Genomic DNA, 144179 nt, shown 5'->3' on the forward strand with positions numbered 1-144179 from the left:
TTAAAAGGCAACATATGTGCAGGAATAAGATCCCCTGATGGAAAAAACCTGCTTTGACCATATGGCCGCCCAGCTGGAATTTAAAGTTCATCAAAGAGGGAAGTTGTTGCATAACCATCACCATCTGAGACGCAGAGAAAAGGTAGCTTGACATTAGCTATCTTGTTTCCCCGCATGCTTACAAAGCAGGAGAGGGGTTCACCGCAAAGGTCAAAGCAGGTTAGAAAGCCAGCGGGCTCAATAGTTTGGTCCTGTATTCAGTGTAAGTTAATAATGACTAAAAATGCCCTTTACTGACAGATTGCTAAGATAACATATATCATTTTAGGTCTGTAAACTGATACTAGAACAGCATAGCTCAGAATAAAATAAAATCCCACATGCTTAACAGTAATTCGACACCAGTAGTAAAATAAAGACAATACAAAAGATCACTGACATAAACTGCAATTTTTAATAAAACGCTATTCAAAACTTACAAAAGGCAGATAAAGCAACAACAGACACTTCTTCCCTGTGTTTTCTTAAATAATACTGTCATTCTGTCTCTTGTGATCTGTGAGCTAATAGAAGGCCATTCGACCAGTGTGTCCTAAAAGATTAGTTCTAAAAAAACCATGTATTACTGTCAACCAGCTGCATGTATAGGCCCTTTAGGTGGGTAATTACAGAGTAAACTGAAACACAGGATACAAACCTTTACTGAAATAGAGTGCATAGCTGTAAAACCAGCACAAATATTTGCTAGTGACAAGACATAAACATCCTTTTTACCAACCAATGCAGCATTGTCAACTAAAGTGACTGTAAAAATCTCTCCAGAGTTTATGCATAGCTTACAAGAGGCAACCTTTGGTAGAGGGTGATGCAACTAACGGATCACAAAAGTGTCATCTGAGAGAGAAAAGAAGTAACATGTAGAGTAAAAGCACAGTTTCACTGACAAAATATGCTGTGTTTTTGTAACTTATTTATGCAATTGAAATCAAAATAAGCAAATAGCTGAAGTGATATCAGGCAAGTTTTTCTGAAGTATTAAATAACGGTACCAGAGAGCATTTCAACTGAAACATGACATAGCTTAATATGTACAGAGGAGTCCAGAGACGGCACACGAAGGCCAAAGTGTCCTAAACCTGAACAAACTGTGTCTTCTTGAGGCAGAGATGGGACTTGTAGTCAGAGACGAGGAGGGTATTGGGCAGTGTTAAAGGGGTGATGATGTAATGTAGTGAGTACTACAAAAGCAAGTTGGGTTGAGGAGTAGTAGTTGGTAGTAGTAGTAACACCAGGGAAATATGGAGGCTGGGGGGGAGAGAAGAGTGTGAGAAAGCCCAAAGCTGCTAAAAAAACACAGCTGGACGTTAAAAATCAAAGGCACTGAGGAAGGACAAAAGACAGGAACAGGAAGCCCCGGACAGGAAGCGCATCATCAGTGAGTCAATAGCTTAAGCCGCGTGATCCAACTGACCAGTAGTGAGCGTTCTGCCGTTGCGCGCTTGGAGACGGGGCCTACGGGGGCCTTTTTCATGTCCTCCTGGTAGGGGATGGTGGCGCTGTTGTGGAGGTCTGAGTTGGAGTAGTAGCGGCTGCCCCTGATGTGGTCCACTCTGACGAGGTGACGTTCCCCTGCAGGCCTGTAGGGCGGAGACACTGAGGGCACCTCCTCAGCGATGGTGGGGATCCTCTCATTGCTAAGGTATCTGTACAGGAGGTCTTCACCTGAGGCAGAGAGACAAAGAGACGTCAGCTTATCAACAGCATTAAGGTGGATTTAAACTTATATGCAGACCCTGTGATGTGGCCTACACAAGTGGCCTATGCCGTTGTGAGCATTTTTACTTGTGCGGAGGTGTATCTGTGTCACTCTGCATTTACACCTCCAAAACAATAGTCAGCAGCAGGGTTTCTGTGAAGTGCTGTAAAGTTGCATTTGCTCAAAACACTCCCAAAACACACATAAAACATAGCTTTATAGCGACAATTTCAAACACAAGTACACAAATCAGCTTCATCATAACGTGCACGATTCACAGACAAACACTTGTCTTTATCTGGACACATTTTCCCCACAAATACAACATGCTAATGTTATTAGCACAAGCCTATGGTATTTTACACTGTATAAATTAGCCTAGCGGCTAGCAGACATTTCCTCTACTCATGAAACCAGGGACAACAGCAACATGTGACAAAGGCAATATTACAAATTTCGGTTCCATTACAGCTCACAAGATTCACGAACAAAACAAGTGACTTATACTAAACACGTTTTCGAAACAAATACAACATGCTAACGTTATTAGCACAAGCCTATGGCATTTTACATTGTATAAATCAGCCTAGCCACTAGCGAAGATTTCCTCTACTCATAGAGTACGGCATAGGTTCTACATCGATGCAGAGCCTACGCCATAGGTATGGCATTGGTTTGACGCAGAAGTATAAATCCTGCTTTAAAAGGGAGGCACTGAGTATCAATATCTTACTGACATACAAAAAATGACATGATATTAGGAAAAACTGTAAATTTGTTGATCTCAGAGCTTTTGAGACTTGTCCTATCAGTAAAAAAAACAACAACCAGCAGTCATTAAGTGCTTCTAGCACCTACTGCCTTCAATTTAAATATTAATTCAGAATAAAGCATATCTGTCCATTCTAGAGCTGCAACAATTAGTTGATCAATCAGTTAGTGAATCCACAGAAATCAACTGGCAACTATTTTGATACCTGAATAATCATTGAAGTCATTTTTTTGCTGGTTTCATACTTCTTAAATGTTTGATGCTTTTCTTTACTTAAACCTCAATAAGCTATGGATTTTGTTGGTCAGATGTAACATTTGAAGACGTCACCTTGGGCTCTTGGAAACTACACAGGGCATATTTCACTATTTTCTGATATTTTATAAATAAAACTGATAGATCAATTAAGAAAATAATGGGCAGATTAATCGACATTGGAAATACTTGTTAGTTGCAGCCCTAGTCCATTCAGTATGGGGCTGGAGAAAGCAGACAGTTAGCTTATCATAAAGACTGAAAAATGGGAAAAAGCTAGCCATAAATATTGTATGCTTTAATAATTAAAGCATATTTTTAAAAATATCTTTCGTGAGATCATATAATTGATGCAAGTGATAGTCAAGGAGGTCCTTAAGACTGCTAAAATAAAGATCTTTTTAAGTCTTTAAATAGTTGCAAATTTACCTTTATTGGGGGTTACGTAATAATCTTGATTCTACCCTAATATTGTTCCTCTAATATTCACTCTCGACAACATTCATGTGCTCAAATGTCACTTGTGAGACAGCTGATGTGCAGTACAATGCAGTGTGCTCAAAATTTGTATGAACCATGAGTATGCCTGTCAAAACATACAGACGTAATCCTTCAGCTGAGTTTCAAACATGAATCTTGGAATAACAGGGGTTTAACCTGGAAGTGAAAGCATGTGTGTACATACCTTTCCTTCCCTGTGTCCAGGGCTTAGCATATGGATCTACAATTCCAACACAGGTGTCCACTGGCATGGAGAGGGGCCGTGGCTTCCCTAGAGGCAAGAGTTTAATATTTATCAGTTGCATTGTTTTAGGATCATACTTTTTCTATAACCATGGGTAGAATGTTTACAAGATGAATGATAAAGTACTGACCACGCGAGGACTTGTGCTCCCTCATTCTGGGCTGTATCACGTTGGCCTCGATGGGACAGCCCACGCTAAGCTTGTCATAATCTGCGATGGTGCAGCGTCTTCTGCTCTCCTGGTCCAGATAGGAGTTGGGTGACTCAGAGCCCTTTGGTCTTTTACTAATGCTGCAGAAGGAGTCTGTTCTTCCCTCACTGCGTGGAGAAACAGATGCTCATTTATTTATTACAACACAACATCCCACTCCAGTTTACAGTACATTAGCACGATTAGTAAGAAAACAATGTTGTGTAACTCTAATTCCAATGAAATAAATAGGACAAAGCTACAAACTTTGTATTAAAATTCAGTCTCTAGCATTTTTTGAGTGAATGTGACCACGTTCTGTCAACTTTCTGGAGGTGGAAGATGAAACAGTTGTTGCATAAGGATTGTGGTGGGACTGGTGGGAGCAGAGTGGGCTGAAGACATGCAGAACAGAATGTGCAGTAGGAGGGGAGGGAGGTTAGGCGGTCACGAGTCCGGGACACACTCATTATTATCCTTTTAGAACTTGTTGAATGAAGCTAAACTTCAGGAAATAAAAAGCTTGGCAGATATAAAGAGACAGCTCACCGTGGGGTGTATGGCATTGGAGGAGGAGGGGGGATGTACAAGTCCAGGATAGCCGGCTTCTCCTTTTTGGTTGATCCGTTAGCTGAGCCGCAGGGAGACTGGGCTCTGATCAAGGAGGAATTATTCTGAAAAAATACAGCATAGGAGATCAATATCGGTTTACTGCTGACAACAAATTAAGTCATCGCTTTCTGCTGCTAAAGACTAAATATGACTTGCTGGCAGCTGGGAGGAGTTTACCACAAGTGGTGAGACATTTAAGTGCTTATGTGTGTCTCCCCGAGTATAAACCTTCTTGTTTGAGGTATGGAAAGATTGTAAGTGAAGTCCAAAATAGCCCGCGAGACATGTACTTAAAACTGTACTCATTTACCACAGTTACGTTTCCCAACACTCAACAACATTGCGCCCTTGACTAGATGTACGACTCTTGCTCGCTGCCATTCTCATCAGACCTAAATGATATGTTTGATGATACTGTGTAGTAGACGTGATATATTAATGACAAACTTAACATCCGATTTGGGATCTCATGAATCATTTCCCCTTTTCCTTTTGCAAATAGCTCCCATGTGTACAAATTATACAGTATCACAAAGGCAGTGTCGTTCACCCCTGAATCAGGGTGTATGATTTGTCTTTGTTTTGCCCTCTGGAGCCGTATTATCTCAGATAAACTCAGATGTCTAACACTGATACCCCTGACTACTTGTTAAAACAAGATGCTGCTGATGATGTTGACATTGGCCACCTTTGTGTTGAGAGGCTCTTTTGTTGTTTTGAGAAACCCACTCTTATCTGATATCTTCTCATCTTGCCTTCTCAGGCTATAAAACAGCCTCTGCGTGATGAGACAATACCAGAGCCTGAAATTTGGTAGTCTTAGTTTACAACGAGCGTATTGTCTCCCTGTCTATTAAAGGGGACTCAGGTGCAGAGATGTGTTTAAAAGCTAAGTTAAGCCTAATGTGGTCACATGAGGGAGAACAGCAAATTGGATTACAGTCACATAACCTTATTAGCACAATATTTATCGGTGACCCTTGACCTTTCTTTGAACAATGCACATTTAGGCTGTTTGCTCTTTAAAGAAAAAAAGAGGGTGAACCCAAATAACATGCATTAAGTCCCATTGTCCTCTTTTGATGGCAATATCTGGCCAATTTCATTCTAATAGACCAGATACAATCTAACCAGACTCCAACACTGTTGGCTGGCAGCTTTATCTCTTAAGACCGAATGACATCATGGGACTTTGTTTGCTTCTGATGTCGTGCATGAAGAAAAACTCAATGCTGTATTCAATTCAGCCGGCAGCACTTTCAGGGTGGCTCTGTGACACTTGTCTGAACTTGTCGTTTCAAAACCAACTCCCTAAAAAGCTGATAATTGGTTGACAATGACTAGACGTGCAGGCTTTTGTTGATCTTCCATAATGAAAGGAGGATGTGTGTGAGCTGTGTGTGTGCATGTACCTGTGGTACTGGGGGCTTCCAGCGCATGTTCTTGAGCGGGGCGGGGGTGAAACCTGTTGTGCCTGTGGGCCTCTTCTTGAGGAGCAGAACAACACCTTTGGGGTCCTCCCTCAGTTTGACAACCAGGTTTTTCAGCTGCCAGCCAACCTGATTCAAAGGATGAGAACAAACAAAAAAAAGACAACCTCCATTAATATTACATTGACATTTATAGTATGTACTCAAATTAACAATATGTATGGTCAAATATGTTGATAACAGCGGTAAAAAAGGTTCCTACCACTGTCTGCTGGTTGACCTGGATCACCTCATCACCAGCATGGATCTTCCTGGTCAGGTCTGCAGGTGACTAAAGCACGAACAAAGTAAAGGTCAAAGCCTGATCAATCACTTTAAAGGAAAAGTGGGGTTGTATCAACTACTTATCCATGGTCAGTGTATTACTTATAGTAGATGCTAGTCAGCACACTCCCAGTTTGGAGAAGCAGGCTGGAGTACCTCCAAGGAAACTAAGCAATGTAATGCTTTGGACAGGGGCAGCTGCAAAACATATATTAGCCACCTAAAAATAATCAATATCAGTTGAAGTGTACGCTTTATTCGGAATATTTCCATGTCTTTATCGTCTTGAGGCATCCCTTTCCGACGGGGAACTGAAGCCATGACATTCATCTATGCTCTCTTCGGAGCCACCAAACTCCATTGAAAACAACTGTAATTTTACCTCGCAGGACACGGGAGTTGTTTGTCTAAGGCTCTCGATCAGTTGGTTCGTTTGTGTTATTGTGTGACTTTGGTAAATCCAAACTAACCCTTTAAAACACCAAAGTCACACAATGACACACACAAACAAATCCATTGAGGCAGTGCTAGACCAGTAATTTCCCTGTTCTGCAAGATTAAATTACTGTTTTTGTCAATGGAGTCTGGTGGCTTTGAAGAGAGCGAAGATAATGGCTTCAGTTCCCTTTTGAAAATCTCTGTCTGACGGAAAGGTAAAGCTGTGAAAATTCTCAATATAGTAAGCACTTAAACTGATATTGATCTTTTTAGGTGGACAAAATATGTTTTGCTGCTGCCCCCCTTCACAGCAATACACTGCTTAGTTTCAGTGGCAGTACTCCTGCCTGCTTCTCCAAACTGGGGGCATGCTGACCACCATCTACTGTATGTATTCACTGATTATGGATAAGTACCTCATACAACCCCACTTCAAGAAAATCATAACTATCCCTTTAATAAAACATTAGCATTTGTGGCTAACACCTATTTTAACTAATTCCAAAACCTTTTTGAAAGTAGAGCTACTTTAGTGCCCATCCTGCTTTTGAAAATCTCTATTCAAGAGCAAACATCTGATGAACAAACACTCTGAGTTCAAATCGTGAGAAAACACAAAGACTTTTGGCGTGTATGAATATCAGTTGAATTGTTTTTCCTGTCACACAGATGTCAAACGGGATTCACTAGTCATTATTGCTGATGATTCAGGTCCTGATTCACACGGACCGGAGGCGTGAGGATCTAATCGTGGCAGTGATGCTGGTGTGTTAGTCACAGACTGGTTGTCTCAGTGTGGTGGTAAGGTAGGACTTCTTTTTGTGGAGGCTGTTTGTTTCTGCGCTCCAGTAATCGGTAAATGTCACAAACAATTCCCTTTGCAGATAAGCAGTTCTTAACTCCTTCAGATAAGTTGGTGTGTTCTCAGTGGAGGAGGAGGAGGAGGAGGAGGAGGAAGAGGAGGAGGAGGAGGAGAACAAGCTGTTTTTTCAACCAATATCAGGAGCTCATTCTGAAGTGTGAAGTGCAGTAATATTGGAATTTCCAAGTTTGCCATATGGGACATATGGGTCATTCCATACTATTTCACAAAAGACCTTCCAGTTCATGTCTTGGATTTTCTTGAAGAAAAAAAAACTGTGTGAAAAGTTCTATTGAATTCATATGATCTTAAATCCTCTAGGAATTTTTGAAGTTTGGCTCTCAGAGCTAAATCCTTATTTTTACGATTCTTTGTTTTGCCTCTTTCACACATAGTTCCTGGTAAATTATTGGGATAACCTTTCAGGCACTACTGGTGATTTTGACTGTGTACACATGCACTACATTCAAGAGACTTGAACTGGGAAACGTTCTGAATTTCTAATGGGTTGGCATGACCCATATGACATATGATGTAAAGAAATCTAAATGGCCAACTGTTTCATTCTAGACTACAACCAGTCTCTCTCACTACGATCTCAGAACCCACTGGCCATCATCTGACAACGATAAAGCCTCTGGGGGCGAGAGCCAATATTTCAGGCTGATCTAATGTAGCCAGCAGATATCCAAACCAAGATTTCCTTTTCCGTGAACCAACCATTTCAGTTAATCTTTATGAACAGACATATATATTAAAAAAAAAATTATGCAAAGCTAAATCATCGTCGGAAACTATAGCAGATGGGTTCTGAGTTTGCATTTTGGCCATTGCCTTACGTCTCTCCACACAGACTGTTTTCCTGCGTTCAAATGTGATTAGTCAACATAGCTCGGACTTTAAACGGAAACCAGAACACTTCCGATAGCAAAATCTTGTTCCATTGCCTACAGATTCTGCATACATGTAAAGAATCTGTTTATAGAGAATACTGTATTATACTGGTTAGCATGAGCGTGGGAAGGGGCAAATGTATGCTTGTGGTCAGCATATTGTCAAACTTACATGTTCTGTGGTTCCCGTGATGACATGTAACCCATCGTAGGTAGACTTGATGTACATCCCCTAAGGCACAAAGAAAACCCACAAGATTTTCAGTACAAATAAAACATTCCCAGAGGGAGAGACATGTATGACCGAGATGTGAGGGTCACAATTTGATACACATTGCATGCATTCCTAGCCTGCAGTCCCAGGGGGCAGATATTGTGTTTAAGAGTAAAAAAAAAAATCTCCCAGCATTCCTTACCAGACCCTCTCCCGGCTTGATATTGGTCAGCTGGACTTCCTCCAAGCAGGCCGACTGGCTCATCAGGGGGTCAGAGGTGGTTCTCACAGTCTGATCACAGATGTTGTTCAAAATCTTTGACTGAAGAGGTAAAGGCAAAAGAAAATTCATTAGTAAATAAAATAGGAAGCTAAAGACTAATACATTTCTCACAGTGATTATAAGCATTGTGCTTAATACTCTAATGGTGTATTTAATAACCACTGTGTGTTGAACAAGTTGGAACAAGTCAGGTTACACTGCTACTCGTGACACTCATGACGCATAGACTTTATCTTTCATCAGTTAGTGGCCTTACTCCCTGTGTACATGCCTTTGTGTGTGTATAATGCTCATGTTCAGTGCAAGGCTTAATGGGCTAAAAGGGACCATTAGTGTGCTATTAACTGAACATACCAGTGCGCACACACAACACTGAAATCAGTCCTGTGCATGCCAGCCTTCCTCTTGCTCTGTCCCTTGCTTGTTTAAGGACAAAAACTGTCATTTGTCATCATTAGAGGGGGTCTTTTCTATGAAGTGTCCTCTCAGGCACATGCATTTTGTTTTGAACACATGCTGTACACTTTATGTGGAGCTGAGCATCCAACAAAGAAACGGTCAGAGAGGGACTTGGCTCTAATGTTGACTTCGTTTGGGTTGTCTGAGAGAGAGAGAGAGAGAGAGAGAGACAGAGTGCTAGAGGAAGCCCAGTATTAGCCCAAGGGGTCTGGAGAGTGTCAGCAACAGGAAACATTGATTGATGGCTGGGGCGTATTAGAGCCGCCTCCTCTGCTGGCAATCCTATAGACGGGTCTGCTCCATTCACCCACAAAGCGGACCTTGCTACCGAGAGCATGTCACACAATCTCTTTGTAAAAAGACAAATACCCAAACGATCTAGCAGACCTTTTCCCCCCGTATGGGAACTTCAGGGTCTCGTTTAGTTTATATTAGGTGAAACAAAGAGGAGAGATACAGTATACTTACAACTTCCAGGATCTTCTCTTCCATCTCGTAAACACTGCAGTCCTGTTACAAAGAAGACAGTGATGACAGATTAGGCTTGTGAGCAGTAAACAACAGGGAAGAGGAAGACGTTAGTCAATGGCTTGAGAAGCAGAAAAAGTATAGGGGTTGGGTAAATACGATATAATCAGCATTCCAGATATAGAACTGAGAAAAATGGAGAACAGCCTCAAATAAACAGCTTTTAGGCTCAAATTACCTCTCTGCCTAAATTCTGGGGAAGCTATAATTGTATAATGCGCAGTGTGGTTCAGGACTATATTGGAACGTAAATACCATACTAACACTCATACAGCAAAAATGTGCAGATGACATGGTGGGAAACAATTGGCGAAAACATGTAATGATGTTCAGAAAGCCCTCATCCAAAAAGAGCTTTGGTTTTCTGCAAACACTTGAATGCATCACTGCTTTCCACAGTTAAAAAAGTGGGTGGGCCAGTGATGGCAGGGGTTCTTGAACTCAAATAAGACACAGTAGCGGTGATCTTGGTTGTTTGGGGGAAGGAACCGGCGATAAAATCTGCAAAGTCAGCTGAGAGACCAGCGTCCCCTCCAAGTGTCTCAACACAGCCCTCATAGACTGCAGCTGGACTGGCCACAGCTGAGGCAACAGCCTCCCCTGACAACTGTGTTGTTTGTGGTGAAAAGGCCCCTGGTAAGGTTGGGGGGGGTGGGGGGGTTCACAGTGCATGCGGGGGGCCCCTGCCTGTTTATGAAATTGTCTCTATGCTGGGAATGCCCCAAAGGAAGCCATCCATCAAAACACAGGTGAGATGCTTCTGTCAAAACTAGAGAGCACAGCAGATCTACCTCAACAAGTCTCCTCTTTCTCCGGAGTCCCAACAAGCCATTGTCAATGCATCATAAAGGGATACTGGTGCTGTGGCCCTCACAGTATTAGCGACATGCATGGGCATGTGCCATGTACAAAGCCAGCTCTGTTGCTCTTTGTAAATCCATTGTGCAGACAGCGAATGGGGGTCGAGCAAGTTTTTCCATATTTCCATAGCTTGCACATTCCAAAGGGCTAAAGGGGAGCGTCTGTTTTCACATGCACATAGCTCGGCATACTGTTAGTTTGTTTGCATTGACAGGATTTGCACGACTGTCTGTGGCCGTGAGCGATGGCTTCACGTTAAAGCAGGGTTCCTCCTAGGCTCCCTAAATATGACATGTGTTCGAGTGCCTGCGTGAAGGGCTAAGCTAATTTGGAAAAGTAATATACATGTGACTTTGCCTCATCTCCCTTACTTAAAGGGAAAAAATGAAAAGCCAATATAAACATTAAGTAGGAAAAAACAATTATAATAGGTTTCATTTGAAATATATTGGTCCCAAATGTATGTTTTCCTACAATGTATTTTCTGAAGTCAGCCAAGAACTTATGGTGGTTTCTAAAAGAATTTGGCTATCCTTGCGTAAACACGCGTCTGCATATTTCTTTTAGAGACTGGCCCGTGTTTGGATGACTACACTGTTGACTGAGCCAAGAGGAATGAGCTAAAAATACATATTTTGATGTTTAGAGGTCGTGAAACAAAACAGTATCATTATGTGCTGGAGACAAGGCCTGGCACATCTCCGATCAAGCTTTGACATTTATGAAACATTTTTCTTGTTTCACAGTAGAGTACCATCGAATCATGTGAATACAATATCGCACGTAATCCCTCTAAGATCGCTCCGTGATATCCAAATGAATCCCATATCTTTGTCAAAACCAAAGTCTTTCTCGTAGACAGGAGCCAGATCGTAACTAAGCGCTGAGAGAGGCTGAGGGACAATTCCCTGGGTGTACTGATCCCTCACGTTATGGACTTGATCCCACAGCCGGTGTGGATCAGATGACTCTCTCTGTGTGCTGCTCTCTGGGCCTTTGATCTGCCACCGGAGCAGATTTGCATGGTCAAGCAATGAAGTGGCTGAGAGAGAGGAGTGCTGGCACAGTGCAGGAACCCGGAGCGTAGCTGCCTTTACACAGGAGTGAAATAAAGACCTGACCTTCTGACATCCTATTATTCATAAGGTATTAACATATGATAGATAAATTTGTTTAGTCTTTGGCCTGCATGATGAAATCTCTGTTTTTCTGCTAAAAACAGAGACCTTTAATTTCATATCTGCGCCAACAATCCAGGAGTGGGAAGCACAGATAAAAGAGACGGGGGATTGATGAAAAATGTCTTCTTTGAAAGAGAATGACCTCCACTCTGACGGGTCAGCCAAGATGGGTGATGCGTTCACAGTTTTATGGCCATGTCCCATTGTGTGTGTACACACAGGCTCCATTCAGGCAGAACACATAAATTGTGTGATCTGAAAAGCCCTAATTCTTGGCTGAAGTTCATGAACGAGCCGGGCAAACCTCACACCGTCCTCCCCCATCATAAAACTAATCACTGAGGCAGTGTCCTGTGCAACCTTTTTTATTAACCAGTGGCTCATACTCTGGCCTACATGTTATGAATAACAAAGGGAGTCTCAATGGTCCAGAAAAATGAGAAAGGAAGCCAAGAGTCTATCTGTCAGCTTAGATACTTAAATGGTTTGATGAGTTGGAAGTGAGACTCCTCATGAGTGTTTCTGTTACATGCATTGCTGTGAGCTGATTAAAAACAGAGGACCAATCTGCACCTCTCATCCTTCAGTTGTTGCAGGAAACTAAACTCTCCAGTCTTACAAGACTCTTTCAGCACCTATCAGGAGTTTATTCTACACCATAACCTCCCCACTTCACATGGCAGTGTGGGAAATGTATACCCCCCACTTCTCCTGGATGGCCATGACCGAGACACCCACAGTAAATCACCAGAGGCGCTGAAATCCCCGACTCTGGCAAGGAAATAGGCACTCTGGGAAAGGAATTTATTTTGATGCAATAACCCTCTAAAAATGACACCTGCAGTCTCAGCAGCCACTTTCACTGGCAGTGTAAAATGAGTCGCTTACTGGGCCATGCTTAAGTCAAACCCTTTAGGGAGAACAAATTGTGCATACAGGCTAATGGCTTTGATAGAAGAACAGGCCACTCACCAGCTCCCTTTGTTTAAGACATATGTATGACCAAATCTTTGCTGGTTGCATGAAACTGTCAGAAGTAGACACCCAATTGTATCATGATGCAATGGCAGAGCAATGCTCTTCAGAAAGTTGTGAAATATAGTGAATGTAGGCTGATGCTCTGTTTTAAGCGTTAGCCATCTATCTGGCAGTCAGATGGACCACCTCCTCATCCCCTGCGTTAAACCTACACGCAGGAAGCGCTTTCAGACAGTTTGCTCTCCCACTGCGAGCATCTTGGAGAAGTAAAAACAGGAACCACATGGCTGAAGGAGTATGGCAGCCTGGGGAATGTTGGCAGTCGCCTTTTAAAACAGCGCCAGCGGGTTTTATGAAAGTGGAAACACAAAAGCGACGGTTACCATTAAACGTCCCCGCACTAAAGGGGGTCTCCTCATTAGCCAGCATGGGGAGGAAAAGATCCCAAGAAAAACATCAGCATTTGCAATAATGTGCTCAGACTGCTGGCTTCAGGCTTGTGTCATGGCTGCCAGACCACATTTCCCATAACTCTCCTCTCCTACACTTTATCTTGCATGTCTGTGTCCCCGGGCTATGCGCTCAGTGGAAAAACCTATTGTGTGTGTGTGTATGTCTGTGTGTGTTTCCCAGGGGCTATAGCTACACGTGTGCTGTTGAGCTAACTAGCGTGCAGACCTGTTGAACTGTGGTGGTGAGCTCCAGGCACAGCTGAATGATCTTGTTCTTGGTGGCTGTGAAGTCACTGATCCCTGTAAGAGGCGTCCTGCAAACAGACAAAGAAGGAAAGGGAGAATATTAGGAACCAGTGATGGACAGCAGAGTCAAGCTGAGCTTAGGTTACTCGTTCAAGCTGCATGACCGCATTAAAATGTTTGATATTAACCGCCAAAATGTCTAGTAAAAATTACCTGAGACAGAAACACAGGATCTGCACTCAGCGGCAGATCTATTAGACACACCTTTAAAATCTAATGCAATCCAATGCAACAGCTCAGCCATTAAATCTACCTTCACACAGACAATACTGTTCAGATTTGAATGACACTGTCAGAAAGGTATTCATTTAACCCTGTTTTTATTACTGACTGTAGTTTGCATTGGTGTTTAAATTAACTACATTATACTGAGAGGTGTTTCCGATTTTGGATTGGAAACACATTTCAATGTAATGCAGTCCTGTATAACACCGTCACTAACTATGACTTCAGTAATAAAGATATAATTGAATTAACACCTCTTGGAAAGTTTCAACAAAACCGGCCATTATAAGCATCATTAACAAAGAATATGTGGCAGAGGTGTTGCACTGGATTGCATTAGACTGTATAGATGTACCTAATAAAGTGGCAAGGCAGCATGTGTCTCAAGTGATTTACTGTGGAATCAGCTGGAAGCTGCTAACGCTACACTTCATAATAGACTCAATGAACCTTGCTCTGATTGCTGTGTTTGGGTGACTGGCCACAGAAAGACTTGGTTGTCAGTCAAGAATGTCACCGCTCTGGCGCCATTTTATCTTCTTTTGTGTCTCTTTTCCCCTGACTCCATCTAAAACATATGCTTATGTACTACAGAATAGCTACCCAAACATCAGCCCCCAACCCCCTATGCATTTATTTTTTAAAAATATGTCAGTGTGGGTCATTATATCCAGTTGTTCAGAAAATGAAACCCATATCTTACCTCATGTACCCCATATCTTATATGTATCATCACACACTAAATCAGAGCTTTTGTTTCTTTCGACAGCACAGATATCTCAGTGAATATGATCTAACTGCTTTAACATTGACAATTACTAAACTAAGATGAAAAATATACACAGTAGTAGCACATAATGACTTTAAAAACTAAATTTCAAAGTCAAAACATGTAATTTTTGCACAGCACTTCTAAACACTGTTACACTGCTCTCTCATCTCAACATCACAACTACCATTTAAATCGTGACGTCATCTTACCCTCTTTAGCCGAGCATGCCACAAAAAGAGAAGCTTAATTTCAGCCAGCTAACACTTAATCCTGGCAACCTGCTTAATATGCTCTGCTTTTATGGTGTGATGTGGAGCAGGTCACCAGGAGAACACAGGGGACTCTGCCAGCTCCGGTCTTAAAGCTCACAAGGGGGTTGCACTTCTGTTCTAAAGCTGTATACAGTGTTGATATGGCCATCAGCATGGATATAGTAACGTTGTGAAGATGTCTTTTAATGCCAAAGATGAATGCATGTATCTGCTTGACCATCATATCCATAGACGTTATATTTCCCGTGCTCCATAATACAATATGACCCTGTACTATGACAGAGGAGGTCACAAACTCAATCCATTCATAGCCCATAGGTGTCCATCAAGGGCCAAAAACATTTTAAATAAGTCCCATGTTTCTCCTCAAGGTTTTGTCATATGAAACTATTCTGTTAACTTCGACACTAAGTAAGGAGAACAACTAAAGTTACTCTGTATTTGTGCAGCTAGTTTAAGCAGAAGTCTTACGACAGCCCTTCTGTTATCTGGTCTGACTCAGAGTGCAGGTAAATGGTGGTTAAAAAAAAAAAAGTTATTACCTGTCGAGCCAAGCCAGGAGGCTCTTGGCAGCGCCGATCAGCTCCACCACAGAGGTGAGGAAGTCGTTGGGTGGCTTGCGCGACATGCTCCCATCATACGCGGGGCTTTTCCTGCGGTCAGACGTGGCCATGTGCAGACTGTTGGTGGCAGCTCTCATCCTCACAACCAGATTCTTCAAGTTGTCCGTCTCTACCCCATAGTTCTGAAACGGAAAATCAATACAGCATTTTAACTAGGTCAGACACAAATGGAGAAAGCACACGCTCATGATTGAAGCTGAAATAATATTTATTGCCAATAAAACTCAAGATCAAAGCAAACAATCCTTCGACACAGTCTAGACGTGGGAGGTTCAACAGTGGAGTCTTATTCCCAGGACAACATGTTGTTTCCTGTACAATGGAGAGCTGTAATCACTTCTTTGACATATATCATTTAAGAAGACTTGTTTGTGAGGACAGCTCAGGCATGAAATTTCCCCTCCCGTCTGCAGGTTTGTTCCAGAGCGTGCAGGGAGAGTGTGCACGTGCCAGCACCTGATTCCTACCAAGCGGGGCAAAGTTTGCATTCTTGAGCCTGGGCTGTTTCCTGCTTTTGCATTCCTCCGATTTATAGGTTATTCACATGCACAAAGCGGCCGAGCTCTGCGTCTTCAAGGGTCACAAGGTACACTACAGATCAGCTATGCACTAAACCACCGTAGGGTGATGAGCTACAAAAGCGTGCCCATTTTTTTCTTGCAGGGTAAAGTGACACTGCGCCTGAGCACTTGTCAAATATTTATAAGAGCTTTGTTTTAAAGTCTCTGCAATGTTTTGACTGAATAAATAGGCTTGGGAATAATGTGTTGGTTAAAGGTAAGCAGGGAAAGGGTGGCCTGGCTCCTGTCCTGGTAAATATCAGCTTACATGGTGTTGCATCGCTGCCAGCAGTGCTGCTGTATGTGTGATGTGCCAGTAGCTAAATATGCTTAGCAAGGAGTAACACAGCACGTGATTGGGGAAACAACCGGGATCTGCAAGTGGTTAGTGTCTCCGTCTATTCTGCTGCCTCGCTCCAGCATGAGCTCAAAAAACATACAAATCATTCCACTTGTGTCACTCGAGGAATCACTGGAATAATTGGACTAGTTAAACAGTAGCTGTAGGCAGCCTTACTCACTGCACACTTGACATGAAATGAATTGTTAAAACATCATAAAAGATAAGAAAACATACTTAGTGAATATATGGGGGGAAAGGGAAATAAATCATTTAATGGTTTGGTTTCTCATTCAGTCATCCACACAGTGAAAGTAGAACTTTAGCACAAAGGCAGTGCGAGTGTTTTCTAGATCAAACGTCTCCTGGCTTTTTCATTAGCAGGCTAATCACACAGTCACAGCAGTTCTAACTGGCCCACAGATGTCCAGCGAGCTTTTGTCCCACACTGCCAGCTGAGCTAAAAACCACGTCTGAGCGAAAATCTGTGCTTCCAGTCAAATGCAATTTTTCATTCCCATAACAACAGTTTAAGCCAAATTTACATTTCTTCAGTGCCTTTTTATAGACATTCAGTTAATCTAGAATAAAGATGGCAGAGGCTTTTTTGTGTAGACCCTAGTTGGGGCTCTTTGAAGAGACTATATACTGGTATAAGTGTCCTCGGGAGAAATAGAGAACGGCTATCATAACACAGCACTTCCTGCCCTCGCTGCGGGCATTACATGGATCTGACTTGACTATAAAAGATACAAATGTCTGAAGCCTAGAGTGTGTGCATGTTTGTGTATGTTGCTACAATGTGCCATGGCTGCTGAAGACTGCTAATTTGTGCGTGATTATCATGTGATGCTGGTCTTGATTGGGTCGCTGGGGTCTGAGAACAAATAAAGAAGTGTTGGGTTTCAACATCGCCTCTGCAGAAGCCATCACAGCTCAGAGAAGTCCAGTAAAATTAATTTAAACGTTCTCTCTTTGTCCCTAGACAGCAGTTTGCTCTTGATAGCTTAGAGGGGGAGGAGGAGCATGAGTATTGATATTTCCTAAAGGGCTTTATGTTAGGTCATTGATCATCATGATATAGGTTTGAACCTGCTGACAGGACAGCTCAGGTCCCTGAAATATGAAAATCTCTATTATGTCTGCACATGCTTTTACATTTAAAGTTCAAGAGCAAAGCCTTGCAGCAGAGTGTCTCAAGGATGAATGTGGCTGCAGCAACAGGAAGTGTCTGACCTATCAGTAAACAAAAAGACAGAAAGTCTGGGGAGAGTGTGAGAGCTTGTGGGGGTTTTGGGTGCTGGTGGCCTGTGTTCCTGTTGGTAGCAGTGACCTTGACTCAGTTAAAGCTAATTGAATCGGGGGCCTCACTTCCTCCCACGGGGTCTGTGGAAGGCCGAGGCCTCATTCTTAATAAGGAAACCCCTTACAGACAAAAGACATTTAGCCGGACTGCTACAGTGAGAGGTGAGAGGTTGCTCAGAGTCCAGCATTCCTGGTCTTAAGTTCCAAAGGACAGAGAAGGAGGGAATAAATACAGTGTGCCGAATACTCCTTGACGCATGCAAACACACACACGCACGCACGCACGCACGCACGCACGCACGCGCGCACGCACGCACGCACATTCTGAGAAGGATGATAAAGATCACATGCAAGGAAAAGGGTCTACTTAAAATAACAAAACCATGCTGAGGAAGCACTTTGTGGGCCAAATTTATGAAGCCGCTCAAGAGGAAAATGGCTTGAGATTTCACTGCCATGATGTCAAGGCTCTAGGGGTGAACAAAAATCTGGGCCTGATTACTATGATGGTATAAGAGGTTATGGACCACAGGATGGACCATATGGTACATATTCTGTGATGAGTAAATCTATCAAAACAAAAAAGGCAACCGTGGACTATATGTGCCGAGTGCTTCCAGGTGTCCACAGGTAAAGGCATACTGTTAACAGGTAAAGAACAGCTTGCCTAGCTTAGCTTTTTCTAAGGGCCCTGACACATCAAGCAGATGATCGGCCGTCGGTCAGTGTCACGTCGTTGGTGAGCGTCTATTGCCCTAGGTTCTGCTGTGCATCCTGCACCATGGAGAGTTATTACCTCTCACGCAGGCACAGAACATATGTGCTAGTTGGCCACTGGCTGTTGTCCTTGCGCTGTGTTCAAGTACAACTTTTGGGCTGAGACAAAGGCAACATGAGGCAACCAAACAGTTGACCTTCATTGCCACTAGTTCTTTGACGTTGGTTTGGTGTGTCTGGGCCTTACCTTGCCCCAGTTAAATCTCTACAACTTGGTCCTCGAAGAATCTCCAGGCATAGATTTCGAGATTGTAGCTACAAGCAAAGTAAACTACTAGCTCAACATGTGACCCCCAACACAAAGGAGCCATGGAATGATGCATGCCAAATGACGACAGTTGTTTTCTAACCGCACACTAAATCGCACATGTGCTTGCTTCACACAGGCGACACGCACAGCTTCAGTGTGCTGAGGTGGCAGATGACTGATAAAGAAATCACATCTTTTAGAATCATAAAATGCATCAATCTTCAGCCATCTGACCCACAGCTTTCAGATCGGCATTGATGCAAAATGTCACCTCATGTAGGAGAGAGGAGTTTGAACTTTTTTGTTTCTGCAGGGTAAAAATAACCATGCCCCAAACGATTAATGTAAAGCGTTTTAAGAGAGTATAAAGGCAGAAATGCTGACACTGATCAAAACACAGGGACCACAATCTGGGACGTTTATGGCACAGGAAGTGATAAAACTCCAAATCGATCCCATCTGCTGGAAACCTGGTTCTCTTTCAGTTGGAGCATGGAGGCTTTTCATCACTCTTTTCGTGCTCACTGGTTGTATGCAGATATATTTTTGCTGGCAGTGCTTCTGGAAGCTACGATGATTGACAAAGGGGCAGCTGGTTCGCTCCCAGAGTGACTAAGAGGAGCCAAACGGGGGGAGCTATAAATGAACCAAGAAAGATGGCTCAGGTGAGTCAATGGTTGCGGCAGTAAGAATGACTTGCCTGACATTTCTGTTTGTTTAAGAGAGAAGTTCCTTGTGTGTGTATGTATTTTGTGAGTGAAGAAGACTAAAGATTTAAAGGAGAATGGGGAGAGAGGTCTTATCTATTGAACAGATCAAACTGTTAATTGTCGCTGCGTGATTACCATTAACTGCCTCTAGTAACCTCCAAGTGTCTAACTGCCAAATCGTGCCCAAGGCCACTTAGATCCATCTCTCCTCCTCTTGAGTGACACTGCTGTTCCCCAATGTCCTCGGGCTTGCTTCGTGTGTTGTTGTGCCTTTGCACCCCGCTGAGCTGTGTGAGAAATGAAGAGCCTTTCTGCATCGCTGGGTCCTTTAGCTGCCGAACCAGAAACTACAGGCTGGGTTTTAGTGAATGTGAACACTGAGAGCGAGGGGGGGAGGGACAGTGACCAAAAGAGAGCCCCTGCTTTGTAGCAAATCCTTCCTGAAGATACAGTTCCATCCCACGGTCATGCACTGTATCTAGATACACATCACATTAGCCACACACACACATACACACACACTGGTAACAGAGATCGACTGACCAGAGCACAGAGTAAATCGACAGCCTCCAGCACCAGTTCCTGGTGTCCAATCCTGGCCACGCCAAGCTCCTCCAGGTCTTGATGTGTGATCTTCAGTAGCTGCTCCCCACTGATCTTCTCCCGCTCAAAGTTGCTCACATATTGTTGCAGGCTGTCGTCCAGACCTGGACACAGAAGATGAACAAAGCAAACAGAGGGACTCATTAGACAAACATTGAAAATACACAACAGTCTGCTACTTCAGAAAGGTTCAGTTAAACTGTCATTTTCAAGATCTTTATGCCCCAATGGAAAACCAAAAATAGAATTCAGCCGAACTACTGTATCTTTATTAGCATGTGCCCTAAAAACAGGTGGGACTGCTATCTTTGCTAGACAAACACACCATTAACAGAGTAACAGTTGAGACCTTTAAGTCTGTTGGGCTGGTTAAACAATGGAAGGCTATATTTGTGAGTGTATGGGTGTGTGTGTGTTTCAATAAACGGGCCAGTGTCAGGGGCGTCCCCTTGCTACTATTTAGAGCAACAATAACAAATGAGTGACCGTTACACTACCAACTGCTCTGGTCATACCAGGATGTAACTCACACATGTGTGATGTAGGCTTTTCTGATTCTGTAGAATAAGTAATATTCACGAGAAACAAACTCATAAACACACCCTCCCTATGCACGCAATGTGTCGCTCAGCGGATCTTTAAGTGGTGTTAAGACCAGATAGTTTAAAAACAAGCCTTTGTGTGTTTGTGTAGCTGTGGGTGTAGAAGTAAACGCCGTCTTTCTCCCCATCAAAGAGCGCACAGAGAGGGGGCAGCTGCAGATACATGGCCCTGTGCCCCGTTTTCTAAAAGACCTGTCAGCTGAAAGACACACTCGACTCCCTCTAACCGTGCCTCACACTCTCCCTCACAAGTAATACTCTTCAGTGTGAGGGTCTGGCCGATCCGATTTCAGTTTGATATTCAAGTCATAAAAAGCTTTACTCTTAAAGGAACGTGTAACTCAACAGTTGATAACTGCATCCATATAAAATGTAGGGCGTGTAGATATGAGTGAAGACCTACAGGGTGTGTTCTGTGGTCACTGAGCCATTTTTGTGATTGGCACCTCATGTCTTCATGCCTCTGTGACACTCTGTCTGTACATGTGTTGCACAGAGTATGCAAAGCAGGTGATACTGTATATGTGTGAGTGTGTGTGTGGATCGTGGTAGTGAAATGCTAACCAAACAAGATTAGATTGCAAATATCAGAGCATCAGGATACATAAAGAGTACACACTGTACATACTGCTTCAACATGTTACATGTATCAGCGCACGTACATGTTCAACCTAAAAACAAACATGTTTTTTTTGCCAAAGTTAGTACAGTATTGATTATTTTATGTTAGAGATTTTTGTTTCTTTTATGCTCTATGTTCTCTCCTTACTGGTTTGAAGTAGGCAGGACCATCTTCCTAAAAGAGGCACTGTTATACATGCAGTGCATGCTAAAAACAGGGAGCGAATAGTTGAATCTTGGTATGTACACCTAAATGTTATCCAAATCTTAAAATTCTGATTCGGTTACAGCCCTAGGATGAACAGACGTCAGTACGGTGCTAATAAAGCAAAACAAATAAAGAACAGCAGCCAAGTTACTTGCATTATGATTCCCTGACTTTCTGGTACTGCAGCCCTTTGAGACACATTTATTGTAGAAATTGACATCACAGTACCACCACACATTGGGATATGCTGCAATGTGGAGCCCCTTGGGCTCACACTACCTACAGAGGATTTCCTTCAAGGCCATTAAAATTCCATTATGGCATCAAAGTTCAGTTATGACAGCGTTTTCAATCCTTGAGAAAATATCTGTGAGAGCTCAACTCACCTCTACTGAATCAAAGGGAAATTCCATCATGCCTTGTTAACCATTAGCCGCCACACAAGTCAAGTCCAGTTAGGCTCATTGGATTTTTCTCATTCCTTGGCATGCTAATTCAGAAGACTTCAGAGAATTTTGAGCTTAACCCTTGACTGGCCAACAGCGAGGAAATCCGCTTCACATTGTAAGACTTTGAGGGACTGAGTACTGGCCTGAACCCACAACAGCACAATCACAAGCCGAACACAAACACTGGGCCGGTCTCTTAATGCCATCAGACAAAAACAAAGACTCAGGCTCAGAGAGGGCAACCTTTCTCCTTCCTGCTGTGTTAAAAAGGCATTTCCTGTGGACTGGTGCCACCCTCCTCACCAACCAGAAGAAAGGACTGAAGGGGAACTTGTGGTTCAGCTTACAATAAGACTGGCTGAGGCTTACACTGTGTTTTTTTTTTTTTAGCTCGCTTGTTCTATAAAACCCACACAGACGGACTAGATATGGGAAAACAGTCTGGAAAGAAAATGTGGGAGGAATGAATCTGCACCTGCTAATTGATAAATGTGAGGCCACTCACTTTCATCCATTCATTGGCAAGTGTTTTCCTTCCCACACATCCTATTCCTGATCCTAGAAGTATGACCTCAGAGAGTCTAGAAATTCCAGGTCACTCCTGGGTCCAAACTGATCTACATTAGCTTTGAATTGGAACAATTGTAAGTGCGTTTACGTTCATTAGAGGAGGAGACCCACCACTTGTGTGTCGCCAGTGATTGAGGATAAGGGTGAATGTGTGCTACAAAGAAAATATATTACTCTGCCACTGAATTCAGGGGCCCTAAGAGGAAGGTAGCACTGCAATCTTTCCCTGTGGACTCAACTATTGACACCTTGTGAATAAAAGAGGGGTGTCCTTACAGTTGGGCTTATAAAACATTTATTGGGCCTGGATCAATGGCAGCTGGGGTGTGCATGTGTGTGCGAGACTATCAATTTTCATTAAAGGTAGAGTAACCAGTAAAGAAGATAGAGTGTCATGTTATTGTGAATTGAGCAAAGGGGGAGGCACAAGGGAGGACTGTGTGAATGCTCTACAAAAGCCTGCGCAGGATGAAACGCTTTGGAGGACTTTTATGGCCTCTGTGAACCACTTGGCAAATGTTCTCAAACCAGAGTAAGTGGGTGTGACACAAAGCACCAACGTCAGATGCATCGCATCGCCCGATAGCTGGACAAACATCCAGTGCCCTCCAAATTTCACTGTGATTACAAGTTGATTCAAAGAGTACTGAAATGTCATGACTAGTTATACTAACAATAGCACACATGAAAGCATCGTCCTGTAATGTTCCAATAAACAGTGAATTATACCTTATTCCAGCTTCTCCAATGGGAGCATTTGCTGTGTTTTCCCTAGTTTATTTCACTGTACATCTTTGTATTATGGACTGTTAAGGCCCAGACACGCAAAACCAACATCAAAGAACTAGTGGCGGCGAAAGCAATTGTTGCATCGCCGCACACTGCCTGTGTCTCAGCCAAGGTTGGACTTGGACACACCACAAAGACTACAGCCAACTGCCAACTAGCATGTATGTTCTGTGCCTGCATGAGAGGAAATAACTTCCCATACCAGCAGGCAGTTGTAGTCTGTTTTGGTCATTCAAAAAGGGAAACCACAAGACCGATAGGACGAATTCAAGATGCTAGTAAGCCAGTTAGCTCAATGACAACACAACCTGATGATGAAAGCACAAAAGATATTAACTGTGGGCTAGCAAAAAAAAAACCCATGTGTTTATGTGCTTTACTTGCTTTTGTTTCTCTTCGTGTGCACTGCAGCTGAACTGCCAATCAGAGTGATTACATTCACCAACAGGTTCTGCCATCTCCAACTCAATTCAACATGCTGAATCAGCTGAAAAAGAGCTGACAAGGGTCGACTAGTGCCATTGGTGCGGGACACACTGCAATAACTGGGGAGAAAAACACTCACCAATGGCCTGACATTGACCAACAGCCAACCATTGGCTTGGTGTGTCAGGGCCAACATCACCTTAGGATATAGGGAATGATGGAGCATTTGGACTGTTTTGACATTTTATAGTTGGAACAAGAAATCAATTAATGAAAATTGTATTAAGAACCACCTGACAGTTTCACTGTGCATGACAAACTGATAGAAGTTAAGCATTTTAATATAGTTCCAGTTTTCACATATGGCTAAAAAAGACCTTCCCTGCATGAGGAAAAAGAGGGCGTCTGAATGAAATCTGTCAAAGTCTGTGCCCAATAAACACAGAGAAGGAGGTGAGTGGTAAATGCCAGCATGTGTGTCTCAGTACGGCATCTGCTGTTCAGTGTGCTCTTACCACCCACCATCTCCCATTCAGTAAACAATGATTACGTGTAGAACAGGTTACTAACACAACAGATTCAGTGTATAGACGCATGCTAGTACGCACACACACACACGCAGGCGTATTTTTGGACAGCTGGGAAAGCAACAACCCTGATATTCCAGTCTGGATGCAACAAGTGCAGCCAGGCCCTGTTGGAGGCCTTCAAGCTCTGCAGCCTACTTAAAGGCTGTGTAAGAAGACATTTCTGGCAATGTAAACAACAGAACCCTTCCGCTTGCAAATGGCTGGGCTATTCCTGTCGCAATCTCAACATTTCCCATCTGTACAGACGCATAAAAACGGCAGATTGTGTTTAATGTGGCCAAGCCCGAGACTCGTGTTTCTATGTTGAAAAAGTAATTAGAACAGGTTTGTACATGAAATCTTACACAAGTTCAGCGCTCTGTCTGATCTATGATCAATTCTGATCAACAATGCCTTCAATGCGGCTTTAGGTTGCCAACTTTTCGTTCTCAGGGGTTCTATTACACTAGAAAAGCGCGAAGAGTCTTTCACCTCCTACAGAAAGAACAAGCTCCCTCCTCTTCACCTCCCCCATCTTTCAACCCCTCCCTGTGCTCCCAGCGGGAGCTGTAGCCACCCTGTGACGCACACACATAAACAGGGACACACACACACACACAAACACACACACAAACACAAACCAATATCCCCACTGGGGTGGCCAGTGGGAAAGCTACTGGGTGTAGAATAGCAAAGCCACTGTAACTCTGCTGTCTTTATTTGTCAGCCTGGCCTCTGAACCTGCGGGGAACGGTCAGGAATTTGACTCATTGTTCTCCGCTGAGCAGCTCCATTGTGGGAATTCACAGCGCCCTGGCACAATGGTCCCTGGCTGGACCAGGCCGTGCTGTAATTAGAAAGAAAGAAAAAGCTCCTCTCGGCGACTGCTAAGCTATCCTCTAATGCATGACTTCACAGGGCAACAAAGCCTGTACACACACACTGGACTGGCTCTTCCAATGGGAACTGGGGATAGGAGTTACACAATGGTGCTCTACATCTCTCCATCAAGCATGTTGTGTCCTCATCTGAGAACAGTATAGAACATTACAGCTTTCTATGAGACTCTTCTCTCCTGAAAGATTCAGTTCAGGTGCGAAACGTCTTGTTTCATGATTGCTTTGAATCAGTTGTTTTTCTGATAGTGGAACAGTCGCGCATTATTATATATGTGTTTCATGATATTGGCAGTTATTTCCAAGATATTCCTGCATCAAGTGAAACTGAACAGGAGATAGCTTTGGATACTGAGAATAAATATCTCTGACAGCTCAACTGGTTGCGACCCTGTGCCACCCATGTTTTAATCTTATCATTGCTTCCTCCAGCTAACAAAGAGTGTTTCACATCATGTACCCTAATCTTAAAAACAGACTACAAAATGGCAGTGACGTGTCCCGAGTGGGCTTTCTAAGTGAGGAAAAAAGCAGCTGAGCTGTTAGTCCCTGCACAGGCAGACAAAAGCAGCTCTGTCTCTTACGGGGTGATGGACGATGACTGATGAGAGAAAAGGGGGTCAAGGTTCGCGGGCTGTCGTGGTTGAAGCACATCAGCAACTATGAGTGCCAGCCTCTGGGCTCAGTTAATCCTCATCTCTAGCAGCAAACAACCTCACATTGCTGGTAACCTTTCAGATTTCAAGTTTAGGGGGTATTGGAGGGGGTATGAACAGCTTGGTTGATATTGATTGAAGCAAGGTGAGAGGTGACGTCTGCAGGTGAAGCAGATCAGAGCATGTCACGTGACATGATACATGATGGTTCTAAACAGATCACAGGGTAGAGGAAAAACAAGACAGAGTGAGAGAGACAGATAAAACAGACTGCTGCAGGCACATTACTGTCTTTGCTAACCTGCATCACCCAAAATAGTTGTTGCTTAAGCTCAGGGCGTGGAAAAATAACTGAAAAACTGGTTGTCTGGGTCACTGAGTTTGCGACCAGAAACATAATTTACATTTCCCTGTCAGACTTCTCAGCATCAAACATGTGGGCTGTCCTCTTTTACCACTGTTCATTAAAGTTAAGTTTAACATGCAGTTCTTCCACACAGGGCCATGCCTCCTTGCAGGCTGACATTCCCTTAAAATTTAGGATTCTTCAGTAGGTTAGCAGCACATATATTAATAACACAGAGAGCTTACATCCTGATAGAGGGGAAACCTAGATAATAAATTGCAGTATTACCCAGGATAATGACCCATGTAAACATGTTCACCTGTATCAGATTGGTTTCCATTGCAATGGAAACCAATCTGATACAGGTGAAATCTTGTCATGGTAGAAAAAGCATGGGTGCAATTAATAATTTTAAAGTCCTACATTTTGCTAAATAGGCATATTTGCAGTCTGGCAGAGTTAGTTAACAAGATTGATGACACTTTCATGTCTGTCCATTAAATAAGACTGTAGCCAGAAGCCGGTTAGCTTTCCCTACCACAAAGACTTGAAAAAGGGGGATACAGCTAGCCTGGCTCTGTCAGATTGATTCAGAATTGTATTTCCTGTCTCAGCAACCAGCGAGACTCTAGGAAGTTACTTGCCTAGGTCTAGACCTTGAAATCTGCCCACACCACCAAGTTGTCTGGCATTGTACCTAAAACAGAAGTTTCTCTGTTCAAACATAAAACAATCAGATGAGCGCTGTGTGGGATTAACATTTCGCCAATCAGCGCTGCAGGCGGGACTTACGCCGTTGTCAAGCATTGACAAATGTTGCGCCGGAACTAATTAGGAAAAGAACAACAATGGCGAGCACTATAGACAAGAAAGACGTGGCTATCAGTGCTGTTCTAAATCGCCATGTCTTCACAATATCGCCCAACATTGAAAGTTTGCTCCGGTCCACTCTTAAAACTCTGACATAACAAGTATGTTGCCATGACTATGCATGAGTGTGGACTTAAAATGATGTTGCATTCAGATGGCTACATTGGTCTCTAGTTGTTAGTTAGGGAAAATCCAATCCCACTCCTCCACGGAAATTGTGGGATTGGAATGCAAAGTCAGACTTCAGATGGAAAAGGAGTGTAGTTGACTTTTCTGTCTGATATCAGGAAAAGAAGTAACTGGGTGTTGCCTAGAAATAGTCTGATACGTAACCTAAATTGTCAGTTTTGCACTTTGTATTCTGTAGTTAATAAACAAAATGAGATATGTTAATGAGATGAGTTAACTGGTGAGCTTTAGAGGTGCTGGTAGGGGGATTTTGGTAACGAAGTAAGGCTAGTTGTTTCACCGTTTCCAGTCTTTGTGCTCAGCTATGCTAGCTATTCCTTTAATAATGTCTCTGTTCCATTAAGGTGATTCATTAAGCTATGCCAATGAGCCAGCATGCACAATACCAGGGTCATGGAAGTTAACACCTGACTATAATGCAGCCCTGATTAAGAATATTCACCACACCTGCGCTTCTGCTGCTATGTCTTGCCAAAATGTCTGCAGTAAAATCTCCCAATGTATTGTCTTTGTGTTGCTGTGGCTTGTATATTTATAACTGGTGGTAAACACAGACAGATATTTAATTCATTCATGGGTACACCAGCACAGGGATATTCAAGGACAGATTTGTAAAGCTGCAATGTAAACAGTCTATCTTTCTTGAATAAGACATGAGTCAGTGTCAGTGACACTGTGTGCAGGTAAGTGAACCAACACCTAATTGTAGGACAGGGGCAGGGGTTGGAGCAATAACCTCTCAGGCCAACGTCAACACCCATCACTCTCCAGCCAGTCGGCCGCCCGGCAGGCCACGCTGCAGCTCGTTACCACTAGCATAAACACCCACTAAAGAAAGCAACAAAGACCTCAAAAAATGTCTCAAACACCCCCCTCCTTCTCCTCTCAGTCCTGGTCCTGCTTCTCCACCCACCACAATCTTTCGTCTTTCCTGGCCCCTCCAACGTTCATATTGTTGCGGTTCCGCCTGTTGACAAGTATCCCAAGATAGTCATAGTCTTTGTGTCTTGAAAGTGCACAATACAATGGAGACTGTCACTTTCGGAATTTGGGAATGGTCTAGTTTTTTTCCCGTTTTAATCACAATAGGTGTTAAATCAGAAGCAATAAGGACCCTCACTCTGTACGGCCTGAGAGTCACAACTGAAATGTTGCATAACAGAAAACACTGACTTTGCTACAACATATACATCATTCCCCTGAAACAAAACTATGATTAAAGACTGTCGTTCTTTACAAAGAGACAGAGTTGGAGGGAAAAGGGCAAAAAGTGGAGAACAAAGGCAGAGACAGAAAAAGAAAAGGAAAGTCAAAAAAAGAAAATGAACACTTTTAAGAGGCGACATCCCCCATCGAACTTAACCCTGAGTTCAAAGTCATAGCCAACGAAACACAAACAGGTCATAGGAAAAAAAGGGGAACTTTGTTTAGCGCTTTCATCCATCACATGTATGGTGTATGATCAGGGTGGCCCTACACCCTGATTACAGAGCAATTTACCAGCACCATAATAGCTGCCTATGGAAACCACAATTAAGATGAACAAGGTTTGGGGGAGGAAATGCGCCCCACTCATTTAGTTTGCCATGGGAATAGTGTGCTAGCACTAACCCTGCATGTGGGCATACTTTCTTGCAGAGCCAAACTTTGCATCCATTGTGCCATTATGTTGTATAATAATGTTTTTTTGGCTCTTATGAAACTTAAAGATTTGACAGACAGAAGCAAGCTGGTAATTAAACTAAAGAAAGCTTCATGTCGCCCCTGGTTCAAATGGTTGAGTGTAGTACTTGCGCCATTCCTAATGTGGATACGCATAAGCATCTTTGGATAAGAGCCTGCTAATTGCCATAAATCTCCCGGAGGGTAAATCCCCCCTCAAATCTTGTTAAAAAGCCTGGCTGAAAAAGTCGAAAGAAAGATCCCACTGCCAAGCCAAGCAGAGGATTTACTCGATCAAAACCGACAGCGGGTCCATCTCTGACCCTGGCACAGTGGAAGTCCGTTCCTCGGCTTGGTCTGTTTACACGCAAATCTGAGCCTGCCTGCTTCCTACCCAGACTAAACCCAGCAAGAGCACTTTGCAGTGGCAACGCAAAGGGCTGCTGGTGGTCACCCCCTCAGCCACAATGGTTGCCAACAAAGAGCTGGAGCATTGGCTGGAGATGTAAATAAAATTAAGGTTACTATAGTGACAGGGGAAGTGGGAAGAGATTGGGGGAACAGAGGTTTGAGGAAGCTGGAGGAGGCTGAATTGGAGAGAGGGAGAGGAGAATGTGACCACAATCCAAGGATTTATAGCTGGCTTGTGTCCAGGTCAGGGAAGGAGGAGACTGGGGTCAGAAAGATTGAGAGCATCATTAGCCCATCTATCCTCTAGACCAATAAAAACAGCTAACACACACATGCCTAACAAAATGACACATACACTCTATTCAAAACACAAATCAACAAAAATCAGCTTTCCCACGAAAAATTCTCAATGACTCATTTCTCTTAATACGACAGAGAGGAGTAAACATAATGAGCACTTGAATGAATTATGTAATGTAAGACATCACTAGGCAGCCCACAGGCCGTGGGCAGCTGATCCCGTTCTCCCTGCTGCAAGGGGGGCGGTTGGAGGAGGGTGAGTCATCTTAAATGAAAGGTAGTGATGAGCGACGGCGTGTTACACACAGGCCGGGACAGGGCGCCTGTGACGCAGCCATTCAGACACACATTCACACACTGCATGTTGTGCTGTGGTTACTCTACTGAGTCTCTGACTTTGGTGTTTAAAGATGTGTCCCTACATTTTGCTTTAATGCTGCAAACCAATGATGGATTCTTCCCGAACACACACACCCACACACACGCTGATCTCTCTCACCACAAAAACACACTCCGCCCATTTCCAGGTGAGGTTTGTTTGTGCTCATGCTGGCACCTGTTGTGGGTCTCCCTCACAACCATGACATGTTAAGAAAGGGACAGTCCTGTTCCCGTAACTGATGAAAGTGCTGTTGACTGGAAAGGTTGCCTCATGCGAACAGACATGAAGGGCAGGTGAGAGGCTTTTCCCAGGTGTCTGCGCCAGTGGAAACAAAAGGAAAGATCAACAGAATCTCCATGCATTGTTTCATCAGATCCAGAATTTTCTCAAAGAGGAGCCACCACTCCCTGCTTAAACAAATTCAAAACCCACATTTTGCTCTAATATCCTTTGTACAACCTACTGAACCGAGATCAAGGGAACAAATTGTTTTGTTTGAAACTTTCTAACGTTCAGCCTTCAGTCGAGATGAGCCCAGATATGACATTAAGTTCCAGCCTCGGGCAAAAACACAGATGATTTTAAGTTCTTTACGTTGAGAGATTTCACAATCCAGTTTGACAAAGCATGTCAGGGTGGATCCGTCACAGCTGACCTGAATTCTGATAGGTTACCTCGCTCCTTTGCATGTTGGGAGAGAAAACAGGAATAAACAACATATGGTATTTTTCTCAAAGAGTGATACGTTATGGGGAAGTCCAGAGGAAGATGGACAAAGAGTGAAAGAGGTGCTCTGGAAAGGCTATGAATGACTTCATTGCTATTCATTCGAAGAATTTTCTGTGGATTCCCTTGGTGACTTTTACCCATAACAAAATGAAAACAGAAGCTTGACACAGTTGTGCCCTCTTATCAGCTTTATGACCTTTCCATAATAGGGTAATATGTGCCTTTGTGTGCTGTAGAGCTACACGGAAAACCACACATAAAAATAACCACAAAGAAAGTTTGGGGCTTTCCTTTAATCATCCAGGTGTTTTTTAGTCTTGTAGTTAAAAACAACACTTTCATCTATTCAGGGTGCCATGGAGCCATGCTGACAGTGGGCCTCAGGGCTCATTAATGCACCATCAATGGTATAAAAACACAGACTAACCCATTACAGCTGCCTTTTCTATCAGCACTCTCTAATGTAACAAGTAAACAAGACAGTTGACAGACTCAGAGACACGTCACAGCACGTGAAAACACAAGCATAGGGACCTACAAACAATAACTCCTCTATTCTATCCTAATTGCATACCAACGTGATTATATAATGCAGATAGATATAAACACTGGAATGCAAGTAGATTCTCTTAAAGTTTAACCATAAGATTGGATTTCCTACAAGGAAGGCAATTTTAAAGTGTGTGAATAACTAGACAGGAATTCAGTCTCTGCTGAGGACCGGGAAAATATGGACAAGTCTGGACACGTTCTGAACAAGCTCTGATCTGGCATCCACCCAAGTGCCCGGCTAAACCCAAAAGTGGGTATCAGTTCATAAAACTACAGATCACTTCATAATCATAATGACATTACACTCCATTACAGTGTAAGCTGGTGGCTGGATGAAAGAGCTTTGTGTGTATTTGGTCAGTGAGGGGGACCATCAACTTGACGGCGTTTTAAATCCGTTAAAAGCAACTGGTGGCCCCAAATGCAACAAAGGACATGTGTGACCTGTTTTGATTGCTCATTCGCAGAGCTGCTGGTTTGGTTTGGTAGGGAAAAAACACAGCAGTTGACTGCATTCCTCCCGTGTTCTGTGGTTATTTGAGCATAACTGCATTAGCAGTGCTTTGATAGCAATACCAACACAGCCATGCACTTCCTTTTCCTTCTCTGCACGAGTTTAAATCACCATACAAGCACAGGTCTGGTATGGGAACAAATTAAATATATCTTTTAAAGAAATTAAATCACATAACTGTGAAGGTAAGCCTTTAGGCACAATCATGACACGCAACGAACCAGTGAGCGTGGGCAGGCGCACGCACTTGACATCTCTGCACGAGAGCTCAGTCAGCATGTCACCCGTATTTGCACTTGCACCCGCTGTGCCACCTCAGGTTGGAGCTTTTATTCCCATGGCTTAAGCATGGCACTTCACCGGCCAATGCTCTTAGGGAAGAGCAGGGCCAAATAGCTTGCAGGTCCTGCTAAGCTGAGATCATCTGGGAGATTTGCAATGCACATTTTAGATTTGAATGAAAAGCAAACTGGTCTAACCCAGCCTGGCAGACATACAAGGTGACACTTGGTCTCCTCTCCTGGCACTGGGAGAAGGACCGTTGGATTTACATGCAAATGCAAACTGATTCTGGCTTCCTGATAAAAATCAACACCTCTATTAAAGTGCTGCACACATGAGGGATCATTACTGGGTGCTGACTTGAAGCACTATAAGAAGAAGACTTTTGCTTTGTCTTTGTGTGCTCATCGCTAGATTAGAACAGTGACATTAACAATTAATGATTTCTCTAGAAGTCCCCATATGTTTGAGCTCCTGAGGCTATATAGCTGGGACAACAGGCCGTGTGAGAAGCAGGCCGCGGAGGAGCCGGCGGTAATGAAACCACAGCAATCCCTTTCAGCCACCTCTCCCCAGGGGGAATCCTCTTACAGCACTTCCCCTGAACTCTAAAGGCCATTCTCTATGGAAAGGTAACATGGTTATCTGCCCATCAATGGAGCACAATGGGTCGATTTTAGAAGCTGAATGGCTGGATGACTGGAAACTGGTAAAAGACAAAGACGGGAGATTTAACTAAGCGATGTCAAAGGAAGATTGACTTTCAATTGAATATTTCAATTTGCTACTCCCCCATAACGTGAGGCCACCAGAAAGGGCATGCAGACTTCCGCTGTTCTTAAAGCCTATGTTTAGATTAATTTAACACCTGTCCTCCTTGATGCATATACACGCAGCCTACAGTGAAAGGGTTGCTAAAACGGATTAATGATGCCTGTGGAGGCTATCCAAACATAGAACTCCACTTGTCCGATAGCGCCAGCACTAAAACAGAGGCAGAGGATGCCTTAATAAGGGTGAGGCGTCTGCACAATGTCTGTTCACACTCCAGTTTAGGAAGTCTGTCTTTTAGCCAGATAAGGATCACAGGCCATTATTGCCCACACCTCTCTATCATCTCTACAGATAAGGCTGATGAGGGTACCCATCAGTGGAATCATTTAGCATGTGCGGACTCAGACACAATGCTGTTATTTTTCCAAACACACACTTGGTCAAAGACAAAAGCACATTCAGCACATGTTTGCCACCTCTCTGACAAGCTAATTGCCTCCTTGACACTTGGGTGCTATCTGAGAGGCAGCCACACACACCTTCGCTACTACTCTCATGTTTCCATCCACATGACATCAGACAAACGTGTGTATGACGTGGGGAGGAGCACGTGCTCAACCTACATCTGACCATTCATATCCGACTTATGGTTACGGGTCACGTTCACACACATCTGCGAATGTAGCTTCATACAGATTACTGATAAGCTACTAGAGCCAGGCCGTGTATAGATGTGTGCCAGACGGGGCTGTTAGGTCTGAAAGGGGTGTGAGACAGATGTGGGCCACTAGATCAGCAGCTTTTATGATGACACCTTGCTTAAAATAAACCTATCACTAAAACTGACATGCCTAATCCATGTCTACATACAAGGCTTTGAAATCTGATGAGCCAGTATTTAAGTATAGAGAATGCTGGAAGATATCCAGTGTGTACTGTATTGAACTGTATAGTCTGAACTTGTTTAAGAACGGAAGAAGGGCCACTTAGTGAGCCAGTAGTTGTGCAGGTTTGCATGTTTGGGATGCCTTGTTAAAACTTGGCAGTCTTACTACCAGTAACTACACAGTGGACGAGTGGGGAGGAAAAAACTCTTAAGTGTGTTTAGTAAATGAGAAACTATTCGGCTGAGCTGGGGCTAAACATTCCCGCAACGGTGCCAGGCGTTCTCAGCTGAAGAATGTGGATTCAAGACTATATTTGGAAAATGACTAGCATCATATGACTTCAAATTTTGACCAAGTGTACATGTGTATGTGGGTCACTGTATAAATATGACTGAATGAACTCTAACCATAATTTAATTCTCAGTGTCACGCAAACACAAAATGTGATTAACATACTAGTTTTAAAAACACACTGCTGTGACATCAACACTGTCATTAAAAGAGAGCATATTTCCCCCAGGGTAAGCAGTCCCACACATGACATATGGAATACCTATCACACGACACCACACGTCCAGCTGGAAGATCAGAGCTTGTGGTGAAGGAAATGTGCTGCGGGGCATCTCCAGTCCCCAAACAGAAAACAACAGTGTTTAAAATGAAAGAACCTAACGTCCTTTCACTGGCAATAAACATCCACTAACCACTGCTTGATCTCCTTGAACAATGCAAGTGATTAACAACAGCTTCAACACACAAAACAGTCCCTGTCCCACCGAGGAAAACAACCTGAGGCAGAGCAGAGCAAATGTCTTCATGCAGCAGAGTCTCTGAGTTTAATTTGACTTCTTTCACACAGGCATGACAAGTCTGGAAACACCCGTGTTTGCGATTGGTGTTAGCAGGTCAACAGGAGGCCATGACCCTGCTCTCATCTTGGGTTTTACGAAGGTGTGATGCTGCTTGCCTTAGGTATAAAGGGCTTAAACAAGTTGTGCAGTCAAACAACATTACATGCTATGTTGTGGCTGTGTATTGTGCTGCGGTCAGTGAGGACAAGACAAGCTCTTTTCGTTTCCATGAACACTGTTGGCAACTTCTGGCCCTCTCTTAGCCACATACTTTACTGTGCTTGGACACTAAGATGTTGAACACAGAGAGGAGAGCTAGATGGTACTTAAACTTTTCAGATGTCTATCAAACTTTAGGACAAATTACCTTTTGTAAATTCTATGTTAAATCTTCTGTTAATCTTAAAAACATTGATTGAGGCTTGTCAGACCAATCAGTAGGGCTGCAACTAATGATTACTGTCATTGGTGATCACTTTCTCAAGTAACTGATCAGTTGTTTGTCCTATAAAATGTCAGAAAATGGTGACAAAACGCTGATCAGTGCCCAAGATGACATCCTCAAATGTCTTGTTTTGTCAGCCACCCAAAGAAAAGAAACCAGAAAAAAAGCTGAAGAACATTTTGACTTTTTTTCTTTCAAAATTATCACTCATACAGATTAATCAATTATTACATTAGCTGGCCATTATTTAATAGATGACAGCTGATTGATTAATCCATTAATCCAATCGTTGAAGCTCTACCAATCAGTGATCTGTGGAGCGGTTTAAACGATGACAACAAGCAGCGCTGTATTTAAGATTTTAGTTAAGAGCTTTATTTGTTTTGTGGCTCCCACTGCTTAAGGGTAGATCCAATTTCTTGCAGAGTAATTGTAGTCTACACCCACTGACAACGCCTCTAACCAAAGCAAATGGCTATTTAGCCTTGCAAGACCACAATGAGAAAAGTTAAATTTCAGGGATGACTTTGCACGGCTGCATCATCTGCGTCGTTCTATCTCAAGTGGACAAACAACACTACAGTGACCACTTTTGATAAAGTTTACAGCTTTGTTTAACAATGAGAGACTAATCTAATATTAACCCATCACTTGGTAAAATAAAAATCGGCCCTAGCTGTGATCAACACCCCATGTTCGTGATTGTGAATGGTCTGTTGTCATTTCACTTAGTTCACATCTACCATGTTGCAAATCCACTGGTTAAGACCCACAGACACAACTGCTGAGTCAGATTTGCAGGAGACTGACAGCAATGGAGCCTGACTGACAGCAATGGGGCCTGTGTAGACAACTAATCTTCCATCCATGCGTGCCGGGCCGGGCTCTTTTCACTGGACACACTGACAGTAACCCCTCCACAATCCCCTTTAGCTCCCAACTATAGATGAGCACTACAACACCGCCATAGCCCCAAATAATAATAAAAGAGCCTGAGACATTTATTATGAGATTAACAGGGAAATCACCTATAATTTGCTTTGGGTAGTGTCCAAAAACAGTGAGAGTAAAGCAAAGACAAGCAGCTGGACATACAAACACACACACTTCACTATGAATGTGTCTGGAACAATAGCACTCTGACTATTTCCGTCCATACTTCACATACCATTTGGTGTCCCTCACCAGACATACCAATGCCGTGATTGAACCCAGCATCAAAGCATGCTGATGTCATTATCATAGCAAGTATTCCCCTCAGCGCCTGGAACAGGTATGTTATTTTTATGGTGTGTCAGAGGCTAAAAAGCACTAAAACAGAGGTCTGGTAGCAAAGTGACAAGCAGTTTTAATCATGTTGACTTCCTCAGAGGGAGCATGTTTATGACACCAGGGCAGTGATTTGAAACATGACATCATCATTAAATACTTACACATCAGTATTACACAATTAATAAAAACAGGTACAATTAAGTGAGGGACTGTGTTTGGTGTCACTGCTCATTAAACTGGTTTCAGATGAGAGACCTTGAGGCTCAGGTCTTACGTTTTACTGACAACAGGATTTCTGTCATATAAGGTTATAGAAACATTTAGAAACCAGTGTTTTTGTGACTGACTCAAACATTTATTTACCTACAATGTTGCTGAAGTCAGCCTGTGACTGTCACTCGGAGCAGTAAGGTGACACAACACAGTTCAGGCATTTCAGCAGCATTTTATCAGCGGAATTAAAAGATTATATCTAACATAAGTGAAATAGCTCAACTTGCTGACATGTAAGTGAGAGTAAAACAAATTGCAGTCCCATTGTTGGGAGCTTCGGTGGAGGTATGTTGTCACACAGGAGCAGTTTCTACGAAACTAGCTCCAGATAACCGAGGACTGACTCAGAGTTGAGACACAGCAGCTTTTAAACAGCAGTAATGTTGGAAATATGGTATTATTTCTGTCAAAAATATATGTTTAATTTGACGTCACACACGAAGTACCCCTGACTCACCTTTCATCCAGTCGACAACTTGCTTCGGCGTCCACTTCGTTATCGGCTCCATGGCTCCTTGAACACAATTTACAGTGACAAAAATGTGCCAAAGTTTGGCGACGAGGTTCAACAATGTAAGTTAAAAAAAAAAGTGCTGTCACATTCTCCGCAACAGGTAGGTGCTGTTCGTCTGTTTGTGTTCACCCACTAAACAACTCTGTACACGCGTGAGCGGAGGCTGGACTGAAATCCCCCACTGCTCCTCACTGCCCGGTCTGGGATATGTGCTGCGTTCAGGTGCTGCCGGGAATGCAGGGGAAATTACAACTTCGGCACGATCAGGCAAGCCCTAGAAAATGCTAGACACATATGAACTGGAAATACCTATTGTTTTATTAATATTTTATTCAAGTAATTACGTATATATATATTTTTAAATTGTACATGCTTATTGAAACTAATTCTCTAATAATTTCCATGGTGCATCTCCCCTGTTTTGTCAAAATAACTCTATATGTTATTAAATATATTTATTGTGATGATTACTATAAACTTTATTTAAACAGGGAAGGCCACTGAGAGCAAGGTCTCCTTTACAAGGCTGACCTGATTGCAGTATATATAAAACCGTAAAAGCACAAAATGACAGTATGCATTAGCAAATTATAAAACAGTACAAGAATACGAAAGCTACACACAACTCATTTCTTTACAGCCAATTTTAGACTTTTTCCCCCTTACGAAAACTGCTTCAACACCCAACAATCTATGTTATTTCCCACTTTAGTCCACGGAAGTAGGAGTTTACGGCGAGCACATGAACGTAGCGCATGATGTTGGTAGTTTCTGTGTGTTCACCGCCCTCATTTGAAACTGGAGGCGTGTACAAAACATACAATGTGCTGCCCAGTTTGTATTTTGTTGCTCCTGAAGAAAAAAAATATGCAAGAATACATATTATGCTGTAAGTATACAGGATAAGCTGATTCAAATGGCACTGTCTGCACAGTTAAATGGCAATGCATAATTTTGCACAATCTTATTTGTCTTAATTCATTGGTAATAGCACACTTGCAATTCCTCTCTGACATGACATTAACTCATTAGTGTGATAATAGCTTTTTTCAGTCATATGTAAACTGACCAAGATATTATATGTCAGTAAAACATTAGAAGCAGCAGAGACTTTGTCTTTAAACTAAACTGAATGTGACTCACTGCTGCTCTCTGCTGGTAATGTTTGCAAGTCATGTAGAAGCAGGCTGCACTACTACTAGATTTCTGTTTTTACTGAAAAGAAAACCATTACAAACCTTTTTGACTGTGATTTATGACCATAAACCATCATGTTATTTACTTACTCTGCTGAAATGATAATATGTGTAATACGATGTAGACCAGCAATAGTGAGAACAACTGTACAGGTTTATTGTGGGGCAACATCCAGCTGTTACACCAAAGAAGGCACATCAGGTAGAGTATTAGGGAATATCAAAATTAAAAAAGGACCACCAAAGTTGAAAGAGTTAGGGGTTCTTTTGATGTATTGCTATTATACACATCATACATGTTGGAGCTCGTTTGGTTATGTAAAGTTTTCAATTAGATTTACCATTATGGTTTGTGACACTGAGTAACCTTTCCTGGCTTATTGTTTCATTAACAATCTAAAACACACCTTGCATGAGAGAGTCCCAGCTTTTCCCATCACCCCATTACTATACAGCTGGAAGCTGTTGCACATTCTGCACTGTAATCAGCTGCAGATTAAAGCTCGGCTGTTATTAAACCTGGGCACGGATCACTTTGCTGACAGGCAAAAAATACTGGAAGCCCCAATACTGTGCTATACAACTATTTGTTCTGCTTCTCTTCTTTTTCTGTTCCAACATGCTGGTTTCTTTGCTGGTGGACTGAGCCAAGATATATTATAAATAAAAGGACATTTCTTCACTGTAGCTTAACCGAGTAATGTGGTAATGACTGACGGGTGGAATGCCGGAGGTAAGCTTTCAAAGAAAACCTAACAGGAAAGTAGTGAAAATGAGCTTGATTAGCCCACAGAACAAAAATAAGTAAAGGTATCTCTATAAAACACTGCAGGTAACTTAACTTTTACCACCAGAGCAAACATTAAAACACACAGTTTTCTCAACTTTTTTGGAGAGTGTGTGGAAAATACAACCCATTCGACTCTTAGGTGACTAATGCCCCTTGAAGCATTTACTTTTAATCTCCTCCAAGACAAGATATACTGTACAGTATGTTTGTGTACGTTGTTGCCAGGCATCACAAACATTTCTGACTGCGGCAAATGGGAGTCAGAGTCATGTTAAGTTCTCATGGGAGTGGGCTGGATTGAAGGGGATCTGGGTGGTGTGGAATTCAGGGGAGGTCCTCCCTGATAGGATTAAGTGAATCATGGGATTGCTGTGAAGGTGAGGTGGAGGGATGGAAGTGGTGTACAGTCTGTTGAGGAGGAGAGGGCCCAAGCTTAAAGGCTGAGAGAGAGGGAGAAAGGCCTGAGTATCAGATTGAAAACTGGAAGAGCGGTATTGGCTACTGTTGTCGCTTTAGGCTAGAGTTACAGATAAAGTTAACACTTCCTCATACAAAAGGTCACCTTAGATAATCTCAACGACCAAGCATCGGAGCAACTTCTTTATACATAGCTCCTAACAGTAAAATAAAGACTCACAAAGATAAGCAAATGCTGCGTGATATCGTTTGTATTCTGAATCAACATTTATTCCAGCTTCAAAATACAGGAAGTCCAGTTTTGGCACTGTATATTATTCTGGGATCTACATAAAGGTCGGGCTAATAATTTTGTACCAACAAAGGCAGGCACATGAAACATCAGCACAGGAAGTTATCCACTTCACTATCTAAGATGACAGGATATGAACAGATTGTTGATATAATACAAATAAACCCACTTCCTGCCCCTTACAGGTTTGCTCTGAACACATGTACTGTAGGAGAGGAAATGTCACACACAGTACCTTGTAGCTAAAACACACAGTTTGACACAATTTCATGTGTGTCACCAGATACCCTGCCCCATGTGTGTGGCCATATATATTTATATATTTATCACACAGCATAACAACATCAGAGATCCTGCATGTTATCTGTTATGACTATAAGCAAGGGCGTATAATTAATTTCAACATGGGGGGGGGGACACATATATGAAATGCAGGATTTGGGCGACAGACACTTGATTTCCTGCATTCTGGTGATTTTCTTTGCAGCAATTTGTGCTGTAAATGTCTTTAATTTTGTCAAAAGAAATCCCCCACCCGCAAATCAACACCTGTGACTACAAGCACATGTTTTCAGGCCACAGCTGTGCAAAAACAACTCATAATGAAACTATCACCACCTTTGGGCTCGCAACACATTCATGTATTTTAATGTTGCAGGGTGGAGTCTGTAATATAAAAGGTGTCATAGCACTGCTCTTTCTCCATCTCTTCAGGGCACCAGATCCTAGACATTAGCATTGACACGAAGATGCACCCTCACTGTGTAAAGAAGGGCTTTCGGCTGATATAAAGAGAGCAGTGTAGTAACAGACACACAGAGGATCCTGTGTGCTGATCTTGTTGCTGGGGACTTGAAGGGAAGATGAAGCTTATAAACCACTATACGTTCAGACAAAGACTTTAATGTAGATGACATTGACATGTTCTCTATGTAAAATGTTTTCTGCAGCTGGCTCCCATCTAATATGCAGAACTGAATCCTTGATCTTAGGGTCAAATAATGCATATTGTTGGGGTTTGAACAGCATTAAATGGAATGTATCCCTCTGTATAAAATAACAGCTGAATATCTTTACTACAGTGAACATTAAAAGAATAAAAGTTGTCGAACTGGTATGCTAGTTTAACTTATGGGGCATTTTGTGGGGTTGAAGGGACAGTAGGTCTGGCGTTGAGGTACTCCAGAACAAAAATCTGCAGGATCTTGTTGAGGTTCTGGATGGTGGAGCGATCCAGGTTCTGCTCATTGTCATCAAACGTGTGCCACACAGATGGAAAGGGGGAGGGTATAAGGTGGAGGACGCGTACACCTGACAGAGAAGCACAGGGTGAGGATGACCAAAAAGAGCTACACAACATATATATCATATTTGCTGCAGATGTGCTACTTTGTGTGTTTACCTCTGTTTAGAAATGGTACATGATCATCTAGTATGTGGCCAACAGGGATATTGGGCCAGAAATATTGCACGCTGTTAGGATGATCCACCAGCTGGTTCATGGAGTGTAAACGCCTCTCTGAGGATATAAGATTGGAAACAGAGTAAAAAAAAGTGCAGCTGTTAGTTCAGGTTAAAGAAACAACAAACATCTTTATTACTTATTAATTACTATGGATTTGCTTAACCCATTTTGATTGACAGCTTTGGAAACATAAGCAAACACACCCTACAACTGTCATCACATTTTGATTCAAATGTTGGTAAATCCTGATTGGTGCACAGAACTGTCTGACATCACCTTTTTCAAACAAAGCCCCACCTACTTCAAAAAAAAGTGGGTGAAGTAAGGCTAAAAACATCCGACATAAATTGGTCATGTTAAATAACCAAAGCTATCCTAACATTGTCAGACAATATATGTTAATGTGGCACCCTGTCGCACCTTAAAAAGCTGACTCAAAAATGAGCAATTTAAGATAAAAAGAATCCACAATGCAATCATAACTGCACGACAGTTGCAAAGAAGTGCAAGAAACGATGTGACAGATGGCAACAAATTGACTGCACAGTTGCAACATTGGCCTCTATGAGGATTTACTGGTTTTAAAGGTTCAGTCAGGAAGACTTTATGTTTGCATGCTTAGGCCTTTTAAATCTCATACCATGAGTTCCTCTGCCGTTCATTCCTCGCTCGACTGCATATTCACAATGTCTTGCTGTCATTGTTTGGGGCTGTCAATTGAGATATCAGCTCTTCTATCAGCTGATCACATGTAACCAACAGCACAGCAACACACCTTCATTGCTAGCCTTTAATCTTGCTGCTGTCTTTTTAAATATGATTGTCTTTAATGAGCATAGAGTGAGTTCAGGCTACATCAGCTGATCTCAAACAGCCCAGTCAACTGATGGAGCAGCTGATAGATCACATGATTCCTTTCTATGCAACCAATTGGCGAATCTCATTCAGGGCGCCCTATTCAAACTGCTCTGGCCTGCCTACTGTTGCTGCTTCCTCTGCAAGCCGCTGTGCAACCCACCTCCACCCCAGCTCCTCCTTTTCATGCTGTGTCTGACTTGTCAATGTCATTTCTGTTTGTCACTAATGCTGCTCTGTTCTGTTCCTAGGGGGGTCTTTGCTGCTGCTCTCCCTGCCTTATGCTTTCCATGCAGGCGCATGTAAGGGCAGGGAGGTTTACTCTCTCTGCCTCAGGCTCTCCTCATTTGCAGGTGGAAGGGCAGAGAGGTGTGCTCTCTTTTTCTAAAGGCTTTCCACGTAGGCACACAGAGGGGCAGAGAGGTGTGCTCTCTCCGCCTTAGGCTTTCCACGTAGGCGTGTGGAGGAGGCTTTCTGCGTAGGCCTGAGGAAAGGCAGAGATGCCCCAGAACAGAGCCATGCCTCCAAATATAATACTACAAATGGAAATTAAGTTTTCTTTGACTAAAGTGTTCCTGACTGAACTGCTTTTAGTACATTCATGCTGTAGTTGTGCGGACCCTTCACCTCCCCATCACCACCTAGGCATTGCAGATTCATCAGCCTCATCAGCCTATCAGTCTCAGAACAGTCATCTGCCACCTGTAGAGTCTAAGCACCAAAGTCTTTATGTCAACTATCATCTCTACTTCATTAACCTGTCTATCCTAATTGAAATGACTGGTGTGGTAATAATCATTGATTAAACTGATTTATGCTTGTGACACACTTTTAAAGTAGACAGACCCACAGAGTGTTTATGATAATAGTAATAGCTGATTATTCACCAATGCTCTGCAGTCTGGAGAGCCAGTGTGTAGTGCTGGGGAACTGGTTGCCGAAGCGTGGGGTAGGAGCCCCGATCAGGTCCAACAACACAAACAGGTCCTGGAGGAGAAGAAACAAGAAACAGGGATGAGAGGGGTTGATGCTGGTGAGCTCTCATGAGAAACTCTCCACACATCCTGAAGATAAGTTCCTGACAGGGAGCCAGTTCCCATAACAATCACACCTCAGAGCCCCTGCTTTGAGGTGTGGTGGTGCAACACTCTGACATCAGTGCTCCGTGTGCACGCTATCTCTGCAACACACACAAATCACACCCATGTGTCTGCTCTGTAAGATACTGTTGGCTTTATCTCTGCCCGTCCACACAGGAATGCCTACATTTGTTGATAAACACTTGCACTATCTGTCCATGGTTAGGATAAAGCAACTAAATACCAATTAACGTGACATCTTGTTATCATAGCCTGTTTAATAAATCATGTTTGATATCAAGACACCCAAGCCTCCCGGATGATTGAATGCCTGGCTTTGTGATTTAGGATTTCTTTGAAATATAAAACTATTTAAGAAATGTACCTCCCTTGTTAGGATGTCTGTGTGGGCTGTGTGTGTCAGAGGAGATCAGATTGTGCTGAAATTGATGGTGGTTAACAAAGGGACCATCCTGAGTGTGATTAAGTGATTGTGCTAATCTTAGGTGGTTTGGGCAGAAAAGAGTGAGTAAAGAACTGTGGCGTACCATGCCGTGCAGTTGGTTGGTGTCCGTGGCTCCTGCGGGGTGTGGGGTGGTCTCCATCTTCTGGGCTAGGTGGCGAGAGCCATAAAGAGAGTCTGTTGCGCTCCACCGGAAGAGAGCCTCCTCGCCATCAAAGAAGAGCAACTGCAGGGTCAGATCAGGACTGGAGCTCTGCATGGGAGGTAAAAAGAAGACAGTCAAGGCATTATCAGGGATTTGCTGCCCCCTAGTGGTTCTCTGATTACAGTGACACAAAAACTGTGAGGTACTTTTTGTGTGGAATATTCCTTTTTAATGCTGTAACACCCCTAAAGTTTGCTTCTGTAAGGTTAAGTTTACAGTTTCTTTTATGTCATCTATCAGCTACAGCACTGATTATGTGTCTACCTCCATGGCACCTAATGTATTTGCATTCAATGTGATTCCCGCAGTGACCTTTGTGACAGACAGCTGAGTCTGATAAACACGTCCCTTGGCTGACCTCTCCCTGTCACAGCCCTCGTCACTGTCCACCCAGTAGACAGGGTCTGAGCTCAACTGTGAAACAGGAAAAGGGCAGAGGAGCAGGCTGCATGAATACTAAGTGTTTTCAGTATGAATCAACTGTTTGTGGAGCAATTAAGCATTGTTGTGGTGTCATATTTGTAATAATTCACATAAAAACAAGCACCAATAAAGATAGCTTTTGCACTTAAACTGCTGTTGTTGCCAACGATGTTGCATTTGATTAGAATTTTGTTCATGGGTGTATATTAATTAGACCCAATTTGAAAAAAAAAAAAAAAATACACTTTAGATGTTGAGAATTTCCTTAGGCCCTCACCTACAAAGTGATACGCACATTTTCCTTACACAAAATGCATAAGAGATGAGGCTGGCAAAAATCTACACCTTTCCTATTGTCAACAAATTCTATGAAAGTAAAAATTGATCCTAGGCCTGTCATACTAATTCCATAATCAAGTTATTGAGGTCAGCAAAAAATGATGGAGCTCATGCCCATATGTTGTACAATCATGCCCGTTATGTTTACGTGAGTGTTTGTTGAAATAAGAATGTCACCAGCATTTTAGCCAACATGATGCCAGAATAAACAGCAGGATTTTCTCAGCCACTATAAGACTTGAACGCAGCGTTGTGCCATTTTTTCACAGTGTCTAAGCCCAATACATTTTTAAAAATCTCTGCTGACATGTTTTGCTAGACTCACAAGTCAGTCTTTAGACGCTTTGCTTAACTAAAAGCCGGAGATCTCTGATTGTCTGGTGGCGAGACTATGTTTTGCTGTCATTTCTGGCTGCGCTGCCTCTCTTCTTTTGTCTGTTAAGAGTTTTACAGTTATGGTTGTGTGGTTTTATTTTATTCTTGTTTTATTTATGTAGGATATTTTAATTTTTTTTCACATTCTTATTCCAATGTCCAAAGTTTGTCGTTATTTTAAAGGGTGTACTCGCATCATTATGCTTTTATATTATCATTATATAGGGGGCATAAAATGGTCTTAAAATGACAATTATATCAATTATCGCAATTATTTCTGAGACAATATATCATCCTACAAAAGTCTTTATTGTGACAAGCCTACTTGATCCTATTCACAAGTGTTTTCTGTGTAGCCGAAGCCGAATTAAGATTATTCATCTGTCACATAGAGCTAATTTTTTGCCTGGTAAAAACATATCAAAGAACCATAACATCACATTGAGTGACATTTTTCTTCATTATCTTTAACATGGACACTGCAGTTTGATTTAAAGTCAAACACACAGGGATGTGTATTAATCCGCAGCTGAAAGTAGTCCCTGACAAATGCACTATTCACTCTGGTTTGAGTTAGGCCTACATTTACTAAAAACTGCAGTGCCCTGTTGTTTTAGGAAATTACAGGTTTTTTATTTTTTATTTTTCAAAGAAACCGTACAATATATGTGACCTGTTTTTAAAAATGTATCTTTATGCCACAGACAGGTAAGAAAGAGCGAAAGAACTGAGACAGACTAATGCATGATTGGTTTTGGTCATTTCATGGAATTTGTTGACAGTAAGAAAAATATAGATATCACCAGCCTTATCCTTAAAACTACACTATTTTGCATTTCCACCCTAAAAATGCATTGTTAGTATCACTTTCTTTCCTCTTGCTGCACTCCAACACTGATTGTTTTTCATGTATGAGTGACATAGGGAAACTCTACATAGATGTACACCTAGTTCCTGGAAGTGTCTGCAACATGTTTGGGCTTGTTTTCCCCGGCGCTTACTGCCATCGGTCTTGTTGTTGTTGTTGTATGACTTGCCTGTGATTCATGAACTGATACCAATGCCTCTGCCCACACTACCACAAAAACTAATACACACCCCAAAATAGCCTGAGGATCACTGAGAAGCCTATCTAACGTACACAGGAGGGATTTAAGGCATCTACACAAAGAGTCACACACAGACAGATCAGTAATGTATCGTATACCCTTTAACTTATTGTATGTTGCAGCTTTAAGTCACATGCTAGGCCACCACCTTCTGAGCTTTCAGTTCTTCATCCAGGGCTCGGGCCAGCTCCAACATCATGGCGCAGGGGACGGCGGAATCAGTGGCACCTTGGAATTCCCTCCCGTGCCACTGTGGTGGGTAGTACTTGGAGTCGTAGTGACAGGCCAGGACCAGGCGGCGCTTGGCTGATGAGTTGAGGGTGGCGATGAGGTTTGTGAAGGGCAGGGGACCATACGGTGTTTGTGCCACAAAGTTATCCTCCGTCACCTCCCATCCTGCTCCGAGGGAACCGAGGGTTGTCTTGATATGCTGCGAACACACACAAAGATTACCTGCTAGTAAAGAGCATTCAGCCCATACCTCACCTTATTACCACCTTACTGATGAGCTGAGCCAAGTCTGTGGCAAATACACTTGTGAAACATCTCTGATTTAGACCTGTTGCTTCCAGTTTTTCAGGAATAAAACAGCGCTTTAAGATGTATTTCCTAACTACTTAGTTACCATGACATTGCCTATAAAAAAGCATTTTCCATGAGGTAAAAGTAACAGGATTTAGACATTTTTCTTTCTATTTAATATAAAACATGCGTATGTCATGAGGGGACTGCCCATTGTTTCAAGGGCCCATTGTTCTGAAACCCCACCAGTCTGAAAAAAAGTCCCATTGGACTTAAAGCCTATTTGCCCGTCAGCCTGTTATCCATCGATGGATTACTGAACAGGCATTCCGGGTCCAGACCCAGATGCCAAAATTGTCAGGGGCCCCCCTGGCCTTCACCTGCCAAATGTCATCCAAAGAGACGTACCAAACAGACAGAGACTATGAGAGCTATGAAAAACCACAAAAAGTCACAAAATAGCTGCAAAGAGACACTTAGAGATTCACAATGTCTATGAAAATGGTCAAAACAACCACAAAGTGACTCAAAACCACAAAAAAAAAGAGTAACAATGAAGTCTGTGTGTCTTGTTCCTGTGGAGGAGAGGTGGTGGGGCCCTCTTGCATGTCTGTGCTCATGGGCCCATTGTCTCATAATCCGCCCATGCTGTCATCCTGAAAACAAATGCCCACTGAAAATACACACTATCCTTACATTTAGAAAGATTTATGGCTGCAATCAACAACCCGACATGATGCAACAAGTAAATGACAAAATTAGCTCGTAACTGCTCTGATTTGATGCTCCTATCAACAGGACGACATCATTTGTCTGTGCCCTCCAGAACCATTACAAACCACTGGCTTTAATTAGGATAGGTTTAAGCACAAAACCGATTTGGTTAGGTTTAGAGAAAGGTCATAGTTTGGCTCAAAAATATGCACTTAGTTAAGGTTAGGGCAGCTTAAAATAATGGCAAAGATCCCTGGTTCTACCTGCAGGGAGAGTGTGGATTTTCGGAGCAATGGGCATTTGTTTTCAGGATAACAGGCTGTCAGACAAATAGGCATCTGATCCAATGGACATTTTACGGACTACTGGGGTTTGGTAGTAACATGATGATATGTTATCCTGCAAATAAACTCACCTCCTGAACGGCCTGGCTGCCTGCAGAACCTGGGTACCTGGTGACCAGCAGCGGCGTCAGGTCCCTCTGCCACATCTGCTCCAGGTCAGTGTGAGACAGGGCGGTGCTGATCTCATCTTGTGTTAGAGTGAGAGCTCGGTGGTGGAGCTGAACAGAACCAGAGGAAACAAACAAGATTAAATAAAATGGATGAGAAATAGCACTGGGTTTAATGGGATACTAAGGGAGGAATTAAGTGTGTTCAGAAAGGTCAGATCATTGTGATCTGTCTGTTAAGGCAGTGTTATGTGTGGGACATAGAGCATTATGAGGAAATACTGACTTAAATTACAGATGGACGGCTTCTTAGTATAAGAATAGGGAAGTCTTTTTCATGATGCATTTCAACTGAGCAACAATGTGGATGACACATATTACACAGAAACTGATTTTAGTGTGTCATAACAACCACTCTCTAGATGTGCCAACAGGGGATTTTTTCCCCTATGTCAGCATTTACGTTGCGGGACATCTGAAGAGAATACCAATCCAAAAAATTATTTTCAATATGTATCACTACCAACACAAAAACACACAAAGGAGACACAATATGATCTTGTGGTAAGGTTGATCCAAACATTGTGTTAGAGCCTACATGAGCTGTGAAGTAAGTAACACATGGACCAATTAGACCACTGTGAATAGACATTGATTGAATGGCTTCAGGGCTACTTTAGAAAAGCAAGAGTCTGTTGAACAAAGAGGTAGACAAGTGAAGATTGCTTGTTAACATGCTTACACTATTCACGGAAATCCACATGATATTTTAAAAAAGGACATCAACCACTGTGTGTAATTTAAGGAACGCAATATGGATTTGGAGTCAGGTTTCAACCCTTCGCTTCAATGCCCGCTCGATTACAGCTATAGGTTAAAAAAACATATTGATTATTCAATCCCATGGCTCTTTTTCATTTGGTCTCAAAGTTCACCTGCTGAGCACCGTGGTTGTCCTGGAAACAAACTGAACCGAGAGGAAAGGACAGAGAGCAGGAGGGAAAGAGCCGATGGGTAATACCAGAGCAAAAGCCTGCTTGTGTGTATCATACTCTACAGTAATAGGCCCTGTGGGTAGGTCTTAATTGGCAATGTAGAACTGATACTGCCAGTTGTTTTAATTAGCATTAATCAAATGTTTGGTCTTTTAAATGTTGGAAAATAGTGAAAAATGTACATCACATATACCCACAGCCCAGGGCGATGTCTCCAAACTGCATGTTTCGTCTGACCGACAGTCTACAACCCAAAGATTTTCAACTCACAATGACATAAAACGGCACATCAACACATTTGAGAAACCGCAACCAGCAAATTTTTGTCATTTTTGCTTGATACGTCATGTAAGTCTTCAGACTTTTCTGGGAAATCACAGTGGACATTTGTTTTTCCTCTTAACTGTCCCAGACGATAGGAAGGCCACATTCCTTAACACTGTCCACTATGATCATAGCATAAACATTCACTTAACAAAACCTGTTCAGGGTACGAGTTTGGCCCAAACGCACTGAGTCTAATTACAGAGTGGCACACACTGCAAAATATATAATCATGTGGTCACATATGCTGAACATAGTTATCCAAAGTGTGAGGGCTCACTGAGTTCAGAGAGGGTTAAAAGGGGGTCCACTTAAGGTCTATAAATACCAAGACCTGGTATTGGAGGATCAGTGAGGATGACTGTGCTGCCATAGCAACTAGGCAAAGAGGAGAGGAGAAGAAGAGCATAAATGAGGGACATGAATGGCCAGGCATACCCAGGTGCTTCTCAGGAGAATTACACAACAGTGCCGGGAAACAGACCACAGGGCTGCTGGAATATCATGAATGCATACATATGTTTTGTGTATCAGAACTGAATTTGGGAACTTATGGTTTTCTCTTTTTCACAAGGAGATAAAGGGAACACATGCACACACAGAGACAAAATATATAGAAAATAGGAGTGAGTATTCATATAATTTAACCAAACAATCCAGTATGTTACGTTTAGGTGTTTCAAGTCACCAAAAAAGTAAACAAGATATTTGGAGCATTCATTTGTACCTTGTCAAAAGTAGCTACATGACAATAAAACTGTAAAAATGCTGCACGTGTCAAGTTTTTAAAATAGTTTCACTTTTGGAGACGTTTTAGGTGTCTGTATATCATCCTGGAACTGGCAACAAGACACTAAAATGTAAATATATGCTCTTAATTCATTTTTTGTTACCTTTTCTTGTGTCCAGGGGATTCCATCGCTGCAGCAGATGAATGTCAGCCAGATGGCCGCAGTGTAAAACAAACGCATTTTGGAGGGACCTCGCTCAGCCATCGTTGTTGTCGCTCCTCTCCACAGTCCTGTCTCTCCCCTGTGAAAGCTTACAGATCATGTGAAAAGCAGGAGGGAGGACTCGAGGCTCTCTAACCCTCAGCGCGTCACTGTACTGCTATGCATGTGTGTGTGCGTCTGTGTGTAACCTACGTGTGTGTGTGCGCGCTTCATCCAATCCCAGGAACCACACGGGTATGACACAGTGACCCCATAATTGCTCGTTTTGAACAACAGTCCAACACACTGCATGCCGTCATAGGTCACAAGACATAACCCAGCTGGACCCATTATGTCTTCTCATTACTGGTCAGCGTTGTTATTTATGCAGGAACTTATTGAGAATTGGGACAAATCATGTCCTGCCAAAATAAGCCTTAGAATTATGACTTATTAACACACTAATTCCATTTCTGGGGTGAAACATTATTTTTAGTATGTAAGATAAATATGATTTATAAAATATTTTGATCTGTTTTCTTTTATTTATTTTTTTACTTCTTAATTATCCCTTGCAAGGAAACACCTTTTTTCGAGACAGTAATTCACAACTTTGTGTGTGTGTTTAAAGCCTTCAAAGTGTGAAACCAACAGTACGCACTGATAACACATGACATAAAAAGGTACAGCTACAGTCATCTTTGTTTTAAAATATATTTTTTATGAAAACGTTTGCCCTTTAAAGATGTGTCCTAGTTTTTTGTCAGCTCCTTCAGACTTCTGAAAACATCATTTAATCAGGCATAAAGGGGTTATACTGAGGACTCCTCTCTCACTTCCTGGTTTTCAACAAAGAAAACATAATATTATATTTCCCTTGGTTTCCAAAAAAAAAAAGACAATACTGCGCAGTTACTGTTAAGCCTCCTACTTCTTGATAAATTTATAAAATAATATTGCTAAGATAATATTTCTATATAGCCCTTCTAAATCAAAATTAAACAGGAATTATGGTTTAAAAATTAGTATTTTGATTATCATTAAGAGAACTCTCAAACCTCAAAATAGATAAATAAACAAATCAGTAAATAAAAAAATAGAAAAAAATAAATGTTAATATCTTAAAAAAAAATAAAAATGACTATTCACTGCGACTGCTGTGAAATTAATAAATATATAACTTTTTTTCCAACTCCATAATACGTCAACTCTCCAGCTCTGTCAGATCTTACGTCTGACATCCATTATGGAAGCTGTTAAAGAATAAATTAAATCACTGGGAGCTTGACCCATTACGAGGTTTTAATAATCAAGACTTTGATCTTTTAAAATATAATTTCCCAGTATAACTAAATAGTAAAAATTAGAGTGATACAGGAAGTCATGTTTTGCTTAGATCTCTGTGCAGTAAACAAAAACTTTAATGGAGTTTTTTTTCTTCTATTTTTTCCCCCCAAGGGTAAATCATTAGTAAAGTAGTAAATCAACTATTTGTTTACTTATTTAATTATTTTTTTGTGAAACACCACAGTTTTGTACGTCACCTACCACGTGGTTTCATCGTCACATGGCAAACCCGGAAGTGTGTCCCGTGTGTATGCATGGTTGTGGATGTAATTCATCCATGTCCATTTACCACAGTCAGCTCGCTAAATGAGAACAGTAGCGTTGATAACTGAACGTGTTTCCTTTCTCTGTAACAGCAGCAGCCATGGCTGAAGAGGTGTGCTGCTTGAAGGCACAGCTCGAGGCGAAAGAGAAAGAGATAGCTGCTCTGAAGAACAAACTAGCACAACTGGAAAAGGTACGAAAGTTTTACTAAATGCTAAGTTTAAAACAAGAGGTAACTTCTCGTTTGTTCCCATAGAAGTGTCTTCTCAAAATGTTGTCGCCTCATTTGTTAGCAGTTTAGCATTTATGGTGTAAGCTAGCTATAACGGTATAAAAGCCCAGTACAGGCTACATAACGTTAGCAAACATTGCTTATAGCCATTACACGTTTGGCAGCAGTAACAAACCATTACATTTAGACTGCAAATTAGCTTTTAAGGTCTACCTCATTGTTCTGAAGATTATGTGTAGCTGAGGGAAGATTTAACATTAAAGCACAGTCACACATAATCCCTGTAATAATACATGGAGCAGAGCTATATAACATGACACCTGAAAAACACAGAATATATGCAGGCATTGTTGTAGCTCCTTATGTCAGTCATCAGGAGGCACCCACATCCACTTTTGCAGGTGCTGCTGGGTACATATCTGCTAAAAAAGAGTATTGAGAAAGAGCATAATTGGGCATATTGTCCTCAAATGCATGTTATTAGTCAGAAGGAGTGATCACACAATACCCATGTGAATATCATATCAACACTAGTCTCGCCACCAGACAATCAGAGATCTCCGCCTTCTGATTTAGTTAAGCAAAGTGTCTAAAGACTGACTTGTGAGTCTATATCAACACTGCATTACAAGTACAGCATTGCAGCATGTATGTAAACCTAGAAGGCAGTGCTGTGTTCATAAATTCACATGCTTTTGAATGAACAAATACTGTAAATCAATGCTGCACCTGCAAAAACACACAAATGCCTTCTTATCCCAAAATGGAGATGGAAAGTTTTAAAAGGTCCAAAATAGTATTTCAAAAGAGAGCACACTTAACTCACTAAATCTTAAATGCTGAATAGAATATAAATAAGCACACTATAAGCCACTTTAATCCCTCCCGATGAGGAGCCTTTCCCAAATAGCTCCTTATGTGAGACATATGGGCTGTAAAGAGAGATATAAATGTAGCTCATTATATTATAGAGGCAGGCTGTTGAGGGCTGTGCTGCCACATGGCTCAGAGCTCCTGTTTAAACTTGTTATAATTCCTCCCCTGTGTCATATCAGAGCCATACCTCAGTGCAGGAGCTGTATGAAAAAGTGACACCCCTAACCCCCCTGAAAGCCAAAGCAGTCCTCAGCAATGAGGACATCATGCGCTACAGCCGACAGCTCCTTCTGCCAGAGCTGGGTGTGCAAGGTATGGATGGCTACAGACAGTGTTGTTCTGATGTACGGTACAGTAAGCAATCTGTCAAGTGAGATTCATGGCATGACTGAACACAACAGAGTGCATCTTGATTGTCTGCAGGTCAGCTAAAGTTATCACAGACCTCGGTGCTGATTGTGGGCTGTGGAGGACTGGGCTGCCCCGTGGCACAGTATCTTGCGGCGGCAGGCATTGGTGGGTAATCTGTTTGATTAATGCTCAGCATGAACTTGTGCCAAACAAATTAAGTCCTTAACCTTGAAAGAAATGTGCTGTATGGGTGTTAGTAACAATTTAGCTGTCAACGATTTGTCTTTTCCTTTAGGCATGGTCTAAAATTAGAAATCTGGCTCACCTCCCAGTGGCTGGTAAACTAAATAAATGTACCTGTGGATGGGGAGGTTTGCAGCCGTAATTATTCATGTCAGTTTCCAAGAAGATATATATCACACTCCCCATTTTAGAGCTGTTTAATGATTAAAATCAGGTACACTGAGAACACAAGACTATATTCACGGCAAAACTGAACGAAAGCAGATACAGAATTTGAGAAAAAGCAGAAATAACAAGAACTACAGACATAAAAGTGTCAGTCAAGTCTACCAAAATCACACTTTGTTACATTTGGACCCCCGTTACAGAGTTTAATCTTCATGGTCCGCCACCATTATCCATTTATTCTCAAGCCTCTCTGACTGACTTGTTCCAGGGCGCCTTGGGCTGCTGGACTACGACACGGTGGAGCTCAGTAACCTGCACAGACAGGTGCTTCATGGGGAGGAGAACCAGGACCAGGCCAAGGCGCTGTCCGCTGCCAATGCAGTTAAAAGGTGCTGACTGAGAAATGTATCCCCGCACATGTGTGCCAATTCTGCACAAACAGACCTGAAACAGAGACGTTACTGTTTTGATATTATTAGTAAATGCTCTCTAACCATGATAACTGCTGTGTTTCTATGTGTTTTGTGAGCATTTGGTTGCAATGTAATGCATGCTGGCGCTCTTCAGTCTCGCCACAGGTTATATTTGGTTGTGTATTTCTCCCCAGTCTGCAAATATTGTGTAAACATGTTATTTTAGCGACAGCTGTTTTTGGTGCCTTTCTCCCTCACAGTGGCCCTACTGTGGTTAGTACACACATTGTGCAGCCACGACCACATGAGGGCGCCATTTCTCTGACTAGAAAACAACTTGAACAGTGTTTAGGTGCTATGTCACACATACACTCTCTTGATTTAATTGAATATTAATGATAATTTACTACATGCTTACACATCCATACTGCATGCAACTTAAAATATAAAAGTCCAAGATGGTAATTTATGTCATCAAGATAACTTTAATTTATTTTTACACTGTTTTTGATAGTTGAGACAGACAGTAAAGATTAGGAGGAAGAGAGAAGTGCAACGGGGGCCATGTGACAAAGGTCCCATGTCCATTTTCAAATCTCACATGTTGCTGTTTGTGGTTTGTTCTTGCTTTAAGCAAACAACTGTTATGGTCCTAATATGCGTTTTGAAAGGGTTGATAAGAATACTAATCTGTTTGTTTCAAAGGAACAGTGTGTAAAATTTAGGTGGATTTAGTGGTATCTAGCAGTGAGAATTGCAGATTTCAACCAGCTGAAACTTCTCCCGTTTAAAATTCTGTCAGTGTTTATTGTTAAGGAGGTTTTTACAGGGCAGAGGTCTCCTTCTCTCCAAAACAAATGGACCCAGTGATTAAAACCAATTCAAACACTGAATAAAGCAGTTTCACTTTACAATTCAGTGTTTCTCAGATGCTGTTCGCCTTGTCAGAGACGGGCCGATAGCCCAGCACCTGCAATGTGTGCTGACCTTTTTTTCCTCTGATAACTTAAAACTCAGATGTTCAGGAGATTTTTTTATTGGGAGTCTAAATATCCACAGAGGGCTCTTCCTCTCCAGAACAAATGGACTTGTGATTTAAACTCGTAAAAACACTGAATAAAGCAGTTTCACTTAAAAAAAAAATCTGTGTTTTTTGCGACACTGCTTGTCACAGAGGTACTGCTAACTATGGTGGCCAAGGCAAAAATGTGAATGGCCCTATTTAGAGCCAGTGTTTATTTTGTCCGTTCTGTCCTGTAGAAACATGGCTGTGCAACATGGATGAGGTCCCTCCCCCTATGTAGGTATAAATGGCACATTCTAAAGTAACAAAGACATGACGACTCTCATTTTCAGGTGTTTATACACTGAAGAAAACATAGTTATTATATTCCATTTCTGCCAATATATCCCCCTAAATCCTACACACTGGACCTTTAAAGTTCTTATGATGGAGGACCAACCTCTTTGGAAATGAGTTGATATTTTTCAATGTGACTTCATGTCTGCAGGTTGAACTCAACAGTGCAGTGTGTTCCCTACCACCTGCAGCTTTCATCAGAGAACGCCTTGCAACTCATTCAACAGTATCCTGCTGCAAAACCCTCCACCTACATCTGTTACACAGACCAGCTTATTCCTTGTCATGAAACTACCCTGGAGCTGCCACACACTCAGTATTATTCAGGCCTGTGATTGCTTTTATTGCATGAATAGTATTTTAGATCTTCAGATGAGAGATGTGACTAACCATTAATGTAAACACCTTGACTTTGCTGACCTCATATATGACATTGTTGCTGATTGTTCAGACAACGTCCCCACGCGTTATCTGGTGAATGATGCCTGCGTGCTCAGTGGCAAGCCTCTGGTGTCCGCAAGTGCCCTGAGGATGGAGGGGCAGGTAAGGTAGAGAGGACTCTACATTACGTTTGTAATGCCACTTTATCAGCTTAAAAGCCTCCTTGTTGTGTGTTTGTGTAGCTGACAGTGTATAACTACCGTGGAGGCCCCTGCTACAGATGTCTGTACCCAGTACCCCCGCCCCCAGAGACAGTGACCAATTGTTCTGACGGAGGGGTGCTAGGAGTCGGTGAGTCTTGTCTCCTCACTTGCCCCAGAGCCATTAACTTTGTACAGAGTGCAGTCTGTGTACATGATAGTTGTTAGTAAATCTTTCCACTTTTCCGTAAGTTCCAGGGATAATGGGCTGCTTCCAAGCTTTGGAAGTCCTCAAGATCGCCTCTGGACACGGCTGTATCCTTTGGTTTTCTCGTCTGAGCTCCCACATTACATACAGTACCTTCCTTGGGCAGTTTGTTGTTTGATATCAGAATTTTCTGCCAAGTCATCTGGATAAAACAACTGCTGAAAGGGCTTTTATTGTAGCATTGTAAGAGATCTGAAGGGTGTTTTGTGCCTGTGTGATAAAATATAGCGAAAACAGACTGCTGACTCTGCATTTGCCATTCCTATGAGAACGCTTTGTGGTTAAGTGTTCTCATGTTGATATTGAGACACACATCAGAGAAAATACTTGCCCCATCCTGCTCCCTCTCTTGCATTGTGATGCCCATGCTAACACCTGGCCCTTATGCGTCAGCCAGGGAAGTGCTGCACTGTTTTCCTACGAAAACTGAATGTTGTTATGGTGCTCGTACACAAAAGGGGAGACATGCCAGCTGATTTTGTGAATCGAGCAACGTGATGATGTTTTTCACAAAGTAGTCTTTTCCTTGACCCGGCGCGCCAGCTTCCTGCGGACAGCAGCTGGTGATGTTTGACGCTCAAGATGCCAGATTCAGGTCCATCAAGTTGCGGCCCAAGCAGGCCGGCTGTGCGGTGTGTGGAGAGAACCCCAGTGTAACACAGCTGGTGGACTATGAGGCTTTCTGTGGGTCTGCTGCCACTGATAAGGTTGATCATAGGAGAGGGAACTGACAGGGTAGCTCCTGTTATGGAGTTGTGCACATTTTTGCAGGAGGTGTTTCTTACATCAACTGGATTTTGCCGTTTAATAAGACACAGTACATGTCATTATTCTCTAATCATAGGAAAAATCTCTCTCTGCCTCATTTTCCATGTGTTTCAGTGCCGCAAACTCAACCTCCTTTCCAGAGATCAGCGGATCACAGTACAGGTAGGGGATACACAGTCCAGAACAGTTGGCCGTTGCGTGACTCCCAGTATTTAGTGCTGTTTATTGTATGATTACTCACAATTTTCTCAGTTTTCATGTGCATTCATAAACTGATTACATCTCAGCGCTGACCCAGCCCCAAATGGGAAATGACTTAAAATGTGCCAGTGGATTTTCTATGGGAAAGAATAACATGTCCTATTTGGCAGTGAGCGCAGCAGCAGCGGTGGTGGATTGCATCTGTTTCTGGAGAGTTGGTGCTTTCAAAACCTGCTGAGTCATTAGGCGCAGAGATTGGGATCATGATTGATTGGGCTGTAATCGAGATTGTGCAAGGGGCTCCAGTTAGAAAGCAGTTTTGTTTCCTGTGATTTAAGGAAAAGCAGTTAAAATGTGCAAGTGCAAGTTTCAACATTTGCTATGACTAATTTTGGTCTCCCTGTTTAAGCTGTAGATATAAATCAATGTCTTTTCCCCAGAGATAAAGCCACACCTCTCTTTAATTAAAAAGTTGTTAGTATTTGTGCATTAATGACTGTTTTAATGTGATTCCAGGATTATAAATCAATAATAGACAGCGGAGAGCCCCATCTCTTGTTGGACGTGCGCCCTCTTGTGGAGGTGGATATATGCCACTTACCTTTCTCTCTCAGTATCCTTTTAGAGCTGAAAGCACAAAATCAATCTCCTATTTCCCACTTCTGTGTAATTGTTCTCCTTATATTGTCTCAAGACATTCCCCTTTCAAGTTTAGAGGACAGGAAGAGCGACCATATCCGATTACTCCAGGAGAGAATCAGCCAGTTGCAGCAGCAGATGGAGGGTGACCGCCGGCCTCCAGGTAACATGTCAAAACACCGTTTAGGCTCCGTACATGTTGTTTGAAATGAACAGGCACGTAGAGCCACTTGTGCATATTCACAGTCTACTGTGTGGTCTGGTACTGCAGGGGCCGCGGGCTTATTTTGGACGGCTAGTAACAGGTTGTAATGGGGTTGCTAGGTGACCCCTTTTCCAAAACAAGTATGGTCAACCTGAGCAGCTGGCCTGCTTTAGAGAAATGAATATGCAGAATGTGTATTTTGGTGATGCTCTGGATATTCACTGTGTTGAGCTTTCTTTATCAATGAGCTAAATTTAGCCTTAATACAATCTTGGTTTGCAAAATCAACTTAACTCAATTAGTCAATAAGTCTATTAATACTTTGAATCTGATGTAAATTAAAGGTATACTACGCAGGGTTGTCCGTTACTGTTTGTCAAAACACTTGCAAGCGGAAATGAAAGTAAAAACCAACCTCAGATTCACTCTCGTTTGACTTGCTACATTGCGTTATTGTGGCTCTGTGTCTCCTGGATGCCTGCTGCTCAGGATCTGGCACCTGCTCGCTACCTTTTTGTAATGCTCCGACTTCCCCTAAGCAATGTGGGGGTGCACGCCCACATACACAGAAAATAAGAAGACAGGCAGAGGGCACAGTCGCTGCAGGAAAATACACCGTCACACACTCTTAGTGGGTCATAATTGATGATTGAGAGGAAATACATATGTGTGAGGAAAATCCTGCATAGTATACCTTTAAGATCCACTGGTGTCACCACACTGATGTTTTCTCTTTACTGATTTTCTCCAGTGTATGTGATCTGTAAGCTGGGTAACGACTCTCAGAAGGCGGTGCAGGTTATGGAGAAGATGAGCGGGTCAGAGGTGGACAGCATCACCGTGAAAGACATCAGCGGAGGCCTCGTGGCGTGGGCAAAGCGAATAGACCCCACATTTCCACAGTATTAATCCATTTTAAATGTGTAAATAAACTCTGCATTATATTTGTCATCTGTGTTGATTTGTTTTCTTCTCTGTGTGCACTGAACGTGTTGCTTTCAGGTAAAATGGCATTACTGAACAGCAGAGTCTTACAAACAAAGTGTAACTGTGCACCAGTTCCTAAAATGTGTTGTGTAATCTGCTGTGTTGATCAGTTCATCTCCATGAGCTGGCAGTTAGATAACACGTAAGCATCCTTGCAAAATCCAAGTCTCCCTTCCTGTTTTTTCTTTCAATTCTTAGAAGTTCTGTTAATTGAACTCATAGCTTCCTCATATCTAAGAAATTTAACCTACACTCTTCATGGTAAGCAGACAAAATGCCACACAACATACCTCTATTTTATCTTTAAATCTCTGCTAAGATAAGTCGGGAGACAACACTAGAGACTTCTTTGTTGTTTAATAAAGCAAAGTGAAATCACTCCACTCCTCCACATTGCTGGGGGCATGTATGAACCCCTTCATGGGCCCCTGAGGACTCCTGGACCCCACATTGGAAACCAGCATACTACAAACCGATCCGGGTCGTGTAGAAGAACGTTTTTTTCTTGGCATGGACAAGTTGAAATAACGGAAAAGAGAAGCACATGCGCATTGGCCTGAGCTCCATCGGAGGCGCCATTGCTTCACAGGCACTGTAGTTCAAGTTTCCTCCCCACACATGGAAAGTCAGTTATGCGGAGATAATAAAAAGACTCCAAGCCCCAGCGACGGCCGCTGCTCTTTTTCCTCGTCAAGCAGGGGGAGTAGACACAGCTGGAAGGATAATAAGATGCGCATGAATTTACAATCTGGAATAAAAGATAAGAGAAAATAAATGGACGGCTCGGTCAGTGTCCGCGCGCCTGGATGTAAAACTTGTGTCGGTATTTGGTACGTGTAAGCGACGGGGCAGCGCTTTGTGTGTGTGTGTGTGTGTGAGGTGCAGACTTTTGAAACTTCACACTCCGCTTTTCTCAGTTGATGGAGTTACAAAGTTTCTTCAGCAAAGTCACAATGGAAAGAAAAGCACCCTTCGCTGACTGTGAAGGTAAAGTATCGCTTCATATCACTCGTGGCGACGTTTGGTTGTAAACTGAGGTGAAGTGAAGACATAGTTGAGCTACAGTAAAGTCCTGTGAATGTGTAAATCCAGCTCTTGTATAACTTGTTTTGCTGGCATTCTCGACTCGGGTTGTGTTCTGCCAGCAAGCCAATCGAAAGTGGGAGGGGTGCAGATGTTAGGAAGCCTTGGCTCCAGATGTTTGTGGAGTTTGAATTCTTGTAAACACAGAAATGATACGCTTTATCAACTTTTACGTGTCTTTTAGGCTGTTATTTTATTGTCTCGCGCACGAGCACAAAGGCCTGGTGTGGTAATAGCTTTGTTAAGTTTACTAAAAAGTCAACAAATGTCGATAGTAAAGTAAAAAGTAATGAATTTATAGACAGAAAAGCTCAAGCTGGGGGTCCTTTAGCACAGCCCATTTAATAAAAGGCTATAAGTTAGCATAAAGCTAACACTGGGAAGCAATTACAACCATAACAATGCAAAGCAACAGCAAAACAACACAAGACATAATCAAAGTGATAGATAGGAGATAATGTAGGAGAAATTAAGTTTAAAGTGTTAGATACAATTCTAGTAGACAAATAAAAATGTAGTTGTTTCAATTAAAAAAAAATAATGAGCCTGGCTGACTCAAATAAAATAAGTTTGGTGAACTCAATTTCTTAAATGCGTTAATTGAGAAAGCAGAAACATGTTTGTCCACATAAATTCAACTTAAAATTGTACACAAAGCGAAGATAAGTACTTGTTTCATTCATACTTTGCACAACCGAATAAGAGCGTCTCATGAACACTACTGTGTCTGCTGTATTCAGATAGGTAAATGCTTTTCATCATAAAAATAGCACTATGTGTGTTTGTCTGTGTGTGTATGTTTGTGGTGACAGGCTTCCTGTGGTCAGAGTGGATTACTGACTTCAGTAAGGAGAAGGAGCGCCACTCCAGGATATGAAGCTTGCTGCAGTGATTTTACTGCAGAAGTCTGCGGATTGTTCACAGACTTTTTCTCCATCACCTGCCCCGGCTAGATTGTGTGCTGTGCTGTGTGGTGGGTGGATCGCCTGTTGCTCTCTTAATTTATGAAAAACAATGTCACTCTGATAAAAAAAAAAAAAAACACACAGTGCTGACTCACCATCACTGATGAGGACCAAAGATTCCCCCTACCAGGAGTCCACTGTGCTTCCTTCTGCCACCCTTCACTAAAACCTCCACCATTCAGCGTTCCACGTTGCCATTGGAAGAAACCCAATGTCTGCCTCCTCTCCCCCGTCCTTACCTCGAGCCTTCCTCCACTCTCTCTATCCGCACCACCCGTCCTCATCGTCCTCCCTGTCGCCGAGCCCGCCCGGGCCGCTCTACACGCGGCTGTCCAACGGCAGTCACAGCGTCCCTAGCCCCACTAACTCCCGCAGCTCTTTCCATGGGGTGTCCTTCCTGCTGCAGATAGGACTCACAAGAGAGACGGTGAACCTGGAGGCCAGTGACCTGTCGCTGTCCGCTGTCAAGGACCTGGTGTGCTCCATAGTGGACCAGAAGGTAAGCACTGAAGTGCACTGTCATATGATTCACCCTCTGGTTTTACTCATAAAGGGCATCTATCATCACACAGTTTTTCTCTAATGTCATCTGAAGTGAAAGGCTTTCCACAAACACATGCAGATCTACTTCAATTAGCTCGCTGTCAAACTTGAGCAGTAATACCAAAGGCAGTGGAGGACGAGCACGATGCGCCAACATGTGTTTTGCCATCTTCTACCATATTCATCTGTTTAGGTTTTGTTTTCCAAAGCAGACATCTGGGCCTTGTGCCCTAAAATGAGTCAAACACCGCAGAAGCATGCACACAACAGCACCACTGATGATCCTCCAGTTACAGGACACAGTGTAGCAGCACCACTTATTTACATTGCGGTATAATGTTACTGGACTTACATGGTGCAAATGCACACACATATACAGAGCCACTCGGTGGTTTTGCTCTGCCTGTGTGATGTTGGACTATGCTTTATTTTCCATGACACTGGTAATGTGTTGTAATGACACTGGAGTGTAGCCTCGGCATAAGAAGTGGCTTTAAATACAAGTATAGGCTTCATCAGTTGCCATCTCGTATTTGGTTGTGCGAGAATATCCAAAGTGCAAATCAACGGCGCCAGCTTTAATTTAGCCTGTTCTTGTTCATCTTGGCTGGAAGTGGTCGGGCCAGTCCTGATCATGGTATGTGTCTGCCTGTGTGTGTGTGTGTGTGTGTGTGTGTGTGTGTGTGTGTCTGCCTGTTAGTAATGAGCAAAGTAAGGATGATGTCAAAACATTTTAATATTTGTTTCTAATTTGAAGTGGCCTCGTATAATAAAATAAGCACTGTAAAGCTGCAACACCACAGATGTTGTGCCTTTCTATTGTTTTGTCTATCAGGAATATATGTCATTGCACTACTGCAAACACCAAATACATTCACAAAAACGTTTTTCACATAAACTGGAACATTAAAGGAATACTTCACCCAAAAAATTAAATCAATTAGTCATGCTGTTACTTTGAAGTAGTGAAAAAACTGTTTTGCTCAAAGGCCTCCATTGAAAACAGTTAACATATTGAGTTATTGATTGATTGGGGACCACGTTTCACAACAGCAAAACTATATCAAAACATCTTTTTACAAACTCTCACATGACTTGTGCAGTACAATCCAAGTCTTATTTATCCAGTCGTATGCTCAGTACTTCCCGAACACATGCATTTTTACTAAAAAGTCTCAAGGCTCGGACATACTTTACAAGTTGAACGTTCACAGACAGCCGGCACGCAAGCGCTTCTGTTCATTGTACAATTGAGGGTCTGCGTCAGCCCTCAGCACTAAATGGGAGGGCTGGGAGATGAGCTTACCATCCTCATCCTGCCGACAACAGGTAAGAGTGAAGCTGAAGAGAAGCTTCTGGGTTTGGAGTGAATGTCTGTCGATTATCCAACTTAAATCTAACTTCACTGTGGTGAGGGGCTGTGGCTGGCTTGACTGCAGTGTTTTGGAGTTTGGAACAAGAGATTGGAGCCTATGATTGGAGCATGCGCATTTGGCGCTTGCTATGCATACTCTCTGCGCAGTCACAAAAAATGGGCCACACAGGGGTCCGTTTGGACCCCTGCAGACATGGATAGATGACTACATTTATGTCACACGAACCACAGTGGACCTGGAAACTATGAATTGGCCCTTAGTATTGGTGTCTGGCTTTGAAGAAAGCATCGCTAAGTTTCACTTTCAGATCAGTTTTAAAAAAGGTTTTAACAAAAATGCATGTGTTTAGGAAGTACTGAGCATACGCCTGCATTAATGAGACCTGGACTGAGACTTTGTATACAAATGCTTTGATATAGTGTTGCTGTTGTTATACATGGTCCCCAATCAATCAATAAATCAATACGTTCGCCATTTTTTCATGGAAGCATGTGAGAAAAACAAAGTTTTCTTAACAAAATTCAAGGTAACACGGCAGGACTAATTGATAAACATATGGTCATTTTTTGGGTGAAGTATTCCTTTAAACCAGTAGAACACTAAATGGTACAATGAGTATTGCAAATTAAAATTGAAAGTTGATCAAATCTATCATTATTGGTACAGTATTTCTAAGCATATACACAGTAGGTGCTCTAAACCTCTTACTGAGTTATTGTCTTCTCTGAGCCTGTGCTTCACAGTTGTGTTGGATTAATGGTGTGCAAAGCCTGTTGGAATAATGAAATGGCTCCTGTGTGCATCCACACGTTGCTGTTTTTCTAACCTCTTGTATAGCCTATAATGATGATTACTCCCTTTGTGTCTGTAATTATCACCGACTGAATAAAAAGAGGGTGATTAAGCGAAGCACTTTCATCAGCCATCGGGATCTGAGCATTTAGGTCGGTCTGAGCTATATTTGTGTTTGAGATGATGATAATGGAAATAAGGTGGGGGGGGGGAAGAATGAGGAACAGCCTTGCGTCAAACAACAAGTGGAAGATAGTGAAGGAGCTATCTGTATTGAGCCTGTGTGTCCTTTGGTTCCATGTTGTCCAAGTTGACATTCCAGAGGAGCAGGGTAATGTTGTTGTTCTTTACGAGGTCTGCTGATTCTCACTAGCTAGTTATGAACAGTTCTGGTCCGCAGAGCAGAAAATCTCATCACTGCGCATATTTACATGGATCCTGTAACATATTGGCATAGTTGCAAGAATCTGTAACAGTAAAAGGGTGGGAAATTCGATGCTTTGAAGACAACCCGTAAAAGAAAATCAGCGCAGTGCATTTGCGGTGAGTGGGTGCTGATAATCTGCCAAGATGAGATCAGGATCACCTAATGCCTATGTGGAGTTTTATCTCCGTGTATCGCTTCATATCACATGCATTCATTTAAAGATGCCATGCACTTTAATAAAATATGGCAGGAAACTATCTAATTTACAGCCAGCAGTCATGGGAACTTCGAAAAGGCCATATATACAGTTAACATCTGAACATACTGTACATCCTTTTCATCATAATATACTGTACATCATCACCGCAGAACATATCCAGCCCGTTCATCCACATTTCTTCTATTAAACACTGCCAAATGCAGTGTACTGCCTCAACTATTTCATGAAATCCAGCCACATGGCTTTGATATCAATGGAAAATATGACTGTAGGCCTTCTTGCGCTCTCCGGTCCATCCCTGCCTCACTTCTTGTTCTAAAATATGCATGACAATGGTGAGCCTTTTACAAAGTCTGCTCATCCTGGCCAGCTTTTCCAGCTGAGGATCTCTGACCCTGGCTTAGCCGTTGACAGTCGTCCCAGGATGTCTTCAGTCAGCAGAACCTCAGGTGTCTGTCAGCAGAGACGAGACAGGAAAAAGCTTTAGATTTCATGTGGTAATATCTGCATGGAGATAGAGTCTGGATGGAAGTATATTCCCCCCTTCGTGCTGCTGTTTCCTCCGCTGAGAGCTGGCCTGCTTCGCAAAGTGACTCACCACTCAGCCATGCAACAAACAGAGATGCTTATCCAGACTTAAATCTGTCCATTCAGTGTCAGGTTTTCTGCTGTGTCAGCTGTTGTGAACTTTCAGAGTGGGATTTAGTCGTATGTAAACCATGATGTTAACCATATCTTGGTAGCCTTAATCCTTGTGGCTGAGAAATTTGTCCATCTTTCTGCTGATTATCTGGTTCTGGGTCACTGTGCCAGCAGGACAGCAAGCCAGATGCACTTTTCTCAGTAGCTCTTTTTATGGCATCCCAGTGTGCAAATTCATGCATGTTGGAAGATGTAGTTCCTCCACTGTGTCCTGTTTCTTGTCTGGGTTTTTCCTAGTTGGCAGCCAAGCTAACTTAACTCCTCATTGACCTATTGGAACAGTAAAGCTGGATTTATTGGCGACTCAAGGGGTTAATAGGAGTCCAACTGTAGATGGCTACAGTGTGAGTTTTGATTTACAGCTCAGTGATGCACCAGACCAGACCAAATCGCAAATGCAAGTTGGAACCTCTCATTTCATTTTTGATTTCAAAGAGGCGCTACTAACGGCCGTGGACCAAAATGCCTCTGGACGCAATTGGATAGACCTACAACCAATCAGAGCAACCAAAATATGTGATGTAGTGCGGAGTGACAGACCACTGTAAACGGACTACAGCGTGCAGAGATGAGCTGTGATGGCGTAGCATCAGTATGTCCTTGAACAGTCTGTGATCGGAATTTGAAAATAATACTTCAACAGAAAATTCCCAACAGCTGCAGCCATCTTTGTTGTTTTCAAAAATGCCTCAGTGACGTTCCTCTTTGCTAGTGTCCCTTGAGCAAGGGTGCGCGAGCCAAAAATGAAATCATGTTGTATTTTGTGTAAACAGGGTGTCTACAAGTCCCTAAAAAGTCTTAAAATGTCTTAAATGAATGATTAATCTTCTTAATATAAGGTCTTAAAGGTGTTAAATTTCATATATGGTGGGAGTAAAAAGTACTTAAAGTCTTAGATTTAACTTGATTATATCTGTAGACACCCTTATAAAGCGTGAAGGCTCCGTAGGTTGTCAGTCATCATCTCTAACTGGTCTCCACAGTAACTGTGTTTACACTCTTTGATTTACTTTGTGATACAGAGAGACACTTTGCTGTGCTCATACTAACATAGAAGTGAAGCTACATCAAGGTAACTCGTAATGTTACTTAAAATTCTCTCACTACTGAAAAGGAGACCAGTGCCATGCAATCGATGAGTCAGTGTCTTTCTTCAACTTCCTGTTGTTGTCTTCATGCTCAACAATCTACACCAGCATCAGAAAAGAAGAGCGGACCAAGCTGACCACATACAGTCCTTGTGGTCCCAGTGTGGTATCTCTCTTGATGCCGTAGTTCTGATGTTTAGTTACATTTTTTTAATGTCTGCTATGGCATAACCTTGGAGCCTACAAATGTAGATGTCGTAGGTACGCCATAACCCCTTAACACAGTAGAATAAATCCAGCTTCATTCATACCTTTCTTTTTTTAAAACTCTCTCTCTGCAAGGGGTGACATTATTGATAGGTTTTATATGAACAATACAGCATGGAAATAATAGTAATATCACTGAAAATGACCAAGTAACATAAATATATCAAAATAAAATAAACAGGGTTTATTTAAGTTCATCTTACATAGACATACATTCAGTCCAATATAGGAAAATATACGTATTATTATTAATCAAAAAGTAGAAAATAAAATTCATAGTAGACTACTTCAGGGTATCACCACAGTCCATATCAAGTATAGAACCCTTCAATCATCAATACCAGTGTTCCCCTTTTACCATTGTATGAATACTTCTTAGAATTGTCAACCACTCAGCATAGGTAGGGGGATCCTTTGTAACCCATTTTGAGATGCATCCTTTTCCTACTATGAACTACAACCAGTTTTAACCCCAGAATTTCTATGAGAGCTGATCAATTATCAGTTTAATGTATGACATTCAAAATGTTCATTGCAAACAGTGGGCCCAGCCATTCTACACAAAATCCTCAGTTAGGCTTCTTGTATCTGCCGTCTCATTCTTTCACTGTGTTCTCAAAGCTTGTGACCATAGCTCTAGGACAGAAAGTTGAAGTGAGTGCTTTACTTTGTTGCACTCCTGCTGTTGTTAGCAACTTTTAAGTTTTTTGTTTAGTGTTTCTCTTCAGGGCCTGTTCCTTCACTGGCTTACCAAAGTAAAATATGTGTTTCTTTTGGTGTACTAGACAGCAACACCATGACAAACTACACTAATTCATGTCCAAGTTTCAATGAGCTTTTGTATTGAAGGTGCTTGTTAGCTCGCAGAGGACTTTACAAACCGTGGATACAATCCTGTATGCTCGAACAGATGCACCCTGCGTGCAGTTGGACAGCTGTAAAATGTCCAGATGTTTGCAGGCGCTCACTCTAAATGTATATAATGTGTCATGGCTTCAAGGTTGACATTTCATATCTTTCCTGAACCCTTTAGTTTTGAATCAGTCTCATTGTGTGATGGGGTCATGCAGTCTGCAGCCTGTTATAATAGCTGTGTATTGTATAGATTTCGTACGGCTCATGCCTCTTCCTGCTAAAGACTCAACCACATGACTTGGCCAGCATCCACAGACTAGATTTGCTTTCTCTTTGCTTTCTGTGCTGATCTGAATTTGGTTTTGATAGTAGTGGTTTTGGACCACATTCACCAACTTTCGTGGTTAAGGTCAACCGTAGTCCGGGGCAACCTGATCTTGATAGGTTCAATCTCAGTCTCTTAGAGACGCTATTGCGGTTACAACTCCTGCAATCTACTGAATACTTTAAAATATGACTGTTCTAGTGTCACGACTTGGCACAAGGGTATCAACTCAAAGCCAGGCTCCTTGAGGACTGTGAGAAAGGATGAAAGGAGCCAGCCAGTGGGTGGCGGAGACCCTCCCAGTCGGGTACCAATCTTACCCATAACGGCGCATTGATGGCCCCCAAGTGGCTACACACAACTCCAAGTTGGGCCAGCCTTGTTTCAGTGGTCAGGGTCCCGACTTCTCTGTCTGGTTTTTAAGCTTGATGAATGGCGCGAGATAAACATCCATAGCTTCCACTTGTTGAGCACTTCCTGTTTGGTGTCGCCCAAGTCCTCTCGTGCAGCCAGCAAGGGAGCAGTGGCGGGACAAAAGTTCATGACTCCCTGAGAATGACTCCCAGTTAGCCAGCTGGCCAGCCTGGACAGCCAGCCAGCGACAGAACATTCCTCTTCACCCAGGCATTTTTGGAGGATGATGTGATGTTGCTCGGGATGGGTGGGATTGGACTGCTAGGAAACTGAAATATTTGAAGCTAAACACTTGCTTCGGTAGTACTGCACATCTGACACATTCTGATGGATGCTGTAATGACGATTACACAATCAACACAGTTTAGTTTCCAGTCTTTATGGGACTGTATTGAGATGCTTTCTGGTGAATGTTGGCAGCAAAAAGGCTTTATATAAATGGAGACTTTACAGTGAAGCTTGGCATCACTTAAAAGATTTAGTCGCTATCAAAGGGGAAGATAAAGCTCAGCAGGATGAAGGAAGTTCTTTTGGCATAGGTAATGGAAAAAAAACATTAAACCTTTGCTTCAAATGCTACTTTTATGAATACTTTAATTTTAGCGCTTGTCCTTTGGATGTTTCTGCATTTTCATTCCAGCTGGAAATGCTGTGAAAGGCAGCTGCCTCAGCCACAGGTTTCCCTACTGGTTTTGTCAGTGCTGTAACTCCCAGTCTCTGGTTGAGGCCTGTACAGCTGCCTCTGTAATTAGTGAGACAAAGGCCTTTTGAGTCAGAAACAGGCTACGTTGGACAACGTACAGTAAAATAGCAGAGTATTATAAAAGCTGAAGGATTTGGGTTGTTCTAAACCTTTGAGCAACATCACTTGTATGATGCAAGGTAACACTTGGCACAGACAGCAAGATCGGCTCAACATTCCTTTTTCAAGATTAATTAGATTGAGTTGCAACAGTAGAAACAGCTTTCTTTGGTTTGCATTATACACTTCATGATGGCATCTGCCCTCGGGTCCTGTTTAGCAAAGGTTATTGCGTCCACTTGTGATCAGAAGATTAAGCTTTGGCGATTAAGACTATACAATCAATATATGACTGTATAAATAAAGAAAGACTTGGTCTGGGAAACAGTTTCTATAGAAAGGAGCAGGAGAGGACAGAAAACAGTCATAAGGAGAAGAAAATGAGAAGAGAAAATAACAAGAAAAAAGGGTGCAGATGGAAAATGGAGAGACTGCAGTTCACATAGACCAAAACTAACTGAAACACACGGGAAATAAATCACCACCATCTCCCTCCCTCCCGCTCTCCCTCCCTCCGACCGTATAAGCCCACATCTGCATGTTCCTATGGAGCTGGCAGCTATATTTCACCCCAGAGGACGTCCCAACAGCACAGGGCTTTATGTGTGATATACATGAGGCCAGACGTTTCCTGGAAAGCACATTCAGCTCCTTCCCAAGAAAAAACAGGTCGCCGTCGAGTCAAAATATTCACTGTTAGTATTGGTTCTTGGTTATGGCCTCAGCCTTTTTCCAACTTAGATGGCTTTCAATGTTCATTTGCAGGCACGGTGATGTATTCCAAAGCCGTGGAGTTGACTAAATCGATATCACAATTGGGATTGCTGGAAAAAAACCAAAACCTTCCTTGTACAACTCAAAAGCCTCCTTGCGCAAGGAATCTATCAATTTCCCCAGTCTTGGAGTAATTTGTGGAAAAGGGAGAGAGAGAAGAAAAAGGGGAAAAAAATATCTCTGAAGTTAAGTGAGCTAAGTAATTTCTACCATCTGTAGTGCACATTTCTGCCGCCTCGCTCTCCTCTAAATGTAAAGTGGCAAGGCAGAACACAGGGCCCGGCCACAAGAGTTAGAGAGAATGACAGAGTGGAGAAGAGTGGTCCTCTCTAGGGACAGGGGGGACAGCCCCGTTGGCAGGACTTGCATGGGGCACAGAGGGGGTTGCGGCCACCGTACGGCTGATGCCTTGCCGTTAAGTCGGTGCCAGAACCATCAATTGAAGGCCGCTCTTGCCACCAAGTGTGGCTTTGCTTTGGATTCTCTGCCCAAATGCCCTTCACCATACTCGACTTTTGCCAGTGGTGGGAGATAATCTTGCATCACTCCAATCTCTGTTAATGCTGGCCGAATGGGTTTTGATTGTGATTATATTAAAGTGGAAGGCAGCGGTAATATTGGACCATTTAATACGCAGAGGAATCCTGGTGACTTTGTCCTTGTGAAGCCAACCACGTGTGGTGATTTAGGGGCACTTCCTGTGACACTCCACTTGTTTCCATTCATAAATTTGTAACCCTAGCATAACACAGTTCACTGCAAGAGGATATCTCATTTCCCTTATCAATTTACTCATTAACGGCCTCAGTTTCTCCTGGAGTCCTTCGTTGCACTTGTTGTCAACCTCAGCACACTTACAGCACCTCAACCATGACAAATGCTGAAGAGGAGGGGTCGATTGACACGCACACAGACCTTTTTAAGATATTAACCTTCAGTTATTTGACCTGGTTAATCGCTAATGTCACTTTTTTGACTTTTTAAGCTCAAAGGGCTGGAACAAACAGATGTTATAATCATGATCTTAGCAGATGTGTTAACGTGCCAAAAATGTTTCCAGCATCCTGCAATGAAGACCACATGGTTTCTGTTGTAGCTACACAGTTGTATCAGCGTGGCATTATTGATCCCTGCAGTCAGAGCAGGTTGCAGAATGTCTTATTCTGTGTTGTTTTCTCAGCACTGTTTGCCTTTCCTGTCTTTCAGCGAAGTGAGTGATCTGTCAAACTGATAGGAAGGTGGCGAGGGGAAGTGCAATTACATGTTGATACAACAAGAAACCTTCTGTGTTGTTGTGAAGGGAAAAGGTCTTAAGAAACACACTAATGAAAAGCACCGCAGGTCAAATGGAGAGAAAGTATTACAATTCCACTTTTGTTTGATCGGCTTGTTTGAGCATATTTTAAACCCAAGGGAAACAGTCAGCATGACTCCTTTTGTCGCTGTGTCTCTTTTCCCCAGCCGCACTCGCTGTTCGGTTAGTTCCCCTCAGAGCCGCTCCCTGTTTCCATATTCTCTCTGCCTCCTAGCTCTCCAATCTGCTGTGGTCGGCAGAGCAGCACAGTCTGTTCACTCTGTGTGCCTGCGCTCAAATGGCTTTTCTCTACACTGCACTTGCCATTATTCTTGTCTGTGTGTTTAAATGTTCGGAGCAATTGCCTTTTGGCGTCTGTGTTTTGAAGTAGGGGACAGCTCGAGTGTTGAAATTTGGCTCGGCTGAGTGTTTGGTTTAGTTTTGTTAAGTGAGGTTCTTTTACATAGGTACGATTGCATTTCCGCGGAACTGCTAATTCAACAAAAGGACGTCTGTAAAAGTAAGTCCTCGTTATTAATCATAAAGAAAGAGAAAACCTCAAGCAGCTAGCGCCTGTCTGCTTTTCTGTAACACAGAACCTGCAGCAATTATTAATGTTTCTGTTGAGCAACAGCAGTGTGTTCCTACATCCTGCTATTACCGCTCACCTTATGACCCCCTGCTCTGCCAGAACAAGAGAAAGTGCAGTCGCCATCAATCTCACATAAACTCCCCCCCAGGTTCACCTGTTTATTTGCCCCATGTGGAGGTGAATCTGGCGGCTGTCCCCTGCTACCCCAGGCCAGAGAGGGTGAGATGGAGTGCGTACTGCAGTATATCTGTGAGGCGGAGGCGCTGGCGGAGGATCGCAGCGGGGCTATAACTCATCAGCAGTGTGCGGGGGCCTGGCCAAGCATGTCTTAGATCACACTGCTCTCTTCCTGAGAGGCCTTAGATCCTGTGACTCAGCCTTCCTCTTCTCCACTTGGCCTCTAGACACTGTTAATGCACACACACACGCTCATGCAGTGCATACACATATGCATGCGAGCAAGCACCCACGCAAGGGCAGTCATTGAAGAGAGATGTCATATATGTGAAAAAAAAGAGGTGCTATTAGGCCAAAAGCCACCTGGCTCTCACTGGGGATACAGTGGCTAGCAACCAAACGCTGACCTCATCACCATTATCTCCACTACAGTTGAGCAGTTTTGTACTTTAGGCCAAATGACCACAGAAGAGTATTGTTTCTCTGGATTCAACTAATCAAAAGCCTGGTTGAATAATTGCAGGATTTTCTTTGGAGAGCAATGTTTTGTAAAACCAGGAAGAGATTTGGCTGGATACCATCAGCCACTGCGGTTGATGTAAATTGGGTAAGCAGTATAGCTTTGTTAGCGTCTCCTGATGATTGAGAGAGGTCTAGGATGACAGGTGTAGAGTATCCTACTACACTGTGGTCTGGACAAGGCCCTGGACCTAAGCTCAGTGGTTAAGAGTTGTGATTCCACCTTGTCTGCACCAGAAATGGATCCACACACATGCTTACATAGGCTACAATCTCTCACACACACACACACACACACACACACACACACACACACACACACACACACACACACACACACACACACACACACACACACATATGCAGCTCTCAGCTTACAGTAAGAAGGAAACCAGCAGCGAATTCATTGCATATAAACACTTCAGCCAGGCTGCAGTGTTCACACTTATCTGAAACATGCAGAAAAAGACAAGATGGTGAGAAGTGGTCTAGGGCTCTGAGATACTGCTCAAACAATAAGTTGTAAATTAAGCTGTCATTATGCTATGTTTTGTCCATACAAAGCAGCTGCGTAAAGCGGGGAGAAGCTACAGCTGAGTGACGGTGAAGATTTTCAGCTTGTGTGGTGTGTGTTACAGTTTTGAAAGTACATTGCTACGGTGCGATGCACACTGAAATTGACTGGAGCGCCAGATGTATCTCAAGTAAAGCTTTAATTCCACGCTTGGCTGGAACTCTGAGAAGCGTCAGATATCATTTGGCTTGGATCTGTTGTTTTCAAGATACAAACCACCGTGTTCCACGATGACACAGCCTCATACAGTAAAAACCTATGAATGAACCATGAGCCATGCTCTGCCACATGGAAGGAAACAAGTTAGTCAGCCCGTAGAGTGAGAAAGTCACAGCTTTTCTTGCCGCTGTCCCACCAAATGAGTTTCCTTTCCGCTACATGTGGCTGCTTCAGTTGGTTACGCTGAGCGGAGTCTTCCTTTTGCCGTGGAAAAGATGCTGACTTGACTTCAGGAGGAGCACATGCTATCTATGTCTGTATGTTGCGGAGGGTGCTGGGATGAGTTTGCATGATCCTGCAAGTGTACAAAGATGCCTGCTGGAATATAAACCATATGAGTGTAGTGCTTTGTCAGTCAGCGACACAAAGCCCCCCCTCCTGCTCTTTCTGCCTCCAGCTGTAGTGTGTTTTTCTTGGCCTGTTCTAGCAAAGAGAGGAGCAAATAGTTTTATATAATGTACCATTGAAATGAAGCATGCATCTTGGCCTTTCTTTCCATGCACTGGCTGCAGAGCAGAAGAGAAGCACATATGCAGTCGCTTGACTCATCACAGACAGGTCAGGAGATCTACAGTATATTGTAACACCCTGCAAAATCATTTAAAATACCTCGCTAAGTGAATAGAACAGTGGGTGGTGTGGTAGATGTTGTCACCGTACATCTCAAAGCTCTCTGATTTTGTGTATGTTTCACCTGTTACAGTTGAGTAAAGCTCTTCAGTTTTCCTCGGATAAGTTCATTAAAATCAAAACTAAGCTGATAAATCTGAATCAGAGACTAATTTTGTTACAAAGTTGAATAATTGCCTAGAGTTGGTTCGTGTTCTCACGGCAGCATTTACAAGCGGACCAGATCAAATGCCTTGCGCGAGAAAGCTGCTCTTGATTGGTTAGACTTTCCATGCGGGAAAAGTCCAGTGAGTTAACAAAACGTTGAAGAAGAGTACACTTGCAAGATAAATGCGACACTTTCTAATGTCACAATGGAGGGACAACTACGCAGGTTGATTTTAGCGCTGCTCATCATGTACTATATTGCTGTCATTGTTCATGTTAGTCAAACCATACAGTTTGAAAACGAGGCACGGCTCCAACTAGAAAACAATATGTTGATGCATTGGATGCACTGAATGCACATATTAAAGCAGTACGGGGGGAAGGCGCACATTAATAATCTTCCAGGACTGCTCACATTTAACCCAAACAATGTGAAATGCAACTGCAGTTGATTCAGATTGAGGTCTGAACACGTTCTCACTACAAACAAACCGCAACAGAGTTTGTTGGTAACCGGACCGAGACCACCTCTTCAAGAAGGTCTCGGTCTGGTTGTGTTGGTGTGTACCCGAGTGCAATTGCTGTGTTCACACCTGCCCAAACGAGCCACATTTAAGGGGCAAATGAACTTGAGTTTGATTGAAGCGAACCGAACAGGGCAGGTGTAAAGGCACCCTTAGATGGAAACTGTTTGATATAGTACATAACATGGTCGCAACCCTGTAGTAACCAAATTTAAGGATTCCTTAAGAGGATCATGCATTTAGTCGTGTGTGTTCGTGTGTGTGTGAGCATGCATATCTGTCCGCAGCTAATCCCACAAACTACTGGACCAATCAGCCTCATATTTTGTGTGCACATTTATGACTGCATGCTCAAGGATCTCTTGTAGTTGCAGGAATTGTTGGAGTGCTGACTCCACATTGCTGTTAATGGGCCGGTAGGGGCTACAAGTTTTCCAGAAATTGGCAGGCCTTAAATAGTCTGTTGCTGGCCTTTTATAGGGCTTTTTTATAGAAAAGTTTGGTCTCATTTTGAACAGCAGCATCTTCAGATTAATTTCATACCAGGTATGTTATGATCCACTAAAGGTATGTACGTTACAAGATGAATAAGTCCCTGTTTGACTGCAAGCGAGCCAGGAGGGAATAATTCCAACTGGCAGAGTTGCGCCATGTTCTGGTTGCCATGGCTGCGAGCGACCCAGTGTTGTATTAAAGTCTCTTCCCCTGTCAAAAAGTGTTTCCTTCCTGTTAATGCGCAGCAACCCCCTTAGTGGTTAGGGTAAGGGATGAGGTTTGGTTCACGTTTAGGTCGGGGGAAACACATTGAATTTTGTCAATTTCGTAACTTTTCTTGACGTTTGTGCTTCTACCAGAAGTAAATATGTAGGCTATGAAGTTAAATGGTTTCCTCTTTGGTCTATTGTAGTTATGTTTATTGTTGTTTTTTCCTACTTTGTTGTGCTGTAATTACATTATAGGCTATCTGTATTGTACATAAAGTGCCTGTTAGTATGAGAGATCGATCTGCTCTTTGCAATGCGCCAAGGCTCCGTCAAAGATAGTCGAGGCGCGTATTTTTATGAGCCTCTGGGACACTTCTGGGACGCTTCTGACACCAAGTCAGTCAGTTATTTATGAGACCAGATACTGAGTTTCTTGTTTCCTTCATGTAGTCGTGATGTGTGTTGCATTCCAATCCATTTCTCTTGCATGATGTAATTCAAATAGCATTTATTTCTTGCTTCAGATGAAGAATTAAAGCTTTGATTTTCTCATTAGCGATTATCTTTCATCTCTAAAGGTCGCAGTAGGTTACGTAGCGATGTGTTAGTTTCTTGTGTGCTTTGATGGTTGTGGTAGAACTTCAACACGCTATGTAAGATTTTCTGCTCACCGCCGATTCCAGTCAGATCCTTAGGTTTGGAACATTGCCTCTCCCTGATGGTAAAAAAAACACTGTCTAAGTAGAATGTATGTTTATATTGACTTTGTTTCATACATACATTACAGTGAGGACATCTGCACCATCAAAGTAAATTATTTAGAATGCATGCAGCCAAATTATATGGAAACTGTTAATGTACGACCAAAAACACTTAATGTTGAACAAGACAGTGGAAAACCGGAGTGTTTCCAGTGTGCCCTTCTTTTGATGCCTCACTCCAAGTGACAAATGAATTATGTTTATGCCCACTTCTGGTAATTGTGTCATTCACTGTGCATGTATTCCTTGTCCCTTGCTGTGTGGAAAACATTTGCTTGGTATTACATTAATAATATGTAATGAAAACAAATACAATTCCGCTGTTGACTTTAATAAATTAACACAGTTTTCCACACAGTGTTTGATGTGACTTGGGCAAAGTAATTACACAGTTTTCCCCCCAAGGTTCGCGTGAGCGCATAATTGGATTTTCCAATGCATTCGTTTGATGACTTTTTGAAGTATATTTCCCTCTGTTGTGGGCATTAACATACACCTCAAAGTCAAACAATGGTTTCCTCATTGTTTTGACATTAGAAAAAAGTGTTTTCCTATTTGGGAAAGCCTCACCATGGCTCAGTAGAACTTATGGTTTCATGACTTACTGTGGAGCATTCAGCACATGGTGTCTATTAAATCTGCTGTACATCAAAACTCATCAAGCTGTGCTTGTGGTTATGTACCAAGTTTGAATGTATATGTAGTTTCTCCTTTTAAGGTGTTCTAAAGAACTCTTCAAATGTATCAAACAGAAACACATAGAAATCAACATCTTGTGTCTTCTGGTGGAGGATCTGTGGGGCAGTGTGATCTGTGTCATGGCACTATAAAACAGTTGCAGGGCTATCAGTCGACTTATTTATCTGTTGAAAAAAAGCTCCGTTTATCATACTGACCTTGTGACAGTCTTTATCTTGCCACCTCAAGCTAAATGAACAATGGCCTCATACCTCCTGACTCTGGTTAGATGTTTCAGAGAGCTCAGTACCTTGATGAAAATCTTTAGGTCTTGTCCTCTGCACAGAGGTTAGATAATCCTAAACTCTCTACTATTAATACCAACACGGTATAAGGCTCAAAGGCAACAACGGTAGTTGCTGAGTGAGAGACTTGTTTATTCACCTTCAACAGTTTCCCAGCTGGACTCTCGGATTCAAATTGGCATCAGAACGAAATACTGCCTAATGATTTCCATCCACTATAGCATTTTCAGGTTTATGTCTCCAGGTTCACAAAAACAATACCTTAATGCAAAACATATCCTGTACCGGATATAGAAGTGCGTTTGTTCAGTAACCTCACATAGCAAGACCCGTGTCACTCCTAGATCACAAGGGTCCGAAGAAAATCTTGTCAGAAGATTTGAATTGTGGACACCTTTGGTTAGATTTCTCAATGTAAGCGTACATTTATTTCTCTGTGTTATGACAGCTTTGTGATTTTCAAACTAAAAGTCATGATGATGAGTTACTCACTGAGTAGATATAAAAAGTGGCACACATGATTATCAAAAACAAATCACATAACAGTGTGATGCCAGAGATCACATGACAATCATAGAGAATTACAAAACTGGCATTTTCAAGAGCATTTACTTTGAAGAGTGTTTCTGAAAAGGGCCATTGTTAGAGGCCCAAAACACTGTGTTACTGTGGGTGAAAGACTTTGAAATACTAAGAAGAAAACAATGCATTTAAATCCATTAGTGCAGAGTTGAAATCATGATTGGATTAATCACAAAAAACATCAGTTTTCAGTTGATACAAATTACGTGACAAACAGCCTCTTGTTAGCATGCAGGTTGCAGTAATATTAGCTATAATAGCTACAAAAAATACTTTGCAAGCTGGCTAAGTTGTTACTTACAGTTTCAGGCGATTTTCCAAGCTGGTTGTAAATGTGTAGTCAAACTGTCAGAGACACAAAACAAGGCCTATCACTAAGTTTAAATGTCCTTGTCTGAGAATAACTAACAATAATGGTCATACATAATGAATTATGGTGGATTTTTGTTTATTACTGTAACATAGTAGCGCAGGCTATTATTTGCTTAAATCATTGTACTCAATAGGCTTATATTTGCGACAGGCCTTTAATTCCTTTTACAGAAAACTGTTGCTCAGCAAAGATGGGAATTACAATCCCATTGTGTATTTAAACCAGTATGAATATTCCCTGTATAAAAATCAGGCTTTGAATAACATATCAAATATGTGTTATGTTATGACACTTGTTTAACAGCCCAAGAGAATTATGGCACCCAGCATACCGACACAAGACCCCTTTATGCTGTTAAAACAACATTCACAATTTGGATTAATTTTAATGAAAACACTTACAAAGTTTTTGATGGGTGGACCCTTACAGACTAAAGGAATATAAATAATTTACCAGATAATCGAGAAGCAGACACATATTCTGACTTTATGACAGCTCCAGAGTAACATAGGGAGTCACTACTTGTTTTTTTGTCATGTCGTTAAATCTGAATGAATTACACTTTTCTCTGGTGCTCATGGTTTCAGTAAAATGAAATCAGCTGAGCTTACGATGTGTAGCATCTCCAAATTAACAAAAGTTTAAACATTTATAATTATATGCCCAATCGAAGCAGCAGACAAACGTTAGCTCAAGTGAGTAGTCAACAATCCATTTTTTTATACATGCAAAGAACTTCTATAAAAATCAACTACTTGGCAACCAGACCAGGCTTTTAATTGAGACAGGCCTTTATTTATCAAAATGTGTAGCTACACCGGGCTAGTAAAAGAGACTATGTGTTTACTTGGGACTATGCTTTTAATTGAAGTTTTATGGTAATTTATTTTGGGATATTTTGGGTAATGGTATGAAAAAATAGAGCATATGAATACAGAGCTGGACATTGATTACCATGGCAATGATCAAAGCTTCAGAGCCTCGGAGCATTCTGGTCCACGCCACAAGCCAAACTATTCACCATTTTCTAGTTCCAGCTTCTCACATAGGAGAATTTCAGCTTTTCCTCATCTTATGTTATGATAAACTGATTTTATTTATTTTTTGGATTGTTGGTTGAACAAAATGAGCTATTTGATAGCATAATTTTGAGCTTTATGAAACTGTTGTAGAATTTGTTAACTATTTTCTAGAGATGTTCCAGTACCGTTTTTTCCTTCCCATACCGATTCCTGAACTATATATACCTAATACCTAATACCTGAACTCGTATATCAGCCGATACCGAGGACCAATCTGATACCATTGCTATAAAAAATATTAACAGCTGTATCCTAACCCCGTATGGATGTGAAATGAATGCTTTTATTGTTGTATGGCATTTGATTTGATTTGATTTGAATTTCATTATTGGTAGAAAAAAAATGGAATTTGTACATCAACTGCTTTACATACTAAACAACATGGCATGACTGAAGTTAAACCCTTTGTCAAAATTAAACAAATGCACACAGATAATGAATACCACAGAAATTTCCAAATTGCTGGCAACTTGCTATCGGCTAACCCTACACTGGTAACCAGAAATCAGTTTTTCTTTGCTGCTGTAAATCAGTAGTTGCCAGTTGCCACTTGCTGCTACTGTTTTTGAGCCACAAAGAAGAATTGATTTATGGGATAGCAGCCATGTTATGCAGGTGTGAAACTTCTTAAAAGTTATTTAATGAATAAAGTGGTATTGGACTGGTGCATAGACTTGTGTACTCACTGATATCCAGTTCAGCATTTTAGGCTACGTGGAGGCATTTCTGATACTGATATCGGTATTGGAACATCTCTACTTTTTTCCGACATTTTGTGGACCCAGTAATGAAAAGATTAATATGTGCATGTGTGAATGACCCTTAAAAGAATTTTACTTCATTTCTAAAAAGAAAGATATATAGCTATAACACTTCTTCAGACAGTACAAGCTTTAGCTCATGCAGACTGATCTGGAGCAGGACGCTTTACTGTTACTGTCCTCCACATCTGTCTGGCCTGCTGCCAGACTAATAAAGGTGTGAGGCAGCCTGAGGTCAAGCAGCATACTTTTCCTTACTGTAATCACATGCCCATCTGTCAGAGCCTGTGCACCGCTCTCAACACTGCTTCCCTTTTGCCACCCACCTCAGCCACACATCACATATGCACAGAGACACAAATGTCTAACCACAGGATCATGCGAAAACTATTCTATTTCGACAACAGCCTTTTATTGTCCTCTGCCTTCACACATTGGTTTTGTGTTATTTCACTGTGATAGGGGAAAAAATCAGCAGAACATTCGAGTTTTAATGTCACATTGTACATGGTTGAGTTATGACCTTTGAGTCATTTCCCTAATTTATCATTTTGAGCTTCACAATGCAACTGATAGTACTAGCTATGCACGAGAAAGCATCAGTATTCTTCAGTGCCAAATGGCATACTCTGTTATTCAAACCAGATCATTTCTTCATGGCTGTCTTGAGGTAATTTGTTTTTGGCTCCCAATGAAATAGGACCATATTTCAGATCTGTCCCGCTCCCTGGCCCTCTCCCCCCACCATCATCTCCCCTCTTTCCTCTTCTCTCCTGCCTCTCACTCTCTTTCCTTATAACAGGATTTAGCATATCAATGACGGATTAGTTAGTTTAACAAAAGCTTACTACTGCAAAGCCCCTTTCCACTCGTCTTTCCAGCCTGACTTGTGGACCTCACACACAGCTCCTCCGCGCCGGGGTCTTTGGTGTGCGTGTGTGGTCGCGGCTGCTCGGCTGAATGGATTTGCGTTTGAAGATGACAAAAGACATGCTTAGTCACTATGGGCTTCGGAGATGTATGCAGTAGCATGTGTGGCTGATGGTGTGTGAGGGTACATATGTGTACAGGAGCATATGTGGAGGTTTGTTTTTACATGCATGTGCGCTGGAAGCTTGTGTGAATAGAGTTCTACTTTAAGCGTGCATGCTGCCACAGGTTAGCCATCAATTATCACTTTATCTGTACAATCTGAACAACATACTGTTAAAAATGTGTCCTAAACCGGCCAAACTATTGTTCTTGTACCTCTGGCTTCCTCTTGCTTTAATGGGGCATGGAAAAAAGTAGTGTCCTCTGCCCTTGCAGCCGTTACATTATGGCCTGCTGAGGCTTTTGCTCTGGAATGGGACCCGTTCTGTACAGTGGAAAGTGTTGCAGGGGGGTGCCAAGAGGAGGTGACTCCAGCTGGCTAGATTTGGGCATCGACCCATGTGCGTGCGGGGTTCGAGAGCAGGCGAGTGGAGGAAAACCTCACCGTGACACTGCAGCCGGCTCAGGAAGGATGCCCCCCCTGCCTGTGTGGTGTTGGTTTGAGCCACATAGTATTAATCACCTCAGACGGTGACAGGGTTTAGGAAGTAGGTATGTCAGATGGAGGGGGTGAGTTGGAAATGTTCCATTATACAGGCACGTGCCTTGTGTTACAATCAGAGCTGAGCAAAACTTTCTCCTATGAGCTCCTCATATTTGTGTTTGCTATAGATTTGACGCAGCGGAGATCATCTTCACACAGATTGATTGATGGTAGACTCCTATGTAACACATGGACGGATGAGAGTGTCTCTATATGATGAATTGTTGTCACAAAATATCCTCATTTGGCAAAAACACATGAACAGTCAAACACGCCACAAGCCCGCAGTGTTTGCGAAGGCTTACCTCTAGTCTGCATCACAGCATTAAAAACTCATCAGCATCATGGTGGCGAGTTGTCTGTGTGATCGTGAGTGTATGCAGTGGCGCTCCGAGAATTTTTTCATAGAGTTGGCCACATGGGGCCACTGAAGATCTTGGGGTTACAACCTTAAACCAAAAGTCATAACTAAATTTCAGGAATTCAATTATGCTGTTGTAGTAGGCTAGTTTGAATATCTGTGTCAATATGAGTTAAGGAATTGCACGCTGGTATACATTTGTTTCTCATTTAACAGTTAATATTACTAATTATCTGATGTGCACAGACTTACACCAGTACAGTTAACATTTCGAGTTCCACAACAATCCTGTTATATCTATCGTTTTCCTTATAAAGACAAATATACAGCTTTATTTTAAAGGATTAAATTGATTGTTAGAACAACACTTTAACAGGGAACAAGCTTTCTCAAGTTTAGGCGAGACTCATGGGTACCCATAGAACCCATTTTCATTCAGATATCTTTAGGTGATAGTTCAAGGGACCCCTTTGAAAATGAGCATGCCAGCTGTTCCCTCGCCAAAATTCAGCCTTAAGTTGGAGCGTCATTTAGCCTTCTACCTGGCAAGCTATGTGACAGGATTGGTGCCAATTGATGCCTTAAGGCCCCTACACACCAAGCCCATGGTCGGCTGTCGGTCATTGTTAGGCCTTGGGGAGACACAGCAGTCAGGTTTCATTGCCCATAGTTCTCTGAAGTGTGTTTATTGTGTCTGCTTCTTTAGGTTAGTTTCACAATATGCCACTACCTTCAAGTTGGCTTAAGGCAGATTTATACTTGTGTCTCAGCTCTATGCAGAGCCTACACCATAGCCTACACACATGGCCTACGCCGTTGTGAGCATTTATAGCCTACTTGTGCGGTGGTGTGTCAGTTTCTAATTTCAACAATTTCTAACGCAAGTACACAAATCAGCTTCACTATAACTCGCAGCATTCACAGACAAAGCACTTGTCTTTTGTTTCGACACGACACAATATGCTAATGTTATTAGTACGAGCTTATGGCATTTTACATTGTATAAATTAGCTTAGCTGCAGCAACATTTAACAAAGGTAATGTAACAAAATTCGGCTTCATTACAACTCACAAGGTTCACTGACAAAACAACTGTCTTATACTAAACGCATTCTCTAAACGAATATAACATGCTAACATTATTAGCACAAGCCTGTAGCGTTTTACATTGTATAAATTAGCCTAGCGATTAGCGGAGATTTCCTCTGGTCATATGAAGCCAGGATAAATCACACACAAGACATAAAATGCTATTTTGTGGCGGCTTTACTGTCTTAACAAGTTATTGTTTCTTATTTGTGAAATAAAAGTAAATGAAAGCTCTCTTTCCAGTCAGGGAAATGGTTTCAGCTTATAAAAATAGGCAGGAGGTCTGCATTGCTGCGCCACAATGTTACATTTCTGGGGAGGTACACGTCAGGCTATGGCGTGGGTTTGACGCAGAAGTATAAAACCCCCTTTAAACAGCTACGTGTGAACGGCTAGCTCAAACAGGCCTTAGCCTCTTAAATGTAGTAATGTTGGCCTCCAGTTATTTTCACCAGTGGGGGCCAGCAATTGTGAAAAAAAGACATGCTGTACAAACCTTTACACATTATATGCAAGCTTTAACCTCACACGACCTCAGTGCCCCCATTTAGGAATGACCACTCCAGCAATTTCTGGGGTAATTTTGAGATGGAAATAACGCAGTAATTCAACACTCTAATTCCCTTAAAATTATATTACCATATTTATTTAAAGTGTCCACCCACATTACATTAAAACTCATTTCTTCCAATTATCCCAAGTAGAATTTAGCTTTGCGGATAGCTTTGGTTTCAAGATATCTGCCAGTGAGTTATCTACCCCCAGCTCACTACCCTGGAGGTGAATTGGATATATATATATATCACATCTGGAATGCTGAACAGCAGTGTATCTTTCCAGAAACAAAATCCTGGTTACTGACTGATTGGTTCAGCATGCCTTATATTGCATCCTCTGCAATGCAACTGTTGCATAAGATATGCACAGAGGAATATTGATGTGTCAGTGACATGTCCTTTACTCTTAGAGTGAACCTATGGATAGTTCATGGATGCTATTTTAAGCTGGGTCTTTCATGGGAAAAACCCACAAGAAGCAAAGTTATGTGTTATGATGTTTTATTTTATTGATCCCTGAAGGGAACTTGTTCTCCACCACAGGGAGATTAAGAGTGTAGGTTGGGGGGGTAGGGGGACCAGGTCCTTTGTTGTAATGTCTTTCTGTCCAACCACTAGTGCAATCTGCTGCCTAAAAGACCAGAGCAGGCCTCAGCAGTCGTCAGTTTCAGAATTAAATTTTTGCCCTCTGATGGCTCATGCTTCTGGCTTTGTTGACACGAGTCATCTGATACACCCATGTTTTCCTGAGCCATCAATCTGTCTTGCTGTCTCTGTATCTGTGTTTCTTGGCAGTCGAGAGGCTCCAGGTGTCTTGTGCGTCCCGTGCCCAGACGCTTTGCCAGCCTCCGGTTGCTCCTGGGTCGTAGTGGCATTGTTCTATGTGGCCCATTGTGTGTGACCCTGGTTCAGGGGGAAACAGCTGGTGGATCCTCCAGTACCAGCCTGCTTGGCACTGAGAGTAGGCTCAAGCCACGGTGTAAAATGACTGCGCCCCAATTCCCACTTTGATACAAACCATGCATGACAGCTCTGAACATCCATCTACAGTTGATCGGCTTTTTCCGCGCTGTCAGGTTTGCAAAGTGATGCTGTGCAGGACATGAGAGCCGGTATTCTAATCATGAGTCCTCTATGTGCAGCCTTCAATTTTAAGCGCAGGTGTACAGTAGATATTTGCATATATACTCTGTTCTTATAATTTGGTTTTAGCCCGATCAAAAAAATCACTCTCTAAGAGGCTATGGGCTGCCCTCAGAAGAGGAAGTGACTCAGTATTGAGTGGCGCTGCACTTCCTGTGAGCTGATTCTCCTCTACTCCTCTCAGGATGTTTACCTCCTCCTCCTCCTCCTCCTTCCCTGTCTCCCTTACCCACCCTTCTCTCCACCCCCTTCCTCGATCACGTGACTTTACGTTGTTGCGCTCAGCTCCAGGTCAGACCCAGCTTGTCTAGGTTTAGTTTGGCTCAGATGTGGTCAGTGATGGTGACTGCTGAATTGGGGTCTTGGCCCTGCTGGAATTCAGATGACTCTCTCATTGTGTGCACTTAATAAACAATATAACTAATACATTACTTCCTTCTTCTTCACTGAAGAGCCCTTTAGTGTTATTTCCTCCTGCTTTATAGTGTAGAGTCCTGTGAAGGGAGGAAAGGAGGTCTGAGCAGGGGCTCTCTTCCTGAGCCACTGGGTTCAGAATACTCCAGTCCCCGTTACGATGGTGATGTAAGCCACTGGAAATGACGTACTATGGGCGTGCATGTGCTTGTGTGTATTTACATAAGGTCTTCCATAAAAAAATTGTTGGGGGCTGAACCGAATCTAATTTTTCGTCTCTTAGTTGCTGTATCAGATGTGGACCCTCTGAAGTGCATTACCCATGACGGATTCTTACACATTACATCTGTCTTTATGTATCACGCTTAGACCTTCACTAGTATCTTAACTTGTATCTCCTCTTCTCTCCAGTTCCCAGAGTGCGGCTTCTTTGGCATGTACGACAAGATCCTGCTGTTCCGCCACGACTTAAGCGACGAGAACATCTTGCAGAGGCTAACCTCGGCCGAGGACATCCACGAAGGAGACCTCATTGAGGTGGTGCTCTCTGGTATGTAGGCCGCAGTGGAACTATACATGGATGCATGGAGTCTCACCTCACCTTCAATGGTTGTTGCAAACTTAATAACTATATTCCTGTATAACACCTACCTCTGAATGGGACCACATATACTTACCTTCATACTTACATGCAATGTTTGAATGCTTGATGATTTGTCCAAAGTTCAGTCTCAAATTTGGTTAAAAATGATCTTGAAATGGTCTTAAAATGCATTAAATTGAAGAGTCTGATATCTGTAGACAACCTCTTGAACAAAGTAGTACCAGAATGAATCACTACTTAGCATTTTTGTGAAGGAATAAAAAAACATTGACTCAACAGACCTTTATGGACTGTTGCTCTTGGCAAATATAAAGGTACAGAATGAACGAGAGGTTTAAATCATAGAGTCTCAAGAGTTTATGCCTCTTAATGTGAGAATCTTGGATGTTCAGAGGAAATATCCAATAACTTGTTCTCATCATCATGGAAGCGCAGAGGAGATATTGGGACATACTTCTTGAGATCAGCTGCTGACATGAATTTTGAACCACGGGACAGAAACCCAGCAGAAGACTTTTAGCATATGTGACCAGTGTATTCAGTGGGTTTGGGTACTGAACTTGATACTTTTCATGGTACCGACCGAATGACAACAGTAGTACCAAGTACGGATTCATGTTAAATCCATTGGTGCCAAATGTTGGTACCTAAGAGTGCATCTGGGTGAGAAAGCACGGTTAAGACAAGAAGCGGAAGTGCTGTGAAGCAGACCTAAGCCTGTGAGCCAGCCACAGAGCTCCAAGGCCAGGAACAGAGCTCTGCAGAGCAGTCGGGTTCGACTTCAGACAGGAGGCGGAAGCGCCCCGAAGCCAGGAAGCCAGCCATGGAACTCTGCAGCCCCTCCATCGGCTTCCCAGCAAGCCAAAACTATCACTGCAGCGCCGATCTGCCACGACAGTTTCGGCATCTGGTCTATTTTCTTTTCTATATTATTTTAGTAATCGCCTACTATCACACACATGCACTGACACACAAGCACACACAGTGACCGAAGATTAGCTCTATGTGTGTTTAAGAAAGAGCAGAGGAACAGAATTGCTTTTTAGTCTACTACGTCACCCTTGAAGCTTGTTCAGAAATGACATTTTCGTTATAACAGAGACATTAAGTACCAAAACAAGGTACCAGTACCGAATTACAGGTACCGGTACTGGTATCGGTTCAAGTAAACCGTACCCAACCTTTCACTGATCTTATGCTCATGTCAGTTGAAACGCCAGCAAAGATTGTCCAAAGAAACTTGGACTTAAGGCTTTGCTTCTTTAGACTTTCAAAACAGGAGGAAAATGGACATAAAAGTCCACCAAGCAGTACAAACCAAGGGTGTTAAAGTCCAAACAATGGTCTAACACTAATAAACTGGAGGAAGCTTTATGTGTGCTATTTTCTGTGCCTAGTCATAGTTGACAAACCTTCCAGTAAACACAGCCTATAGTGTCTTGTTCAAGGGCACTTCAGTGGGTCAGAGTCCTCTGTAGCTTCGCTGAAAAATTATTCAAGTGCAGTTTGGTGTCATCAATTAAATGACTGCTAGTGAATCATCTGACACTCCACTCAGCTGTTTTTTATTTTGTGATAAATTTGTTTTCATTCCCCTAAACAAAGGTTCATCAGATTGTCCACCTTTTCTAGTGGTTACGCAGGTGTTTGGTTTTTCTTTGTCATTTCCTGCGATGAATGAATCAGCTTCCTGTGCAGTGCTGAGACCAACAAATGGCTTAGAGTATCTGTTCTGCTCTAATCTGTTCTCCTTCTCCATCTGTCTCCACTGGGAAGCACCTGACACCACCTGTGCTGAATATCTCCCCCTGTCTCCTGGGCTGAGAGTATTGTTTGTGGAGATTTAGACTGGGGATGATTGTATAGGTTCAGGATCTGAGGATACTTCAGGCATCAGGGCTGAGGAATGTAGACTAAAGACTGGAGAACTTCCTTCTTTTTGTTTCTGACTGTCTGTGTTTGTCTTGTGCTCTCTTTTGTGTCAGTCTTTGTCGCTCTCTTCCCCTCCTCGCTTTCTCTCATTCTAATCCCTCCTACCTCAACAAATCCATCTGCAGGTGTAAGCTCCAGCAGTGGAGCTTGACAATTTATAGCCCGAGATATACCTGATGAAGATGTTATAGAGGAGTCGGATCTCAGATTTGCTACACATGCAACACACATGCTTTTTTTTTTTATTTCATCTAACACTCAATAAACTTGGCTTTCTTCACGAGAGGGGCTTTGCATGTCAGACACTTGATCTTTGTTTGAGAAACACGAGCTGAGAGATCTGCGTTCCCAAGCCCTTCATTTGGTTCAGAGAAAATATGAGCCTTTTTTTTTCGCCCCGCAATTTGTCTCCTGTCATCTTCCGTTCAGTTTTCCTTAACCAACCTGTTGTTGGATTCCGTGGCTGTGGGAGAGAGACGGTTTGAATATCTCTCTCGCTGCGAGAGGGAGGCAGAAGTGGCTTTTTCTTGGCTTTGGGCTCAAAGAAGAGGGTTTGTTTTCCCTGCAGTAAGTGATTGTAGTAGACCCGCGGAGTGTAAACACGCTCTGATGTGCGGGGCGGCCCTGGACACGACGGACACTGCGCAGGCCATCTCAGCCCATGAGGTTTGAGGCTTGGCCTGACCGATTGTCCCTTTGTTCTGTTTTTCACTCCCCTTAGAAATTCCCACCCACTTTCACAAGCTCCTTGTTCACCACTGCTGGCGGTGTGAAATTGATATTTTACAATACCTTCTGTTTGTCATAATAGCAAACTTGTTTTTGTCAGTTGGAAACTTGTGGCCTCCAAATGGAAACTCTGCGCCTCAAAGCAAACAGATAGTGCATTCATGTAAGCCCCTCGGCTCGTGAGAAGTGCTGCGAAAAACACCGCGTCGAGTTTATGTTTGGTGTTGTTTGATGCTAATTAGCACAACGAGCATTACATAACGCAGCGGCTGCTAAGAAGCAGCCAGTTGTTTTGCAAGCCATGTGTGAATAAGCTCATGAATGCTGCCTTTCATGTGTCTGTGCCAGGGAGCTATGTTCGCCCCACGACATGTGACCTGCTTGGGTTCTTTCTTCTCTTTCAAATTAAACCCAAACTGCGAAAATCACCCCGACAGCCACCCTATTTCTCTGCAATGGCAAAAAAATGTGGCTTGTGTATTAATAGTGTTACATAAATATAAATACCTCAGATAATTTAATGCCAGCGCTTACACTAAGTGCGTTAAAAATTATGAAAAAAGTTTATTATTTGGGTAGAAACTAAAATAAATTGACCCTGTACCTGCCCTACTTGTGGACATGTTGCATTCTTTTATCAAATGAACAGATCACATTGATTCAGTGTGACAGGCTTTTTATTGCCTTTGAGGATATCTGCAATTTCTAGTGTTCTTTTTGCTCCAAATCTTAAATTGATTTCTTGTTTAAAGGATGTTCTCTGTGTCCTTTATACAGAGCAGATTCTTAGCAAAGGAAGTTGGGTTTTTTTTCTTACTGGCCACATGTCATATTTGTTGTTCAAGACCGCAGCTGAGAATGTCCTCAGTTGTCCAAATACGTTTGTTTCAATCACCTCAAAGGAAGTGAACTTACACACACACACACACACACACACACACACACGTACACATACACACTATGACGTCACCATCCCCAGCACACAGGTTTTGCTGCTTAACCCGAGTATAAAGATTAACCAATCCCCTCGATGGCCACCGCGGCCGAATAAATGATTGCACAGGAACATGTTGCTAATGCGAGCTCTGAGGCTTCAGCTGCACACACAGGTCTTGGCAGCAGTCACCTCCATATCTTACTCATCTTCACATCTTTGATGATTCACAGCCATGATTAACCAACGCTTGCTTCCAACAATGAGCTCAGTGTGTCTGTTTGACACACAGCAGAAGAGACATGGAGGCAAAAGAGGAGAGAAACAGGAAGAGGGACGAGACACAGCTCTGTTGGTTTTGATGTTGTGTTCTTAATAACAAAGACAGACTGATATAACGGGGTCACTCTGCACTTCTCCGCTGTCTCATGGGTGTGCCCTATCACTTTCTTTCATACATGGGATGATGAAATTGTAGAGGTGTCTTTTGTAGATGTGGCGCCCTCTACTGCAGCAGTTTGGACACAGCATGAGGAGTCAGACGCTGATTTGTTTGTCTGAGCGCAATCTCTCTTTTATTAAATTACATTTTCTCATATGCACACACATAGTGAGACTGTGTATTGCCTTTTATATTAGTTTTATATTAAAATGTGAAATAGTTGCCAAATACACGTGATAAATGGCTGCTCTCCTCTTGTGTTTTTGATTTGTTTGTCATCTTTTCTCATCATTTCTTTCTTTCAGTCCTCTTTTTTATTTTTAAACTGTTCTCCATATTTGTTTTTCTTTGGCAAACTTTTAGTTATATCACTTGTGTATTGTTTCTAGCTCAAGCCACAGTTGAAGACTTCCAGATCCGACCCCATGCCCTTTATGTCCACTCCTACAAGGCCCCCACCTTCTGTGATTACTGTGGGGAGATGCTATGGGGTCTTGTCCGGCAGGGGCTCAAATGTGAAGGTTAGACGCACAGACACACACACACACACACACACACACACACACACACATGTCATTGAATACTACAGAACCCTGCTGTGTCACTGCCAGGCCTTTGAGCTTTGTGGGGTTCTCTTTATGGGGTTAGGTTTGCGTGCAAGACAGAGAGAGAAGTGAATTGAAAAGTCTATCTCTTATGCTGTGAAATCGAAAATACCAAAATACAGTGGAGTAACGGTGACACACTGTCCTCGTCTTATACACAACTCTCTCTCAGTTGCTGGTGGAGCTGACCGGAAACCCGCAGACGGGTCCTCCAGGTTCGGGGTTTCATTTGTGCTCGCCATAGTGTGACTCACTCACATGGCAATCCACTTGTTGCAGTAACCTCAGCATATGTTGCCAGCGGCATAGGCTACTGCTAAAAGTTTCCGCAGAACTTGTGGTCGTGAAATTTGGTTCCACTTTACAAGCATCAGTCTACATATGGTGTATTCTGTGTGCGCTGACCTCCAGGCTCGGCATGAACACACAAAGAGTTACAACCCTTATTACTTATGATTAAAATGATGGTTGTTGCTAATGTATTAGCGACTCCCACAGATGATTTTACTGCTTTCACGGGGGCTCAGATCCCTCCTTAACTCAAACCCTGCCTTTCACTGTATGTCAGGGAGAAATCCAGCCCGCTTCCTACCGTTTCCATACACAGTCACACCACCTGTCTGACCTTAACAATGTGTCAGGGAGATATACAAGCAAACACGAGAGATTCAGCACTGTATCCAGTAAAACGCCTGACATTCAGATCCCAGTGGAATTATGGCATGTCAGTCCTTGTTTGATCAGATCTGAATTATGCTCTTTAATTTTCATGTCATTAGGCTGCATTTGAAGTCTCCTCTGACTGTAAATTAAATTTAAGAGGTTGATTTATTTACCAGTGAAACATTCATAGTCGTAAATTCTTCTCCCTAAGCCTGTTCATCAGTGGGGCCATCATGTGGTCGATTTGTGGAGTGGAAATATGTTCACACTACCTTTGTGTTTGTGACTGATGTCATTTGTGTTTTCATATTTCAAGGATGTGGGCTGAACTACCACAAGCGCTGCGCCTTTAAGATCCCAAATAACTGTACTGGTGTCAGGAAGAGGCGACTGTCCAATGTCTCACTGCCTGGACCCTCCCTCTCCGTCCCCCGACCAGCACCTGCCGAAAATGCCGTGGTGGTCCTGGATGAGGTGAGTCCTGATTGGTGAATGCTTAAATGCATATTTGGATAGAAATGAAGAACCTCTTTAAAGAGGACTGTGAAAAGTTGGAAAGACATCAGTGTCTGCTTATCCCCCTGAATGGAGGTAATGATTTTTTTATCCTTACAAATAAAACGAGCTGGCTCGAGTTTAGATGTGATCCTGAATCAGACTGGGAGCCAGGTGAATTGGCCAAGAATGCGAGGCAGTCAATCTGCATGCTGCTCACAAGCTTTGTCTCAACTGTTAAACGTGTCTAAACTTATCAAATTTGGCTCCCATTCCATGGGTGAATCTCCAAGGCCCTGTTGTAGAATACCACTGATGCAGAAAATTGAATTGAGCTGCAGAGAGCTCTGTGGAGTGATCCTCGGCGAGGTCTTATGAAACAGTTTTTGCACTGGAATATTCCTCTCTTGTCTGTGTCCCCACGAAAGGTCATCAGGAAATGTAATTATGTTAATGACATTAAAAGTCCAAGTTTATGTATTGACTCACTTTTGAACATGAAGAAGCTTCCTTCCTTTTTTGACAGGAGCTTCCAGGCTGCTTGATTTATCATATAAAATCAGAACTAAACGCTCATATGTGGTAAAACATGACAAATCTAATAACCGTTTTTTCGACCACTGGGATCGCGTTAACTATGCAAAGTCATGCTAACTCGGTATGACGGATTCCTTTTTTCCCTTTTCCGCTGATTTCTTTCTCTTCTTCTACTGCCATGTCATTATTCACTCTGTCTTTCCCTATCATTCAAATACTCCCTTTGAGGCTGTTGTTCCTTTATTTCTACATTCACGTCCTTCCTGCATATGGTTTTTAATTCTTCCCAACGTCCCTCTGTCTCTCCCCCCCCCCCCCCCCCCCATCCATCCATCCAACCTCCACAGCAGAGGTCCCATCAGGAGGCCGGGAAGCGGATCCTGTCCTGGAGCGGCAGGCCCATCTGGATGGAGAAGATGGTGCTGGGGCGGGTTAAGGTGCCGCACACCTTCGCCATTCACACCTACACCCGTCCCACGATCTGCCAGTACTGCAAGCGTCTGCTTAAGGGTCTTTTTCGCCAGGGCATGCAGTGTAAAGGTAGGACTGTATAAGAAGAGTTTCATACATTGTGGTTCATTTTAGAAGATTTTGGTGATGCTTTGCCGTAATTATTGTGTTTTTGAGTCATTTTTTTAATGTCATCTGCCAGATTGCAGATTCAACTGCCATAAGCGATGTGCTTCGAAGGTACCTAGAGACTGTTTGGGGGAGGTGGACTTCAATGGAGGTAAATTCAGCATCCAAGTTCACAGTCGCAGTGGCATACAGAGTACTTGCAATTTCAAATATTTGCATATTTAATGTACCTGTATAGAGCCAGCCAGCCCCGGCCCAGACTCAGACACTACTATGGATACTATGGAGGTGGACAGTAGCGATATGGATGGCGGGAGAGGACTGGACGACCCAGAGGAACCCTCCACCCCAGATGAGAGGATGTTCGACATGGATTCTCCCTTATTGGATAGAGAGAAGGACGAAGAGCCCATTAAGACTATTAGGTATGAAGACGTTAATTTAAAGTTACAGTTAGGAAAATAACTTTAAGTCAAGTTTACTGAAACTGTCACTATGTTCTGAAAGAAATACATGAGACAGATAATCCTTGTCCCACTGCTTCTAATAGCATTTGCCAGAATCAGACTGTGCGGCCGCTGAGAACAACCAGTGAGAGCTGAGGAGTCTCTAATGCAGATGTCAATCAGGTCATTCACTCCTTGTGTGCAGTCAAACTGTCAAACAGCGCTGATCAAATATGAATCAGGATTCTGTGACTGTATTGCCTATTTCTTGCTGCAGATGTTTTCAGAAACATTTTAGTGTACTGTAAAATGAAAGTCTGCTCCGGACGGCTTAGTTACAGTTCCACTGTTTTCAACATGGCGGCCAGGTCAAAACCTTTCTCATTTTACAGCTAAACAGTACACTAAAATATGTCTCTGAAGTTACAGAATCTTGACTTATATTTGATCAGCGCTCTTTAGTCAATTTAGACAGTTTAGCCACAGTGCATGAGCAGTGACTGACATGATTGACAGCTGTGTTGAAGTCCTTGCCTGTGATTGGTTGTTTTGTCGTTTTTGTTAACGTGTGGTAGGGCCATTAGAAGTGCTACAGGGCAATAGAGTAATCAGATAGAGTAGTATTTATTTCATTTAGTGCCGTGTGAGGTCAAAGATGACCAAAACTAATTTACTTTTTAAAAAAAAATAAAAGTTACTTATTAGTGCTTTAACTTGAGGTAATCCAGTTTGACATTTCTGCATTTTCATTTCTGGTACTACATTCAGAGACAAGCATCATGGATGGTAATGTGCAAATGTAGATTTTCTGTTAATGAAAAGTAGGTGGCAGTGTTTACTTTGTTGGCTATCACTGCTTATACTGGCTACCCAATTCAGTGTTCACTTTATTAGGTACAATCTAGTATAATGCAATACAACTGTTCTGCCATGAAGCTTATTTTATGATGCCTTTAATGTTCAGGTTTTTTTTGACACCATCACAGAGGTAGTCATTTAATTATATGTTTGGCATGGAGGTCATAGTTAGTGGTGGGGTTGTCGTGGACCACATTATATTGAGAGGGGTTTCTAATATTCTGCCCCCCTCTCGTATATAAATAGGGAGGGCAAAAAATGAGAAACTGTAGACTACAACCTCAGTAACAAGCATATAATTGAATTAACACATTCCTGACAATGTCAACAAAATACTAACTTTGTCAAGATAGAATTTACAGCGTTGAATAGCATTAGAGTGTAAAGGTGTACCTAATAAAGTGGCCACTACATATTATACTTTATTAAAAAGCTGTAAAAGGTGAAAGGAAATGAGAAGGAGAAGGGGAAGACATACAACAAAGGTCACCAGTCTGATTCAAACCGGGGACTTTGCGGTTATGTTTTTAACCACCAGGTCTAACTGCTCAATTCCTATGTTTATTCTACAGCAGCAGTGTGCGTTTTATGTTTCCAGTAGTGTTACCACTGCTGCAAACATAAAATACATCACTTCCTGTGCAGGATTTCTGTCAGGAAAGACCCACCAGACACTGGCTGGTTAGAAAAGCAAATATGAAAGTTTTTATGAGCTGGCTACAGGTCAGTTAAGATGTAAGCCGTTACTGTTTTATTGTATTTAAAGAGTGAGTAAGTGCTATATTTTTTCATGAAATCTTAATTTTTTTTGTACGTGTGTGTCTAGCCCCTCCACTAGCAGCAACATCCCTCTGATGCGGGTGGTCCAGTCCATCAAACACACCAAGAGGCGGAGCTCCACCGTGGTGAAGGAGGGCTGGATGGTTCATTATACGAGCAGGGACAACCTGGTAAGACTGATAACCCCAAAAAGTCCAACAAAGGAGCCCAGTCTGAAATGGGCTGCGTTTAGCCTCTATGCTGGGGAAAACTCCTTCTCCAAAGCTGTTCGCATGTGTTGAATTCAGCACAGAAGGTATTTTCCTCATGAAATTTTGAAGTAGCGTATTATCAGAAGGTGATGTGTGTTTTGTTGTTTGGACTAACTCAGTGTTCGTTTTTCCCCTTAAACAGCGGAAGAGACATTACTGGAGACTGGACAGCAAGAGTTTGAGTCTCTTCCAGAACGACACCGGAGCCAAGTTTTACAAAGTAAGCATAAAGCTATCATCTCTGCCTTGTTCTTGGAAAACCATGCCTCGTCTCCCCCACATCAAAACACACAGAAGCTTTTATTAAACTGACAGAAAGTGGAGCAGCTTAATGCTAATTGATTTAATGTTGAAGTTCATGGTGAATAAAATCTGTAAAGTCCCCGTTATAGCTCCATACTATCGAAAATGACATCGCTTTGGTGATGTTGAAGTCATTGGGAGTATATCATATCATATCAATGTTTGAATATTGTCACACTTGTGAGGGGTATGCAAATACAATCTAACTAGCGGTAGCTGCGTGACTCAGCTTGAAGGCTGTTGTGTTGCAACTGTAAACTACCCTGAGGTCAGTTTGGCCCGCTGAAATTTCCCCTGTGGTTTTTCACTCTGCAGCCTTGCCCGTGTGAAGTGAAAGGATCAAGTCACAGTCGTTCTATTTAACTACTGTATATTAGATCAGATGAGAAAATTGACAGGGAATCCTAGGGATCCCCAAGTAAAAAAAAAAAAGTAAATTTACAGGAGAATTTTGATGCACTATTATTCCTGCATTCTAAAATCCAAACAGTGAGTTTTAGATTGATGTTTAATCTTTTTTTAATCCACTCCAAAGTTAAGTGGTAGCTGCGAGTGAAACACTGTGATTCCAATATGTAAAACCAGTTGCGGAGAGTGTGTGACACTTCCCCTCTCGGTGCCAGCATCGTAGTCAGTCATTACACTGCCGCAGGGGCTTAATAGCACAGTAATTACACACCGAGGACTGAGGGAGGGAACTACAGCCGGCAAGGTAAAGACTTCCACATGTGTGTCGGTGGTTGTGTGTAGGGTGGGGGATGTAATCATTTTATTGTTCATGTCGCTTTGTGTGTTTGGAGACTTTGACACCTCCTTGAGCTGTGGTCAGACTTGTGTCGCAGTGGGATGGTGTGTAGGATGCAGCAGAGTTTCCAGAGCTCGTTCACTTCTGAGCTTGTGTCAAACAGGTGGTTTTATGCGCAGCTGTGTCTATAGTCTGTCTTACTAGCTCTCTTTTATGCTGCTTGTGAAACAAACCTGAATAAAAAAGCTTAAGTCCCTCAACCTTCTCCCCCAATTATTCTGTCACACCCTGCATCCCCTGCCACTAAAGCCTTGGAGGGGAAACCTCAGCAGGGGCCGACTCCTCAGGGTGTGTTCACTGGCAGCTTTATGTGGTTCTTTATTATCAACTTGGCACTCAGCTACGTTTAAGACTTTCAGGAGGCTAATTGAAGGCTAGCTGTAAATGCCGTCTTTTCATGCTTTAAAGTTTGGTCTTTGTTCCATGCCTGCTGCTTCAGAGTAGCAGATTCTTTTTATTCGGTGATAGATAATGTGAGATGATTTCCGGAATATACAGTAGAAAAATGTACTTTCAGGGGTTTCTCCTCTGAAACCACAGATTCTCCATATGCTCAGCGTGCATCCGGGAAACCATCCAGAGCATTTTCCTCTCATTTCTCAGAAGTTTGCAGCCTGCTGCTCATCAGTGTGTGGCCACTGTCCTCCCCCTCTCCTCTTTTTCTTTATACCTCCAATCTGATTAGTGGTGGTCGCGTGGTGGCTTGCTTGCCAGGCATGGCAGCCATTTTCTCCATTTGGAAGCCATAACGGCTCCTCGTTTGAAGACGAGACCCCTGTACTTGTGGCTTTCTCTGAAGAACCTTTTATGGGGCGAGGGGGCTTCTCTCTGCCTCTGCCAGATTGAGTCCTGTCACACTCAAACGTTGCACCCACACACACACCCGCTCACACACTGCCCTTTGCGGAGGAACGGTAGTTGCCGTGTCTTTCGTCTCAGTGGCTGGCGGTAGCGCCAGCGGCTCGTGCTCAGATGGGGCCTCTGGCTGGCCCTGCCTTGTAATCAGGGAACCAGAGCACTTGAGCCGCCGCAGGGCCCGCTCACGTGACCCAGCCCCGCTAACCACAAGCACTTCATCTGATACTCTGTGGTGAGCCACGCGGAGGGGACAGCGTGTGCCTCCGTGAGCCCCCATTGGCTGGGGCTTCTCTGTGTTTTTTAATTTTGTACCCTCCCTCCTCTCTTTGATTTGACAGTGAAGTTGAAGGGGAAGGGGGAACTTTTAAAGTGCGCTTCAAACTGTCCTTTCTGTATGTGCTCATGAGAGAGAGGAGAGTAAAGGAGAAAGTTAGAGCTGCGACTATATAATCAACACTGTGATTACAAGTGTGGAGACTTTTGGAGTGTGTGAGTGTTACCTGTGTTATTATTTCTGTCATGTCATTGTTTAGGCAGTGCATTACATCATTTAGCATTTTTCTGCTTTAGTAGGATTTCTGTTTTAGTTTTTCTTGTGAAATGAAAGAAAAATAGCAACACAAAATTTGTAACTTCATTTTTTTTTAAATTAAATTAAAAAGGAAGCTTGTCAACTCGCTAAAGACAGTGAATTGTTTTGAGTGCTTTTGCTGTAGCTCTAGTTTTATTTATTTTTTAGTTTTTCATAGATTTAAAAAATGTATTTGTGTAAAAAATCCAACAAGGAATTTCTGTATATGCATTTTTTTATCCTGTTTCTTACCTCGCCTCTCTGGGTAATATGACTTAAATAATACATGTTGGTGTTTATATAGAAATGTGGTTGGGCATCTGCTGTTGGACTCTTTTACTCTGTTTGTTGTGAGGAGTGTTGTTTCTTTATGCCAATTGTTTATACCTTAGATGAATTGGTTGAGTGTGCAGACAACACTGTGCAGAAAGAAAAAATGAATTCAGCTCTTGCTTCAAAATATTAAGGATCTTATTTATTCAAGAGATGCAGAATATAATATTTTGTGTGTTTTGTTGTTGTTGTTGTTGTTGTTGTAATGTCTGTCCTTCACTTCTCCAACAGGAAATCCCTCTGTCTGAGATCCTCCAGGTGGAACAGTCCAGAGACTTCAGTAATCTGGCGCAGGGCAGCAACCCGCACTGCTTCGAGATCATCACAGCCACCATGGTCTACTATGTAGGGGAGAACAACTGCAGTCACTACCACAGCCCCGCTCTGGCGGCCTCAGGAGTCGGCATGGACGTTGCTCAGGGCTGGGAGAAGGCCATCAGACAGGCCCTGATGCCCGTCACCCCTCAGCCCAGTGTGGCCACTGCTGCTGGCCAGGGCAAAGACCATAGTAAGTAGAAGATTACAGCTCTCTGGTGCTTAATACAGTGTTTTTTTTTCTTTTTCTGTGGAAGAAATGAGGAAACAACTTTAAATAGAACTGTCTTATTGCATTTTTTTCTCTGAAGTGATATTTTTTCAAATTCACACAACCAATCCTATTAGATTTGACACTGTAATGTCAAATGCTGTTCAAAGGTGCTGTATGATGTATCATTAAACATGTTCAGTTAATATAGTCTGTTATGGGATGGGTAAGATCAGGGCAGGGCAGTATATCAATATTATATCAATATCATGATATGAGACTAGACATCATCTTAGATTTTGGATATTGTAATATCCTAAGTGTTGTCTAATCCTGGTTTTAAAGGTCTAGTGTGTCAGATTTAGGGGCATCTATTGGCAGAAATGGTATATAATTGTCATAGCTAATTTATAATCACCTGAAAATAAGAATTATTGTATTTTTGTTACATTAGAATGAGCCGTTTATATCTAGATACAGAGTGGGTCCTTCTTCACGGAGTCCACCATGTTGTTCTACAGTAGCCCAGAATGGACAAACCAAACACTGGCACTAGATAGGGCTATTCGTGTTTTCGCTGTCATAGTTCTCCTACACGCTTGGCACACAGGAAAAGTAATGCAGTCTCACCACTAGTTGCCTCTAAACCCTACACACTGGACCTTTAAAGGCAGCATTACAGTAAAGTGATGTAATTTTATGAACTTACCAGACTGTTCTAGCTTTTTTTTGCCTTTACCCACTTAGTCATTATATCCACATTAATGATGATTTTTAAATGAAAATCAACTCCACAATATCGTGGCATTATTGTTAATAAGATATTTGATCAAAACTATCGTAATATTTGATTTTCTCCATCTCACCCAGCCCTAGGTGAGATCCATGCCTAACTTTTTGGTCCGCAAAACTCATCTAAATTCTGAAATTAAGAGAGAGATATAGTATAGCTTGTAACACACATCACTGAGGAATGTTGTCAGTTTGTGACTGTGTGCCTTGCTGTATCAGACAAGAGTTTCCCTCACAGTGAGTTGTAATATCACAGGGTTTTTCCTGACTCAAAACGAGACTGCGTTAGGGCCACAACAAACAAAAAGGTTTGAGGTTTACTCAGATAGAAAGAAAGAGCCGTCTTTGAACCACCTTGGCCGGAGTGGTCACTTAGATAGCCAGGCGAAGCTTTCGATCAGCAGGAAAAACCCTGTGTTAAGTATCTATAGGCGTGAGGAAGTGAGGCTGTGAAGTCAGTAGTGACAAATGACATGACTGTGCAGAAGCTTAGCCTCCCTCACAGTAGTCAGGTGTTGGTGTTTAACAATATAGACAGGAATTGGCAATAAGCTGTTAAAAACAGTCGTCCTCCATAGATCTGGATTAATTTATTCATAAAGTATTTGTCGATAAACTGGTAAATAATATCAATATTTGGTGTGCAAATATTGGTGTTAATTAAGTTGTCATTTTTTATTCCAAATTAGAGCTTGTGTTTCAAAATTGAATTAAATATTTGTGTGCAGCACCAGCTAAATGATCACAACACAATGCCTTTTACTTGCTTTTATCTCTGGCTTTTGTATTCATTGGCCAGTATGCAGAATTAGCCCCTGCGGCTGTTTAAATTCCCAGTTATGAAATGCATTGCATACTTGCACCATTCAGTCACACATTGCTTCCCAGATCAATTTTATAGCCAATTTATTGTGTAATAAAATGCTTCATTATGTGGGGCTGTGACTTATTGCATGCAGCTGCGATAAGCTTGAAGCTTGTGAAAAAAAAAAAAAAAAAGTGCCAGTATTTGAACAATGCGTCTCTGATTCATGCTTATGCTTTGTTAAAGTGGCGTTTTTTGAGTTGTTGACTGTGGAAACATGATGTGTTTTCTTCTCCAGAAGAGCTGTCCATCAGCATATCTGTGTCCAACTGCCAGGTCCAGGAGAATGTGGTGAGTGGGGCTTCTTATTTCTCTGACGTTGTTGCACAATTTCCCCGCAAAGCCTGCACATGCACGCATTCATGTGCTATTAAAGTATCTGTTGGGGTAAAATCAGAGATTGTATCAGAGATTGTGTATTTACCAAAACCTCCGGTGGAAGCTTTCATGCTGCCCAAATGGGGAAGTTGCTGACCCATATTTCTGGTCAAGGGAGTTTCGTCTCAGTTCCACTTCTACATTGAGTGAAAGTTAAATATTTGGCAATACCAGAAAACATTTTGGAAGAGATGCTTTTTTTTCCCGGGCTTTTAATGATGTAATCTTCAGTGATTGCCAATGTCAGCATGGAAAATTCAGAAAGAAAAACACAGCAGTAACAATGCAAATGATCTGTTTACAGGATATTGCCTCAGTGTACCAAATATTCTCTGACGAGGTGCTGGGATCCGGCCAGTTTGGCATTGTGTATGGAGGTATGTTTCGCTTTTGATATGGTGCCACTTTTTTTATATAATCTTACTCTCTACTGTGAATTGTATTTAATTTGTAGACTGTTTAAAGTTATTCATATTAACCTGTCCCATAATATTTTAGGCAAACACAGAAAAAGCGGCAGAGATGTGGCCATCAAGGTTATTGACAAGATGAGATTTCCTACCAAGCAGGAGAGCCAGCTAAGGAATGAGGTGGCCATATTACAGGTAATGCCCAGAATCCATCAGTGATAGAACAGAATAATATCAAAGTCTAGCATGTACTGTAAGTATGAAAGGCCTTGGCTGGAGCCTTACAATATACATTTCCTAATCTGTTCCCTCTCTGTTCCTCACTTAGTGTAGGCCAGTGTTCCTGTGGGTCCTTAAAATATTTTAAAAGGCGTTGAATTAATTAATCCAAGAGACAAGGTTTTTAATTTTCTTTAAAATATCTTAAATTTTAAAAGTCTTAAAAATGCTAATACATACATTTTTTGAATATTTTTTTCTGACATTGAAAATCTCAAAATAATTGGTAACATCTGTTTTTTTTTTAAGTTTTTTTGGTTGCCTCTCGCTTAAACGTCACGTAGATCCAGACTGAAGACCCAACACACTCATTATTTGATGCTCAAAGAAAAGAGGAGAAGTGCAAAGTCAACAAAAATTGGCTAACTGACCAAGATTTTGCAGCATGGCTGAAACCGATATGAGGCAATGCTTGCGAGGCTCGGTGTGTTTTATGCAAAAAGTTTGGTATACCTCCATGCCGGCAATTGCTGTGGCCAGAGGTATTATGTTTTTGGATTGTACAGATGTCCGTCTGTCCCATTGTCATGAATGCAATATCTCAAGAGCACCTTAAGGGAATTTCTCTAAATTAGGCACAAACGTTCATTCCACGATGAACTGATTGGATTTTGGTGGTCAAAAGTCAAGGTCACTGTGACCTTGCATTCATCTCATTCTCATAAACACGCTATCTCAAGAACACATTGATTTCTTACAGTTTAGCACAAACGTTCTAGTTTAAACTCGTTTTCATGGGAATCACAGCAGTGAAATCCCACATGCAGAGTGAGAAACACAAGATGGCTAAGAAACCCCGCTAAAAATGCCAGATATTTCCCAGTTCTGTTTTTCTCTCATCTTCACCATACAAAAAAAAGTCATGTTTTATGTCACAAGATATATTTGGCCAAAATTGTTCCTAACCCTATTGATGTCAGTTCAGGTTTTTTTTGTTTCTTCAGTTTTGGTTGTTGTAAAATTGGACTAAAATCTCATTTAGAGTTGTATTAAAAAGTCTTAAATCTATTTTGCCTCAAGCTGAAGGAACCCTGGTAGACTCAGTGTCTTTTGCCTCTGTCTTCAGAATCTGCATCACCCAGGTATCGTCAACTTGGAGTGTATGTTCGAGACGCCGGAGAGGGTGTTTGTTGTCATGGAGAAGCTGCACGGCGACATGCTGGAGATGATTCTGTCCAGCGAGAAGAGCAAACTGCCTGAACGAATCACCAAGTTCCTAGTCACACAGGTCAGTGTTGCAGAAACACTCCTCTCCCTTTGTGCCATCTCTTTTTGTCTTTTCTTCTCTTCCATTCTTCAAGATTATGATTCCAGTACTTACACATTGACTTTATTAAGAATGCTCTGTAGCCTGATGCGACTTTATTCTCTCTGAAAGCAGCTGATCATAAATAACTGATAATCAGTTAGATTTATAGCACTTGTCGTTGCCTTTTCACACTTTCTCCTTTTAAATAGCACCATCCTTCACTTCTTCCTTGCAGTCTTTGTGTTTTATTTTGTATCTTTCTAGCTTTCTTTCCCTCCGTCCCTGCCCTCCCTTCTGTTTTTTGGGGTGTGTTAGCCCACTGAGGCTGTGCTAGAGCTCCAGCGCTTGTTTATTCTTGTGGTTAGCTGATTTTGGGGGGGATTGTTTACGGGATTGGTCTGCATGGCATCACGACCTCCTCCCTGGCCCGTGGATTATAGCCTGCAGAGTGCTGGTGGCTTTGTGGCCTGATTAGAAGAGTAGCAGGCCCCTGGGCCTCCGCCGATCCCAGGTCCCAAACAGGAGCGGGGTCATTAACAACAGCCCCATTAGCTGCGGCGGGCCTGGCTCTGATGTGGCCCGGGAGGACTTCTGTCAAAGTCAGGGTCAGGATAGGGGAGCCAGGCGCACTGTGGTTTTGGTACAGGGCCATAGGCAGACATGCGTGCAGCGCTAGCGTACGCCAGGCCTTGTGAATATAGATGGGATGATGAGATGAGATCATGTGTCTGTATGTGAAGGTACTGGTCAGGATGGAAGTATTTAAGGGCCTTTGTTTGCTTATACTACTGTTATTTTTCCATATGGCAGCATCAAGAGATTCTACTTCTTGAATTATACAAACATTACCCTGTTTATATCACACACTCCATGCATTAAAACATTTAGATGCTGGAGTTTATATTATTGTCCTCTGGATCTTTCTTTTGGCTAAATCGGTACTTTTGCTTGCAACAGATCCTGGTGGCCTTGAGACATCTGCACTTCAAAAACATTGTTCACTGTGACTTGAAGCCTGAGAATGTACTACTGGCCTCCGCAGAGCCCTTTCCTCAGGTACAAAATACATACTTGTGCATATATGTATGTTTTTGTTCATGTTTTTGCTTAAATACATTGACCATGTTTTCTGTCTTCACACAGGTAAAGCTGTGTGACTTTGGCTTTGCCCGTATCATTGGCGAGAAGTCGTTCCGGCGATCAGTGGTGGGCACCCCAGCTTACCTGGCTCCGGAAGTGCTGCGCAGTAAAGGCTACAACCGCTCCTTAGACATGTGGTCGGTCGGAGTCATCGTGTACGTCAGCTTGAGTGGGACATTCCCTTTCAATGAGGACGAGGACATTACCGACCAGATCCAGAATGCTGCCTTCATGTACCCCCCTACACCCTGGAAGGACATTTCTGCAGAGGGTAAGAAGATGTAAAACAATATGTCTGTTTGTTCCCCTTCCAACTGGAATTCACCAATACTGTAATCTGGCGGTTCGCTAGTATGTCCTTCACTCTTGTACGTGCTTGGCAGCCTGGTTGCATTTGTAGTTTAGCGTCAAAGTGATACTCAGACATGTAACCTCAGGACTGTCCTCCCCACCTACATGTCTGGGTCGTCTGACCTTTACTGTGACTTTTCTGTGTCTGGGGCCGAGATGAATCACTCTCAAACCTCCCCAGCAGTGTGAAAGTTATCACAAGGTGAAACAAATGATAAAGGTGTTGATGCTAGTGTTTAGCCAAGCAACTACAGTAACCTCTGTTAGAAAGTCTTCCCCTTTGAAAGTGAAAATACCAAAGTATGCTGTCGGTATGAGATGATATATCTTTTACTTTCAGTTTATTGATACATGTTTATTGATTTCCCTCACAGCCACAGATCTGATCAACAATCTTCTCCAAGTCAAGATGAGGAAGAGGTACAGCGTGGACAAGTGTCTCAGCCATCCCTGGTTACAGGTGACATATTACCCTTTTTTCTTTGACCCTTTCACCCAAATCCTACTCCTCTGTGTCAGTCACAAAATCTGAACACACAGATATGATACACTTAATTCTACATTTGTCATGTCTTACAGTTTGAGGATATTGTCTCATAATTATCACGTTTGGAAGTTTTCTTTGGTATCAATCGTCCACTGATAACTATCTATACATTAGTGGTTACAGTGCAAACAGGAAGTGCTAATAGCTAATTCTGCATGACTTTTAATGGTGCCAATTTGCCAAAATGTAAACAAATGTAGGCATGAAAAGACAAAAATTCTATTCACTGGCTTCATGGCAACATTATACTTCCTGCTTTCAACCCCCAACGTAGGAAGTCCATGTCCTGGAATGCAAGTAGTACAGGTCACATGCAAACTGATGGCATTTCTGAGAGGGAACTGATCATAAAAGCCTAGAGTTCAAAGGAATTCAGTCACTTAATGTCAGAAACAGCTCCTCATTAAGGAGAACAATGTATTGTATTCATCTAAAAGCATCTGTCTCCTCCCCTCAGGACTATCAGACATGGCTGGACCTCAGGGAGTTTGAGACACGGCGAGGCGAGCGCTACATCACCCACGAAAGCGACGATGCACGTTGGGAAGAGTACGCAGACGAGCACAGTCTCCTTTACCCCAAACACTTCATCATGGCTCCCAACCTGGATGACATGGAAGAGGACCCCTAGTGGCGCATGGGGCTTACTACACCACATGTATTAAAAAGGACAAGGATTGTCACAGGGACTTTTTCATGAAGCTTTGGGAGCGGCGGATTTTCCCCTCCAGGACTGTTTGTTGTGAAAACAGAGAGAAGCTGATCAGGTGGAGAATCACTCGCCAGAGGCTTTAAAGTGGGAAATACCCGACCGAAATTGTAGCAGGATGCGCTGCTGCAAGCAGTACGCAGGTGGAGATGCGTGCCACAGGAACGCATTGAGAAACTGTCAGGAGAGACGAGTGTTTGCACGATATCAAAACATTCCATGGATTTACTCAAGTTTGGTTCATTTTTAAGAACAACCACAAACCAAAACAAGGTGAACTTAATAGTTTAGTTATTGTACACACAATTTTGGATAACCTTGAGTAATAATATGACTCTGTTCTTTGTGTGAGAGAAGAGATCCAAGAGAGCTTACCCCAGGAGTAAAGGGCACTTTTCACAAGGGATTTGCAGTCTGAGAATTTTGTTCTCACTTCCCAACTGTTTGTGAGACTGTCCTTTGGCATGAAACTGGAACCATCACATATATTTGTATGTTTTTTTAATGTATTTCGTAATTGTGGTAGATTTTTGCACTATCTTACCATTGAACATAGCAATTGAATAGAAACACTATTCGCTGCTACAGAGAGCAAACAGTGTTCGAGTGCCCAGTCTCAGTGCAAGTTTTAACCAGAAATATTTCGCAGAAAGTTGATGCAGCTCACAATATCGGCAAGTTTTATGAACTTTCCCCTGGAGACAGTGACCAACAGACCCTGACCAAATATGTTCATTCATTTCAATGTTTCCAAACCTTTTCTAGATTAACATGAGTTTCTTAAGTCACTGAATTGTCAGTAAATGCAATAACGGAGCCATTTCAACATGAGGCTAAAGCTGCATATGTTAGAGCGTCATGTGTCTGTGTATCTTTTTCTGTACTTCTGCAGTATTCTTGAATGTGACTTTTAAAGCACTCCATTTCTGGAATATGTGTTTTTAATGCCCTTTAGGTATCTGAAGTGTTGCATCGCCAGAGGCGGCCAACTGAGCTTTTTATGTAGAACAAAATATTGATGTCAGATTCCTTGTTTATTATGTTGTCCTGACTGTTTTGTCTGGACAGTGGACATAGTAGAAACTAAGTATACTTGCAATTTGGTTCACATGGGAGTTTGATGTACTACAGTTTTGTAGTTTGCTCTGTCGGTGTGTTTTGGGAGTACGTTCCTCTTTCCTGTTGTTCTCTTCCTGTCTTTGTTGCCGCTGGATTGGCAGGTGTCAGTGTTTTGTATATTTCAGTACATACCATTGGAATAAAAACCCAACTTCTCAACTGAGAACAAAAAGTTTTCCTTAAGCTCTGACTGTCTTTCTGTTTATGCTCCCGATTTCAACAATAGATTTTGTCTTTCAGTGCCTGCATGCATAAGCAGCCCTGGCTTGTAGTTTTGTGTATGTTGCATCATGATGTGTGAGTGAGCGGGCGTGTGTGTGTAGTGGTTTCACATGTCAGATCCCATTCTCAGCAGCTGGATGCGATTGTTGCACCACACCGAGCAGTTTGCCGAGCCAGTCGCTCACCACAAGGGAGTAATGACATAGTTAAAGAGGGTGGTGGTGAAGTGGGGGTTTGTGGAAGACTTTGAAATCACTATCATGGAATCCCTTCCAGTATCAAACGTGTGCTCGGCTCTAGCCGTATGAATAAAGTGCCTTATTCCTGAACTGGGCTTTAGAATGGGACCATTGTTTGAAGGTACAGTTCACCGTAAACTACAGCGAAACGACAGCTGTCATTAATCTACAGAAATCTTTGAAGTGTGCTTTCCTTGATTCCTCCACCAATCTTCACTGAATTTACTGCAGATACTGTCTGACCACTGTTAGCAATCATGGCTAGCATTATTGCAATGCTATTATGTAACAGCTGCTGATGAGAGGTTGAAGATATTATTTTTTTTTCTCCAAATGATACTCAATACCGCTCTCCTGCATCTGTTAGTCTGAATGTTTTCAAGATGTGGCTCCTCTTTGCAGGCCAGATGACCCCATTAACCTCTGTGGGGGAGACGTTTGAAGAGTGAACAGGCACAAATGCAGCAGCACTGTAAAGAGTTCACTGAGTTGGTCCTCACACATTAAGCAGAGATCAAAGAAACTTCCCACATAACATACCACATATTCTTGTGTAGCTTGTATTAGTCAAAGTGAAGGATTCATGGTGAAAACTGGTCGAGCTAGTGATTTAGAAGATCAGAGCAAAGCTGTTGGGGAAATGAAGCGCAATGTCTCCCTCCTCTGGCTGGACTGGGGTGTAAATGTTCCAGTTATCCATTCCTTTCTTAAAAAAATGTTTTAAAGGGTCATGCTATGTAGTATGCATCTAGTGTCCACTTTATTGGGTATGCTTGTACAGTCTAATACTGTCCTGCCATGAAGTCTACCTTTATGCTCAGTTTTGTTCTTTTACACTGTCATAAATGTGTTGGTGATGTTTTGTACTGGACTGCATTACCCTGAGAATTGTTTCTAATATTCAGCCCCCCTCATGAATGTAACCAGGAAGGACAAAAAAACAAACAAAAAAAAACACCTTTTAGTATAATGTAGTCCAGTACAACAACACCTTGATACCAGAAGGCTGTTTTCACATTCATCTGCTCTCTGTGCTCACCTTAAGAGGGGTACTACAATCATTTCCATAATGCATACATGTTATTCCTATGGTCCAAGATAGGCCAAAAATATTAGTTAACATGAACAATGGCCACCCAAATCTAAAAGCTAGAGTGCTAAACCTCAAATTTGTGATGTCATCAACTATAAAATTGGAAACTGTTCCATCGACAACAAATGGTAAAATAAATTCTAGTTGACACTGAGAGCACCCAGGGGAATGTTCTGAGTATATGAGTACATTTTCTGTTTCAGAACTGAGGACCCAAGAATAAAATAAATCTCTTTTGGGTATTAAAAAGAAAACAAACATTCTGTGTGTCTAAAAAAAATCCCACTCATTCTCTATGGAGCAGCTCTATATTTTATACTTGATGACATCCCATTTTGAGACTTACTTACTCTGGTTCTAGGCTTTGAGAGAGAGTAGCTCATGTTCACACATATTGATTAGATTTCCCAGGCCAGGGAAATAACCTATTTTAATTCTTAATTTAGGTGGTGTTCCCCTTTAAATATCTGTTGAAGATGTGCATGATTTTGTGACATCACAACTAGTTTGGAAGCCAGCTGTGGTCCAGTATGCATCTTACACAAATGGGATGTGGACAGTTGAAGCCTCTGGCGCACATACACTGAATATGGACCTTTCAATGAAGTATAAGACATTTAATGTATTTTTTAAATGAGAAATATTTGCATATTCATAGGTTTTGCATTTCTCAATGAGGAGAGGGAGTAGATTTAACCTAGAAGTAGAATTTTAACAATATATTTTTGTGGAAAACCCACATCAGAAACAAATTCCTGTTCCAACAGAACAACAACATGTCTGACAACATGTCTAGAGGGGATCTTTAAAATATTGTGAATATGATGTCAAGGAAACATGTACAGTATATCTGTCCTGGGTGTGTATCCACTGAAGAGGCAGTCCTCTTTGCTGCCAGAAGGTGTCACTCTCTGTAGGCTAATGCACTGAAATTGGGACAGTGTAGTCACAGTCTTTGAGGGAAATCTCTGAAACAGTGTGTGTGTGGTGAAACATTTTATATCTGAAAATGGATGAAGATTTATTTTAACCTATAGAGCATCGGACATGTCAACTGTTGTCTACAACATTTACAAATTACCTGTGCAAATAGCTTCACCCACGAATGTTCAACACATTACAGGTAGACAGAGCCAAAGAAATCTCCTGTAGAGTGAACTATGAGACATGTCTGAAAGGTCCTTATAGAATTTACATGACTCAAGACTGCGCTGTGAGATGCGTGTCAGAAATAACATCTGCTGAAGGATCAGAGACAGCGATCTGTCCTTGTTGCCCTGATCCTGGGGTCTGTGTATATTTGTCGAGCAGCTTTGCCTGGTAGCTTCTCGGCAGGTCTCTCGTCACCTCAAGGGGAGGTCTGTGTGTCACGCATCCTCGCCCCCCCCCCCCCCCCCCCCCCCCCCCCCCCCCTCCCCACCCTCCCCCTCCTCCTCCCCCCGCCCCCCCGCGCCCTCTCGCTCCCGCGCTCGCACTCTCACGCGCGCNNNNCCCCCCCCCCCCCCCCCTCCCTCCTCTACGTCCTCCATTCCTCCACTTCTCCTCTCTACTCCATGCTGGGTATCCATGAGCTCCAGACCAAACAAGCAAACAAACAGAACAACAGAAAAACCCATCACCCAGACAAGGTTGGTCTGGGCTTGGGGGTGGAGGGGAGATGGGGAGTGATCTTGTTTGCTTTCTGGGCCAGTTCCATTTCACTATGATGGCAGAGAAGGCCTCCCAGGACACGGCTACCCACACTTCTGTTTGACTTCCAGGGGGGATCAAGGTGGTCCTCTGCGCTGACACATCATCTTTCGACCCAATACACAGCTGCCTGCAGCCATGGGCCTGTAGCCTTTACCTAAGCTGGCCCCGTACTCTTCATCTGTGGGGAACTTGTTGGTGTGACATTCAGCTGGTGGCCTTTAATCCTCACAATGCTGTCTGTCAGGCATGATCAGCAAATATGATGATTCATTTGCTGACTTAAAACTGCCATCCCATACATATAAACCTTGCTAGTACATTACATTGTCTGTAAATAGTGACCTGAATCAAGAAAATTATTCTATAATTGCTAAACTGTTTCTCAAGATATGGTAAGGATCCAATCTAAAAGTAAATAAACAGATTTACAACTTGTATACTATCGACCCTGGGTCTTCAACAGCAGGTCCGCGACCCTTAGAGGGTCCTCAGAGTTATGGCAAGGAGGCCACCAAATTACTGTTTGATGATACAATGCTGCAAGGATGACCTTTTTGTTGTAGGCTACTTCAGTGTACGAAAGGTAGCATTACCCCCGGTACCTCGTCAAAAATCCAGTGGAATTTTCCCATTGGATTTTGGATCATTGCAGGAAATAAAATCTGTGGCATTCAAACTTTTAAGACGCTCACACTTTTGTACAGCAAGAGAACCTTCACAAATGAACACAACATCTCTATTTTTTAAATATAAATGCAATCTCTATCAGTAGGAAGTTAATGTTAGTCTATAAACGAACTACATCATGGTAACATGACTAAGTGTCACCACTGCAACAAGGCTGTAAAGCCATGTTTGGCGTGATGACGTCCTCCAGTCTCATTTAGCCACTTGTCAGCAGCAGCCTTTTAAAAGACACCTTAAAGCTTCAAAATTTATGAGTGGGGTATATACTGATGTATTTTCTGTTGTAGAACAATGAGTAAGTCTCTTGAGCTTGTGTTAACCACAGACCTTATTTCAGGCATCTTACTTATTCAAAAAAACCCATTGACTTCAAGACCAGGGAACTGGGAGTGCAAAATATGGTAACTCATTTGTGGGTTTTAGGACTCATTCTTGCAGCACCCTATTTCATTCATTAATTATTTAAAAAATTTAAAAAAAATTCTAAAAATAAACATTAACATGAATCTGACATTAACAAACATAAATTGCCTAATTCTAAAAAACATTTAACTTACAGTACACAACATTAATGATAGGCTAACTGTTAGGTTAGGCCAGCTAACGGTAAATCCCTGTGCAGCACTTAACCAATATGGTGAGATGAACTAGTAAGCTAACGTTTACATACAATTGAACATATTGGCCAATTAGCTGAATTATAATTCCAAGTGTATGGACACTGTTGTGAGCCACCATGAATCGTTTTGTAACTTTCTGAGCAACAGACGGTCCGTCTCAGACAAACCATCAAGCAAGTACAGAGGTTCAGGCTAACGCACCTAGCCATGCTCCAACTGCTGCTGACTGAGCTGCTACAGGTAAGCACAAATGAGAGAAGACCTGAAAATATTCAAATAATTATCTCAAGTGTAACTAAGTTCTATAAAATATATGTAGTAAGGGGTCCCTGCTTCGTCTCTTGAAGCTAAGACGTCCTTGGCCTGAAAAACGTTGAAGAACCCTGCTGCAGACTTAGGCTTTGGACCCATATTACCAGTTCAGTGCCCTCTGCCTGTAACTGACTATAACCCACACATAAGCCAGACTGTTTTTTACGTGTGCTACCTGTGTCCTTCATGAAGGGCACAAGTCCCAAGAAACACTCTCTACAATCTCTAATACAATCTCACAGCACGCGATGTGTTTTTTCCTATCTGTTCTTTCCACATTAAGACCTGGAAGACAAATGAATGCAACAACAGCAAAGGCATTTATACCTTAAGCATGTGTGTGTATTGGAGACAAAAGTGTCTGGAAACATGGCACATGGTTGAGAAGATCAACCTTCAATTCCCCTGCATGTTTACCTATTACCTAATGGCCTGAATCATGGAAGTTAATGTGTCCATTTTCAGGGAATTTGAGGGTATGCTTTCGAAGAGACAGCAAAGGTTATTATGCCAGATATTAGATATGTGTAAGCCAGAGTTTTAGACTGTGTATTGCAGAAAAAAGGGTCAGAGCTATGTGTGTGGTGGCTGGTGGGGACATCAAGACGCTCTTTTGTTGTAAAGAGAGGAAATGAAAGCTGGAAATGGTTTTCTAGTCTGGGAAAATGCAGATGAGCCATATAGGTATGTTTGATTTGCTGCCTCCAGCTGTGCCTGGAGAATTCCCCTGACCCATCCTATGGACCCGGTTGCTGTGTGAGGCCACATGTACCCCTGTTGCAAAGCAGGCAGGCGCAATACGCAACCCCCTCACCCCACTGAAAGGGCTGGCCATTGAACTCTCAGGCAAGTGGCAATATTTGCTCACCTGAAATACACACATCTTGCCAATTGGGGTCGGGGTGGGCTCTGGGACTTGGGAAGGACCCCTTGATGCAGCTGTGGCCCCGGAGAAAGACCAGACCAGGAAGTTTTGTGGCTTGAGGAGGGTGGGGGCTCTCTTGGCGGGGGGCTGTTTAGCGGTGGCTGCCCTATTGTGTCTTAAAGGAGGCAGGGACCGTATTTGTTCGAAGCCGCAGGAGGCTGATGAGGTGCTAATCTGTTGAGTGGCTGTGTCATTGGGCCCCTGTTCCCAATAGCCTGTTAGCTGTCAGGGCCTGTAAAAAAAAAAGGCACAATTTACGGGCCCCAGGCCAGGACTCAGCCATCGGTGTCCACGGGTAAGCAAACACAGATTGAACACTTATGTTGTCGCTCTGGTAGGGCAGGCTTTACCACTGGGCTCCTGGGGTGACACGTAGGCAGCCTCTTTTCAGCCCTCTTCATGAGTTGTCGGCCCCCCTCTCTGCTCCTCTGTAAACACTACAAATTATCCATCTGCATATGGATGGGCCCTCAGTCCATACAGGAAGGAGACTGCTAGAAGGGAGAAGATACAGGCTCTCCTGTAACGCAGACCAGATATACATTCTCCACTATCAGCTTTTAATTTCTATCCTCATGCATATGTACCACGCAGCACATCCAGACAGAGGGATTTTTAGATTCCTGCTCAAGAGAGTGTGAGATTTTGTTGTATGGTGCTCTGAAGCATGAGGATAATGAAAGCGCAGGGCCGGCCAGTCATCTGAGATGGGTTCGGGTCAGCAGTCAGAGGTAATCCCAAACTTGAATTTCCCCATCAGCCTGGAATACAGATAAGACAGCAGCAGATATGACCCTCTCTCACTGACTGACTGAGTGACTGATGGAAAAAGGAAATGGACCAAAAGCCTCTCTCAGATGTAGAGCTGAGATGAGTGTGTGCATGTTTTCTCAAGAGGTCTGTCAGAGATGGTTGCAGCCCCGCAGATATGTGGAAACTGAGCGTTGCTGTGATTAAAAGAAGGTCTGTTTTATCTGGATTATACCCCTATTCATAACCTTATATCCATTCAAAACCAGATTAAAATAGTTGATCAATTAATGATCACAAAGAAGATGCTAGTAGGTTATGCCCATGTCCCTTGAGTCAGTTATTATTAGAAAGACCATTACTGACACACAACTTTTTAATCACCAGGCCAGGTTTGCCCTCTTGTCCACGCTGACGCCGATCTGACAGCATGACGGCCGAGTGTGAACGGCAATAGCTCATCATGGATTATGGTGCGGGGCTTGATTGTAGTGATATTTAGACGCAGAGCTTCCCATGGGAGCCTGGCACTTTAATTAACATAGCACTAGTGGCCCCCCTCCTGTTTTAATTGCCTTCAGTCTGTGATTAAATGTGTATTGACTCTGCAGTTGGTCCACTAATGAATAACAATGTGCTGATTTGGTGATATTAAATCTTTTGGCTCTAATACACATCCCATCCACGTTGCTCAGAAAGTTCAGACATTGCAAGGAGCCACGGCAACTGAGTGGGGGGAATATACAATTTATAAAATAAATCAATAGACCTTTTTATTTTGTGTTAATTCATTCAATCAATCACCTAATTTTTCCTTTGTTTGTAGTTTTGAATCTGGCAGATATGTACTACCAATTACACCATTTCACCTTGAAATGTTTTTAATAATGCATACAATTGAAATACAAAAAATAAAACATTTCGGGTTGCCAGGTTGTGAAAACCCCATTTGGCAGGTGTTTATCCTTTCCAATTGGTAAAAATGTAGCTGTTGATCAGGTTTCACCAACCTTTACTATCAAAAGAGCCAATTTTGCCGCCCCCACCAAGTGTAACTTTGCAGTGTTGGTGGTGAAAAAATCTCTTGATACACTATTGGACTAAATTCTCCAATTTCCTCAGAGACTTTTCCTTTTTTAGATTTGGAATCCATAGCTAGCCTAGCTAGACTCAGGAAAAGCCGCTGCAGTTGAGATACAGCAAAATCTAGAGGAAAAGGCATCAGGCTTTTTTAGTATGAAACACGTTTCATACACTTTTTTTCTAAATTCAGTGCATAGGCTACACATTTTTACAACTGAAGAATGTAACAACCAGTCAGGCCTACAACAAATGATAAATGAAAATTAAATGTTAAAAACAACTGTCATTCATTTCCATATATTTTTGTTAAAGCCACAGGGAGCCACTTGGAAGGAGCTAAAGTTATAGATATTGGTAATCCATTCATAAATATTCCAGGGTTTCTTACTTTTAAGTAGGCTGCGAAGTTTGCAGCTAGAAATGTCGATAAGTTGCTGATATAGAGATTTTGATGCATATTGTCTGCAGCATATTCTAAAATTATGTGGTGCAAAGACATTTTAGTCTTGTTAATGCTAATAGAATTAGCAAATGATTTATTAGCCAATAATAAAGTGACATAATCTCTTTATAAAGGGAGTCTTATCACTAAGTGGTGCCTAAATTAGTTTTAAATTCAATGTGAGCTCCTCAAGGCTCTAATTTGGTGCACATTCATTCCTTGGTGTCATCTGATCTGTGCATCTCTTGGGATCCCAAATTCTCACTCTACTCCTGTGGTCTAATAGATAAACTGTCACCTTGTTTGATAAATGAAGGGCAGCGGTCAACATAGGGTCCTTTAACATGACAAGAGACAAGTATTGAATTTGGCCCTGGATACAGTCAACATAAAACGTATCGAATGGCATTCCTCGCCACATTCCTCTCAATATCAAAAGGTGCGTATTTGAGGATATCCTTAGTGCGTTTACGCCTGTGTTTGCGCCCTGACCCACTGGGGCCAGTGCAATAACTTTGGACTCCCTCCCACACTGCATCTCGTTGCAATGACCACTCTGGGTTTTTATTTAGCTGGGTTGTGTGCCTTCCCAGTCCAGCCGCTTTTCAGATTCATTTCCAGGTAAACACAGTGTGGCCAGCCACAAACCTGCGGCCAACAGGCGTTGTCACAGCTGTGGCAGATAATGGCAAGTCCAAACTCCAGCCCGGGCTCTGGAATGTTTACTGTCACCACAGGCAAGTTGGCAGCAAACATTTTTTTTCCTCCAGGACTTTTCTAAAAGGAAGACTTTCTCGTTATTAATTTTATTTTGATGAATTACATGCTTAACCCTTTGGCCCCTGTGCTGTTGTGTGTGGCTTGGTGCACTCAGATGGATACAAAGGCTCAAAAAGGGTCATTCTTGAGTGAATCTTTCAATTTCAGTTGAAAAAAAAAAATCCTCACTTTGAAAGTTGAAACTTAAAGTTAACACATTCCTGCCAACAACTCCTGGGTGTTTGAAAGAATGCTCCAAGAGATCCGCCTCCCTCTCACAGACCAGAGAGCACCCAGTTTCCATCCCCCTGCCCTGCACCCAAGAAACCCCCCCCCCCCCAGACACCCAACAGCATCTGTACCACAAAACTACATCATGGTGTCACTTTAGGGCCTCGCAGGTGTTTGTGCTTTCACTTCTTTAACTGACTCATTAAACTTTCACCATTTAGTGTTTGTCCTTGTCATAAGAAGTAAAGGAATGACGCCTGAAAGTGTGAAATGTAACACTGATCATCATGGAGGTTAATTGATCAACAAAGTGGCAAAACTAGCCTGGAAAGAGGAGAGATGTAGACCACATCACCGCTCTGGGTACTGGATCTGTATGCTCATTTGGAGAATGTCAACTTTACAAGAAAACAGTGTGCTGCTTCAGGATGCAGTTCTAATTTCCAGTGTATACTAAGTGTTGTGAAAGCACGAGCTAGGAACAGAATGATCAATAAAGGCAGCAATACTTGGAGTCACAATGCTCCAATAATGTGCTGAACTATTAAAAAAATAAGCTTTCAGACAATATTAGGTGGCTAACTAAAATGTAATGTAAATAGCCTACCATTAAACAGAGGACAAACAGAAACTAACAAATGTCTTTATCTGACCATAAGTTGACATGGTCTGCATCTCATTCCCAGCCTATAGCTAATTTTCTGCAGACATAATGGAGAGGCTAGCAGATTTTCAGGAGTGGAGACACATCCCCATCAAGATTATAAACATGTGCATTTGTCCCTCCTCCCAATAAAAACATAGAGAAGCAGAGGACTTTTACTCTGACAAAATTTCAGACATTTCCACTATGAATTAAAGTAGAGAAAATTACGAGAAGGCTGGAAATTAGGTGTTAGCCGCTCAAAATTTCTTGGCGGAGGACCCCCAAACCACCCCTTTCATATATGTCCCCTCTAATCTTGATGCCCCTGCATAAGAAGATTTTTCTGTGCAACACACCCAAAATATATAAATATATCTCCTGTATATAACAGGTAAATAAAAAAAATATATTAAAAAATAAATAAAAAAAATAAAAATAAATCTATGATTGTTTCCTAAAATGGTGTTGCAGTTCATTTTACATCCATTTGCATTTAATTACAGTCAGTTTGTATCAGTTGGGGAAGTGCAACCTTCGTTCAGGTCGACATACAGTATGGGTGTATTGTTAAATGTGGGTATGATGCAGTGAAGTTTGACTTGTGATATTTCAGTCATTATCTGACACACTCTGACTTTCATCCAACCACCACTGGTGCAAGGTTCATTAAGAACATGTGGTGCTGTTTGCTGTTTTGGTGATATCTAAATGGCACATTTTATTGGCACGTTGTAATTGCAATCACAGCTGAAGAAAAAATGAAATATCATCTATTATACCACCTTCTGATGGCCTACAACTCTTTATTTTATTTTTTATCATTTAATTTATAGATGGGCTATGTCTCATTTGGTCAAACTGCCTTGGAGTGATGTCCCTCTGTAGCCCAGCAGTGATGTCAGTGAAGACATTGCCCAACTTACTTGTACCCTATTTTAAAAAGTAATCAGGACAATAATTCTTTTGGAGTGACCCCCCTCTTTGCACTTGTGATGCAGACACACTCACTGCATGAGCACACACATGACATTAGAGGATAAATAAAGAATACGTGCAAAATGAAGTGACAGAGTGGCACAAGACCCAGTTGAAAGTTTTTGTTTTTGACCAAATCCAAAATGTGACCTTCACCCATGTGAGAGGACCATGGCAGGTTGATGATTAACTGTGGAATTAGCAACATGTCTCATTCAGGAACATAATGTCATGGAGGTCAAGGACCATTTTAGAATACTGAGGATCTGGTGTGTGTAATTTTGGAATAATTACACAAAGTGTTTCCAAGCTGGGTGCATGGTGGGTTAGCTAGGAACAGGGAAGGCTGGTTTAGGTAAATATCCAGCAGGGGAATTTGGAATTTTATCCACTTGAGTAAACAATTACAGTCTTTTTTTTTTTGGTTACATTGAAGGACCCCATACATGCTGGTTTCACCCATAAGCCACTGACTATCTTTTTATATTAGACTGCATTATTAGTGACTGTATGTTTATAGATAATTTATACAAGGACCAACATGCTTTATCCGATTACAACCGACAATACACTTGTATTTTCAAAACCTTGAAAAATCTTCCCATATAAATAATATGAATAAATACAAATAATAACATATCCATAAAAAAATGGTCATTTGTCAGTTTTATCATTATAGCACCATTGTCGTTTTTAAATATTAAGGAAAAAAATAATAGCCTAAAAGGCGTGTGTTGACTGAGTCAAGCCGAGAGCGCGCAGATTTGACCATCTCCAGCTCTCTCCGGTGAAATCCCCAATCCTCAAACACACACAGCTTTTTCTCATGATCTCATTTCCAAGTTAAGCAGACTCTGTTAGTCCCTCGTCAACACGACAGGTTTACTCGCCTTTACTAATGGCTCTCTATACTGATAGTTATGCTCTTGCGTAAATATGCAGTCAAATAGATGTACCACTACTGACACGTGGCTGGCACCGGACTGCAGGCCTCACCTTGATGTTTGTGTCACACAAATACTGTACAGGCTGCGAGAATTAAAGGGCCTCAACAGCTCGGGTCTGCTGTGCGTGTAGGAACAGTGGATATCTAGGCCTAAATATTAAACCTCCATTACGAAACAGCTGCCACAAACGCTAAAATAACAAAAACAATCTGATGTATTCTCTGAATTGGCATAATTAAGATTTATGTAAACTGTAGAATCAATTCAGCAAATAAAAAGGTGGGTAAATAATCTGTGGGATCCACAGCATCTCTGTTCAATGTGGCTGAAATTATTTTGCATACAGTCATTGTCAAAACCTCAAAGGACAATTTACACAAAATTATTACATTTTAAAATGTTTCACATATTTCTTTTTTTCTTCTTTTTTTTTTTACAGAATGAGGCTGCTGCATGTGCCACAAACAGCAAAGCCAGTTGGAGGCACTGACCGAGAGAGGGCGCTCTGACGCTATGCCTGGCATATTCAACACTAATTAAAGCATTTGGAAACAGTTATTCAGTCATCCAGGTTAGTAAAGCAGGAGGAAATCTCTCTTGATTTTTTTGCAAATATTAGTGAAATCACTGAAGAGAAAAAAAAACGTTAATAGTGACATAGATTTTTTTAAAAACAATAATTTATGCTGGCGTATAATTGTTAAACAGCTGTTGCAAAGTGATGATATGCCTTTTATTTTCACTAATGTCAACCCTTTTTATTAAAGGAGCTTACATCATTTTACTCATGTGCACATGTCTGCATTAAGCAGGCCCACACCAGCCATGACATCATTATTCTCTAACTAGCTTATAAAATCACGTTATTTTTTGCATAACCCATAAACAGTTTAATGTGTCTGGATTCACACAGCAACAAAACCCTGACAACATGCTGTAATATTATTAAATAACAGTTACATTTGCTTAAATACATTCCTTTAAGCGCACTGATGGATCAGGCTTTATCTAATTTAAAAAAATGTTTTTATGTTTTGTAGTGTTGTTGGTGTAAAATGATTAACAGTGCTAAGTTGAGGCTATAAATTCCTTGAACGCAACGCTATAAAAAATGCTTTATGATTCCAGCTCAGCTGAAGTGCAATAAGCACGTTGGAGGATGTGCGTAATGAAAAGCACACCAAAAAGAAGAGCGCCAAACAATCTTTTTATAGCTCTTCCTTTTGCTTCGGCCAAAACACAATAAGATTAGTGTATAATGAAGCTTTTCATAAGAAACTGTTCTTTTGAGTGAGTGCAGGTGTACTACAATTGGGGTGGAGGGGGGGAGCTTGAGGAGTCTCACGCCTAGGTGCGAGGAGATTATTCAAATAGGGCCCAAGGCGTAGAAGTAGGGATTGGAGGCTTGCCTAGCGCACAGAGCTATATCACAGCGTTAACAGGCAGCACGGAGCGTCATTTGAACTCCAGTCACTGACAGACGCATTTCACGGCTGGCTCCATAAGACACACATCAACGCCAGTCCTTGACGAAGGGACACACCGACGACCCAAATACACTCAGTGGTCCCCAGTCACCTGCTATTAGAGAGACTTTTGGCTTTTCCCCTGCTGGGAGACGCTTTGTAAAAGTCCTCCATGATGCTTGGAGCAGTTAAAATGGAAGGACACGAACACACCGACTGGAGCACCTACTACGGAGAGCCCGAGGTGGGTACCTTAAATATATATTTTTTTCCCGTCTAAAGCCAATCCCATTTTATACAACTCAATATTAGCCCTGAGATAATATTAACTTTGTGATCAAATATTGACTTGAGGCGCCTCCAAATCCTCCCCCATCTCCACGCAGCGCACTATCCTAACAAAGTTGCTTGACATGTAGGGGGGAGAAACTTTTCACTCGGATTATAATTTCATAAATCTATACTTATCTTTACTGAATCAGATTATTTTTTGTCATGTTTCTGCTCGACAAACATCGGAGCTGTTTGGTTTTGGGGAGATTGATTCAAATATTTGCGTTGCAGTCGCTATTTTGTGTGTGAGCGGAGTCATATTAGGTGTCAGCATCGACACTGTGCATTTATGGAGGATTATTAAACTTAATTTACTTGCCTTAGCAGTGATTAAACATACGCAAGTGTGTTTTTAAATTTACAACCATTTCACGCGGAAGCAAACGCACACATGCCCATTTTAATCTTTACGAGCCAGTGCGCATTTAAAATATTTTCTATATCTCTATTATAATTCTTATTTTATGAGGCTTAAAGAAAAACTGAACTCTGTGTTTAGTAATTGCAGCTGCTTTTAATTCCTCACTGTACCGCTTGTGCCAGATGAAACTGATGATTGCTTCTTTCCCTCACTGACAGTGTTACACCTCGGTTGGCAACATGAACACGGGCCTGGGAATGAACTCTATGAATACCTACATGAGCATGTCCGGCATGAGCACCACTGCCAACATGACGGCCAACTCCATGAACATGTCATACGTCAACACGGGAATGAGTCCCTCCATGACCGGCATGTCACCGGGCACCGGAGCCATGAACGGCATGGGCGCAGGCATGACGGCCATGAGCGCAGCACTGAGCCCCAGCATGAGTCCCATGACCGCGCAGCCCGCATCTATGAACGCCCTGACATCCTACACCAACATGAACGCCATGAGCCCCATTTACGGACAGTCTAACATCAACAGGTCCAGAGACCCTAAGACCTACCGCAGGAGCTACACGCACGCCAAACCCCCGTATTCCTACATTTCCCTCATCACCATGGCCATCCAGCAGTCTCCCAGCAAGATGCTGACACTGGCCGAGATCTACCAGTGGATAATGGACCTCTTCCCCTTTTACCGACAGAACCAGCAGCGCTGGCAGAACTCCATTCGCCACTCTTTGTCGTTCAATGACTGTTTCCTCAAAGTGCCCAGGTCGCCGGATAAACCCGGGAAAGGCTCCTTTTGGACTCTGCACCCGGACTCCGGGAACATGTTTGAGAACGGCTGCTACCTGAGGAGGCAGAAGCGCTTCAAGTGCGATAAGAAGACGAACATGAAGGACAGCGGCCGCAAAGGGGGAGACGGCGGCTCCTCCAACAGCAGCTCGGAGAGCTGCAACGGCAACGAGTCCCCGCACTCCAACTCCTCCTCCGGCGACCACAAAAGGTCCCTGTCGGACATGAAGACGAGCCAGGCCCTGAGCCCGGAGCACGCCGCCGCCTCCCCGGTGTCGCAGGGGCAGCACCTCATGTCCCAGCATCACTCGGTCCTTGCGCACGAGGCGCACCTGAAGCCGGAGCACCACTACTCCTTCAACCACCCCTTCTCCATAAATAACCTCATGTCCTCGGAGCAGCAGCATCACAAAATGGACCTAAAGACTTACGAGCAGGTGATGCATTACTCCGGCTATGGCTCACCCATGGCCGGGGCTCTTTCCATGGGCTCCATGGCGGGGAAAGCCGGTCTGGATTCTTCATCCATACCTGACACAACTTACTACCAAGGCGTGTATTCCAGGCCGATCATGAACTCCTCATAAACTCTCCCCCCACCCTCTCCATACGATGTGGACTTTCTCCCTCTTCAATTTGTACATTTGTAAAAACAAAAAACAAAAAAATATAGAGTTTGTGTACAATATGTATTTCAGATATTTTTGACGTTTCCCACCGTTTTAGTTGTCGAGTTTGTTAGTAGCCTAATTATTTTGAGATGAGAGGATGTTGATAATAATAATAATAATAATAATAATTAATGACAATGTGACGAGATCTGTTCAGAAGTCGGCTTCAGGAATGGACCCCAAAGACAAACAACAACTTGCTGTAAAATAGAGCTCCATCTGCATAACTGGATTCCTACATGAATTTAAAATGCCTCGCAGGATTTCTTCAATCATTTGTGTAATTCCTATTTATGGCTTGTATATGTGTATTCTTGTAGTGACAAGAACAGAATCTATATTAAAGTGTTATTGGTTTTGTTTTCTGAACATCATGGTGTTTGACAATTATTATTATTATTATTATTATTATTACTTTTATAATACAGTCTAGTGGAAAAGCGTCTCCGCAATTAAATTCAACCATTACAGCAGGTGTGTGCCTATTGAAGGTGGACTGTGTAAAATTGTTATAAATGAATATAACAGAATATAAAGTAACTGCGTGCAAAATAGTTCACATTACAGAAAAATAATAATTTTAATTATATTACATTAACACGTTCATTATTAAAAACTGAAATTTGCAAAGAGGAAGATGCAAATTAAAAAAGCATTTACTTATTTTTTTTTTTTAATCTATTTATAATATGCATAATAACACGGACAAATTCCATTTATGTGCATACACTGAGTTACACTATTTTTTATTTCTAATAAAAAAAAATCTTTATCCATGTGCTTTTATAATAAAGCGCACATTTTCAGCAGGGCTTAATAGCTTTGCTGGACAACAACGAGAACAATGCTCTCAATCTGTCGTTAAGAAAATGTAAACAAATCAGGCATACGGTTATTAATCCCAAACGCAAAGTGAGATACTAATGCAGGAAAAGTTTATCCAAACGCACCAAACCACTTTGTATATTTTGGCACCGCAGTGCCGAGGAAGACATCCCTACAGAGATGCATTTTAGGAAAAGAAGAAAGCACAATTTGCTCCAAATTAAAATGTGTGTGTGCAGAAATTTAAAATCATGCAATTAACCAAAAGTGTGCAGTTTAATCTCCTTAAAAAATCCAACTGCTGCAGGAAGAGTTGGAGGAAGAAGAAGAAGAAGAAGAAGAAGAAGAAGTGTATGTTGGTCAAATAATGATCTACATGTATTAAATCAGCCATTTAAATTCCCACACATACAGTGAGACACATTATGATTCAAGCCTTTATCTAACACTGTCACTCAAACACCATGCCTGCCTGCCAGTCACCAAGGTTTATCCCAGTCACACACACACACACACACACACACACACACACACACACACACAGCAAAGTTTAGATCAGTGAATAAGATTAAGTGTCATTGTCACATAAAACAGCCTCCCCGTGGAGCAGGAGAATAGTTGCTGGAAAAGGGGGCTGATTTGGGAACAGAGCCGCCTGGATGTGATGCTCTAACTTCTCTCCCCACAATCTGGGGGCCCATTGTCTACACCCTATTTTTAAAGTAGTTGGACCCTCCCCTCTTGTTAGATAAGATAGGCTAGTTGTCGTCCAAATGAATCACCCCCCCCCCCCCCCCCTCTTTTGCTCCCTCCCTGCTGAGCTGAAATCCAAGGCCATGCAGGCAGGGGGAAATTTCTGCTCCCCTTATAACCAAATGACACCCCTTCGCCTTCTGAACACGTAGGGCCTAAAGTGTGCGTTTATTCTCCAGACCCTCTTTACAGATCGTACTTTAAACAGCGTGATCTGCGAATAAACAAAGCCAGTAAACAATAGAGTGGAGGCTATGCCCACATATAGGGAAGAGTACACACACAAACCAAATTGCACAAGTGTAAACTTTGAATAGGACGCCGCGGCTCTGTAAATTTACACAGACATTAAATTTCGTTCTATTCATTTTAGACATATAATGCTAAGCTGATTTTTTTTATAGCACACTGATCGATATCTCTGTAAAATAATCATTTTTTTTAACTAGCGGGGCAGTGAAATCTTTGCTTTGTGCTAAAGTCAACAGTGACAGAGTTTGAGCTCAAATAAATGCCGTGATGTCTGGAGCCCTTTGCAGAAGGCAGAAGGCGAGCTTCTACAATGGGCTCCTGTGTGGCTTGCCAACAACAAGCACCGGCTTATTTTTGCACAGGTATGAAGCTTTTTTTTATTTCCAATTTCGTTTTTTAAAAATGATTTTTAACAAGAGGGGAGACGTGGTTTGGTGGCAGATCCCGGACATGCATGAGGAGGGGGAGGTGGTGGTGGGGCAGGGGTAGTGGCAGGAGCTGATATCCTAAATTCATGAGAAAGGAGACGTATTGGATTTCACGACAGGGTGGTGCAAAGCTGAGGGGATCTGCAGGTTGTGTGATGGAGACTGCTTCAAGTTTCTGTGTCTTTGAGTTGCGTGGAGAGAGATCTTGCTACACTGCAAAAACTAAAGTGTCACTAACAGGTGATTTAGTCTGATTGCTGATTTTAAATGGAACTTAAAAAGCGCAGAAATGAAGATAAGATAATTCCACTAGATTCAGTGCTGGCGATTCCTTATAACAAAACCATCTCTCTTCAAAAAAGAGACTTAATTCGAGTTGATTTTTACACCGGAAACAGGTGAAAATAGCGAATCTCAGAGAAATATGAGACTATTTCTTGTCTTGTTGAGTTGGATATTTTTTGCAGTGTACGGCTGACAGATATTGTTGCAGCACTGATGTCATGAAAACGAGTCCTGCTGCAGCTCTGACCTGCTACTGCTTTTATATTATGCCACTATTAATACAAATGGATTTAGCCTATTTTTTGTCAGTGAATATTCAAACTAATAATTGTCAAATATACATAAAAGCGCTCGTGATCGTGATGTCAAGCTTTTATTAAATTAAGGTAATATATGTTTTATCTTGCTCAGAAATTTAAACTCATTATATTTTATTTTATATGTTCAAATAAGCTTTTAACGCTGCGATACTAATAACAATAATAATTATAATAATGATAATGATATATTAAAAAATAATATTCCGGAAATAAGCGGCCCCTAATATTTCTGCAAAAATAATGTCGCCGTATTCGGATAATTTGTTCCTTTAAATCCTACGTAGATGGAGAGCCCTCCAAAAATGTCCATTTACCAATATCAAACAACAGTATCCGGACGCGGCTCCCCTCCGATCCTCAGCAGGCGGGATAACCCCAGTCGAGCCCTCTCCTGCGCGCACTGAGATGGGAATGGCCTTTTGGAGCTTTGCCGGTTCAAAGGTAACCAACCTCAATCTGTACTGGCGGACAAAAGTGCGCCGAGGCCACATCGCTGCACCTTTACCCCCCATCTCCTAACTTTGTCTCCATCAGGGTGGATGCCTCTGCAGCAGACGCACCATCATTGACGAGCACATCTGTTGTTATAGCAACTGAATAAAGGATGGTGCAGCCTGTTGATCCTTTTTACTCCGCTAACCTGATTTCTCCGCGTTTCTCGTGGTGGTATTTGCATATTTCTTGATTAAGGCCTGAAAAATCTGAACTTCTTTTCTAGTGAAGACACAAAGACGCGTCTTTTGCACGTTTGCAGGCACTCCGGCTGCTGGGTATTGACGGGAAATCTGCTGTTATTAATAAATATAATATAAATATGATGAAGTTCTGTTAAAATAGAGAATGCACCAAACCAAGAAATAATATAGTAGGCCTATAGGTTAAAATACCTGCTATTAATAGTTCAGCTTCTTTATAAAGATGTACCTGCACTCTAATAATAAGCAATTAACATTTTTTCATGCCATGTCTTTAAATAGCATGCAATTCTACCAGACTTCCACAGTGAAACATTTCCCCTACAGCGATGCATTTTATTGCCTAGACGAGTTTGGGCCTCTATTTTCACTGAATGACTCAATACCCTATAAGCCATATGCGCATCCACCCATGGGCGTCAACTAAATATAGCAAGATAAGGGCACTGGCAATCCTTGCAGCAGTTTGATGCATTAAAGAGGGGAATTATATATGTAAAAATGTAAGAAATATTATATTAAAATTCCCACGTGAGGCTCAGCTGCAGCCGTCAGATGTGTCTGATAATTTCAGACACAACTTTTCAATAATCAGAAATGGCTGATCAGGTTGTGCATCTGTGATACTCGGGTGCAGAGTTATTTCATGGAGTCAGATGCTGTTATATACAGCAGGGCGTCTGCCGCACCTATAGGCTCCACGCTGCAGCTCGCGGACTGGAACACCCAAGTAGATCTGTCTCCATAGCGACGGCGGGACACCGGTCCAACAAGCTGTAATTCTGTCTCAGCCTTTTGCAGGGGAGGGACCGTCCACACTAGCCCGACTTAACTCCTCTTTCACCAGAAATACTCCTAATCCCATATCTTAGCAAGGCAAACTGCCGTCCCTCAGTATATTAAAGGGACCACAAAGTCAAAACTCAAAGCCACCCATGGTTTCTCAGCAGGCGGCCCGTCCCGGTGTGACGCTCCGGCAGCCTGTCCGGCCAGCCACCGTATGTGCCTCCAATTTGCTCCACACGTCTCCGCCGCAGATGAATAAATGTGGTCATTGATAGGGTATTAGATTTTTTTGTCCACTTTGAGAGGTGTGTGGAAAAAATAAGGCACACCATTATATTATTATATACAAAATTTATACAAATTATTAAGCCATAGATAAAAATATCTAGTAAAATTGTCCATTGATTTGACCTGAATTAGTAATAAATTTGGCCTCTATTGCAACTATTTATTGTCCTGCTGCTATTGTTGCTATTATTGGTAAATGGCTTATTAGCAATTAAGGATACAAACGTGACAATAAAGTTACATATCAAATTGGAAAATCAAAATTTAGATTATTATTAAAACAGAAAAAATACATTCTTAAGTCTGTTGTCATATTATACACTAAAATAAATTCTGTTATGAGAGTTAAAAGATGAAAAGCATTTGCACACCTGTGTGCAGTCATGGTAATCATTTCTCACTTTTTATAAAGAAAACATTAATTATAAATTCAGTATAACTTAAACTAAAATTGCACATTGGACAAATACTTCAGTGTAAAGCAATGGGACTCAACGTGACTCTAACTTTTTATCCACATAGCTTTATAGAGAATTTGGGCATCAAACAGGCCTCAAACGCACATTCTAAGTTTAAGTATTTATCTTAGGTTAGTGATATTCTAATTTTAATAAGGAAATGGTTGAAAATGTCAAAATAATGTAGCCTTATCACTGAGCAAATTAAACTGGGCTCCTGGCAGATATTGAAGCTTCAAATTAGCTGTCTGAGTGTAATGGCCTTTACCTCCAAAATTTCTTAAATATGTGATATTTTTAAACTCAATTTAAAATTGCAAGCATTTGCAAACCATGCATATCACTCTTTTAATACCACATAGTTCATATTTAAATGGTTGTTTAATATTTGTTGTGCAGTGAGGGTGTTTTACACAGTCTGCAACAAAGTGTAGAAAGTCTTATATGTGATTTTATGTAAAAGTTGTTTTTCTGATACATCCTTCTTGAGTATAATCAGGGATTTACAGATGTGTGCCAAAGCCATACATACCCTTCAATTGTTCTTTTGTTCATGCAAAACTGCGACTCATTCTGGACGTGCTTTTGTCTCTTAAACAAGATTTTGAATGGTTGCTGTTGACTTCTTATCATTACTGACACTTTAATCTTAAAATATTGGACAGTTGCACACTCGTGGCTATTATTTTGTAAATCTGGACACATGAAGGTCAGTCTGGAGTTCTGTTATGATGGAAAGAAGAGGTGTGTGTGTCTGTGTGTGTTTAAGAGAAATGGCAGGATGGACAGGGTGAGAATGCAGCCGCTGACTGTGATGTGTCCGCACTCCTCCGACACGACTGTGTGACATTCCAGCGTAGGACTCCTTCATGTCCTGAGACAGAAAGAGAGAGGAGAGGGAAAGAGAGAGAGAGAGGTCCACCAACAATGCCCATTGAGTACTGCGAGGCAGCAGCTGGTGGGACACGCAGTGACCTAAAGGCAATCCATTCAGGCCAGGACGGGGTGCCTCTCACTACCCTGCTGCTTTTATACGCCTGGAAGTGGATGGATGGTCGGTGTTTATCCTTGTGGGTTGTCATCAAGCAAATGGAGGAGAAGTCATTCCCCACCTTACCAAACTAATCAATGTTTCTGAAGAACTGACAATCAAAGGTGATGGAGATAATGCAAATGACTGAAGGAAGAACTTTCCATCTTGTGCCAACGTGATGGAGATAAAAATGGAGCTGACAGGCATGGCCTTTGTTTCTCGGGAGTGCTGAAGTGAGGCTCAGGCGCGCACTGGAGGAGGGGATTAGCTTCTCAAGGAGAATCATAAAGCGTACAGAAACACCCCTCCATGCAAGATAATAGATGTGTGATCAACCAGGCAGAAAGATACTATATTGGAAGGAGATTAAAGATGCTCAAAATATGAAGTTAGGTATTGCTCAAGTTGACTGCAGGCAGCATTTGTGTGCACGCACACACGCACTCATGCTTCCTGCTCCTCTTTGGTAATTCCACAGGCATTTCCCAGTGGGTCTCATGCCTGTCTTTGAGATCAAACCTTGTTGGCAAAGCGACCATAAAACGATATGTCAGTCAGCTGTGGTAAAGGGATGCCTGCTTGGCTGTGATTGATCTGCCAAGGTTTTTCTTTATTCCCCTCGAGACTCGATACCTCCAGGTTTTTAGATTCAGCCATTGCCAGTGCTGATGGATATCTGGGGCTTCTGCTTTGGAATAGTACCACGTTATATCCCCTCTTCTGACCCATTTCCACCCAGTGTGGCACATTCAGCAGCACATGGCCCATAACATGGAAGCCAACATGCTGCAATATCTCCTCACTTCCCCCTCAGCTCCAGTTCCAGGAAGTGAAGGCAGAGCTTTGCCAGCCAATCACAGCGAAGGACACCCAACTCATTAAAAGTTAATGAAACCTATAAACGTGGTGCGCCAGCGATTCATTTAAACCCCCAATCCAATCTCCTCTCCCAGCAAAGGCAAACAAGCCCGTGTGCCCCCGGTGCCGTCCTCGGAATAACAAACTACGGAATATTTTGTCCTGCATATGTTCTCCTATGCAGACATGTGCACTGTGATAGGCTATCTTACAATGGGACTTGTCCAATTTAGAGAATGCCAGGTTGGTGTTCTGCAGGGGTGAATTCTGTAATCTGCGTCCGAGTTGAATTTAATGCCTTTGCTTTACACTGCACAGCTTGTAGGGAATGGCGGCGAAAGATATGCCATTTCAACATTCATGAGAATCACTGACATTCAAATAATTTGCTCATTATAATACCGTATGAGTGGGAGCCAAATCTGTGTGAAAAACCTGCATTTACTTCCTCACGGTCATGCGAGTGTCAAGAACTATTCTTGATCCAAGCAGACAGACATGGCCGTATCTGAGCCTTCTTTCCCCTCAGATAACTCTCCTCCTTCCTGCACGGTCTGTCTACACTCTCACCTAATAGCATTGCTGCTCTCAATTTGATAACAGCCCATCAACACCAATAAAGTGCCACCTTACAAGTGTCCAAATCTAAAGTGTGGAACAATATCCCCCCTTGTCTTTAAGACCTCCATTTCAACACGGCCCCAGTGCCCCATAGTGCTTCCCTTGGGGGATTCAAATTAAATTCCCCCCATGTATAGTGCCACTGTCAGCCCGCTAATGAATTCCCATACCCTGACTTGAATCAAATTAATCCCCAATTTAATCCCATATAAATGGCTGTGTTATTTATAATGGAAAGGCGGATGCTCGGCTGAAGGATTGAGGAAAGCTGGGAGGTGTCTACAGGGCTGTTGAGCAGATTATGGTGAAGGATGAGGCCTGTATGTTTTCCCCACTGCAGAGTAGTCCCCTGATACACACTATTTAACCCTCGTCTGCTTGACACTGACAGAAACATCGCAGTGTTTGTCACTTAATATCCGTTCAGATTAAGGAGTCAACTGGCAGATTTATTGGTCAGAGCTGGGATACCCTTATCTTGAAGTGCCCAGCAGAAAGATAATGTTTGGGTGAGAAGGGCATCTCATATATATCATGTTTCATTACTGAGTGCCTTGGTTACAGTTAAATTAGCTGTGGGTGCAGACTTGTTACAATGGTTTAGGTCATAGTGTCACGACAGTTGTGTTTATGAATTCATGCAAATCTCACATGGACTTCCTTTCGTATGCAAACATTTCAGGTGAAATGTACTTGCATATTTTTTGAGAACACCTCCCGCCATTATTTAGATTGGAGGACCACCCTGTTGATGTATTGTAGCCAGCGATGGGTGAGTGACAGGTAGTCTGTTAAAGGGCTTATTTATCCAAATATCACGGCATCGTGCGGCACGGGGAAATATTGCTAATGCTTTTTTGATGCAAATACAATGGCGCGCTACGCCGTCAGATGCATTTGTGTGAAGAAAAGCAAAGTCCAGATGGTGGATCCAGGTTCAGTTATTATTGGTGTGTGGCTCTGAAGACTGGAACTGTTGGACCGCCCGCTCCTGTGTTGTTTTTGGCCCGTTTACGTGGGAGCCAATAGAGAATGAAAACACAACATCCAGATATGGCAACATAGTGATGTTTATAAAAAAACTGCAGCAATTTTCTTACTAAAAAAAAAAAAAAAAAGAAAAAGATCCCTGCATAGGATAAATGGGATATTTGGGATTGATGCACTGGATCGGAAAGTGTGTTAGGAGCCAGAAAGTTATCAACTGTATCAACTGGGTGATTTTCACTACTAACATTACAGATATTAATGCACTCACTGCATGGAAACTAGTGCAAAGTTTGTCCTATAACTGGTTGCATCAGATGGTTAAGTAGTTGCTATATGCAGTTAGGTTGGATGTATGGTTTGCAGGCATATATGGGAGTTTTACAGATCCAAATGTATGATATACTGTGTAGAGTTATTAAGTAAGCAGTAGCATGGGATGGATATGAGGATGACAGACGGTTCTGAAATCAGTTTGGCAGTTCATAGGACAGTTTGGAGCCTTTAAAGCTCGGTCCACCAAATGTCTGAACAGCTATGGTTTATTGAGGCATCTGTAAGCTTACTCACTTTATTGCCAAGCTTGGCTCGTGTACCCACCGTCATGGAGAGAGTGAGAGAAAAACACACACACACACACACACACACACAAAAGTTTGCTGTTTGCCTTCATTCCACCAAATCCTTGACAGCCGTGCTATAGCCCATCACTATTCACACCATTGTGCTGTCACAACAACTAAACACATCATTTGTGTTGCAGAAACTCATCCTGTATGTATCCAATACCAAATGTTTGGCGACCGAAAGAGGCGATGGTGGTGGCGGTGGTGGGGGGGGCTGCATAATTTGCTAGGAAACATTTTACCGAACATTTGGTGATAAAAACGCCGGCGTCGGCCCCGAGGCTTAAAGCAATTAATTCAGGATCCTGACATAAACTCTCCAATCCTTTGACAGCTTGGAGCTGAAATAAAAATGCTAGTTCTCCTGGGAACGGCAGGAGATAGCTGGCTCTTTTCTGGACTGTTTGCTCACTGGCCCTGAGAGCAATCTTCCCCAGTCAGAATGAAATGCAAGGACACAAACAATGTACCGGCGAGAGAATGGGAGATGGGGAATGAACAGTTTGGACTATTTGCTCAGCAGAAGGGCAGCCACAATGGCCGGCCCATGGCTTTCCCATGCATCAAGCCTCTTAGTCTTAGGCCTCCCTTTGTTGCCTGGTTTCTTCTTCCCCGGCCAGATAAGAGCCCAGCTGCCCTATACTTTTAATTCCCATTGTACGCCATACTGTATGGTCATTTATCTGTCCACATTCTGCCTGCCATGACGGTGTTGTTTAGTTGAACGCGTTATCGCTCGTGTATCTCTGTTCACCTTAGCATGTGTACTCGTTTAGGGGTTGAATCGCTCACACTTTGCCATAAAAGGCGGGGTGGTGGCCCGGGGAGGGGGGATAACGGCTGACCCCTCTTCTCTTCTTAGAGGAGGCAGCACAAGTCAAGCACAGAGTGTGATAACGATGCCCAAGTGGCGTTTTGCACAAGACTGAATTATCATTTTAGAGCAGTTTGAATCCGTTTTTATTAACAATGGGGAAAAAATGATAAAGAGTTTGGGATGCAAGAAAAATCAAAGTGAGGAGTCCCAGACAATGATGCCCTTTTCCAGCCAAAGGCAGAAAGCTTTCCGAGGGCTCTTGAGGGAGAAATGAGATGCGGTCATTATATGACCTAATGGCAACTCCAGCCAGAAGAGAGGGCAAACAGAGCAAGTGTAGTGGCTCTGGCTGAGAGAGGGATCCATATTGTGCTCTTTTGTTTTGGTTTGTGTTTGCATTTACATTGACCAGTTCTCCGCTGAATGCGTATTCACACTCAATACATGTAATGTTGTCTGCGTGGGCAGGAAATGTAAAGTAAGCCTGCTTCCCTGTAGAAGTCTGCCGTCGAATAAAATAACAAAAGTAAATGTATCTGAAACAAACAAACAAACAAACAAACACAAAAAAAGAAGTAGTGGGATGTCACAGGAGGATCAATACACATAAGATGAAGGAGCATATTCATGCATGTGAGCAGACACTTGCCTAAACACAAACACACACACACACACACACACACACACACACACACACACACACACACACACACACACAGACACACACGCCCATCCCCCTCTGTAAAGGTTGTGGTGTCAGGGACCCCCTGGGTGGTCAGACTGAGGATGATTTCTACACAGTATGATGCTGTGAGGGAAAACATTTGAGAAGTTTCACTGGCTGTGTCACATTTATAAAACCAAGCGAAAAATACATATATTATATAGAGTTTTTCCTTTTATTTGCGGTGCATTTAATGAGACATCACACAATTGCTCTTTTAAACTTTAACACAGACACACTGCTGGAGGACCAGAGTGAAAACACAACCCATGATGACTCCACAATGGTTTATTCTAATGGCTAAGCTCTTAATCTATCAGATCAGATTTCAAAGTGCCAGTAGCTGTGCCAAGACAGGTCCCAGGAAGGAGAACCCTTTTGTTTGGGGCAGAAAATCTTACATTTAAGACCAGACTTTATTCACAAGGGCCCATATCACTAAAAAAAAAAAGAAAAAAAAAGAAAAAAGACATGACCTGTTACGGAAGCAATACCTCAAAGAGCAACATCATTAAGAAACAGTAAGTGCTTGTTTTCACATCCACCTTTGGTGCACCACCAGTGCTTTGCCAGCATTGTCAGACCTCAGGTATGGCAAGATAAATAGCTGTCTTATTTTGTGCCTGTGAGAGCCCAGCTCCTTGTGGGGTGGTGCTCTCAGCTTCACGCTCCACCAACGCTGAAATAAAGCTCTGTGCGAGGCATTTCAACACTGCTTAAGGTTGTCGGTGGCCGTGTAATTTATGAGTTGAGAGGACTTCGTTTTTAAGTTCACTATGACCTACAATCTTCCAGCATTCATGGGTGGAGAAAAGAGCCGTGTGAGTCATACTGGAGGAAACTTACAACACCCCTCCAATTACCTTAAACAATGGCGGTCTGAGTGATACCTGCAGCGTTGTGGTGTGCTGTTCAGGAGCCAAACCTGACGTGACCTAAAGGAATTGGACGTAGAGGCACTTTGACAGGTTAGGTGTCTTGTCACCTGTAGGTCAGTGTGAAGCTGGTAGGAGCTGCTCACTTCATGGCCCATAGCTCTCAGTGGGTGGTCATATGAAGAGACAGAAAGACAGACAGACTGACATGCTGACTTGTGCTTGCTGGCACTGGTTGCTTCTTTGGCAACCTACTGCAGACGGAAAGATAGCCTCCTCCGAGAATGACTTTGATTAGGTTTTTGGCTTTTGTATTCGAAAAATAGAAAATATATAGTCACATTTTTTGGGGGCTTATATCAATTTTTTAAGGTTTAGATATTTGAGACAAATATTGTGTGAGGTATGGACACATTTTCAAAATTTAAATACTTCTAGAATTATAAGTACTTTTCTTTTTCTGTCTGTGGAAAATAGCAGCGTTAGAATATTGTTTTAAAAATATTATTTCCAATGGCCTCTTTCTCAGTTTTTGATGAAAACATTTAAGTTTTTATTTATGTGTCAAAAACAAACAAAATACTTAAAAAAATATGGAAATATGATTTATTGTCACACTGTTATGAGCAATTAAACATTTACATATCTTGTGTTTGCCCTTTGTTACAATGAGAGGATATATGACTTGATAATTGTGTTTTATTGCTAAGCCATCACATAAAGGGAAATTAAACCACACATTATCAGGGTGGTTTTATCAGTGGCTCCAACTGTTATTCCACATCATGAAATTTACAATCAGAGTAATTATATTGTGTTTACATTTCGACCACAACAAACAAAAAAATATATAAATGGTTTTCAAAAATCCTCTGGAAGAAAAGGTTCATTATTTTCAAAGGAAAGTATCTATAGGAAAAAAATGTGGACAAGCATCTTTTATTGTCTTTTTAAATCAGTATCTAAATATGTAATTAGATAAAACATGTTGCTTTTGAAAAAAACAACAACTGCTTTGTTAATATTATTGATCCAACTAATTATCAGATGTCATGAAATTCTATACATTACATTCTATACAAAATACAACAGTAAAAATGAGGCTGCATTACATTTTACAGGTAACAGAATTAAATGTTTTAAAAAACAAATAATAATTTAGCATATAAATTACATTTGAAAAACAAATGTATTCAAATGTGAAAATGAATATATTTTTCACAATCATCATCTTTTTGATGCAATAATTTAATAATGACAAAATATAAAGCACAAAACAACACAAGTCAAAAGCCAGTATTAACCGAAATATTAAAACATTAAAATATTCTCTTTAAAATGCATATTTTATTATTTACAATTACATTAATTTCACTGGCAGTGTAAAGGAAATATTTATTTTAATGCTTTTTTGCTAAAAATGCTGCCTTAAGAATAAGATTTTTTTTTTTTTTTTTGGTGCATGAAAATTTGGTTAAATAAAAATGAACAAAGGCCAATTGCAAAACTGTTTTCAACTTCTTCATTTAAATGCCACCGTTCACGCTGGAACATTTCAGACCACGTTTCACATTAGTTTTGTTGAACGCTTTCAGGGCCCAGCACAGCCAGACATGGCTCCACCATTCACATTACCTCTCTGCCAATGTGTGAATGTCAACACCCTGTAAACACCTTTGACACACATGCTTGAATGCGACGGGCGAGTTAACTAAACATTCCTGGGTGTTCCCCATAAAGGTCTACCACTCATCCACTAGACTGCACTGACCCGTCTCCCACGCTCCAAACTGCACTCATGGAGCAACGTGGACATTTTTTTTTCCGTCATACATTCACATTTTTTCCTGTTTATCTTTTACATGTAACACACACACACACACACACACACACACACACACACACACACACACATTAAACATTAAAGGATATAAAATAGAAACAACAATAATTCACCAGTCCATGCCTGTCAGTTTTCTCCCTGTGTATGTGTCTTAAAGCGCTATGGAACAATGCTCTATAAGGATTTGGGAATTTGGGAGTATAATTCCAGCCCCGTGCTTATCGCCACACCCAGACTATTTGAGTGTTTTGAGATGCGGGCTCCCTGAGGACGGATCGAAGGCGTCCTAGTAGAACTGCACATCAAATAAATAGGAGGATGGGATTTATATGGAGGCTGTGTCTCTGTCAAACAGGGCTCTGCTGACTGAAGTGATCCCCACGGCCTGAGTGGAAGAGAGGAGGGAGAGGAAGTCTCAGAGGGAAGAGGGATAGCTGCTGAAGAGCTGATGCGCACACACACACACACACACACACACACACACACACACACACACTCAAACACTCACACAATGTCCCTCTCAGTCCTGGGTTGTGACCGGCCCATGGCATTGGCCAGGTATGTCAACTATGTTTGCCAAGCCATCCATCACCCATGCACCTTCCCTCCTGAAACAGGAACTTTTGTTTGAAGCATGCACTTGTTAAGCCCATCCTTTGACTCTGCTCAACCTAATTTATTTCCCTATAGCTGAGAAAGAGGATTTATTAGCACCTATGTTTTGTTCTTTTTTTTCCTCTTATTGTAGGGCAGTACCGAGCAAACGCGTTGGTAGGAACATGAGGCGTGTTGTCACTGAGAGAGATTGCAAGCTATACGGTTTGGGGACACCAATGGCCCTTATCGTCGGTGACCAGGGTTAGCAAATAAACACACTGTAGAGAAGTCAAGCTGCACGTAAGGAAGGGAAAGATTTATGGCTGCATGACGCTCACACATGACGAAGAGGATATGAAATGTTTTTATGTTGTGGTTGAGTCTCTGCATCATGCTGCAGAAGAACGAAAGAATGTACATTTCCGTATATGATGTTCAAAATAGGTCAACTAATTACATTTGGTTTAAGTTACCTTTGTGGGCATGTTGTTGTACATAGAAAGCCATTTCATTATTTGTATAAAAGGTTATTCATAAAAGAACACACACGTACAAACTAATATATGTGATGTTGGAAAGGCTGAGAAGGTAAAAAGGTTTCAGGAAGTGCTTTACTGACGCCAACACAAATACAAACCTGAGTCATTTCACTATTGTTGTCCAGCTTGAGAACACATTGTCTCGGTGAGACTGCGACATGAGAACCGAGGCCACAAAAACGTCTCAAAAGAAACCTATGTGTGGGCTGGTATGTTTGCTAAAGCACCTAAGTTGGAGCCTTACTTCATTCCCTGAAACACAACCTTCATTTATCTTTTGACTTCTACTCAGAGCAGATATCACTAAAAGTGCCATGTTAATGATTGACTCCTAGGCGCACCAAGCATCCTGCGTTGAGTAGCCACTTTGCCTCCTCTTGTGCTACATTTTCAGCTGTAAATGTTTGTGATCCCACTATCCTCTCCAACTCCCATACAGTATTATTAGCACTGGAGGGGGCTGGGGCGGGGTCATGACTAACTTTCAATAAAGAACCATTGGCATGCTGAGGTAAATGGGAGATAAGAGTTTGTCTCTGACCCTTTTAGTGCTTTATAAGAATGTGGCTGTGTAAACTTAATCTCCCCTCGAGATAAATTCGGCCCTGCTTTGTGAAAGCAAGTTCATGCATTTTTTTTTTTTTCCTGTTCTAAAGCCCACTTTGACGGGCATGAAATGAGTCCTGGACTTTTCATTGACAGTTCAAGATGGAGAGCAAACTGAGATTAGGGCATGTTAATTAATTGTGGGGTTGGTAAAGTGGCCTCCCATCCCATGAAAGACTTGTTCCGTTTATTGCCATCCTGCCAATCAGTGACAATTGTGTAATCACGAGTTTGTCGTCCTAATTCTAACTTTTTTTTCTTTGGTATTGTAGGACTTCCAGTGTAATTAAGCACACTTATTGAGCTTTTTTGTACCACCCACATGTATTAGACTCACCTCTACCAGTTCGTAGCGCTGTTAAAATGATTATATTGCAAGGGCTTAGGGTTTAGGTCAACACTGGGGCATCAAACATTTGATTTCCTGCATTTTTGGAGAATTTTTATGCACCAATTTGTGTCTTTTCTGCATCAATTTATGATTTGAATATCTTTAATTTAATCAAAATAATGTCCTCTGTTACTTTCATGTTTTTATTGGGAGGGAGCTGTGCACTTCCCCTGCGCCCCTACGTAATCTACACCTATGTCATATTATAAAATAGCATAAAATGTAATGTATTGACCTGCCTGTTCTCCCTATCCTCTACAGATGCACATGGCTTACTTTGAAGGACACTTTCCATCCCTGCTTTCCGTCTACTTTCATCACCCTGCATCATGCGACCTGAAAGCACTTCCCCGTCGATGTACTTGGCTATATCTACGTCTGACCTGTCTGCCATATGTAATATCAAAGCCTCTGTCAGCGTGGAGCTGAATGGGAACAAAAGAGAGGCCTCCATTAATGATTAACTGTTCTAAAAGCCCCGGCTTTTGTATTCCCATGGTGCCCGGGCTATCTGGCCACCATGTGACATGCTCACAGCATTTTTCGAGCAGATTGGGGGAAAGCTAGTGAGCAAACACAGGTGCTTTGGAGCAGCGTTGCCGACGCTGTCAGGGACAACCACAAACAAGAGCAGCTATGCCTGGCTAAATGAATCCCCACCCCTCCCAACACCATCACCACCTCCGCTGCTCCCCCCCGCTCTCAGTCGCTAGCTAACTTGTTTGCTAGCTCCCTATAGCTTTCTCCCCTGCAAAGCCTTCCTTCTGGAGTGTCCCCACGTCCCCCCCTACAAGTCCAATGTCCGCTACAGCCGCCGCTCCACAACTTCTCACACCCTCCAAAGAAACAAACAAATAAAAGTGAGGACGGCCGACCACTTCTTTGAGGTGATGGCATTTGCTGTGGTCATGACTAGTGGGAGAGCAAACAAATTAATGGTGTTCGAGTTTTCACTTTCCAAACCAAACTAAATGTCTTTTAGTTCAAGTGGGGCAATTCCACTGACCCTGGTGTCAAACGCTGTATAAGGGTTGCACACTCTTGCACTTGAAATGCTGAGAGGAGGCCGTAAGAAATTAAACAGGGCTTGAGTATTGGCCTACATGGACCTGGTTTGTTAAATGACCTATAAATCTTGAATAAACTGTGTGTGTAATAAATACTCATGGTTTATTTATTTTTTTTGCTGTTTATGTATTTGGACCACAAACTTGAACAAGAGGTGTGTGGAGCACTTAACCTTTTCATCGGGGCTGACTGATTGTTCAGAGTGACTGGGGGTGCTGTGTCGCTCAACTTTGATAAGACAATCAGATGATAGGATGGCGTTATCTTAACATGGCTTTCCGGCTGGGGGACAAATGAACAGTGTGTGATAACAGGAACAAAAGCTTGGCTCTTATTGGCTGGCTCCTCCAAAGAAAAGGGGAAAATTATCAGGATGGAAAATTCACAATAGGCACAGTTTATTTCATTTTCAATTTTCTACTTAGCCCAGGTCACAGGGACAGCTTCTTTTTTTCTAATCACTCAAATATTTATATTGTCTCTTGCTGGCATTTTGGTCTCACAGTCTGTAATTACCTGCGCCTATAAAGCCGTTATTATCACTGGAAAGATGATAAAAAAAATATTTTAAAACAAACAATTTAAATCAACAGGGGAGGAAATTAAGTTGTAAAAGTCAGAGAGACAGATACAGAAAAGCAGGCTGTGAGTAAGAATATATATACTGTGGACAATGAGAAATTGAAGAATTAAAAAAATGGCGTGTGTGTGTGTGATAGAAAGACGGAGGAAGAAGAAGGTCAAAAGTTGTTTCTTCAGAGACCCGCTACTGATCAGTAAAACGCCACTTCTGTCTGTGTTTCCTGACTTTTGCAGTCCAATTCTCAGAGTCAGAGAGGAGTGTGTGTACACTCAAGGATTCACTCAAGGCTTTGTTTGCTCTAAAAAAATGATTGGAAAAAATATTGGTGCCCTGGCATGAACTTTCTTAGAACTACAAAAAACCCTTTGAAACTGTGTGGAAATTGCATGAATAAAATATCTCTTTCTAAAGTGAAGGTGTCATGTGTAACTTAAAATTTTCTCTTAAAAGATCCACTGAATATACAGCCCTCCATTTTGTTAAAATGAGCAAAATCTAAAGTTGAATTAACTTAACTTTAAACCATTCTTCCAGGGAGTAGCAGACAGGGTTTAAAGGGGCAGAGATGTATTCGGAGAAGCTCATCTCATCCCCTGTTTCGCCGCTGGTTCTCTGCGGGGATTTAGCCTCCGCTGGTCGTGAGCTGAGTCTGATCAGAGGAGTTACAAATCCTCACTTTTAGGGGTCTTACTGTAATTCACAGGCCGGTTTGGCCCGCAGTAAAGCGTGGGGGCCCAACATCTCGAGAGGGATTTGAGACAACATCTTTGTTGCCTCCTCATTGTGTTCTGGTGAAAGTCGTCCAGCCCCATTGTCTGACCAAACTCCGCTCAGACCTCGGCTCAATCAAAGAAAAGTTTTCCAGTAATGAGGGGAGACATGAAAGCTCATTGAACGCAGCGACATGTTGAAAGGGCCCTTTTGATCTCGCCAGGCACAATGGTAAAATTTGAAAAGAGCAAAGTGTGCTTTAAGCAGCGACGCACTGCATTAACCTTGTCTTTTGACAGGCCCACACCTAGAAAGAACTAATATTCTGCTGGATGGAAAATTTAGCTCATGAGTAATGGCCTCCTTGAGCGGACGGGACCTTTGTACCAATTCTACCTGCTTCTTTTAGAAATTGGCTGATCAAGAAACAGATAGAGCTGGCCTGTATTCAAAGCTGTGCCACAGCAGCCTCCTTTTGTGCCCCTTTCCCACAAAAATTAGCCTGTGCATGCATTGTCTTAAACGTAGGAAAACCTGTTAAAAATCAGTGATAGACTCCTTTCCCATTGCCAGTAGTACTAGTAGTTGGGTGCACGGCTCTGCAGTAGACAAGCATTCCTTTCTGGGTTTTTTTCTGGTGTGTCACATTTGATGTCACGTACGGGGCGGATAACAGGTTAGTAAACAGTAGAAAGCAGCACGGAGACCAGAAAAAATGTTACGGGCGTTACTAATTTTTAATTCTCTTACTTATTCAGTCTCTGGGCCTCCCTAGTGTAGTGGCTAGTACAAGTACTGCAGTAGTGTAAGCCAGATGTTAGCTGGTGTTAGTGGGTTTTTGGGCAGTGGAAAAGAGCCTTTGGTGTGTTCTTTAAAGTCTAATATTTTTTACTTATATCTTAACATGTCAGCGTATTTCTATGATAACGTAGCATATTAGTTTTGATTTAATTACTGTGGCAGCCTATAAATTAGCATCATGAAAAATCTGTCCCATCAAGTGATTCAAGAGAATGATACTTCAGGTTGCCCTTCTTGTTTTATGAAGAGTGATAAAAACTTAATGGCAGTTTGCTGGAGCTGACAGATTACCCAGCAGCCGGCTATGTCGGTCATGGGTCAGCGCAGGGACGACTCTGTCCCCAGACTCTGTTAACTAAGTGGGCCGGCACTATCTCTGCCCCATCAGCCAGCCAGTCTGTCGACTCCCTGGAGAACGCTAATAAAATATACCTGTCTCCTATTTTGAGACACTGGTTTATTGTAGACAGCGGGCATCTGTTAACTTCTGTAGGTTAACTGAATGATACGCCAAAGGCTTTTAAAAAAAATCTCCAACTTAAGAGACTTTTAAAGCGGGCTTTCAGTGATTTGAAGCCCGTTTAGCAGACAGCAAATAAAAGCTCATGAAGCTACATTATCTTCCTTTGTTATGATCAGATGACAGAAACCCAAGAGCAGGTGTTGCATGCCTTTAAAAAGGTGTATATATTCAGAAACCTTCAACAATGTTCTCGACCTTCACTCCCCTAAAAACCCCACACACGCAAACACACGCTCCCTCTGACTCCTGCTGTATTCATTTTCCACATGGAGCTATAAGACAAAAGGTGGTCTACTCAGGTAATGGAGCGACTCGGAACATAATCTGCTCAGGTGGAAGACCTCTGTGCTGCCATCTTCACGCCTGAACTGCAGTCAATGACAGACATACAGCCCAACGCCTCTCTCTGAGCACAAACTGATGGAAGCTTCTCAACTGCTGTTCCAATAACCCTCTATTCACTGAATGGTCTCTCTGCCTGTTTTATGAATACAGCTTGTCTCCCTTGTGTTCAATTACCTGAGTCAATACGGATGTATTGAACCCCAACATATGAGTCAAATCATAAAGTGTATATAGGCTACAAGAACAGGGATATTATGGTCATCTCAGAGGGGGCAGTGAAAATTACACTGGTGATTTGCAGCCCAGGAAGTAAACAGAGTTGTGATATATGAGGGTAATAACACACAAATATGGCTCTGGTGTGGACAGCATCTGTGCAGTGTTGCTGCTTTGCACCAGTCTGACAAAAAGATGTACTCCAGATCAGAGCATCTTGTAAACGGCTTTAAAATTATGCGATAAAATAAAAGTCTATATGCCAACGCCTGTGTGAATGGGTTCATGTGAGACCATGTGCACATTGCGTGCATGAGGCAGCTGCCGCTTTTTGGCACGCACATGCACGCACACACACATACAGCGAGCACTCAGGTAGCAGCTGGGCAGGCTCACCTGTCATATTAATAAAACCAGACAATCCCTTCCATCAGCAGCAGCAGCAGCAGCAGCAGAGGCCAAAGCAGACAGGGAGACGGAACAAAAGAGCAGAGTGGCGGAGAGACGTGACAAAGAAAAGGAGCAGGATGAGAGGAGGAGTTGGTAACACTTTCTGCGAAGCCCATATCCTTACTATAATATAGTATACCACCTTTGAGACCTGCTGTAACACCCAATAATCTTTTGCAAGGATGTTCATAAAACCATAAATTAATTCATGCACTATTTTAATACTTATAATTATAAATAATACCAAGTATTATAGCTATACTGTCTTAAAACTGGAGTAAACGTACTGATATTATAGTTATGAATGAGTATAGCAGCTCTTACAGTGCATTTATACATGTTAAATTTCATTATGTGGATAAACATAATACACTCAATGCCTTATACATATTTATAGGCTATGTTTACACACATATGGGCCTTATAGACAATGTTTGTTTCCAATATTAAAATAAAGTCAAAAAAGAATATTGATTTTATTGATTGGTTTTTGTGGTGCGCAGCCCGTATAAGCTTATAAGATACTAGGCAGCAACAGTCAAGATGGTGACAAAGTGCCGAACCTAGGACATTTGATGCCTGAGGCAAGCTTCCCCTGGCGCCACCAACCCTCCCATCCCTAAAAAAAATATTTTATATTTATTGTATTTATTACAAATAAAATCAAGAGCTGATGAGAAATAAACACAAATACTTAGCTGACACAAACAATAATAAAAAATAACAATTTAGAAAATTCGGTAAAAGCAAATTTGCAAATTTCGTCTTCTACTTTTTCTTTTGTAATTTTGCATTTTTATTTTCTCTTATCCATATGCTCTCCACACACACTCCACTATACTCATCAGTGCTCCAACATGTTCTGACTGTGATGACTGATGAACACATTAAGGTTAACTGCATTGCCAGGACTAAAGGTGTTACTCCTACCTGCGGTGTCATGACTAATCAAACAAATAGTTCCACAAAAAAAAGTCTTTAAAGGGTTTAATTGACAAGACACAAGTGTTGTATTATGAGCTGGACGCTTCAGGTCACTGTACAGCCACATATCACATATAAGCACACTCTTTCTCTGTAAATTAAATGTTATATATTCCTCTGTGTGGCAATCTATGATTTGAATGTCATTTCTAAGCTTTGGCTTATTCCAAATCTCCTCTAAATTGTACTTGTAGGTGTAAATTGTACCTTTTTTTGGGAGTCACTGGGCAATCAGACAAGAGGATTGGCTGTGGATGATAGAGCGATGACAATACTGATAAGATAACAAGGCCCTTTAGAGACTTTCTGATTGTGTGTGTGGGTCCTGTGCGTGTGTCTCCTCTGCGTCTTGGTGTGCTCCCGTGTCTGTCTTTCTGAGCGTGTGTCAGTGTGAGGGTGCATGTTGCTGCTTGCTCGTGTGTGTGTTCTCTTGGCATCGGAAAAGGCCTTGGACAGAGTGAAGAGAGGGCCCAGGGGAGAGGGAAAAAGAGAGAGAGAGAGAGAGAGAGAGAGAGAGAGAGAGAGAGAGAGAGAGAGAGGCGGTGGAACAATAAGGGGTGGTGGAAAATGACAAGCCTGGTAAAGGAGGGCTTCCTGAGAGCACCACATCTAACAGAGGAGGTTGTGCCGCACAGACGAGACCGTCCTCCTCCTCTTCCATTAACCCCTGGAGCGCCTGGTTGCCCAGGTAGAGGCTGATTCATTGAAGGCACTGACAGCTGCTCCATGGGTGGGATCCTGTGTGTTTACTTTTACCTGTAGACTCAGAGAACTCATCCTAAAGCCAATGAAAGCTCTAATGTGTCATAACTGACAGCAAAATGAAAACACTGTCATGGACCCACAAGATCATCTGACAACATGATGAGATTGAAGTTGATTAATCTAAATCTATTGCTGTCAGCACAAATAAAATATACTGATGGATTTTTTTCGCCCCTTTCATTCAGATGAATTAAATTAGCGGAGCACCCCATGCTGCTTTGTGGCTGAACCGCTGGTATCCTGGCAGCCCCAAAATCAGCCGAGTGTGATTAGGCTGATTACCTACATGGGTGAATTGACAAAACGTGTCCAAAGGAAGAAGTAGGAAATGCTCCATAAAGAATCTTTTGAAATAGACTGACAGGGCCCGGTGAGTGAGCGCCAATTTATGGACGGAGGCACAAAAAAGAAAAGTTCCCAGTGTTCATCGGAGGCCAGTGAATCCAAAATGAACTCTTTTTATGAGGCTGACTTTGCCTCCGTGATGGCGCTCGCACAAAGCAGCCAACAAAGGGCGGCAGTAAAGGGGGAGTTGTGACAAGATAGCGGCACAAAGAGAGAATCAACTTTCACGTGGCTGAATGCAGGCAGCGGCCCGGCCCAGCTGTTTTTAATGGCGATGCATTGACAGGAAGGCAGGCTATTTTTAATCGCGTGCACTTCTTTCAGGCGCACACACAAAACCCCCCCTTTCACAGAGCTTTGTCAGTAACCTGCGGTGACCTGCATTCAAGGCCTGCATCAGGGTCTCCTGCACAAAAGATGCTGGAAGAGAAGGCTACAGGGACGTCTGCAACTGGATGCCCAGTCCAGAGGATCCCCCCACTAGACCACCACAGACCTCCAGGACAAGTCTTAGAAAAGAAAACAGTGTAGTAAAACTGTCGGAGTAATTGACATAAGAATGTGTACAGAGACATGTAAAGCCATACTACGCTTGCTACATTTCAAACTAAATAAATGTCTATAATGTCTCTGCAAACACACACATACACACCCGTACACACGCACAAAGAATGTACAAACAAGTCGGAAAACAAAGGGCTCTTGTAACAGGGCTTGGGATCTTGATGAAAAATTCAAACAATATTAAATGGGGAGTGTCAACAGCAGACACACTTCTGCTGAGGGCCCTTCAAACAGACGGAGTAACTCGGTACACACATTACGCCGCCACAGTTCAACCCCTTAGCGTAATGATGATGGCAGCTTTAAC

At 42.3% G+C, this 144179-nt stretch overlaps 5 protein-coding genes and 1 long non-coding RNA gene across 9 annotated transcripts; 4 read left to right on the top strand and 2 right to left on the bottom strand.

Moving 5' to 3' along the window:
• Window positions 1–438: 438 nt before the first annotated feature.
• On the bottom strand, window positions 439–37193 carry LOC126400848 (connector enhancer of kinase suppressor of ras 3-like). Its single transcript, XM_050061828.1, has 13 exons — window positions 36959–37193; window positions 19917–20080; window positions 15351–15553; window positions 13460–13547; window positions 9702–9743; window positions 8694–8813; window positions 8450–8509; window positions 6023–6091; window positions 5743–5889; window positions 4268–4392; window positions 3659–3846; window positions 3469–3555; window positions 439–1722 (listed from the first exon to the last, which is right to left on the bottom strand). The coding sequence occupies exons 1-13, from the start codon at window positions 37008–37010 to the stop codon at window positions 1433–1435; spliced, it is 1635 nt and encodes a 544-aa protein (XP_049917785.1). The 5' UTR covers window positions 37011–37193; the 3' UTR covers window positions 439–1432.
• A 2468-nt stretch (window positions 37194–39661) lies between these two features.
• qpct (glutaminyl-peptide cyclotransferase) lies at window positions 39662–50173 on the bottom strand. Its single transcript, XM_050061898.1, has 7 exons — window positions 49923–50173; window positions 47675–47821; window positions 46172–46453; window positions 43658–43825; window positions 42918–43017; window positions 41113–41229; window positions 39662–41021 (listed from the first exon to the last, which is right to left on the bottom strand). Exons 1-7 carry the CDS (start codon window positions 50022–50024, stop codon window positions 40840–40842), a joined length of 1098 nt encoding a protein of 365 aa, XP_049917855.1. The 5' UTR covers window positions 50025–50173; the 3' UTR covers window positions 39662–40839.
• Window positions 50174–51532: 1359 nt separating this feature from the next.
• mocs3 (molybdenum cofactor synthesis 3) lies at window positions 51533–58826 on the top strand. Its single transcript, XM_050062689.1, has 13 exons — window positions 51533–51765; window positions 52860–52992; window positions 53104–53196; window positions 53711–53831; window positions 55367–55441; window positions 55641–55758; window positions 55839–55947; window positions 56049–56111; window positions 56608–56771; window positions 56947–56994; window positions 57550–57646; window positions 57728–57835; window positions 58629–58826. Exons 1-13 carry the CDS (start codon window positions 51673–51675, stop codon window positions 58784–58786), a joined length of 1380 nt encoding a protein of 459 aa, XP_049918646.1. The 5' UTR covers window positions 51533–51672; the 3' UTR covers window positions 58787–58826.
• Window positions 58827–59468: 642 nt separating this feature from the next.
• Window positions 59469–105816, top strand: prkd3 (protein kinase D3). 3 transcript variants are annotated; one of them, XM_050062465.1, is made up of 19 exons: window positions 59469–59851; window positions 60760–61411; window positions 84971–85109; window positions 89590–89721; window positions 90785–90942; window positions 91848–92040; window positions 92153–92230; window positions 92318–92504; window positions 94210–94333; window positions 94557–94634; window positions 97516–97792; window positions 99709–99758; window positions 100150–100222; window positions 100344–100450; window positions 101601–101762; window positions 102741–102839; window positions 102927–103194; window positions 103649–103734; window positions 104279–105816. In XM_050062465.1, exons 2-19 carry the CDS (start codon window positions 61124–61126, stop codon window positions 104450–104452), a joined length of 2673 nt encoding a protein of 890 aa, XP_049918422.1. In that variant the 5' UTR covers window positions 59469–59851; window positions 60760–61123; the 3' UTR covers window positions 104453–105816. The 3 variants fall into 3 exon arrangements, with proteins under 3 accessions (XP_049918422.1, XP_049918420.1, XP_049918421.1); XM_050062463.1 differs by having other exon boundaries at window positions 59470–59851; window positions 99706–99758; XM_050062464.1 differs by having other exon boundaries at window positions 59470–59851; window positions 91851–92040; window positions 99706–99758.
• Window positions 105817–118670: 12854 nt separating this feature from the next.
• Window positions 118671–121279, top strand: foxa2 (forkhead box A2). Its single transcript, XM_050061142.1, has 2 exons — window positions 118671–118982; window positions 119651–121279. Exons 1-2 carry the CDS (start codon window positions 118911–118913, stop codon window positions 120824–120826), a joined length of 1248 nt encoding a protein of 415 aa, XP_049917099.1. The 5' UTR covers window positions 118671–118910; the 3' UTR covers window positions 120827–121279.
• A 1532-nt stretch (window positions 121280–122811) lies between these two features.
• On the top strand, window positions 122812–137677 carry LOC126400451 (uncharacterized). Of its 2 annotated transcripts, XR_007570973.1 has the most exons (3): window positions 122812–123102; window positions 134740–134942; window positions 136779–137677. It is a non-coding gene; the product is annotated as an uncharacterized LOC126400451 (long non-coding RNA). The 2 variants fall into 2 exon arrangements; XR_007570972.1 differs by lacking the exon at window positions 134740–134942.
• The last annotated feature ends 6502 nt before the right edge of the window (window positions 137678–144179 follow it).

Source organism: Epinephelus moara, chromosome 14 (genome assembly GCF_006386435.1).
Source record: "Epinephelus moara isolate mb chromosome 14, YSFRI_EMoa_1.0, whole genome shotgun sequence".
NCBI lineage: Eukaryota > Metazoa > Chordata > Actinopteri > Perciformes > Serranidae > Epinephelus > Epinephelus moara.

Coding starts and splice junctions, on each gene's coding strand:
- LOC126400848 (XM_050061828.1), bottom strand. CDS start 37,010: ATGGAGCCGATAACGAAGTGGACGCCGAAGCAAGTTGTCGACTGGATG. Junction 13,548..15,350: donor CTCCTGGCTTGGCTCGACAG/GTAATAACTTTT, acceptor GTCTGTTTGCAG/GACGCCTCTTACAGGGATCA. Junction 8,814..9,701: donor AAGAGAAGATCCTGGAAGTT/GTAAGTATACTG, acceptor TTACCTCTTCAG/TCAAAGATTTTGAACAACAT.
- prkd3 (XM_050062463.1), top strand. CDS start 61,124: ATGTCTGCCTCCTCTCCCCCGTCCTTACCTCGAGCCTTCCTCCACTCT. Junction 92,505..94,209: donor GAGCCCATTAAGACTATTAG/GTATGAAGACGT, acceptor GTGTGTGTCTAG/CCCCTCCACTAGCAGCAACA. Junction 100,451..101,600: donor ATGAGGTGGCCATATTACAG/GTAATGCCCAGA, acceptor CTCTGTCTTCAG/AATCTGCATCACCCAGGTAT.
- foxa2 (XM_050061142.1), top strand. CDS start 118,911: ATGATGCTTGGAGCAGTTAAAATGGAAGGACACGAACACACCGACTGG. Junction 118,983..119,650: donor CCTACTACGGAGAGCCCGAG/GTGGGTACCTTA, acceptor CCTCACTGACAG/TGTTACACCTCGGTTGGCAA.
- qpct (XM_050061898.1), bottom strand. CDS start 50,024: ATGGCTGAGCGAGGTCCCTCCAAAATGCGTTTGTTTTACACTGCGGCC. Junction 47,822..49,922: donor TCCCCTGGACACAAGAAAAG/GTAACAAAAAAT, acceptor GGTTCTGTTCAG/CTCCACCACCGAGCTCTCAC. Junction 41,022..41,112: donor TGTACCATTTCTAAACAGAG/GTAAACACACAA, acceptor CTTCTCTGTCAG/GTGTACGCGTCCTCCACCTT.
- mocs3 (XM_050062689.1), top strand. CDS start 51,673: ATGGCTGAAGAGGTGTGCTGCTTGAAGGCACAGCTCGAGGCGAAAGAG. Junction 56,112..56,607: donor GATCGCCTCTGGACACGGCT/GTATCCTTTGGT, acceptor CCGGCGCGCCAG/CTTCCTGCGGACAGCAGCTG. Junction 56,995..57,549: donor ATCAGCGGATCACAGTACAG/GTAGGGGATACA, acceptor ATGTGATTCCAG/GATTATAAATCAATAATAGA.